This window comes from Triturus cristatus, chromosome 4_1 (genome assembly GCF_964204655.1).
Source record: "Triturus cristatus chromosome 4_1, aTriCri1.1, whole genome shotgun sequence".
In the NCBI taxonomy this organism is placed as follows: Eukaryota; Metazoa; Chordata; class Amphibia; order Caudata; family Salamandridae; genus Triturus; species Triturus cristatus.
The window spans coordinates 61,747,779-61,891,957 of NC_140585.1; the positions used below are offsets into that span (position 1 = coordinate 61,747,779).

Sequence of the window (144,179 nt, forward strand, 5' to 3'; positions counted from 1 at the left end):
CGCATGACGCCGTAGACGTCGAGATCATGTGACTCCTGCGTCCCCTGCATGACCTGAACTTCAACCGTCTTAGGGTAGGAGGAGGACAGCAACTCACCACCTACATGGCGAGAGTTGGAGAATGTCCAGGAAGTGTACCCACCTTGACGAAGTAAGGAGCTAGGGGTGGGGTTCTATGGGACGGAACATCTGCAAGATGTAGACATAGATTATGGTACTGGATGTGCAGTTACACCGACAAAGTAAATACGTGATCGCTTACTTTAATTATGACCATGTGTGGTAGTATACACAAGTATATCGTGAACTGGACCATTTGCACCGTAATCCAGTCATTCTTTCAGCGGTCATGACCCTTACGACTCAGTGAAATGCCACTATGAGTTGCTTCCAGATTTATTAATTTTCCCCATTTATACATATCAAATAATCATGCCTATTTATAACACCATTATGTATATGTTTTATCTCCTTAAAGAGTTTGACTACATAGGGTCCCTCTCAACCCCTCGCTAATTCTAGCGATTCGCTTGGTGAAACTTGGCAAGTGATATTTTCTTGCGCAGCATTAGTGGGCACATTTGATTGAAACAGATTTCGGTGATGGTGAAAGCGTTTTCCTGAGTGTTATGTGGTGTGGACACTGTTCCACGATGAATGTTTAGTCCGATTTGGACGCGATGCTTGAAATATTATACCAACAGGGTACTGTGAGCTTTGAGGTGGTGCGTGGATGTGGTGCAAAGAGGGAAGAAGCACCCAGGGGTTTGGATTTTTTCCTCACTGATACTTTGTGGAGGATCAAATGGCAATCTAGTAATAATTCTCTCCCCTCCGTGTACTTTTCCCACAGATCATGAAGTGTGCGTGAAATAGGGAACCCCAAGTTGGAAGGCATGCATTCCAAAGATACCTAAGCCAGGATCAGAGGGTACTACAATTTGGGATCCGGAGAGTCGTGATGAATGCTGGTGTGACCCGACACTGTGGTCATGATTTAAACGGCAGGAACATGTTGACTCCTTGGGAGTGAGGAGGGGTGAAGAAATCTTAATCTTCTCCTGTCACCACCATCCTTCACGTTTCAAAAACTAGCCAGATGACCCAGGAATAAAGTTTCGAGTGGATACACATCCAAGCTAGTTTTAACTTTCACTAGTTGGACCTTTCTTCAGTGATCCCAAATTTTCATTGTTTGTATTGTTCTCCCCTCCCCTTTGCGCCACCCCATGCGTTGGTCTGCGCAGGGGTGTTAGTAAGCAAGCCCAATGATGAAGTATGTCACAATTTTGTGAGTGAGGGCAGTTTTTTCTCACTGAGCACGTGCCACCTTTTATTATCCACTTTCCCACTCCTTTGTGTGTGTGGCATTCATACATTGGGGAGGTCGGAGTAGGGATGTCACCTCTCCCCCTTCAGATATTGTGTTAAAGTGAGTGCTGTCTCCATCAGTGTGTGTACAGTGGAACATGACCATGAATCATGCAGGGGTGGTGTTCATTGCACCACAGGCCCAGGAGTCCACGGCGAGTTGTTGCAGGCTGGCCATGCAGGGGGTCCGTCTGTTGCAGCAGCACCAGTGTTCCATTGTAGAAGTAAGTACCTGAGAGCGAGCCACCATTCATCCGTCTTCATGTAAACTTGTACCATATCTGTTATTTGCTTTTACAAGACTATCCATACATAGCTACCAAGGTTTCAGATTGCTATGTGTGACATTTTCATATTTTCAGTGTAATTATGAGTGACATTTCAACAACTATGAGTGACACTATCTCCGCCACCACTGACCAGAGTCACCCGACGTCACCGCCGCAGCCAAAGACACTTCTGATGCAGATAGATAAAGATAGGTAGAGCTATTGGTATTGCTCATTATTTTTTTATGATTTTTGTATCCCTAAATTTATGGCATTGTCTATTCTATTGGCATTAGTTTTTTTTTTTTGCATATGTGATACCTATTGCATTAGCAGAGAGAGAGTGAGGTAGTAAGATAGAGAGTGAGGTATTGAAATAGAGAGTGAGATAGTGAGAGAGAGTGAGGTAGTGAAAGAGTGAGTTAGTGAGTGAGGTATTTTCTGACGTAGTGAGATAGAAACAGTGAGTGATGTTGTGAGATAGAGAAAGATTGAGGTAGTGAAAGAGAGTGAGGTAGTGAGGGATGTTGTGAGGTATTAGGATAGAAACAGAGTGATGTAGTGAAGTAGTGAGATAGAGTGAGGTAGTGAAAGAGTGAGTGTATGTGACTTAGTGTATTTGAGAGAGAGATTGAGGTAGTGAGGTAGAGAGAGTGAATTAGTGAGTTAGAGAGAGTGAATTTGCGAGGTAGTGAGAGAGTGATGTAGTGAAGTTTTGAGAGAGTGTGTTGTGATATAGTGAGGTAGTGAGAGTGAGATAGAAATAGATAGTGATGTAGTTATAGAAAGTGAGGTAGTGAGATAGATCGAGAGTGAAGTTTTTAAGTAGTGTGTTAGAGTGAGAGATAGTTACGTAGAGCCGGCGACCGGAGGTGAGTTGGTGACGGAACCACAACCTATTTATATAGTGCGCTACTATCGTAGCCAAATAGCATGCGGCTGTGATTTTCTCATAATTGGAGAATAGTGCGCAGACGCCGAAACAATCACACTAGTCGGCCGTCCATGCACATATTTAGGGGCTGTCAATTAAATTAACAACTATAAATCGCGGCATGATACTCTTGCCGTCTTCGACTTCAAATTCACTACGTTCCAAAGATATAGATGACAAACAGTGATACACACTACAGACGGCAGTAATGCATACTCCAAAACGCACTTAACTGTTACCGAGAGTAAGCTGACACTACGCAGGCGCCGGAACACTGCCACTATTCAGCCGCGCCTGCGCATTTATGCAAGTAAAAAGTGGTTCAAAAGAAATAATGACTATGCCCACAACACACTCCAGAATAACCCCGCAAGTAAAGCACTTCGTGCACACAAATAAAGGGGGAGGGAGGAAGGTGGTGGTGGGGGAGAGAAAGTAATCACCCATTGCGAGCCTGCTATATGTTCTTGAGTCAAGAGACTCTGAAAGTACATTAATGAACCTACATAGCTACCCGATGTACCGGTCTCAATAGCAACAAGAGACTAGCACAGTGTAAATGTTTAACTTACGGGCTTGAACTTTGTCTAAGGTTGCTCGCGAGCGTTTCGGCGCCTCTGTCCTTGCCGAAAATGCGGGCTGTGCGCGAAAGATGTCCAAGGCGCGAGGCGAGGAGCCGGCATCAGGGGCGGTTTCGAGCGTCTTTGGTCTGAAGGAGGACTGTCGTACCTGTGACCAGGGCTGGAGTCAGGTCTCCAACAGCCCCGGGCACTAGATCCTGGGACTTGCACAGAAGCAGCCTTCTCCGTCTCCCGGCAGTGAGCATCATCCCACACTTGCTTGCTTGGGGCATGAACACGGCGCCGGACGGATGGATCCTCACGGCCAACGATAGCAAAAAAAATGGCGGATGGAAGCTTCGAAACTTTTTCGGATTCGGGGGCGTGTTCCTGCTGTTCAAAAAAGGGCGTGGCTAAAAAGTGGAAAGAACAGCACGGAACACGCCCCCGAATCTGAAAAAGACAGAGCCTATTTGGAGGGACGGCTCTCTCCTCCAATGGCTGGCCTCCGTTTAGGAAGCCAGCCAATGGAGGAGAGGCAAAAAGAGAGGCGGGCTAAAGAGCCACTCTCAGAAACATTAAATCTCCGACTTCCGGTTCTGCCTTCGGCAGACCGGACGGTCCTCGACCTAAAAATGAGCATTTGGACGTGGCATTTCTTGAGACCAGTTGTGAGTAACCACGTAGCTTGTCCCATTTCTCCTTAGTGAATTGTTTGCTCTAGGTTTCTTCCCATGTTCTATATTTGAATCACCTGGTATAATTCAGTCACAGCCTTACACCCAGTGACCAACCTACAGATGGGCTTACTGGTGGGCTTTTAGTAGGGTATTTGTGACACATAAAATAAAGGCATTTTTTGCTTAAAAAATCATGAGTATCCCACCAGAATCAGGTCTGTCGATATGTATGTTTCTGTTCATTGGTCAGCGCATTCTGCCATGTCATCCTCCGTTAATTTCGACCTTCCTTTAAGCATTCTATGATACTTGTGTGTCCTTCCACTGTTTGGGTTGTGGTATCTACTTTTCCCTGCTCCCTTGATGTCTGTTTACAAACACCTCTAGCCTCACAGGGAGACTCTGTGTGAATGTATTTTGTAACCAGAAGCTTTTTTTCTCTTTTTAATGCTTCATTCAATAGTTTTGTTTTAATGATATTCACGTATATATTTTAAACTTGCCTTGTAACTATCCCCCTAGCAGATGCACATCCAGATCGCATACTTTAAATACTTTTCTCAACCTGCTTTGTTTATTTCTTCATTTCAATCGCACGTACACTTTAAACTCTCCCTGTGACTGTGTGTCACTGACAGATGCACATCCTGGACGCATACATTTATTTCAACCATTTACAACCAATTTCCATATTAAATATTTTTACAGACTTGAATTGCAACAGATTTTTACTTTTAAATATATCTACTCACACAGCTAACTAGACTCATAATGCTACATCTTACCCCAACACCTGTACTACCAACCTGCAGTAAGAAAATAAAGAGCTATGATGCAGCCAGTGCTTGCCACGTCAGAGCGCTTTTTTCCTAACTGTACCTATTTGGTTTTGGTTTTTGTGAAATCGGTTGATGTTTGCACACTTTCGAGACAACAGTGTTGCGTAATAAAAGTGGTTTTCATAAACTGATATATGGTTTCTTTGGCTGCTAAACGATAACTTACATTTGTTTGACGGGCTCAATATATTTTCAAAGCTCACAAAGTATTGCAATCTGTTCTTTCACTATCTTTTCCTTTCATTATTTTAACTGACCTTACTGCTGCAAAGAACCTGAAATATAAGTGAGGGCACTCGTGAGAGGTCCCTGCGGTGAGCGGGCCTGAGCCAGCTTCATGAAACTGAACAGAACTCAACTTGTTGTGCAGACAGTCCGTGACTGCAGAGCTCGGAGCTGTGTCACTTTCACAATTACTTTAAGGGCTTCCAGCTGTGAAGTTACTTTGTGCAGCTGGCTGCATAGAGGGAAATGCAGAGCAGCCTCTCAGCTAAACTAACAGTTTCAGGCTGAATGAAGACGTGCGCTTGGCGTCCCGTGCTGCAGGAGACAGTACGAGCTACAAAGCAGGTTGAAGATGCAGTCCCTCCTCCTGCCCCAGCAGACAACAGGTCTCCTGGGATTTGTAGTCCCTTTACCAGGCAGCTGCTGTGGTGTGGCGTCCAACGCTGCATTTGAGAGTCCGACACTATATAGAGTGTAGAAGATGTGGCCCCTCCTCCTCCACCGGCAGACAAACAGGTCTCCTGGGATTTGTAGTCCCTTTACCAGGCAGCTGCAGTGGCGTGGCATCCAGCTGCATTTGATAGTCCGGCTCTATATAGCGAGTAGAAGATGTGGCCTCTCCTCCTCCATCAGCAGACAAACAGTTCTCCTGGGACTAATAGTCCCTGTAGCAGGCAGTCTGTTGACAGTGCGCATGGCTCTTTTAAAGCTTGGCACAATGGGGTGCTCTCCAGACCAGGCCGAATGGGGCTTTACAGGTGGTCAGTCATAGCTTCGATCCTGTGCATTCCTGTCTCCTCTGATTCCGTACTCTTGCACGGACACGTACTGACTGGGTTGTTACTACTTTGGCCCTTTACCACAGGAGAGCAGAGCCACAGAAAGCACAGTCCCTAGAGACTGCCCGTCCCTAGGGGCGAAAGCCAGGCTAAGGGGTCAAGCACAGGAAATACATGCCTATAAGAAACCCTTTGCTTCAGGGGGCGTTCCCACCACTGGTCCAAGGGTTCCTTTGCTATCAGTCCACTCTCTCAAACTCAGATGCCTTTTCCAGCACCTTTAGTACTACAGCTGCCTCCAGGCCTCCTTCCGTTCATGCTGGTTCTCTCTCTTCCTACAGTGTAGGATACAGACTTGGTGTACATGACAACGTACCAAGTGTCTTTTCAGACCCTGAGAGCCTCAATCTTATTAAAGACAGCATTACTCCTCCACTACTGTGACTTATAGTCATAATACTGTCCTTGTTGTTCAGAAATAAAGACTTGATAATAATTCTGTGTTCATCGGAAGACTGAGGACGTTATCCTGACAATAAATGCGTACATTAAATAAAGGTATACTTATCTACACTAATCATAGGCTGAGACATAATGCAATAATTACTGATACACAATATAAGTTTGAGACTCTTACATTGATTCAGCACAAGTATTGTCAATTAAATTATTCTATAAGATATTTAGGGATAGTGCAAAATATATTATTAAGCCAATTGCTTTATGGAGAAATATTAAATATGAATGGCTATATATTAAACAGAGATAAATCCTGTGACATAACTTTTAGGGTCATATTTTACTAAGAAAATAATGACATTAAATGTGCACAGGTTCAAAAGAATGTCAGTGATAATTGACGTTTTGATTATAAAATGTTTTGTTTGTGTATGTATCATGGTCTTGAAGATACGGTCTTATGTGAAGCAAGGTGAAACATATGATAACTGTTTGTCTATCTGTCTTTTTTTGGATTGAAGATATTGTTTATGATAACCCAATAAAAATGTAAACAATATTGTTGTGTTGCATAAACTAGAGCTCTGGCCAAGCTCAATAGGCTTTGGCGTTCCCACCCACGGGTGCTTGGACTAAGTTCAGTGCTCCATCGCTTAAACAGAATTCCAAGTTATTGTACCCCCACACCACCCCACTGGGCATATGTGACGGTGTGGTGTCCGTGCCTTCTGGGTTACTAACAGTTCTGTGAAGGGGTCAGGGATGCAGTGGTAACTCAAACCCAATGTTTAGCATAGCACTCACATGTACTGTGCTAGGAAAAGACACTATATATGTTTAAAAGTGTTTATTTCAACCGTCAAATCCTGTTGCTTAGTACTTGATTAATAACCACACAGAATATATTTAGAACAACACTCATGTATGTTACTAGCACCAGGAATAACATGAACATTTGTAACAAGAGTGGAATGTTCCTATGAGCTGAGCAACTGGAAGACTACTTCTATGTGCTACACTTTGAGAGTTTGGAGTAGCTAACTTGCCTCTAAAGTTTCTTGGGACTCGGCACACTGCATACCTGTTCACATTGGAGAAGCTGTGACTAACAGACTTAAGTTGAGAAAGAGTATTTCCTTGGAAGACCATCACACATCAGCTGGGCTTAGCTCTGCTCCTCTCTCATCGTCTCTCAGCATAGGAACGGATGCTGCAGCCGTCTGGCAGGAGCTCTTGTGATAAATTGGGGCGAAGACCTCTCTAATTCAGTGGTCAATTCATGAGGTACATATAGTGTTAACCACTGACTTTTACTCTACATTGGTGGACTTCCCATTAATCCGAGACATCACTGCTATGAACCAGCATGATGAATATATGTCAAACAAGACTACATGTATATTTTTCACATTCACTGTCAGACCTTGAAAGGCAGATACCATGGAGCTGGTAGCAGACTTGTGTCGCCTTGTGTGGTAGCAAAGTTATTGTTTGGATGAATTGAACATTCATGAGTTCTCCGAAAGATAATGACATGCTTCATATCGGTCAAACACAGACAGGATAACATGCTGGGAGTTTACAACAGTTGTGTGTCTAGTTATCTATTTGGGAAAATAATATTGTCTGTGATAACCATATAATCATGTAAACAATGTTTAGGTGATATATGTATTTGTATTTTTGTGAGAAGATTGTTCTAATGAAATAAATGTGCTTTAGGATATAGGCAATGCAGTTTCCTAAATTAAATAAGCATTTTGAGACCAGATGTTCAAGCTTCCTACTCTTTAAGATATCTAGCTACACAGAGATTTGGTCGCTCGGGAAAGGCAGGATAATCCACTGGTGTTAAAAATGTTTTGTACAGCTGGAAATTGAGAACAGAATTCCAGGAGATCACTGCCTAGCCAAAGCATCCATAGGATTGCTGTCTGAAATGCAAAAGCATGATCAATTAGACTTGATAGACCTATCAGAGAGAGATACGGATTCTCAGGCCAGGCATCTAACACAATAAAGACTATGTTACCGCATCATACCATCTGATATGTCAGTGAAGGAGGTCTGCTTATCCTTATTCCATTTTAGATAGTTGAATTAATGGATGTTCCCACACAGGTTTCCCATCAATAAAGTGTGGTGTCCACAATGGTCGATCCAAGTGTGTTCATCATTCTGTAAGACTTGGATGAAGACTATAGGTAGCTTAAGATACTTGCCAAAACAGACGGAGCCACACCATTTAACAGAGAGTGTCAATTAGACTAATTGTGAATGGGCATTGTGATCTGTAACATTTTAATACAGACACATTATTAGTGAATCCTAATGCCCTTCTTTCTGCAGCTACTGCGTCTCATAATGATGGTGACAAACAGATAGGATCCCAGGCAGAAGGTGGACACTATGACGCCACAGTCAGCAGCAAATCGATAGGATCCCAGATGACGTCGCAGTCGGCAGCAAACAGATAGGATCCCAGGTAGAAGTTGGACACTATGATGTCGCTTTAAGCAGCAAGTGTATGGAGACACAATGCTTTACTAAAAGTCCTTTTGCAGCCTAAGAGAGCTGCACACTACTTTTACACATCATCTGACTGAACAGCACAGCCTCAGAGGGTGTCACACTGCTTTTACACAATATTTGATGCAACAGCACAGCCTTGGAGTATGGCACACTGGTTTTATACAACACCAGACACAATGTTGCAAACTTCCAACCAAGGTCTGTAAGGAAGAACAGATTATAAAAATAAATTGGAGAATCACTATTCCCTTCTGTTTGAACAGAGGTCAGAACCTCTGAAACCCTCACAATGACCGACATACCTGGGGTTCAAATAAGGCTCTTTAATGAAACAGGAATCCTTGAAGGATAAATTGGTGGAAGAGCTCATAGACAACCTCCTGATCCCTAATGCATGAGTAAGAGAAGAAAGCATGGCCGTGGTTCTCATGTATAATCCATCAGCAAATTGTATTAAACGGATTATAAAAATAAATTGGAGAATTTTGGAGGTTGATGAGAAGAAGCTATGAATGGTCCCCTATGTTTGAACAGAGGTCAGAACCTCAGGAACCCTCACAACAATGACCGACATACCTGGGGCCGTTGGTGTAAGTACATCAGACCGTCGGCCCTACTTATGGTAGGCATTCTGACCTACTTGTTTCTTTTCAGGAACACAATGAAAAGACTGGCTGTCTCAAACAGAAAAAATCTGGGAAAAATGACCTAGACTCCCTTGTTGAAAGCTCTCAGTGTATCAAGTACATAATTTATTGGTTTTACAAAATGCAAACTCTCACTTTAGGAGTAAAACCAAAAAATCTGTTGGGCAACCGTGTGAAAAATGGCAGCCACTCAGCAAACTTTAGGTGGTCTTAGAGAAGCTCCTGTTGCTCCTCTGAAGACACAGGGATAGCCAGGTTGGTGAAGATCGCTAAATATGGTGGACGGTAGTCCAACGGGGTAGTGGAAGTTGTTACACCTGTTCCTCTGGCAGACCGTGGACCCCCTGTCAAACTATAAATGAGCGAGACAGTCTTCAAATGTAACTCAAAATAGAAAAATCACTAAAGAAAGACGGGCTGGATTCCGGGCACTCTATCAAAAATGCAACAAAGCGTTATACCAGCCAAACCAACAGCTCACCCACCAGCCCTGTTTAGAGTTGGACAGATTGTCAGCTTTTCATCGGAAATCCCATTGGGTCTGTCGATGGAAAACGTCTTCCGAAGAAGAACGGGCTCTTGAAGAAAACCCATCAGACATTATTAGATAAGGCAGCGCTATATAAGAACCTTAAAAAAAAAAGACAATTTTGTATTTGACAAATTCATGTTTAAATCCCTGTGGTATTTTTATGGATTATTAACAAGAGGACTGCCAAGATACAGACATATTTTAGCTTTCCTAAATAAATCAGGTATTGATTGGGTAAAAACGACTGAATTAAGTTCCCAAAACAGAAGTGAATCCCAGATCTCAGTATTACTGGTAGCACTTCTCTCTTTATTAACACAGAAGGAGAGGGAGTACCATCTCAAGCAAAGAACCGCTTCTCACTCTGAGAGAAGGCACACTGGCGAGAATAGTCCCCTCTGATACCACCTGCACCAGACTCCCTGCTGAAAGCAGTCATGCTATCGAGATTTGACCCCTCTATCGCTAAATAAACTAGGCTTCTTGCTGACATCACAAATTATCTTTATAGTTTAGGGAATAAATCATATTTAAGATCGCCTTCTATACACTCAGCAGTCAAATACCATGAATTCAAATACATTTTTTGTTTTATTACATATCTAAAAACATACATTTCTTATTAACATGTAAAATCTAGTCATCATTGTGTACATTTCATAGCATCATGATTGTTCTTGCTGTATCATAATTTAGTTCATGTTAATGTTAAAGTAAATCCTGGCACACACCTCTGTAGTGGGGCTTTTAAAGGCTCTTGGGTGTCCATACATGGGTGGTGTTTGGATATGTATCATTAATACAGATCTATAAAGTATTGGGTTTCAAATTTATTATGCCAATAATGGCCATACAAACCCCTTGTTCCAAAATATAAATTCTCCAGTTTAGAACTTGTTGCTGTTAACGTGAAAGTAAAGTGAGTTTGACCCTGGAGCAAACGCCTGTAGTGTGTTATGTATAAGGATGGGTGTGATGAAGAGCAGTCTTGTTGCTGTTCCTCACTGGCTGGGTGGAGATGGTTTTTCCCCTGTGTGTGTTCGCCGGTGGCTCCGGAGGGTTGATAACCGACTGAATTTCTTCACACATTCAGTGCAATGGTATGGTTTTTTCCCCTGTGTGTGTTCGCTTATGTTTCTGTAGGTTTGAACACTGACTAAAGCTCTTCATACATTCACTGCACTGGAATGGTTTTTCCCCAGTGTGTGTTCGATTATGTTTTTGTAGCTCTGATGACCCACAAAAGCTCTTTACACATTCACTGCACTGGAATGGCTTTTCCCCTGTGTGTGTTCGCTGATGACGCCCGAGATTTGAGGAATCACTAAAACTACTTCCACATTCACTGCAATGGTATGGTTTTTCCCCAGTATGTGTTCGCTGATGGATTTGGAGCTGTGATAACAGACGGAAGCTCTTCACACATTCACTGCACTTGAATGGTTTTTCCCCTGTGTGTGTTCGCTGATGAATCCTGAGATGTGAGGAATCTCTAAAACTACTTCCACATTCATTGCAATGGTATGGTTTTTCCCCAGTATGTGTTCGCTGATGTCTTTGGAGATGTGATAAGTCACTGAAGCTCTTCACACATTCACTGCACTTGAATGGTTTTTCCCCTGTGTGTGTTCGCTGATGAACCCTGAGATGTGAGGAATCTCTAAAACTACTTCCACATTCACTGCACTTGAATGGTTTTTCTCCTGTGTGTGTTCGCTGATGTATTTGGAGTTGTGATAAGTGACTGAAGCTCTTCACACATTCACTGCAATGGTATGGTTTTTCTCCTGTGTGTGTTCGCTGATAATCTTTTAGGAGTGTTAACTGACTAAAGTTCTTCATACATTCATTGCAATTGCACGTTGCTTCTCCTGTGTGTGTTTGCTGATGGTTCTTTAGTAGCGATGACAAACTAAAGCTCTTGCTGCATGTGTATGATTTTTCTTTCTTGGTTGGTGTCTCTGGGTCCGGTTTATATTTGTCCGCATCCCATGACAGCGTTTCCGGAGGAGCTAACATGGTTGATAAAGCACTTGTGTTATTCTCACATTCCCGGTATGTGTGTGGTATTTTGGATGGTTGATTTCAGATTTCACAATGAAATATAAGACTCACCAACTGCATATATTATTATTTTGGCAAGTAAAGCTTCTTTGTAGGTGGGTATGTCTTTAGATTACATAATAGTTTTGTGTGTTTATGGGTAAAGATTAGTCTTCCTTCTGGTCGCTGCAAATTGGCACAGTCTGTTGTAGATCAAAGACCCTCTCTTTCCATCACCCTTCAGTTGTCTGTCATTGTGTTTTTCTCTTGCTCATGTGGTTTGACCAGAAAGAGTTTATAATACACCTAGTGTGCTGAATGGTGGTCTGCCATCATTACAAGAAGCAGAGCAATGCTGTATCCACCTCATACTGAACACATGATCAAAGCTGGTGGTGGAGGCCTGTTTATACAGGAAGTGGTTTGTTATTGTTGTTGCCTTAATTTTCTAGAGGTCATTTCTTAGTCCTGTTGCGTGGCGGTGCACAGCTCAGACTCTTACATCCACTGAATTGCTCTTAACTGCTTCTTCCAGGATCTATCAGTTTATGTTCAGGTTCCTCAGTCTCTGACTGTGCAGATCTTTTCCTGAATATTGGAGCTCATTTTTTCTAGCCGCTTTTTTCAGATTTGCACGATTACTGTCATTATTCACGATCATTTGTGCATTCAAGGCTGGTTTCCTATTGGATGTAAAGAGATTTAAAATCAATTAATGGAAATGTAAGAGAATGTGAATACACAATATTTAAGTAGTTGTAAAAGACATCTCTTCTTTACCATTTATGAAAGTTACCAAGAGATATTTCACCATACACAGATATTTAACTAAATCTTCTATTGAACATGTCACTCTTACTTACTTCGGAAAAGGAGCTGATTTGCCAGTGTTCACAGAGTAACTTAGTACAGAAAGAGCACACATGGAGCGCCCTCTCGCTAGAGGCACAGCTTTAGGAAGATGCAAGATTTTATTTAAACAAGAAGGGATTGTGGAAAAGGAGATGGATCAGGATGTGCTGCTGTCACTTCAGTTTCAGGAAGTGTATAACAGTAACCCTTTCAAGAACCATATGATAAAGAAAACTCTTCAGGAAGTATATAAGGAAATGCTTCAGGAAGTATATAATAAAGGTAACGCTTCAGGAAGTATATAATAAAGGTAACACCTCAGGAAGTATATAACAAATGCAGCTCCATTCACACTCTTCTTGACAATACTTTCCAGCTCACACTGGAGCAGCTGAAGTTTCAACTCCTGTCTTTACTTTTCTGTTTGTTGAGTTATCTTTGCCACATTCCTAGGGATGGTTCACACATTTGTTGGAAGATTTCAGTATTTATAATAGAGATTCCATCACAACCAGTAACATACCTGTGATATCTCTGCTGCCAATACGTGTCTGCTTTTTGTCTCTTTCTACCTTACCATGGTTTCTGACAATGTTTTGCGTTTGGTGCCAGCATGCTTCTCTGTCGGTGGATGGAGCATTGGCAGAGTGGGACAAGATGTCCGTTGCTTGAGGGTGAGTGCAGCATTTACACCGTTGCACATTTCTTACATTCAGCTTTACCTTACTCCTGTTCATCATCTTCCATACTCCCTTATGTCTGGGTCATTGACAGCTAAAGCAAGGGAGTGACTCGATGCACACAGCAGACATAAGGTAATGTCTGATAGTCAAATGCCATGGTTAGCAGTACAAGGATCACAAACGTAATTAGAGAAGCTCGCCCGGGGCATACAAACGGAGGAAGTGCACAGGTAGATTCTTATGAGGTACAAACAGAGAAGGCGAACATGTAGGTACACGTTCCTTTATTTGGGTCTGTTTCAGGCTTTTACTGAGCTGGGTATTGGTGTGCCTGTCTCTTATTTCCGCTCCTGATAAAGGAAATTACTGCATGGGTGCTACCACTTTGACTCTTTACAAGAGGGGAGCAGAGTCTTAGAATGCACAACACCTGGAGACCTCCTGCCTTGAGGGGAAGGTGAGGGTCCCGGTGTCAGACAAGATCAGCAAGGGACATAAAGAAACACAGCGGAAGAGAGGTGAAATCGTCAGCCCAGATGGAGAAGAGCCGGGTCTTCCACTGTTTCTGGATCAGTAAGTGATATTGAATCTTTCTAAGGTTAGGAGGCATAGAATTCCATTGGGTCAGAGCTAAGACATGGCAGGAGCAACCTGTCGTTCCGGCTCTGCTATGATGAGGGATGTGGACCAGGGTTAGATTGGCGAAGCGTAGTGTTCTGGAGGGCATGTAAAATTGCATCTAGGCAGCTAGGCTGGGTACTCCTTGGATCTCTGTTTTTTTTTAGTTAAGTTTTAAACAGTTGTCATGCATCCATCTGGCCACCACCGTTTTTAGATTTGGCACAAAAGCCAGTGGACTGCTGACAGGAACATAATTAGCTGAGTGTCATCAGCAGACAACACTAGTGAGATATTCCAAAAGATTTCACTACCTCTGTCAGAGGTCTGACGGAAATATTAACAAGCATTGGCATAGCCAATAGGTCTCGCCTTTGGGAACTTATAAGTGTTTAACCATGCAACAGTTAATGTTGTTGCACCAAGGATATTGTGCTACATAACTAAATACTTATAAGGTCCCAAAGGCGAGACCTATTGGCTATGCCAATGCTTGTTATTTTCTGAGATGGTTCCTAAAAATTTGGAATGCTTCCGCTGGCACAATACAGGCAGGGACCACAATAGAAGATTAAAAGAGCCCTCGTCTCTGTCTTTCCCTCGAGCCACCTGTATCACAGGCCCGGGTATTAGAGTAGAGATTTCTTTGCATGCTTAGGGGCACACTCTGTGTGCAGTAGGGTATACAGGGAGGGTGCCCCATGGAAGCTCACAACTACATTGCTACCAGTTGCATGCCTTCAAGTCATCTCCAGCATACCCCCAAATGAACGTGCCACGTAGTGCACAGCCACATCTGTAGCGAACACCAGGCACCATGCTGCAGGAAATCTTGGGCCAAATGGAGAGGTGGGGCTTGTTTAGACCCCTAGCCCTGGTGGCCTGGGTGCCCTTCACCTCCATAAGACACAATGGCAAAGTTTTGGCATGCAAGGTAGATACGGCCATGTCTTAAAACTTACCTTGAGCATGCCCAAAAGGTTCAGGGTGAAATTCGCATATCAACGCCTGACGCCATAGCACAGGTCGTCCTATAACAGATAGATAGAGAGGAGACATTCAGGACTCTTCAGCCACATGGAAGGCTCTTACTAACAGGAGATAGTTATGTTTAAATCCTTTTGTGCCCCCCCACTTACCAAAAAAATGAATGTCCAAGCATACATGTTTTTGGAATTGTTACTTGGAATTGTTGCCACAGTACCGCGCGGATTGCCGCTCACATCGCGCTCTGCTTTGTTGCTCTAGTGCGCTTTTAAAATACTGTAAAAACTTATCTGTACCTTGATTGTGTTTTTTTAAAATCACGGCTTAGCCAAAACTTGCACTCCTCGCTGATTTCCTGATACTCCCCTCCCCAGGCCCCCAGCGTATCGGCCGTAAGGAGGAGGAGTAGGAGGGCGGGGCTCAGCTACTTATGTCCATGAGAGCGCGGGAGCGCAGCGGACGCGTGCAGCGGGCGCACCGTCAGCGCGCCGAAGGCGCGCTAAAGGCCAGCCCGTCTGCACCCGTCCGCACCCAGCCGGGACCAGGGACCAAAAGTAATGGTCATTTTATTACGTACTCCTCCAAAATGCTGCGCTCATTGGCTATCCACAGCTCACCCCTCAACCTGCCCACTTCTAAACGTCTCAGGCAATACAACATATACTCCGAACCTCCCCGTCAAGATATTCCCTTTATCCCTGGCCTTCACCACCCTATTACCACTATTCCTAAATCTCCAACGTGGGTTGCTTTACGCATTCTATATCTTAACACCCGCTCGATGGTCAAACACCAACTGGATATTTTTCTGTTACTCAGCTCGGAGAACCCGGACATTCTCCTGATTACCGAGACTTGGCTCGCCCAGGATTCTGCACCCGACATCTTAGCAGCACTTCCCTCGGAATACTATATACTAGCAGAAAATCGACCTCAGGGCAAATATGGTGGCGGAGTCGCTGCCATCATTCACAGAGACTATGTGTTCAATGCTCTTACCCCTCTGGCCCTTCCTGAGGTGGAAAACCTAGTCATTAAACTAAATGCCGCAACCGGCTCTATTATCTTTGTGCTACTGTACCGACCCCCCCATGCTATGCCCACTTTTCCGTCTGCCCTGCAAGAGCAAATGGCCAATCTGTATACTAACTATGCCAGTATCCTACACATTGGCGATCTGAACTATTGGTTTAATGACGCTGGGGGCGGGACACAGGCTGCGGAACTCACGGATTCTCTCACCTACCTGAACTTTTCTCAACACGTTTCCTCTCCCACCCATGTCAAAGGACATACTCTGGATCAAATTTGGTCCTCTAATCTTAACCTTTCGGAGCCCACTGTCTCACCTTGCATATGGTCTGACCATCATTTAATTAGTTTCACTATCACCACCCTTACTAAAAACAAGATCCCTTTAACTGTCGGAGGCATGTCTAGAAAATGGAACTCTGTCGACAAAGCTGGCTTCACTAATTTCTTAGCTAGATCCATACCTCCCTTTATTCCAGATCTTAACTCCATGAACACCGCGATTTCAGACTGGTTATCAAAGGCTTGTGATACCTATGCCCCTCTCACTAAATTTTCACGGTCTCGTCATACTGACGCACATAAGTGGTTGTCCGCAGAGTTAAAAAAACAAAAACTCGAGTTACGGCAAAAAGAAAGGAAATGGAGACTTAACTACTCCATGGAGGACAAATCTCTGTTCTCCTTAGCCCGGAACAATTATAAAAAGGCCATACGCGAAGCCAAAGCTGCATTTTTTTCTGCCAGAATACTCAATGCACAAAACAAATCCAATTTTTTTTTAAATATAATTAACGATCTCTGCAATGCAGACAGAACTCACCTTGCTCAGCCTCCCTCTCAGGAGTTATGTAACTCCCTCAATTCCTATTTTGTGAATAAAATATCTACCATTAAAGCCAGCATTCCCGCCATTTGCTGTACAGATAATACTGACGCTGTCACAACTAACTCCCTTGTTCTGGATCATTTCCCTGCATTATGTCCACAAACTTTATTAGATCTGTTGGCTCGTATCAAATCTGGCTCCCCCAACAACTGTTGCCCCCCGCATATTCTAAAAGAGGTCCTGTCAATTCTCCCCCATGGCTTGCTCCCCTTCCTTAATGAGTCTCTCCTCCAAGGTAAGATCCCCACGGCTTTTAAAAATGCGATTCTGGTCCCACTATTAAAAAAACCTGGGGCCGATCTTTTGAATCACTCCAACTACCGTCCCATCTCCCTGCTCCCTTTCTTTGCTAAGATTCTCGAGGCCCATGTTGCCAGGTCCCTCTCGCACTTTATCGAACACTCTAACCATCTAGAACCCAGCTGGGTTTCGCCCTGCACACTCCACCAAAACGGTCATCCTCGCAGTGTTAGACACCTTGCGAGCTAACGTTGACAAAGGCATCCATCAGGCACTTATCCTTCTGGATCTGTCGGCTGCGTTCGACACGGCGGATCATAACATCTTATTATCCCGTGTCAAACAAGCAGGCATACAAGGCCCAGCATATAACTGGATCCAATCTTTTCTTGTAGACAGAACACAGGCTGTTCGTCTGGGCACTTTCACCGCCCCTAGGATTGCCACCCCACGCGGGGTCCCTCAGGGCTCATCCCTCTCCCCTCTCTTATTTAACCTCTATCTCAAACCCCTCATCACCTCTTTAAAACACAGGAAGGTCACGGCTTTCAACTATGCTGATGACCTCCAACTTGTATTTACACTGGATGGTTCAAACCCTGTTTCTGAATTTCAAGCCACCATGCTTCACATCCAGCGTTGGATGAACATTAATCACCTTAAACTAAATCCCGGCAAGACTGAACTAGTCCTGCCGGGATCTAGTTTAATCTCGTGGGGGCCCCATTATTGGCCATCCGATTTTGGACCACCCCCCATCCCTTCCACCTCAATAAAAAGCCTCGGAGTCACCATAGACGCTGACCTCTCGCTTAGAGGACAGGTGGGAATGGCATCTTTCAATTGAGGAAAATTAGGAAAATCGCTCACCTTCTCACCCCCCCGGTTCTCACCCAGGCAGTGATAGCCCTTGTAATTTCTCGCCTTGACTTTTCTAATGCCATTTACCTTGGCTTGCCTATGTTTCTGCTCAAACGCCTTCAAATAGTGCAGAACCAGGCTGCTAGATTAATATTTCAGCAACCAAAATGGCTCTCTGCCAGACCTCTTCTGGCTCAACTCCACTGGCTCCCAATTGCACAACGTACTGCTTTTAAGACCGGATGCCTAATTTTTAAGGCCCTGCACTGCAGAAGCCCTAAATTTATCAGTGACCTGATCGTAAAACATACCCCTTGTCGCAACCTACGGTCTAGTCACCTCCGGTTGCTCGCTACCCCAACTATCAAACTCAAACGACAGGGGGGGGGGCGCAGGTTCTCGTATCTAGCATCCAGACTCTGGAACTCTCTGCCCCTCGACATCAGAGCACAGGAAAACCTAATGGGTTTCACAAAGGCTCTTAAAACATGGCTGTTCGCGCTTTCACTTGACTAGCTATCCGTAAACATCTCTGTGCAACAATCAGCGCCATGAAACCGTCCGGTGTCCGTGCGCTCTACAAGTGCTTATTAACATAACATATTAACATAACATACTAGTGAACACTTCTTGGGGTGCATAGGCCAATTACTTGCACATGGGCATGGTTCTATAAATGTCAGTTCACTATTGCTGAATTGCGGAGTCTGAATCTAGGCGCATGCTGAAAAATAATCTGATGAGCACAGCAGCAGACATGGGCATATGTCGCTGCATAGGCAAAACTGGGGCAGTGCATTCCGTGTTGGTGCCTGCAAAAGATTGGCATAGCTGAGTCAGACATGTCACGCCACTAGCCTTTCAGATGCAAGCGCATGTCTGGAAATGTCCCAGACCCCAGTTTCCTGGCAAGTCCTCAGGGTTGTAACACAAAGGCCCCTGTGTAGCTGACGGGCCCCACCCTACAGGGGACTCCACAAGCCAACGAACCCTAAGAATATTTTTGAGATATGGAGTGTCGGTGGTCCCCTATGACATTTTTCGGGGGAGTGGGGGGGGGGGCATCATCTTGCGTTAAGTCCCCAGACTCCATCTCTCTTTTAATGTGTGGTCTTTGGGTCCATTCCCCACTTTGTGGACAAACACTTTTAAAAATGTAACTTTTGCTCTATTTTATCATGTTCCTTTTCTGGCTCTCACCTGGCGTAGAAGCAAAAACAGTGTCTGCCCGCTGCCTGTGAAAGAAAAGTGAAAAAAGCCCCGGGGGCCAGAGACGCTGCAGTATTCCATTAACACAGAACTAGTCCTTACTGGTTCCTACCCACCCACCAGAGGCAACTCGGCTTTAACGTGATAGAGAAAAATCAAACACAAACGCGGCCCCGTGGCAGCGTAAGTGAAACAGTACTGGGCTTACAAGTGGGAGGGGTGGGGGGAGTGCGAGAGAACACACAGCGATTCCCTTGCGGGAGCGAGCAAACATATGTTGCCAAAGCTTGCTCCCGCAAGGGAATCACCAAACCTGCATGCATTGCCATTGAAAGCAATGCAATGCGTGCACTTTTTTGGCTGAAAAGCCGAAACGATTTCCATAGGTTTTTTTCCTATGCAGCGCATGCGCGCTGCGTAGGCGAGACCTAAAAAGGGCAGGACCGAGCTCCGAACCCAGATGGATGCCGGGAGCCAGTCCTCTTGGGATGGAGCAAAGAGAGAGGGCATATACTGAAAAGACACCCTCTACATGCCAACATTGGTCATGCCCAGTGAAGATCTATCTACACTGCATCACAACCCCATCAGCAACGGTACCAAGTTCTACACCAAGTATTCAAAAGAAGGTCAGCTCAGTACTTTGGTTGGGACAGATTCAAGACATTCATGAAGAGTTCTGGCTCTTCACCGATGCGCAGATAGGTGTAAGAGGTTCAACCCGCTTCTTTACAGCGCAAACTAAGGCCTACACTCGGTGGCTGCAGATCATCAGGTGGGAACTGCTGAAAATGATGAGCACCACAGAAGATGGCCTCAACAAAAAGAAAAAATGCCCGCCATCTCCCTAATGGTGATGCAGCACTGGTATGTGTTGGACTTAATGATCACAATGAAACGGTGCGTGCGCGAAGATAGGGACAGGGTGCTGTACCTTCATCCCCATTAAAGACCTGTACAATGGAACACTGTCAATCGCCATCCAAACACTGCACAACCTACAGCAGGTCATGATTAAAGAAGGAGGTACCCCAAACATAGAATGATTCACATGTTTGTTTACCTGGGTACCAAGGTGGATCGCAGGCCTATGCAAAGCCTTGTTACGAGTGGTTGTAATCTTGCTCTTGCTGTGCTGCACTGTACAACTATTATGTGCCCGTGTGAAGAAGGCTACCCTGAAAATAGGGGGAATACACCTGATTAGGACACCCAATGCCAAGGGAAACACTCACCCCACAAGCCAGAAATAGGAACCGCCCATGCAGAGACAAAGTGGGCTCTGGCCCAGGGCCCCAGCCATTCGGGGGGGGCCTAATAGAGTCAGGTTTGTTCTGCAGAGTCTTGCCCTGATGATCTTGAATAACTCTTGAACAGGTTTCAAATACCGTTTTTCCTTTCATTTATTTTGAATGTGGGTGATGTGTGAGAGTCTATTGTAGGCATTTTCCAGTTTCATGCAACAAGTATAATTTTTTTTCTCACTCAGATCAAAACAGGACCTGACATATGAGAAATGAGATAAAACACAGGTCACTATTACTGAATATTAGATGTAAACACATTTAGAATTGGAGTGAGCATGTGCACTGTCATTGACCTGGACAAAGAGGGCATGAAATAGCTGAATTTGGATCATAAAGCTAAAGCTGCTCGGAACAGGGGCCCCCAATCTCCGTTTGACCCAGGGCCTTAAGATATCCCTGCGTCTATGCTCAAGACACGGTAGTGGTTGATAACTCAATTAGAGGGGGGAATGTTAGCTTTGGAGTAATTTATAGAAAGATCCCGCTCTTAGTTTGTCAGGGTGTCAGTGGCACAAGGTAGAACTGAACGCCAGTAACCTCTTCTCAGCAGCCAGCCGGGACGACGGCGAGCTGAGGAGCCTCCCTATTCTCCTGAATGCTATCCCCCACAGTGCAGCGAACGCAACTATGGAACACAGCACCCCAGGGAAAAGAGAAGGGGACTAAATAACAAAGTGTGCTGCCAGGAATGCGTCTGTCCTAAGTCTGGTCTAGGCTCTGTATTTCTTCTTTACGTGTTTGCAGTGTAGGGGGAAACAAGAGGGAAAGACAAGCGTGAAATGCAAACTACCAAGCACATACACATTCAATCTATACGAGTAGCACAAGCCTTTCACTTACAAGGAGCCCTGCAGCAGCTGTCTTTGAACACCACAACCGTTCTTTCTTTTCGCCTGTAAAGAGTATTTGTTGTCCAGACACAAAGGAAACCAGGAGTTCCCAGAATTAGAGTACGTCAAGGTTGTACATTGAATATACGAACAAAATCAATCTAAAAAACGGAGTCTTTGCTGTTACACCACAGCGAGTGTTTGTAAATAGTGAACAAGGGGGCCCCTTCCTATATCCAGGAAAAGCATCACGGAAATGTCATTAGTAGTGCCCTCTCGGTTCTCAAGGCCGTAGAGGGTCTGCCTGGAATTCGCCGGTTATACGCGCTGAGGTCCCAGAACGTGCGTGCTGAAAGAAATGGCAGGCCGCTGAGGGTTTCGCCGGTAAAGACGAAAAAGGAAGGTTCGGCCGCGATAGAGTCTGACGGCAAGACGGGCAGAAAGCAAACACCAGCACGGGACTAGTGGATCGAGAAATATCCCTCGCGCTCTATGTGAGCGAGCTTCTTAAATACCTGGTCAACGGCTTTCTCGTTCTCGCAATCCGAGCGAGACACCCGAGAGCTCCATAGAACTGCTCTCGGCAGATCCTTTGTACAGCAACGTAAACGTCCGCTCACTTAGAGTGTTGTTCCAAATTGTCAAGCACCTTCCCACTGTGTGGGAGGTGCTTATAATGAGGCGTTTACGTAACAGGCTGTTTGTTTGGCAGTGCTAGGCCTCACTGCCTTCTGGGAAAGGTAGTGCCGCGGACTCCTTTTCCATTTATACCAGTGTTCGCTCACACAGGGGATTACGTGGTGGAGTGTGTGTATCTAGTTTGGCTTGCTATGGTGCACAATTGCGACATGGTAGTTTAGAATACAACAGAACAACTGTTGCCTGCGCTACCTACATTCACCATAAAACACTTGTTACGGTTTCAGAGTGACCCTTTATCAGATCAACATAACACAGCTGCCCTCTGTTCACCCCTAGCTCTTCATGTGATGGAGACACAAGATATGGAACAAGCCTGAAACACACCTGGAAAACTGCCGTAGTAAATCAAATATGGCCACAGGATGTAATACCTAAAGAAACTAGTCAAATGCACACACTCAAATACAACTAAATGCACAGCAGAGAGCCTGCATTCTGGCCAAGGATGAGCAGCCGGTCAGTTGCATTCATCAGATAAGGCCCAAACAATGCCTAGCAGTAAGCGTTACCCTAGATAACACACACAACACACCCAGCCACCTGAACCACCTCAGAATGTGACCTCCAGTTGGTATTTATGGCCTCTTCTATCAGAGTGAGATCAAGCATGTAAACACGCAATTTAAGACCCACTGTACCAGTATTTCCTGCCCAAAGGGGGACAAGCTGCACTTTATTGCACCCGCTGTACAGTATAAAGCATGCCATGTACCTAATGCAAATTGAATTCCAGCACGCAACTGTCAGAGATGTGGCTGCTATTCCCGGCTGTTATTGTTTAATTAAATTTAAACTGTTCCTGATTGCCAAGCCTCGCTGCTCTACTTTTTGATAATCAGAACCTTCTTCAACACAGCAATGGTCACAACCTTCCACATTATCGGCAGTTAAGGAACATCTATCTCTCCTTTCTGATGACGTGGATTTACAAATTTTCTTGTTGGGTCGTAGGTCACCACATTCTAAAAGATCCATCTACGCCACTTACAATAAACTGTGGAAAATTTCTCAGCTGAACGCTGCTGAACGCTAAAGACAAATTGACAGGATTCATTTGGAAAAGGCATTGACTGGTGTAGACAATGGCATGACGACACTGTCAACTCACATATATTCTTGAAATAATATTGTATCATATGCATTTGATGTTATACTTTTTTTTTTTTTTAAACCTATTTTTAATTGGCTTTTCTTATACATCACTTCAAAACACAGACAGCGATTAAATCTACATACAGCATCTTCCTGCGGAACAAAATGCGTTTCAAGATATATTGACTCAAGAGTGCTCTGATCAATAGCACATTTATCGCCATGCAACGTTTCAGAAATCAGGTTAATGGAACCCTCAAAATCCTAGTGTACAATGATGCATTCTATTACTAGCTGTACATTTCGTTCAAGTTTTCAACGTGAGCGGCCGGTGGCTTCGCATAAGGGTTTGACAATATAGCCCAGCATAAATGAATTTACTTTTGAAGAACTTCTAAAATGAACCTAAACCTGTGCAGCAGAATGATGTAGATTAGGGATCAGCTGTCCATATCTGGGGAATCCGAGCTTAGGGGTAGTAAACCCATCGGGGTGTATCAGACGAAGGGGAGAACCTCCTCTCTCATCAGCATCCATCATATTCCTGATCACGTGTCAACGCACTGCATGGTTCGGGAAGATCAACATGTTTGCCCCCATCTTTACAGGGATAGGAGCAGGCCATTATGGTTCAGTGTTGTCACTCGAGCTATCATGCCCCCCCCTCCTCGTCAATAGCGTGTGTCGGTTGCTCCCAGGTCACCATCATTTCCTTCCATGGTTTAGCTATGGGACGTTTCCGCACTCCCCTATCTTCCTCCCAACTCAGTGCTCTACCTTCTGCTCCCGCCCAATTACTCACATCTCGATTCCAGTGTTCAACCTTGTGTCCCTGTGTGGATTTCCATACTAATGCTATTCCATGCTTAGCAAGACCCAAGGATAAGTCAATCAACCTGTTCCCAACCTTACATTTCTGTGGATGACGAAAGAGTCCCAGCAAACACTCCCGGGCAGTAGATGCCAGTTCCCGCCCCAGAAACCTTTAAGTTTGGAAACAATTGCTTCCCAGAAAGGACTTATTATTTGGCAATCCCATGTCATGTGTATAAAATCAGCATCAGGATGGGCACATCTTAGGCATTTTCATATGTCCCCCCATAGGTAATGTGGAGGCGGTGAGGTGTCATCTAGGTCATATGAATGACATTGAATTGTATATATTTTAGGCGTGTGTTAGGGGAAATCTTCTTGGGGGACTGCAGAATTTTACCTCATTCAGTGTCAGTAAATACACCTCCCATTATCTTTTCCCATGTCCCTCGCAATCTACCCAATGGGTTCAGGGACGCTGTGAGCAGGGTGGCATAAAACCATTTCACTTGGTGCCCGGCCGTGCCTAAGATTATCAGTGCATGCAAGATTGGGGGCGTTTCAGGTTCATCCCTCTCCTCTCCCCACAGTTGTCCGAAAGTGTGGACTAATCCTTCATAGTGCAGGAGCTGTCCCGGAGGAAGCCCACTACTATCCACCAGTTCTTCAAAGGGAATGAGGCCTTTTTCCAGAAAACAGTCTCCCACGTTTTCCAGCCCTGCCTGTGTCCAAGACGCCAGTCTCCAGTAAATAATGACTTAGGAGTTCTGTGCGGTAAGCCCACAAGAGGGAGTATAGGTGTATATCTCGGGGCTTTTTTAACTTTAACCAAAGATCTCTCCCAGGCCTGTAACGCGGTGCATTGTAGCAATGACTGATACGGGGAGGGGGTAGTCGGGCGTAGCAGTTTAGCCAACAACAAACGGGGATGACCATCAGGCTCCGACAAACATGTGCCCTCCTCGTTTACCCCCTCCAAGCACTGCGCCAACCATTGTACTTGGGCGGCCAGCATATAAAATTCGAAGTTCGGCACCCCTAGCCCACCTTCTGTCATGGGGCGCTGTAGAGTCCTCAAAGATAATCACGGACCCCCATCAACCCACACTAATTCTCTCAGCAACGAATTTAGCGGGCGGAACCAACCTAGTGTCATCAAAACTGGAAGGTTGGCAAAGTAATATAATAGCCGAGGTAACATTACCATTTTGAACAATGAAATCCAGGCCATGATAATCGTGCCAGAACTGGACACAGGATTTGAGAGACCTCACTGCCCTACCCAAGTTCCCTTCCTTCAAATCCTCCAGGGAATGGAACACTTGGATACCAAGTATTTAAAGGAGTTGGAAGTCCACTGGATGTCCAACTGTAAAGCCTCCGGTCTGGGTAGCGGTCCCGCAACAGGAAATAAGTACATCTTGGCCTTATTAACTTGGAGGCCTGATATGTGCTTAAAGCTCTCTAAGATCTGCATTGCCGATGTGGTGCCTTTCACTGCATCTCTCAGATAGATCAGCAGGTCATCCGCATAGAGCGAGATAGTATATACCCGTGTCCCCACCTGAAGGCCCAGCCCCATGCCCCCAGTTGAGCCCTCTCTGTGAGCGGCTCTGTTGGACTTGGCCCTTTTTCCCTGAATTTTTTCGTTTTTACAGTGTTAAGGTGCAGGTGCTCCCTTCTCCCAAGATGGCTGCCACAGACCCCTGCTACTGCAGAGTGGTCTTTCATAGTAGCACCCTAGCTGCCAGGATCTGGCTGGAACCCCACAACAATGTTGCGACACCAGCCCGCCTTTTTTGTCCCATAGGTAGAATGGGAAAGCTCCTGGAATGTGCTGGAACCTTCTAGAAGGGAGGTGGGGTTTTACTTTTGCCGCCTTGGCTAGAGGTCACCTGACCTAGGGCTACTTAAGTGAGGGAGGTAACTTTTTGTGGTGAGTTGGCCAGAGGGGTGAAGCAGAGCTGGAAGAATCCACCAGGAGTGTAGGCGGTAGGGCCTAGCCAGGGACTTATGCCTCTGAGAGTGACAGGATTTAGGTGCTGCCTCTTAAGTGAGTGAGGGACCCTGTGAAACCCACTGATCTTGCCCAGCAGTAGGAGGACCCAGAGAACCTCTGCCCAGCCTGACTAGGAAGGACCTAGTCGCCTTCTCCATCCCTACCCCCCTGTAACAGAACCCCTGAAGGGCGCCAGATACATCTGCGCCAACAAGACTTCATCTCACATCTGAGAACAGAAACTTATATGCCAAGCGCTGAGACTGCGTGTCCAGATTGAACTCTAAACCTATATGCCAAGCGCTGAGACTGCGTGTCCAGATTGAACTCTAAACCTATATGCCAATTGCTGAGACTGCATGTCCAGACTGACCCCTGAAGCCGTATGTAGAGCAGATTGAAGAGCCACCGGGGATCGGCCAGGTATTAGCGCTGTGACCCCTGCGCTCCCTGATCTGGCCTGGGACCCCCGGCAGCGTGCTCCGCTGAGCGCGGAACCCCCATTCTTAACTTGAGCACCCCCCTGTGACGTGGAAGCCAGCGCGCTCACCGCCGCGGCCCGGAGGCCGGAAGAAGCGCCCTGTCGTGTCGCGAGGCCCGTGGAGAAGCCCGGGGCCACGCTGCTGCCGTCGCAGCTGCGTGAGAAGGTGCGCGAGGCCGAGGTCCCCCCATCATCGCTGGAGCGGACGCCTTCCGACGTCGAGAACGAGGTAAGCCCGGAGGCTGGGATTGTCCCTGGTGCGCCCCCTACTGGTTGGGAGCCACACCGCACCCTCAGCCCGGGTCGCCTCTCCGTGGGAGTCCCCCTTGTCATCGCGACAGAGAGACCCCGCCGAGGGATCCCTTCCTGGTGCCCCCGTGACTGCACTGAAGCGCGGTGCCCTACGAACTGCACCGGAGCCCGAGAGACTCGCTCTGCAAGTCCCGTGCGCTCCCTGCGGACAGCCCCCGTGTGAAGCATTGACTGCCCCTGAGTACGAGTAGCGCTCTGATAGCCCTGTTCCGACCTGAAGTGCTAAATATCCGTACTCACGAATAGCGCTATGTTATCTATGCTCCGTAGTGAAATGCTGAATGTCATTGCTTACGAGTAGCGCTATGTTATCTATGCTCCGTAGTGAAATGCTGAATGTCATTGCTTACGAGTAGCGCTCTATTATTCCTGTTCCATGTTGAAGCGCTACGTGCTATTGATTACGAGTAGCGCTCTGTTATTCATGTGCCAGATTGAAGTGCTACACGCTATTGATTACGAGTAACTCTCTATTATTCCTGTTCCATGTTGAAGTGCTACGTGCTATTGATTACGAGTAGCGCTCTGTTATTCATGTGCCATACTGAAGTGCTACGTGCTAGTGATTACGAGTAGCGCTCTGTTATTCATGTTCTATATTGAAGTGCTAAATGCCATCGATTACGAGTAGCTCTCTGTGCTAGATGCCCCGTTCTGAGGTCGTCACCAGTTAGCGCGCATAGCGCCATAATCACCCCCCTAAGGCGCTACAGGAAAGTGAAGCGCGCGTGTACCTCTATGTGAAGGGTAGTTGTACCTCAGGCAGTACTGATATGTCATGAATGTCATTTATGGTATGACCAGCATTTATAGATCCTGACTGACATGTACATCGCTAGGAATGGTATTATCAGCTTATGAAATGTACTGCTACCTCATGAACTGCATCTAACGTGATCTGCTTGGATAAACTTGAGCATTTACCTAATTCCAACAGTGTGGCGTCACTTATTGTGTGTGTTCCTCGTCCCATGTGAGGTGCGTGTTGTATGGTTGCTTTACACACAGACCTTCGGTGGCCCGACCGCTCGTGTCACGTTACCGCCCCATAGGGCCTGGAGACCCCAGGTCCTACAGGCTCTATTGCTAAAGCTAACAGAAGGGGCGAAAGAGGACACCCCTGTTCCGTGCCTCAGAAGATTGTATATTGAGCGGAGATTGTTTTGCCTGTTTTGACCTTCGCAGAAGGCGTCGCATAAAGGAGCCGCACCCACTTCACCCAATCATTCCCAAGGCCCATTCACAGCATGGCCACAAAGAGGTATTCCCAGCTAATCATGTCTAATGCCTTTTCCAGGTCAACTGGCAGCACTGCTGCCTGCGGATTGCGTGAAAGTTCCTCATTGTATAATACAGAATAGAGTCTGCGGAGTCTGTGGGAGGTACAGCGGGAAGGAATAAATCCATTTTGATCTGGGTGAATACGCGTTTTCATGTGGGGGAGAAGCCTACTTGCCAGGACTGTACTAAGGATTTTAAAATCAAGGTTTACCCTTGAAAGGGGTCTAAAGTCGGCCACTCTGGCAGCTATCTCTTTAGTTTTAGGGAGTGGAACCACAAGTGCATCTCGTGTTGTAACGGGTAGAACACCCCGTTAAAGCAAATCGGCATAGAGAACCTCTAGTTGTGGCGCCAAAATGGTGGTGAACCGCTTTCAAATTCTGCCGGGAGGCCATCAGGTCTAATCGTTTTACTTGTTGCCATATCCCCACTGGCCGCACGGATTTCGTGTACTGTCACTGGTCCTCCCAACTCCTCTCGTGTCTGGCGGTCCACACCACGATGTGGTAGGGGGTCTAGGAAGTCTCTGATGAGGGATGGGTCGGCTGCCGCCGTGGCAGCGTACAACCGGTCTGGGCTATAAAGCAGCTCACCCGTATCCTGCCGTAACTGGGTGACAGGTGACCCACGACTTTCCGGTTGGATCAACCATGCCAGGAGCCATCCGGCCTTCCCCTCCTCCCTCTGCATCCTATAGAGGTATTCTTTGTAGCTATGGCACCAGAGTCGATTTAATACCTCCTAGTAGATCACTCACGTCTCTTGTAACTTAAGCAGGGAAGGGGGTCAGCACCCTGAGCATTGTCCAACAGCTGTAGATTCTTCTCTAAATCTAGGATCTTTCCGTAGTTTCCATTGCTCCCCAATCGACTGACTCATACAATGACCCCGCACCACCACCTTGAAGGCCTCCCATTCCACCATGGTCAAGGACGCCATATGTGCGTTCATGGGGAAGAAGGACTCAGTGTCATCAAGGAGGACCGATATGGAATATCCTCCAATGCCAGCGTGTTAAGTCTCCAGGAAGGGATCGGGGTCATTTCCCTAAAGGCTTATAAGACAATAGTAGGGGGCTGTGATCCGACAGAGTGCAACCCAAACATTCTGTATGTGTAATGGAGTCATTAAATGTCGGCGCACAGAGAAAGGTATCTAGTCTGGTGTGCACATGGTGGATCGGTGAGAAGAAAGAATATTCCTTGCCTCTTTTGTGCTGCCGTCCCCAGATGTCAACTAAGCCCCAATGATAGGTCCAGTCCTGGAACCCTGCCGTCGTATGATGGGACTGCGTCCCCGGGACTGGCGGGTGGGAGCGGTCAGCCGCAATGTCCACCACACAGTTAAACTCGCCTCCAAGTATTACCTACTCACTCATATACACAGCAATCTTGGCCAAGAGGGAAGCCAGGTATGTGACCTGATCCTGGTTGGGTGGGTAAATGTTACCCAGTGTTAGCTCTCACCCTGCCAGTCTACCCACCAAGATTATGTACCTACCCTCCGTATCTATCATTGAATGCGTGAGGTCGAAGGGGACTCCGGGCTTTAGCCATATCAACAGCCCTCTTGAGAAGGCTGAGGAGGTTGTTGCAAAGACCTGGCCTCTCCACCTTTCACGAAGTTTACCCGTTTCATCCTTGGTTAAGTGTGTCTCTTGGAGGAAGACTACATGTATATCAATGCGCTTTAATTAGGAATAAATGTTGTGACGATTAGCCATGGATCCCATCCTCCTTTTATTCCAGGTCAAAAACCTTATGACGTTATGTGTTTGTGCCATGATGGCAGTTGATCCCCCGCAAGCCATCCTGTAGGCTTTCCCGCGTTCTCGTTCCCATAATCGTGTCGAACCATTCTATTCTGCAAATAATGAAAACGAAATTAACATAGAAACCCTGTTGCTGAACACCTCCCCGACCCCAGGGCAGTCTGGCAACAGCCAGCCGCCCAAACTGTGAGTAGAACATCGAACACTAGCTAAAGGCCCAGCTCCAAAGAGGTAGGGGCCTCGGTGGGGGGTGGCAAAGACAGGGGTGCAATCTAAGCTGGGTAAAATGCACAGGGCGCTCTGGCCCGAACCAATGTAGTTTAAACCTGGTCCCTGGCAGGCATCAGGAGCCCTCCCGCCCCCCCATGGGGTTGACTAAAAGTCATCAGCTCGCTCCTACATCAAATGGTCTCGTCTGCAGTGTTAGGGGTCAGCACTGGAAGCGTTAAGCTGCCAGCGTGGGAAGAGTCAAAGTCAATCCCATCAGTCTCTCTCGTGGATAGAGACCCAGCCTCTGAGCGGGGACTCCTGTCCTTTCTGATGGCCGCTACCGCCTGCAGGGCCTCTGCTCTCTCTCTTTCAGTTTGTGAGGACGTCGGTTGGCTTAGGGCTCCCCTTCTGGAGCTTCTACTAGATCTCTTCCTGGGCTCCCGCCTCTCGGATGCCGCAACATGTGTCTGTGCAGTCTGAGGAACTCCGGTTCTATATGCTTCTAACAACTCCCGCATTACAACAAACAATTGATGGACGGAATGCTGACAATGCAGACATTCTCCCCCAGTCAAGAGATCTGGGTTAAATCCATCGTTCTTTTGCCCACTACGCCACCCCAGTTTAGACATGGCCATATGCAAATCAGTCTTGACCCTGTGCCTCATGGGAACAGTCCAGCCCGAACTGCCAAGCCATGTCTTCCCTGGACCGGAATCAAGCATCCTAGGACCGGTTTCTGGCTATCAGCCGTCATCAGCCAGGATAGCTTGACTCCAGTGGCGTAGTGAGCACGGGTCCCACGTCTGGGAATACCCATCCCACTTAGGGCGAAAAGCGTTACAACAAACAAATGATGGACGGAATGCTGACAATGCAGACATTCTCCCACAGTCAAGAGATCTGGGTTAAATCCATCGTTCTTTTGCCCACTACCCAACCCCAGTTTAGACATGGCCATATGCAAATCAGTCTTGACCCTGTGCCTCATGGGAACAGTCCAGCCCGAACTGCCAAGCCATGTCTTCCCTGGACCGGAATCAAGCATCCTAGGACCGGTTTCTGGCTATCAGCCGTCATCAGCCAGGATAGCTTGACTCCAGTGGCGTAGTGAGCACGGGTCCCACGTCTGGGAATACCCATCCCACTTAGGGCGAAAAGCGTTACAACAAACAAATGATGGACGGAATGCTGACAATGCAGACATTCTCCCCCAGTCAAGAGATCTGGGTTAAATCCATCGTTCTTTTGCCCACTACGCCACCCCAGTTTAGACATGGCCATATGCAAATCAGTCTTGACCCTGTGCCTCATGGGAATAGTCCAGCCCGAACTACCAAGCCATGTCTTCCCTGGACCGGAATCAAGCATCCTAGGACCGGTTTCTGGCTATCAGCCGTCATCAGTCAGGATAGCTTGACTCCAGTGGCGTAGTGAGCACGGGTCCCACGTCTGGGAATACCCAACCCACTTAGGGCGAAAAGCGTTACAACAAACAAATGATGGACGGAATGCTGACAATGCAGACATTCTCCCCCAGTCAAGAGATCTGGGTTAAATCCATCGTTCTTTTGCCCACTACGCCACCCCAGTTTAGACATGGTCATATGCAAATCAGTCTTGACGCTGTGCCTCATGGGAACAGTCCAGCCCGAACTGCCAAGCCATGTCTTCCCTGGACCGGAATCAAGCATCCTAGGACCGGTTTCTGGCTATCAGCCGTCATCAGCCAGGATAGCTTGACTCCAGTGGCGTAGTGAGCACGGGTCCCACGTCTGGGAATACCCATCCCACTTAGGGCGAAAAGCGTTACAACAAACAAATGATGGACGGAATGCTGACAATGCAGACATTCTCCCCCAGTCAAGAGATCTGGGTTAAATCCATCGTTCTTTTGCCCACTACGCCACCCCAGTTTAGACATGGCCATATGCAAATCAGTCTTGACCCTGTGCCTCATGGGAACAGTCCAGCCCGAACTGCCAAGCCATGTCTTCCCTGGACCGGAATCAAGCATCCTAGGACCGGTTTCTGGCTATCAGCCGTCATCAGCCAGGATAGCTTGACTCCAGTGGCGTAGTGAGCACGGGTCCCACGTCTGGGAATACCCATCCCACTTAGGGCGAAAAGCGTTACAACAAACAAATGATGGACGGAATGCTGACAATGCAGACATTCTCCCCCAGTCAAGAGATCTGGGTTAAATCCATCGTTCTTTTGCCCACTACGCCACCCCAGTTTAGACATGGCCATATGCAAATCAGTCTTGACCCTGTGCCTCATGGGAACAGTCCAGCCCGAACTGCCAAGCCATGTCTTCCCTGGACCGGAATCAAGCATCCTAGGACCGGTTTCTGGCTATCAGCCGTCATCAGCCAGGATAGCTTGACTCCAGTGGCGTAGTGAGCACGGGTCCCACGTCTGGGAATACCCATCCCACTGAGGGCGAAAAGCGTTACAACAAACAAATGATGGACGGAATGCTGACAATGCAGACATTCTCCCCCAGTCAAGAGATCTGGGTTAAATCCATCGTTCTTTTGCCCACTACGCCACCCCAGTTCAGACATGGCCATATGCAAATCAGTCTTGACCCTGTGCCTCATGGGAAAAGTCCAACTGCATTGTCAGCATTCCGTCCATCATTTGTTTGTTGTAACGCTTTTCGCCCTAAGTGGGATGGGTATTCCCAGACGTGGGACCCGTGCTCACTACGCCACTGGAGTCAAGCTATCCTGGCTGATGACGGCTGATAGCCAGAAACCGGTCCTAGGATGCTTGATTCTGGTCCAGGGAAGACATGGCTTGGCAGTTCGGGCTGGACTGTTCCCATGAGGCACAGGGTCAAGACTGATTTGCATATGGCCATGTCTGAACTGGGGTGGCGTAGTGGGCAAAAGAACGATGGATTTAACCCAGATCTCTTGACTGGGGGAGTATGTCTGCATTGTCAGCATTCTGTCCATCATTTGTTTGTTGTAACGCTTTTCGCCCTAAGTGGGATGGGTATTCACAGACGTGGGCCCCGTGCTCACTACGCCACTGGACTCAAGCTATCCTGGCTGATGACGGCTGATAGCCAGAAACCGGTCCTAGGATGCTTGATTCTGGTCCAGGGAAGACATGGCTTGGCAGTTCGGGCTGGACTGTTCCCATGAGGCACAGGGTCAAGACTGATTTGCATATGGCCATGTCTGAACTGGGGTGGCGTAGTGGGCAAAAGAACAATGGATTTAACCCAGATCTCTTGTCTGGGGGAGAATGTCTGCATTGTCAGCATTCCGTCCATCATTTGTTTGTTGTAACGCTTTTCGCCCTAAGTGGGATGGGTATTCCCAGACGTGGGACCCGTGCTCACTACGCCACTGGAGTCAAGCTATCCTGGCTGATGACGGCTGATAGCCAGAAACCGGTCCTAGGATGCTTGATTCTGGTCCAGAGAAGACATGGCTTGGCAGTTCGGGCTGGACTGTTCCCATGAGGCACAGGGTCAAGACTGATTTGCATATGGCCATGTCTGAACTGGGGTGGCGTAGTGGGCAAAAGAACGATGGATTTAACCCAGATCTCTTGACTGGGGGAGAATGTCTGCATTGTCAGCATTCCGTCCATCATTTGTTTGTTGTAACGCTTTTCGCCCTAAGTGGGATGGGTATTCCCAGACGTGGGACCCGTGCTCACTACGCCACTGGAGTCAAGCTATCCTGGCTGTTGACGGCTGATAGCCAGAAACCGGTCCTAGGATGCTTGATTCTGGTCCAGGGAAGACATGGCTTGGCAGTTCGGGCTGGACTGTTCCCATGAGGCACAGGGTCAAGACTGATTTGCATATGGCCATGTCTGAACTGGGGTGGCGTAGTGGGCAAAAGAACGATGGATTTAACCCAGATCTCTTGACTGGGGGAGAATGTCTGCATTGTCAGCATTCCGTCCATCATTTGTTTGTTGTAACGCTTTTCGCCCTAAGTGGGATGGGTATTCCCAGACGTGGGACCCGTGCTCACTACGCCACTGGAGTCAAGCTATCCTGGCTGATGACGGCTGATAGCCAGAAACCGGTCCTAGGATGCTTGATTCTGGTCCAGGGAAGACATGGCTTGGCAGTTCGGGCTGGACTGTTCCCATGAGGCACAGGGTCAAGACTGATTTGCATATGGCCATGTCTGAACTGGGGTGGCGTAGTGGGCAAAAGAACGATGGATTTAACCCAGATCTCTTGACTGGGGGAGAATGTCTGCATTGTCAGCATTCCGTCCATCATTTGTTTGTTGTAACGCTTTTCGCCCTAAGTGGGATGGGTATTCCCAGACGTGGGACCCGTGCTCACTACGCCACTGGAGTCAAGCTATCCTGGCTGATGACGGCTGATAGCCAGAAACCGGTCCTAGGATGCTTGATTCTGGTCCAGGGAAGACATGGCTTGGCAGTTCGGGCTGGACTGTTCCCATGAGGCACAGGGTCAAGACTGATTTGCATATGGCCATGTCTGAACTGGGGTGGCGTAGTGGGCAAAAGAACGATGGATTTAACCCAGATCTCTTGACTGGGGGAGAATGTCTGCATTGTCAGCATTCCGTCCATCATTTGTTTGTTGTAACGCTTTTCGCCCTAAGTGGGATGGGTATTCCCAGACGTGGGACCCGTGCTCACTACGCCACTGGAGTCAAGCTATCCTGGCTGATGACGGCTGATAGCCAGAAACCGGTCCTAGGATGCTTGATTCTGGTCCAGGGAAGACATGGCTTGGCAGTTCGGGCTGGACTGTTCCCATGAGGCACAGGGTCAAGACTGATTTGCATATGGCCATGTCTGAACTGGGGTGGCGTAGTGGGCAAAAGAACGATGGATTTAACCCAGATCTCTTGACTGGGGGAGAATGTCTGCATTGTCAGCATTCCGTCCATCATTTGTTTGTTCTAACAACTCCCAGGCAGTTTTGGGGTTGTCACAAAAGCATGTCTTTCCATCCAGAAGCATGCACAGTCGGCCAGGAAAGATCAAAGAATACTTGAGCCCTTCCTCTCTCAGTGCTTTCTTGACCTCTAGAAAGGAAGTTCGCTTTTTCTGAACATCTAGAGTGTAATCAGGGAAGATGGAAACTCTATTGACGCCTATGGTATGGTAAAGCCTTCCGTCCGGACTTTATGTAGGAGGGCATCTCTATCCCTGAAGTGGAGGAGTCTAGCTACCACCAAGCTTGGGGACCGGCCCAGAGCTGGTGGCCTGGCCAGGACACAGTATGCTCTCTGCATGGTGTAGAATGTCAACAGGCCCTCGGGGGCACTACAGTTCGGAGCCATTGTTCTAGGAAGGATACCATATCATTACCTTCAGTTCCTTCAGGCAAGCCAAGAACCCTTATATTGTTCCTCCTATTACGCCCCTCACCATCTTCTGCTATCGGCTCCAAGGTGCGGATGCGATCTGTGAGGTCTCCCACTTGCGCCGCTAGATATTGTTGGGCAGGCTTAATGACTGTTAGTCTGGATTCTGTGCCTTTCACTCGTTCCGCCAACTTCTTCTGCTCCTCCCTAAGCAGGCCCAGGCCCACCGACATTGTACTGTTGTCTTGATGTAAGGTGGCCTTGGTTTTTACCATGAGCACGCATAAGTAAACAACAAAAGGGTAGTTCTGTTTCCAAAAGAGTGGTCAATTTCGTGGTTGATACCATCTGGTACCCTAGTAAGTCAGATGGGGCACTGTGAGTTAGAGCCAGGCCAACAATTCCTAATGATACGTGTGAACCAGTTCCCATATTTTGACGTTTATGCAGTCCAGAATACACAGTCCTACTTAATTTGTAGGAACCGTAGAACATTCCCATGGGTAGGACGCAGGCAAAAAGGAATTGGGTTTCATGTCAGTACAAAAGGAAAAGAACATTCTTTAAAGATCAAAGGGATAACTTGCTACAGGGGTCACACTGAGGGGGCATTCAGTAAAGAATGGTCAGGTGACAGTGTGTCTCAGCAGCACCCATTACACTATATGTTGACTTGGGTAACGGGTCCCTGTTTGACTCAATCTAGCAGCATTCTCCATTTTGGAAGGGGACACGGATGTTCCTAGGTGCATCCATCAAAATATCATGGGGTCTGTGTTGTTAGTTATCCTCCAATGGAGGAAGGTCATTACCCTGAGAGATGCAGGTGCTAACGGGACTATAGTTGGTAGGAAGTATCCCAAGCACAAGGAAATTCTCCTGGTGCTGGTTGGCACAGGCTGGCTATCCAGTGGGGATGACATGTAGTGCACGATTGCGCGAGATTAGGTAGAAATTAATGGTAAGTCTACCATGGCGAATGGAGGTTTGAGCAAGAAGCAAGGGGTAATGATGTGATTGACCCTGGTGAAGTCCCTGTACCAGAAGCCTCTCATGGATACGTCTACGGTTTCTTGGACAGTCAGATCAAGCTTCATGTTTCTGTCATTAAATTAGACTGAGATTGTCTTTGTGACAGAATTACTGCAAATGTCCAAAATCTTGAAGTAGGAGTTCTGCAGCCACACCTTGTTAAGTTCTTTCACAAGCTCAAAAGACAAGGAAGAACAGCTTGATTCCTGATAGAGAGCACATGCAGCAACATATGGACTTGCGAGATAGACCACATCAATAGGGATAATATTCTCACAGATTAGAGTTCTCTCAAGAAGTTCAACCTCGCTTAAGACTTTGTGGTACCCATTTCACAGCAATAGCTATAAACGTCAAGTGTGTACGCTTAGATATGTCTTTACAATATGTAGTTTGGAAGATTTCAGTTCTAGTAGTAAATCCTGCTGACACGTATCCTTTTCTAAAGTTGGAATAATGTCCCTGCAGTGACTTCGGATCAAGAGCTGATGTAAATAATGGTAGCTACGAAATATTTCCATTATTGTGTCATTTGAGGTGTTGAGACATTTGGTGAGAGTTGAAATACTGAGACTTTTGGAAATGATCAAGAAACCTGTGTGTGCTGAGAACAGTTAAACTCTGGACATCAATGGCCACATGAAAAGTATAACGGAGTCAGTGAGCCTGGAGGCTTGAAAAGTCACAAAGTACAGAAAAAGCTCTGGTATGGACAGCAGAAAAAGTGCAAAGAAAAAAAAGGCTACATCTTGGTAAAAAAGGCAGGTCCTTTGACCGTCAGGAATCAGAGAGCTCATCGTTGTGAAAATAAACCTGAAAAGGAACTAAGTGTAGTGCAATGAACAGGAGCAGGAAGAAGTCCTGAGCAGGAAGACGTCCTTACCAGACAGCTGAACACACCCAGCAGAACACTCCACCTGGGTACTCTCAGGGAGGAGCTGTCAAGTGCAGGAGCTGGAGAAGCATTTCCTTGGGGTCTCGTGATCAGTCAGTGGTGACGTGGCACTATTACAGGCAGGCACAGTGCTTTCAGGGACGCCAATGCTACACCACTTCAACTAAATAACCAGGTTACTTTCTTTGAGTAAATGACTCTTGAATTAAAAAGGTCAAGCAAGCAAGGCATGCTCTGGCACAGGTTAGAAATCAGGCACAGCACAACATAGTAAACCACACACAAAAGGGGCTATGTCCAACCACAGCTACAACGTGAAAGAAGAATTTGACTGTCACCAAGAGGTACAAAAAGGAGCAGCTAAAAATATACAGAAGGTGCTGCGACCCTCTTGGGGAGATACAAAGCCAACAACATTTACTGTGTGTAGGAGCATGAATTGGGGTCTCAAATAACATTGAGTCCTATGTCCAATGATAACTTTGGGGATAGCGCTTGGATGTTTTCAGAAGTCTTTAGAACTCAGTGGCTGCTCCTACGTTTGTAAACAAAACTAGTCAATGGGAAATTGGTGCCAAATAGAAACTGGACAACTCTTGAACCTGAGTCCTTGCTACTGTGTTTCAAGTTATAAACATTCAAAAAAATCCCTCCTTTCCCACAATAACATTTAAGAAAAAACAAATCAAGAATATGTAGTAGTAGATAAGGGTCGCACATTAAAATTAATGTATGCACGGGCTGCAAAGTAATTTGTATCATAACCTTACATGAAAGAGTAAATATGGTGCCACTCAGGGTAAGGAACACCCCACTACCTTGGGTGTAGAAAATGCAAGTGACAAGAGTGGCTTGTGCATTGGCTTACAACAAGAGAAACCCTGGCACTCAAGATATTTTAAGTTCAATTGATGACATAGTTCTGTCCAACCTAGCAAAAGAGAACAGGAGAAATCCTCTTGACACAGGAAACATGGGAAGTTACATTTATCAAGACATTCATTAATTTATTTGATAAATATCAGTGTTACAAACTTTGATACAAGAAGTTGCAAGGACTTGGACAGGAGTATCTCAACAACTTGTAGTGTGGTAGGAACCAATCCAAAAGTATCTCTCTCTTGGCCGTAATGCTCGGAAAAGCATTCTGGGAAGAACTGCTGCATGGTTCTTCCCAGTTATGGATGAGAGCAATTCCAAGCCCACACCTTTTAACCACACAGCAGAGAAGCCCCGTCGTTGTATCTAAGTGCTCTTCTCAGTCCAGTCCTGATGAAGACTCCACCGTGAGGATACCATTTAATCCTGCACCTTAGGGGTCGAAACGTCGACAACACACAGACAACATACAACACATACTCTGGCGACAGTGTTATAAAATAGTGGTTGTCCATTAGAGCTATGTGTATTTCCAGGAACATTTGACCTATCTCAGGCCAGAAAAGTTCATAGCATGTATAACTGATGTATATATGTCACAAACATTGTTTCCCTGTCCTTCCCCCACACGTTACCACTCAATTCCCATTCCCTTCTTCCTTCTCTATCCACACCAAGAGCACTGTAATATACTGCACTGTGATATTAATGAGCAACTGTGTTGCCATCATCTGCTAATGCTTTGAAATTAATTGCATTAGATGCTTCTGTTTTAAAGTAAATAAATTGGACTTATGCCAAAACGAAAAATTGGTGAATGCTACTATTTACTGTCTAAACAAAAGTGTTTGCTACCGCGACCGCATATCCATTTGTACTGTATTACTGACCCAGGTCGGGTAGTATTTGTGGGTTACCCCCTTAATACTCAATACAACTCATGGATGGCCAGGCATACATAAAACTAACCAGCAACCCACTCAGTGACATTACCAAACACATGCAGCACACACTAACTATGTTGAGAGAATAAGGTCTTATCACTAATACTGTGTACAAATACTTGTTTAATCCTTCACCTAGGGCACCATGCCTATACATTTTACCTAATAGTCATAAACCCAGTATTTTCCCACAAGGAAGACCTATAACTTCTGGTATTGGATCTCCTACCGAACTAAATCGGAATATATAGATGTATACTTGCAACAGTTAGTCCATAATCTCCCTTTCTATCTCGGAGATACAGGAGACTATTTGAACAAACTGGAAGATATCGAGAAATTTCTTTTGTCACATTGGACGTTTGCTCCCTCTATACTTGCATACCATTAGAGAAGGGATTGCAAGAGCTGAGTGACATACTATCCCAGAGAGATGGCACTCAGATACTCTAACCTTACTCACCTCACACTAGAATACAATGTTTTTCCACACCAGGGGAATTGGTTTAGACAGGCTGTGGGAGTCGCACTGGTTTCTAAGTTTTCACCCTCCTACGCAAACCTCTATATGGGCTATTTTGAACAGAGACATCTGTGGAGGGCTGCCCCTCCTGAAGTCACCGAACACATCATCTATTGGGGATGGTACATCGACGATATTTTTATCTGGTCGTGTAGCAAGACATGACTGTCAGAGTTGTTAGAACATCTTAACAACAACTCCTACAACCTGTGTTTTACTTATAAAACAAATAAACTATAGATTGACTTTTTAGACTTGGTGGTATATTATACAACTTACTTTGCAGCCCGTGCATACATTAATTTTGATGTGTGACCCCTTATCCACCACTACCTATTCTTAACTTGTATAGCCTGTGTGGTGGTCTGCACTCAGCTCCTCAGATTCTGGGCTTATAGTTACGCGACATATTACGTCACGTTGCTTCACATACACAACTCTAATTGACAACGACTTCCTTTGATGATGAGAGAGATAAACGTCTCATGGAACTTTTCACAGGCTTCACGGAGAGGGAAACTAAAAGTCATACAAACACAGAACAAAAAGGTCTGAAACTGAAATTTATAAAATTGGAACGTCTCAAAAAGCAAGAATTGTCTAGGTGGTGGGACTCCACTATTCTCAAAAGATCTATTGATATCAAACAAGTCACACGTGGCCTACATATTATAATCTAACATTGTCTTCATCATATACCATGATGTACATTCTTACTAGACACGCAGACCGTAAACGCAACAACTTGCTCTGTGACATAGTGAAGTTGGAGACAGAAACCAGGACCAATTACCACAAACCAAATACAAAAAAAACTAGGAGGGGGCGACACCGCAACAAATGCAAGAGAAGTTGCGACTACAAGATCATTCTCCCGCAATCTGAAGAACTGAGTCAGACCACTAACATTGCACAGGCTAGAGGAGATACCTTATGTACCACTCGAAATGAGAATGTAACAATTGTGAACCTGTCTGACTTGCACTCTCACAATGTGATACTGATGTGTTAAGCAAAGAACTTGTTTTCTGTCCGACAGCACTGCCGGACTTTACATGTGTTCATATTGACCTGTTTACATTCATCCATCATATGAAATTGAAAGAATTCTCTGAAGAGAAACCTGTACCAGTGTATTCTGTCAATCCTACGATATTACCTTGTAATAAAACCATTAAGGAAGTTCAGGACCTGCATTAACTGTTATCTTTGGATGATTGTTCCGATACTCCTCCCTCTATCCTAGACATTTTATCAGATTTGGATATTGTGCCCACTTTAAATTTAGACAGTGGCTTGAAACAAAAATCTATGTTTATACAAACTGTACCTCCAGACAATTTGGTGGACTCATTCTAGAAAGCAGTTACACATGATTTACACAGGTTAGAAGATAACCTTACAACCAATTTGCGGCACTCAAAGTTCAATCTGACCAAAAAAAACATCTGGCTTTAAAATCGCTAGCAAACAAGTCAGAGATTGTCATAAAAGAGGCAGACAAAGGCGGGAATATAGTGGTAATGCGAAACTCAGATTATATCCAAGAAATTGAGAGACAACTCATGGATGGTCAGGCATACATAAAACTAACCAACACATACAGCACACACTAACTATGTTGAGAGAACAAGGTCTTATCACTGATATTGAGTATAAATACGTGTTAAATCCTTCACCAGGGGAATTGGTTTAGACAGGCTGTGGGAGTTGCAATGGGTTCTAAGTTTTCACCCTGCTAAGCAAACCTCTATATGGGCAATTTTGAACAGAGGCATATGTGGAGCGCTGGTACATGGGGATGGTACAGATGATATTTTTGTTATCTGGTCGGCTAGCGAGACATGTCTGTCAGAGTTGTTAGAACATCTTAACAACAACTCCTACAGCCTGTGTTTTACTTATAAAACAAATAAACTATAGATTGACTTTTTAGTGGTATATGTCAGAGAAAATAGAATCATGTCTAGACTTTGTATAAAATCGACAGCATGCAACTCAGTGCTACATGCCTCTAGTGCGCACCCTAGTTCACAAATAAATGCTATCCCACTGGGAGAGATGACACGGATTAGGGGGAACTGTAGAGAAGACACAGTCTTCCTTACAGAACTGAGCAAATTAGAGGAACATTTCATCCACAGGGGCTACTCACAAGAAGTTCTTGACTACTCACAAGGAAAGGAAAGCCATTGCCTTTCAGCAAGCCTTAAGTTTCTTCTTTCGGAATTAAGACTATCCGTAAACCAAGGTTTGGAGCGTTTAGAGGACATTCTTTTAAACTGTAGTGGTGCAACCGAGTCTAGTACGTTCAGCATTGCGTGGTTATAGTGGGCCGTAAGGTCGTGAACATCTGACATGCTCTTGTGGGGGGAGCAGGATGTTCTCGTAGAGAGCAGTCAGATCTTGCGGGTTGATGTTCCGTAGGCATCTTTTCAGCTGTTTTGGGTTCTTAGGCTGGGCTTTACATGCTCTTACAGAATCAAGAATGCAGAAGCAAATGCAATAATGGTCTGTCCAATCACATGGGTGGATCGAGTCCAGGAGGATGGAGTTGGGCTTACTAATAATAAGATCTAAGGTAGCTCCTTTCATGTGAGTGGGGCTGTCACATATTTGGGTTAGGTTGAGGTCAAGAAGGAAGGATTTAGGGCTATTGACCACAACGTCATTTACATCGTTCCAGTGGAGGTTAAAATCTCCCAGGAAGATCCGAATGCCGTGGAAGTCTGCATTGGTCGAGATAATGTCTATGATCAGTTCTGAGAAGGGAAGGTTGTCGCGGGGGGTCGTAAAACGTGTGCAGTTTGCAGGAGTGATTATTGCCACCAGACACTTCAATGCATAGGTACTCACAAGACTGCAGGGGGTCAGTCTGTAGTACTTTCACTGCAAGATAGCTACGATGTAAACATGATATGCCTGTCAGGATTGCTGGCGAACTACAAATATGGCCGCCGTCCGGGGGCACGCATGCGCGGGGACAGGTCAGGCACGTTAAAACCTAGCCTCCATCTAGCAATAATGCTTCGCGTCTTGCGTCGGGAATTGAGTCGGAGTTCGGCCCTTACCTGTTACTTCCGGGTCGTCACGCTTCTCGTGTGGAGTTCGGCGTTGGCACGGCACTTCTCATGTGTGGATCGTTCGTCCTGTCGTCTCTCGGGCTCCAATCCCGTTTCTTGGCGTCTTTCTGGGCTCCAGTCCTGCTTCCTGCAAAACAGAAGAAAATAAAAGATAAAGCTGAATTATCAATGTACACGGTAACAGCGCTCTAGCGCTGACAAAGTATTTACTATTGTTTCTGCCTACCACATACCTTATCCTGTGCTCTTGGCGCTGTGGGGATCCGTCATTTATTTATGGAACCTGCAAATAAAAAGGAAAAAGAAAGAAAGGGATTAATATTCAACTGAAGACAAGGGATCATTTTTTTGTTATTATTTGTGCTGTTGAAAACAGTGACCTTGGAGATATTTCTTTTAACGAGCTAGACCTGGTTTTTAGGTAGGCACCTGCTTAGATTATTTCTATTTTTGCTGTAACATTTTTATCAATTAGCCATTCACTTAGCATTACTCCATTATTTTTTCTAGCACCAGACACAATCTCTATATTTCCTATACTTCAACAACTCATTTAATGGAAGAAGGGATATCATAAGGTAGGAAAATAGTAGAATAACTAGAATAACAGAACAGCTGGTGATTTATTCCTGAAGCTAACTTGTCCACTGTGATTCTCTCCTGCCCCCAGTTCTCTTCCTTCCCCTGACGACACACTGACTGACTGATACACGACTGTCTTGCATCATATCGGTGGTTCCACGGTCAATCTTTCTTCACGTTCACATTTCTGCTTGTTTTATGCACTAAATGGTTCGGACTACATCCTAATATGCATTTTCATCTTACGCAATCTCGGAATTGGATCACTATTTTGCTTCGTGTCACATCTATTTTCATTCTCTACACCAGTTGTTTCATTTCTGCACCTTTCTGCATGGTTTCAAATCTTCTTATTTTGCTTTATCATGCCTATACATTGTCCAGTGTAATGTGGATAGATATATTATACATTGTAAGGATATACTTAATGTATGCACTATTTTTATTATTGTTTCCACAGCCTTGAGAAAGTCACGTTGGAGACGAAACGGGTATTGGAATAGGACTGGATCACTACCTCCATCATTGTATAGATTTTTGACTGTGTTATCCAGACTGAAGTTTCCAAGTCCTTGCAACTTCTTTTATCAAATTTTGATACACTGATATTTATCAAATAAATTAATGAATGTCTTGATAAATGTTACTTCCCGTGTTTCCTGTATCAAGAGGATGCCTCCTGTTCTCTTTTGCTAGGTTGGACAGAACTATCTTATCAATTGAACTTAAAATATCTTGAGTGCCAGGGTTTCTCTTGTTGTAAACATTTAAGACACAAAAGGACCCACCAAAGTTAGTTTTATGGCATTAAGCATCCCAGTGGCCAGTCAGAAAGTCATTGATGGATCTACCGATTCCCGACAGCGACCCACAATGGAATACCTGGCAGGTGTAAATATGTTGACACTGTATAATTTCCAGTCATATAAGCACAGAATTACACACACATGGTTTGGTTTGTCAGTTTGTATGTGTAGAATTCCAATTTGAACATTTCACAACTTGAAAAACGTTAGATTTTACTTCAGCAGAATGCTGGGTAACTCTCTTGCCATGATGGGATGACAAATGGATCACCTACCAAACATTGTGGTGTGTACAAGGGTGTCTCAAAGGGAAACTGGGCAAATGACAATACGCACTGGGAAAATGGCAGTCACCAAATTGTGATACATTTCCACTATACGCGTTTACACTTTTATTTTTACAGATTGGGCGCTCTGTGTTCAGTTTATCAAGGCCTAGTGCTTGGTATCAAGTCATGACATAGTGCACGGTTAGACTAATTAAGGCCTCAACTGGTCTGGTAGCTGCAAGGTACTCAAAAGGAGATAAAGGCAGTGCTGAGTCAGTGCCCTCAATGGAGTCCCCTGGAATAGATTCTGCTGCCGTGTCTTCAAAGCTTCCAGTTGCAGTCATTGTTTTTAGTGGTGGAGGAAGTTTAAAGTCTGAGTTCAATCTCTAAACTGCTTTAGAGACTGTCAAACACTTGCTTTTGGTCGAATTTTCCTTGATGGAAGGCATTGCAGGCAGACTTTCCAATCATTCTGCTCCTTTCAGTGTGGGGCTTCTCAAAACTTTCCTCTTCCGCTCACCAATATAACTAAGCAGCTCAAGGGCTAGGCTACCTCACCCGTTCTCTTTAATCTTTATGTGGCAGCACTAAGGGGTTAGTCCACTCCTTTGGTTTGAAAGTGTAAGCCTACGCCGATGACGCACAGCTCTTCCTTTACCTCAGTCATCTGGGGTCTGCTTGACAGTCATTCATGTCCTGATGACTGCTAAATATATTCAGATGAACAGAGATAAAACAGAAGTTCTTGTCGTTGATGGAATTACCTCAGCTGGGAAGTTGGACCACTGGCCCATGCCGGTTGTAGCTGAAATGATTAAGAACCTGGTCACCACATTTAACTTTCCATCCTTAAATTCAAAAAGTTTGCTCTCCTTGGATTTTACAACCGTGGATCATTTTATTTATTTATAAAGTTTTATATAGCGTGAACATGACCCACGGGGGTATAAGAGAGCTTTACAGTACATAATTATCACATATTATACATACAATCCGAAATCGCATACAATACAAAAGAGGTAGACATTGGTGTTTGGATATAACCGGTGGCAAATAGGCATCGGAGTGTTAAAGGTTTAGGATGTTAATTTGTTCATTAGAAACATTTTCGCTTCTTTTTTGAAGGCGGTAAAAGAGGAGATTCTGCGTACGTCTGGTGGAAGGTTGTTCCAGATCTTCGGTGCGATGCCTGAGAAAGCTCTACAACCAGTTCTCTTTTTGTGGAAGGATTGAAGATTTAGTAGTAGTGAGCTCACACTTCACGAATGTCTGCAACCTCCCGACTGCTCTAGCTTTTGTGCTAAATAGCTGGGGGTGTTGCTATTTAGGGCTTTATGTGTCATGCAGGCGATCTTTAGTTGTATTCTCGACTCGTAGGGTAGCCAGTTCAGAGCCTTCTGTGCCGGGGTGATGTGGTTATTTCTTTTTGTTCTGGAGACCAGCCTGGCCGCAGTGTTAAGCGATGCCCTGAACGGTGCTAGCTTGTATTTTAGAAGACCGCATAGCGTGGTGCTTCCATAGTCCAGTCTTGGTAGTACTAGAGCTTGAACTGCCTATTTTAGATCAGTTTGTGGGAGGAAGGGTTTAAGTTTCCTTAAAATACTCAACTGGAAATTGGCTCCCTTGGTGGCATTGTAGATTTGTGCCTGCATAGTTAAATGATTGTCAAGGGAGACTCCCAGGGATTTTGCGGAGTCAATGATGTATGGGGCGCAATCAAAGGAAGTTAGATGCTTTAGCCATAAGTCTATCTTGGGTGTGTGATTGGGAGGGGAGATGAGGAGGAACTCAGTTTTCTTGGAATTGAGCATGAGGTGGTTGCCATTGAGCCAACTTTGGGTATTATGTAGAATGGCGTTGAGGGAAATGAGGTCATCTGGTGAGGAGATTTTCAAATATATTTGAGTTTCGTCCGCGTACAGGTGATATAGAATGTTTGCAGAATTCAGAGCATTGACAAAGGGTTCCATGAGTAGATTAAAAAGGATTGGTGATAGTGCTGATCCCTGTGGAACTCCTAGTGTGACCATGGATGGTTGAGAGAGTGATTGCTTCATCTTGATTCTTTGGGTTCTGTTGCTTAGGAAGGAGGTGAACCATTGTAACACTGGACCGGTTAGGCCCATCCTTCGTTCAAGTAGGGACAGTAGATTGTCGTGTTTAACCGTGTCGAAAGCGGAAGATAGGTCAAGAAGTATCAATAGGCACGATTCGTTATGATCTAATATTTTAAAAATGTCATCCATTATATGAGTGAGTGCTGATTCAGTACTGTGACCTTGACAGAAGCCGGATTGGTGTTTATCTAGGAGGTTGAAGTTCTCGATGTGTTTGCAAAGTTTAATTTGCACACATTTTTCCAATAACTTCACCAGAGTGGGGATGCTGGACATAGGGCGATAGTTGTTGAGATCTGTGGAGAGGGAGTTGGCTTTCTTTAGTATAGGCGTGACCTGCCCTATTTTAAGGCAGTCAGGTATAGAACCTTGCTTCAGAGAGGCGTTAACAATTTTTGCCCATAGTGGTAGAATAGAGGTCTTTATCATTTTGAATACAGATGGGGGTAAAGGATCGGAGAAATGATTGGCAGGGTTGATCACTAGCAGGGTGCTATAGATTTCGTGTTCAGGGATGGGTGAGAAGGAGTGCCAGTTGGCATTGTTTTTTGGAACTTCGATCGGAAAGCTAAAACGGTCCTTGTGTCCCTGTGAGTAAAGAGTAAAGAGTAGACTCTTGGTCAGTAGTTTGTTGGGGTTCTTTCTGGGATTGAATGTAATTTTCAATGGTTCTAGTCTTTTCTAGGAAGAATTTGGCAAGCTCGTAGCAGTTAGGGGTAGCTGGGTTGCTTAGCTCCACTACATTTGTAGAGTTACGCGATTGTTGTTTTACGATTTCGAATCGTTTTTTGGGACGGTTAATGACTTGGTTCAGCTGTCTTTTGAAGAAGTCTGCTTTAGCTGTTAAAACGTTTCTGTTGTAAGTATTTCTTAGTGCTCCAAGTTGGTATAGGTGATCAGTGGAGGGTGCGGATTTCCATGTTCGCTCAGCTAGTCTTAATTTGCCCGGTCCGAGTTCAGGTTCTCATTGAACCATGGTTTGGAGATTTTGGTGGAGAATTTTTTTTCTTGGAGGGGCGCTGTGGTATCAAGGATTTCAAGCACAGTGGCATTGTAGAAGTCTGTGAGATCATGGACGTCAGCCATGTCTGTTGAGGGGATCATGGCGGAGTTACATTGGGATATCAGGGCATTGGGATTGATATTTTGGATATTCCTTTTCCATTGTTTTGTTTTGTAGGTTGGCTTCGTTTTGGAGTTACCTCACTGTTGATGGAGAAGAAGATGCTGTAATGATCAGTCCAGTCACATGGGGTGATGGATTCTAGTGATATAGTGTTTGTTTTCGCTATGATGAGGTCTAATGTCTCCCCCTTGTTGTGGGTTGGGCTGTTCCAGAATTGGGACAGCTCCTTGTCTGCCAGAAAGGATTTGAGACCGTTTACACCACGATCGCCAGTATTGTTCCAATGGAGATTGAAGTCTCCCAGAAAGATCTGCGGCACTTGTGAGTTGGCGTTGGCTGTAATGACGACTTCCATTAGTTCATCAATGAACTTCAGATTGTCACCCGGGGGGTGGTATATTATGTGAGGTTTGCAGATGATGCCCTTGTCATCAGAGATGTTGGTGCAGAGATATTCACAGGAGGATAAGGAGATGGAGTCTGCTTGATTAACTGTGATTGTGTTTCGATAGATGCAGGCTAACCCCCATCCAGGTTTCTCAGTTCTATCCATGAGAAGTATATCATGACTAGGGAGGACCAGTAGGTAAAGGATGGGAGCAGAGGAACTCTTAAGCCATGTTTCGGTGAGGATGATGATATCCAGATCATTCGAGAGGATGAGATCATAAATGACAGTAGCATGTTTGTTGGCCGATATGCAATTGATTAGTGCACACTTTAATTTGCTAGTCGAGTGAGTGAGGTTCGATTGCATTATGTTGACTTTTGTGAGGTTTTCCCTAATTATGGATCTGTGGTTGTGAGTGGGTTCTCTGTAGGGGTTGGGTCAGATGGATTGGATAGTGCCATCTAGAGACTTGCTGCTGTCATTATGGCCTGTGTATGAAATGAGAAGGTCATGTAGGTCATTGTCAGATAGACAATCCATTGCCCTCGTAGGATGATCCGGGTCATTGGGGGAGGGTATTTTACTCCGTGTTGTATAGACTGGGTGTGGATTCGTGGTGAAGTACCTGCTTGTGAGCTGACTAATTCGGTTCACGGTGGCGCTAGTGACTTTATTAGAGTTTAGAAGTTCATTGGTGATTGATGATAGATTTTGCATTTCATCCTGGAGATGGGCTAGACCTATGGTTAACTCGTTGAAGCGAGCGGTCCAGTCATGGTTAGGACAGTTAGTTAAGTGTGTGGGCGTGTGTTCCCTTATAGTAGTAGTTCCTTTATTATGGCCTGGTTGCGTTGAGATCTGGATATCAAATTGAGTGGGGATATCATTATTCGTTTTTGACGGGATTAGTTGAGTAAGGAGGGTAGTAGGTGGGTCAGAGTAGATGTGAGTGATAGTCTCAAGAGGTGCTACCATGAGAGGGGGTGCTGCATGTGAAGGGGGTATGGTCGCTGTGTGTAGAGTTTGGATGAGCGGGTAAGGCATCTAAGGTGTTAGGGGTTGACCGGGGATCAATGTAAGTGTCGGATCAAGAGGAGATTTGTCAGATAGCTCATCTGCTAGTTGGGCGATTGGAATGTCAGGGGTGTAGTTTCGGTTATTGCATTGTCCATTGGTCAGCCGGTGAATCAGTTGTGTACCTGTAACGGAGACTCCCTACCTCGGATCTGGCCCCCCTTACTTACCCTGTCCGGGGCGTCCTTTCCGCTCAATCCTCCCTGCCCGGACAGTCCATCCAGGGTTTCAACCACAACCTCGGTGACCCCAGGAATCCCGCCCCTCTTTTTCTTACAGGAGCCAATCCCGAACAGCGACCCACCGGAAGGACAACCCCTGATTCCCGGAAGTCCCTCCTACCCGTTCCCCGCCGGAGACAGAAAAGCCGGGAGACAGGAAGCAGAAGTCGTCGAAGGATCGTGGCAGGAGAGTTCGGCAGGAGATACGGCGACAGGAGAGGACGAGAGCGGCGAACCAGAAGAGTGGTCGGAAGACTGGTGGAGTCCCCCGGAGGAGGCTGAAGAGCGGCCGTAACTCGGATGAGAGTTACGGCGGAGCCCGTGAGTACCAGCTTTTCCTTCCGTATAGTACTCTACAGTACCCGTGTGTACCCTAGACTCTCTGTAGATAGATGTATATAGCCTCTCTCCTGTTAGCACCCCTGCACACTGATAGGATCTCTCCGTATCCATTGTACAGCACCTCACGCTTTGTAAATAGTACCCCACTCACCCCCTTTTCCGAACACCTATCTTTCTTCGACTTATCCCTCTTTTTCCTCGTCCCTTCTCCTCACACTCCCCTCCACTTTTACCACTCCCGGTGAAGGTTACGGCAGCGACATAGAGTGTCCGCAGGACTAACGGCTCCTTCTGTGTTTTGTCTCACTGCCCTCCGAGCTGTCCGTCCTTCCCCCTTCCTGGGACCAACGTCGGCGACTTGGACAGCAGAAGACCTTCGGTGACGACGACCGCAACCGACGGGGCCGCACATCGTTTCTACCCCTCCTCCTGCAGAAGACCTGTATTCTATCCTGTTGCACACCGTACCTTGGACACAATAAAGTAGACTATTGCACACTATATACGGCCTCCTTGCCTGCTTTTCCAGCCCGCCGAATCCCGAAGATCACAGGTGGTGTCAGAAGTGGGATTAGCTGGAAGCATGGAGGCCGTAATAAAGAAAATGGCGGAGAATCAGGAGCAGTTGGGGATAATGATGGAACGGTTCTTGAAGACGGCCGAGGACGATCGCGGCCAACTACACGATGTGTTACGGGGTCAGGGGACCACCCATGAACAAGCTATGGAGAAACTGACCACTGTGTTGGAGCACCAGAGACCAGCCACCTCCCTACCATCAGTGGTACTGCAAAAATATGTGCCCGGGGAGGATCCCGACTTTTTCTTTACCAATTTTGAGAGATTGGCACAGGCTGCAGCATGGCCTGCCGACCGCTGGGGTCACTACCTGGGTCCCTTATTGACCGGCGAATTACAGGCGGCGTACCAACAGGCGAACGTACAGGGTACCACACCTTATGGGGACATAAAGAAGTGCATCCTTGAACGGTTGGGCATCGACGATGAAACCTATCGCAGGAAACTACGGCAAATCAAGGAGGGACCCCAGGAAACCCCGAGAGCTCTATCCTTTAGGATTAAGGACCTGGCTAATAGGTGGTTGAGACCGGAATCCTCCACCATGGACGACGTGTTACAAAAAATCTACCTGGAACAATTTCTGATGTCATTGTTGCCCGGCACCCAAAGGTGGGTACGACAACATGCCCACCTTACCCTAGACACGGCGGTGGAAATCGCAAGTGCCTACAGTCGGGCACAAGAGACCCAACGAAGCAAGGACGATCCGCCCCACAAACCACATCCCTCCATAAACCTCCGACCTCCCCGTCCTTCTTTCCAGAGGCGACCGGAACCAATCCCCCTGCTCCCATACCCCGTAGTTCCCCGACCTAATAACCCCGGACCCCAGTGTTACCATTGCGGGGGTTTTGGTCATATTGCTCGGTTGTGCCCCCAGAAGGAGGAACCCATGGAGGTGGGACTCGCCAGGAATTATGTGTGTTCGGTCCCAGGCATGTCACCTCCGTCGTTCCACTGCCCTGTAAGCATTGATGGACAACCACTTATGGCCTTGGCTGACTCGGGGTGTCGACAGAGCGTTGTCCGGCCCCAGCTCTTGCCTCAACCTGTGGGGCCGACGTCCGGTACGGTCGCCATTCAATGTGTCCATGGAGACACCAAACAATACCCCACTACCCAAGTTCGGGTCCAACACCCCAAGGATCCTGGAACCACCCTCTCTGTTGGTCTTGTCCCCACTCTACCGGAACAGGCTATTCTGGGAAGTGACTATATGGGACTACCAGGACTTCTGCAAGAAACAACTGATTCCCTGACCCGTTGGTGGGGAGAAGCCCCGTTCCCTCAAGGACCTGTTTCCCCTAGGACTGAACCCAAACCACCGAAACCCAACGCCCAGAAAAAGAAGGAGAGACGTGAATACACCGGTGTATTCCCAGTGACACTCGAAGAACACCCGTGGCAGACCGACAGAGAATTCAGGGCAGCCCAGCGAGAGGATCCGGTGCTGCAGGAAGCATGGGCCAAGGCAGTAGACCACGAGGATCCTCTTATAGTAGGTCCCTACTTCTTTAAGAAACATGGGTTGCTATATCGGAAGGGAGGGACCCACCAAAAACCTCAATTACTCACACCTGGTCCCTTCCGGGAGAAGGTGCTCTTTCTGGCCCACAGCCACCTTCTGGGGGGACATTTCGGAGACGAGAAAACTAGCCAAGCGATCCTAGACAGGTTCTATTGGCCAGGGGTACACCAGACCATCAAAACATACTGCAGAGAGTGCCCGGTTTGTCAAAAACACAGTAGATACCAACCTCCAAGGGTACCCCTACAACCCCTTCCCCTCATTGACGTCCCTTTCAGCAGGATAGGTATGGACATCATAGGACCCTTACTACCTTCCCGAAGTGGCTGCCGATACGCCCTAGTCATCGTGGACTACGCCACCCGCTTTCCCGAAGCCCTTCCCCTGCGACAACCCACCACCCAAAATGTTGCGAAAGCTCTCATCGCTGTGTTCTCAAGGGTAGGATTTCCCCGGGAGATCCTGACGGATCAGGGCACTCCCTTCGTCTCCTCCCTTATGAAACAGGTCTGCTCCCAACTAGGGATTAAACAGATACGCACCTCGGCGTATCATCCACAAACCGATGGGTTGGTGGAACGATACAATGCCACATTAAAACAAACCCTAAAGAAACTATTAGGGCTGGAGGCGAGGAGGTGGGAGGATATGTTACCTCTTGCTTTATTTGCAATACGTTGCAAGACGCAGAGCAGCACAGGATATTCACCCTACGAACTGTTGTATGGCCGACCCCTTCGTTCTCTATTGGACATGGCTCAAGAAGCCTGGGAGGCGGAACCAGATCGCACCCGTCCCCTCCCGGAATATATGGAGAACCTCAAAACCCACTTGTCTCTGATAAGGGACATTGTACATCAGAATCTTACACAGGCACAAGAGAAACAGAAGGGTCAGTATGACAGAGGCACAAAACACCGGGTCTTCTCAGTGGGAGATCTAGTTCTCTTAATGATGCCCTCCTCCGACCAAAAGCTCCTGGGACAATGGCAAGGTCCCTATACCATACTCCGACAAATAACCCCTGTCACCTACGAAGTACAACTAGACCCCACACGGGGTACCACCCAGATTTATCACGTCAACTTACTAAAAAAATGGGAAGGTCCTCGTCCCGTCCTAGTCGGCTCTATTGGCCTGGAACCCCTTTCTTTCTCCCCTTGCATAGACCCCGCCCTACCTCCGTCCCGGAGTGCAGCCCTCCAGCATCGTCTCTCCCCTTTACAACAGGTGTTCTCCTCTTTGCCGGGTCATACCTGTCGCAACCGTGTTCAGGAGCACACGGCGGGGTGCCACTAACCTGGCTAGAAGGCAGCAGGAACGACGGTTGATGCAGAGTCCCTCTCTCCCGAAAGCGCGTCGTGCCCTAGAGAGAACCACCCTTCTCTATGGACAGACGTCCCCCCGGGAAAGGAGGGTGGAACAAGGAATCCTGTGGGGTAGTGTCGAGGTAGATAGGAGTTAGGTATTGGCAGGTCCAGCACACGAGCGTTGGTAGACCAACTGAAAGGACAAAACAAATGGTGAGTAGGTTTCCCAACGTTTCTCCGGCAGACACACACCCGTATGGTATCAGTGAAATGAGTCCCCCTTCCTACCTGATGGAAGGTGGAGGAACTCCGAGAATCCTCTCGTAGAGGCGGGTCCCACGAGATAACAGTCTCTAGCGAGAATGTGTGTTAGCGCTAGCCTTTCACTGTTGACTTCACAGTGAAAACGCGCTGCCCAAGATCACCGCTATCGGTGCTTCCATCTAATTACCTAACAAAACAAGAATCCCCTAGTAAGTTTTAGGGGGAGGAAAGGACGAGGGTTGCGTTGAAGACACCCGACCTCCGGCGGGGACAACCTTCCGCCTGGCGTCTTACCTTCGCGCGGCGAAGCTGGGACCGGGAACCGAACCAAACGCTCGGGAACAGCTGGGAGTGAAGCACGCCCGACCTCCGGCGGGGACAACCTTCCGCCTGGCGTCTTACCTTCGCGCGGCGAAGCTGTGACCGGGAATCGAACCAAAGGCTAGGAACAGCTGGGATTGAAGCACGCCCGACCTCCGGCGGGGAACACCGTCCGCCTGGCGTGTTCGGAGCTTGAAGAACGGGAATGATTGTCAAGCCCCGTTTCTCGGCATGGGCGGGGCTATATAGCCTCCCAATCAGGATGCTGGCTGGTCCTAGTGCTCCGTGACGGCCGAGAAAGGTGTTCTGGGAGGTGTAGTTTTAGCTGTGGTCGTTGTGCGATGCAGGTCATGACAATACCTCCATCACTGAGCACGCCATACAGACGAGTCCGGGGAAGGTGGTCCGGCAAAGGCCTTATAGGGTCCCTGAAGCCCGTAGAGCGATCATACACCAAGAAATAGAACAGATGTTAAAGCTGGGCATTATAGAACCCTCTGTAAGTGACTGGAATTCTCCAATAGTGCTTGTACGCAAACCTGATGGGTCTGTGAGATTTTGTATTGATTTCCGCGAAGTCAATAAGATATCATCCTTTGACACATACCCGTTACCCCGAGTAGACGAGATGGTCGAGCGTATAGGGAAAGCCCAGTACATATCCACTCTGGACCTTTGTAAGGGGTACTGGCAGATACCTCTTAGAAAAGAAGACCGAAAGAAAACGGCATTTTCGACCCCTGAAGGTTTATATCAGTTCCTCGTCCTCCCCTTTGGCCTCCATGGCGCGCCCGCCACATTCCAACGGGCCATGAATCATATCTTACGACCCCACACTCAGTATGCAGGGGCCTACCTCGACGATATTGTTATCTACAGCGACACCTGGTCACAACACTTGGAGCATCTCCACAACGTCATTTCCTCTTTGGGCTCCTATGGGTTCACGATTAATCCAGCCAAAACCACCCTGGCAGCCCAAACCGTTAAATATCTGGGATACCTCCTGGGTGAGGGCCTCATACGGCCCCAGAGAAGCAAAACAGAAGCCATCCATTCCCTCCCCTTCCCCCAGACCAGAAAAGACTTGCGGGCCTTTCTGGGCCTTCTGGGTTACTATCGCAGGTTTGTGCCCAATTTCTCCCAAAGGGCCGCCCCGCTCACTGACCTATTGAAGAAAGCCACGAAAACAGAGGCCATCCTGAAAAACCCGACTCCCCTATTGTGGCATGCATTTACCGATCTGAAGAACGCCTTGACCTCCGATCCCGTGCTAGTTAGTCCGGATTATACACAGCCCTTCCTACTTCAGACAGATGCTTCAGAACAGGGTTTAGGGGCAGTACTGTCACAGAAGGACCACGAGGGGAACGAAAGACCCATTCTTTACCTCAGCAGGAAACTGTTTCCTCGAGAACGGAATTATGCCGTCGTGGAGAAAGAAGCTTTGGCAATTAAATGGGCAGTGGACAGTCTCCGTTACTACCTAGAAGGGCGTGACTTTACCATCTTCACCGATCACGCCCCCCTTGAGTGGATGGCCCGGAACAAGGGGCACAATGACCGTGTCCTGCGGTGGTTCCTGGCCCTCCAACCGTACCGCTTCAAAACAGTACATCGAAAAGGCATAGAACAGGGTAACGCGGACTTCCTCTCTCGCTATCCACTGTCCCCACCGGATACAAGAAAGACAGCTAGGGAAAGGGAATGTAACGGAGACTCCCTACCTCGGATCTGGCCCCCCTTACTTACCCTGTCCGGGGCGTCCTTTCCGCTCAATCCTCCCTGCCCGGACAGTCCATCCAGGGTTTCAACCACAACCTCGGTGACCCCAGGAATCCCGCCCCTCTTTTTCTAACAGGAGCCAATCCCGAACAGCGACCCACCGGAAGGACAACCCCTGATTCCCGGAAGTCCCTCCTACCCGTTCCCCGCCGGAGACAGAAAAGCCGGGAGACAGGAAGCAGAAGTCGTCGAAGGATCGTGGCAGGAGAGTTCGGCAGGAGATACGGCGACAGGAGAGGACGAGAGCGGCGAACCAGAAGAGTGGTCGGAAGACTGGTGGAGTCCCCCGGAGGAGGCTGAAGAGCGGCCGTAACTCGGATGAGAGTTACGGCGGAGCCCGTGAGTACCAGCTTTTCCTTCCGTATAGTACTCTACAGTACCCGTGTGTACCCTAGACTCTCTGTAGATAGATGTATATAGCCTCTCTCCTGTTAGCACCCCTGCACACTGATAGGATCTCTCCGTATCCATTGTACAGCAGCTCACGCTTTGTAAATAGTACCCCACTCACCCCCTTTTCCGAACACCTATCTTTCTTCGACTTATCCCTCTTTTTCCTCGTCCCTTCTCCTCACACTCCCCTCCACTTTTACCACTCCCGGTGAAGGTTACGGCAGCGACATAGAGTGTCCGCAGGACTAACGGCTCCTTCTGTGTTTTGTCTCACTGCCCTCCGAGCTGTCCGTCCTTCCCCCTTCCTGGGACCAACGTCGGCGACTTGGACAGCAGAAGACCTTCGGTGACGACGACCGCAACCGACGGGGCCGCACATCGTTTCTACCCCTCCTCCTGCAGAAGACCTGTATTCTATCCTGTTGCACACCGTACCTTGGACACAATAAAGTAGACTATTGCACACTATATACGGCCTCCTTGCCTGCTTTTCCAGCCCGCCGAATCCCGAAGATCACAGTACCTGCATTGAGGTGGTCGTTATCAAAGCTTATTACTGTCCGAGTTGGACCCGTGGGCCCTGGTGTGGTTGAGTCAGTTGTGAGGGACATGTAGGGATCATTGGGGTGTGGTGCTCGTTATCTATGCTTATCAATCAATCAATCAATCAATAATTTGTAAAGTGCACTACATACCCGCAAGGGTTTCAAGGCGCTGAGGGTGGGGAGAGGGGGGGAGCTGTTGCTACTGGTCGAACAGCCAGGTCTTGAGTTGTCTCCTGAAGGCTAGATGGTGTTCGGTTTGTCGTAGGATGAGGGGGAAGGGTATTCCAGGTCTTGGCGGCGCGGTGGGAGAAGGATTTGCCTCCGGCTGTGGTTCTGCAGATGCGTGGGACGGTAGCCAGGGAGAGGTCTGCGGAGCTGAGTTTTCTGTTAGGTATGCAGAAGGAGAGTCGACTGTTGAGATAGGCTGGGCCGGTCTTGTGGAGTGCCTTGTGTGTGTGGATCAGGAGCTTGAAGGAGATTCTTTTGTCGACAGGGAGCCAGTGCAGGCTCCTCAGGTAGGGGGTGATGTGGTCGCGGCGTGAGACGTCGAGGGTCAGGCGTGCAGAGGCATTCTGGATTCTTTGCAGTCTATTGATGAGCTTGGTCGGGGCTCCGGCGTAGGGGGCGTTTCCGTAGTCGAGTCTGCTGCTGACTAGGGCCTGGGTGACTGTTTTCCTTGTGTCTGTCGGGATCCATATGTAGATCTTGCGGAGCATACAGAGGGTGTTGAAACAGGTGGAGGAGACAGCGTTGACTTGTTTGGTCATGGTGAGTTTCGAGTCGAGGATGACTCCCAGGTTGCGTGCGTGGTTGGTGGGTGCGGGTGGTGTCCCCAGTGACGCGAGCCACCAGGAGTCGTCCCATGCTGAGGGGTTGGGCCCGAGGATGAGGATCTCCGTCTTGTCTGTGTTCAGCTTAAGGCGGCTATCCTCCTTCCAGTCGGCAACGTCCTTCATTCCCTGGTGGAGGTTGGATTTGGCGGTGAGGGGGTCCTTGGTGAGGGAGAAGATCAGTTGCGTGTCGTCGGCGTAGGAGATTATGTTGAGGTCGTGATGTCGGGCGATGCGTGCGAGGGGTGCCATGTAGACGTTGAACAGCGTCGGGCTGAGGGAGGATCCCTGCAGGACGCCGCAGATGATCTCGGAGGCTTCGGATCGGAACGGGGGAGGCGGACTCTCTGGGTTCTGCCGGAGAGGAAGGAGGAGGTCCAGTCCAGGGCCTTGTCTCAGATCCCTGCGTTGTAGAGTCGTGTGCGTAGTGTGCGTGGCAGACAGTGTTGAATGCGGCGGAGAGGTCCAGACGGATGAGGGCCGCCGTCTCGCCGCTGTCCAGTAGAATCCTGATGACGTCTGTGGCGGCGATGAGGGCGGTCTCAGTGCTGTGATTGCTGCGGAATCCTGACTGGGAGGGGTCCAGGATGCTGTTGTCTTCGGGGTAGCGGGTGAGCTGGGTGTTGACTATCTTCTTGATGACCTTAGCTGGGAACGGAAGCAGGGAGATGGGCCGGAGGTTTTTCAGTTCGCTCGGGTCCGCCTTGGGTTTCTTCAGTAGGGCGTTGATCTCGGCATGTTTCCAGCTCTCAGGGAAGGTCGCGGTCTCAAAGGAGAGGTTGATGATGTTGCGCAGGTGGGGTGCGATGGAGCTGCCGGCTTTGTTGAAGATGTGGTGTAGAAAAGGGTCAGACGGTGAGCCGGAGTGGATTGTGCCCATGGTCTTGATTGTGTCTTAGGTACTCACGTTGGCTCAGGTTGTCAGGGGGTCGTGGTCGTTGGGGTGTGGTGGGTCCGGCGTGTTGGGGCCTGTTAGAGTCGTCCGGGGGTTGAAGCTATCGTGGATGTCGGCGATCTTGCGGTGGAAGAAGGTGGCAAGGGAGTCACACAGGGCTTGCGACGGCGGGATGCCCTTGATGTTGGAGAGTTCCTTCACGACGTTGAAGAGCTCCTTGCTGTTGTGTGCGTTGTTGTCGAGGCGGTCTTTGAAGGAGGTCCTCTTGGTGGTCCTGATGAGGTGGTGGTGGTTGCGGATGGCGTCTTTGTGGGCTGCGCGGCTACCCGGCACTGTGGTATCAAGGATTTCAAGCATAGTGGCACTGTAGAGGTCTGTGAGATCATGGACGTCAGCCATGTCTGTTGAGGGGATCAGGGCGGAGTTACATTGGGATATCAGGGCGAGAAGAAGATGCTGTAATGATCAGTCCAGTCACATGGGGTGATGGATTCTAGTGATATAGTGTTTGTTTTCACTATGATGAGGTCTAATGTCTCCCCCTTGTTGTGGGTTGAGCTGTTCCAGAATTGGGACAGCTCCTGGTCTGCCAGAAAGGATTTGAGACCGCTTACATCACGATCACCAGTATTGTTCCAATGGAGATTGAAGTCTCCCAGAAAGATCTGCGGCACTTGTGAGTGGACGTTGGCTATAATGACGACTTCCATTAGTTCATCAATGAACTTCAGATAGTCACCCGGGGGGTGGTATATTATGTGAGGTTGGCAGATGATGCCCTTGCCATCCGAGATGTTGGTGCAGAGATATTCACAGGAGGATAAGGAGATGGAGTCTGCTTGATTAACTGCGATTGTGTTTCGATAGATGCAGGCTAAACCCCCTCTGGGTTTCTCAGTTCTATCCATGCGAAGCATATCATGACTAGGGGGGACCAGTAGGTCAAGGATGGGAGCAGAGGAACTCTTTAGCCATGTTTCGGTGAGGATGATGATGTCCAGATCATTCGAGAGAATGAGATCATAAATGACCGTATTGCGGCTGCGGATGGCGTCTTTGTGGGCTGCGCGGCTACCCGGCGACTTCTCGCTGTGCCATATGTTCTCCAACTTCCGGAAGGTGCGCTTTGACGCTAGGAGTTCTGGGGTGAACCAGTTGGCTCTCTTGCTGGTGTCTTTGAGGGTTTGTTTCTTCAGTGGGGCTAAGGTGTTGGCGCAGTCGTCCATCCATCGTCTGAGGATGCGCGCACCATCGTCAGGGTTGGAGGGGTTAGTCGGTGGGTTGAGAGCGAGGTTTGTCTGTAGTTGTGCTTCGGTGATTTTGCCCCAGCAGCGACGGGGGATCTGTAGGGTGCAGTGATGTGCGATGGGTTTCCGGAAGGTGAAGTGGATGCAGTGGTGGTCGGTCCAGATGGGTTCGGAGACATGGCTGAAGGAGACGTGTGGGCTTGAGGAGAAGATGGCGTTGAGCATGTGTCCGGCGATGTGGGTCGGCGTCGTGACGAGCTGTTCCAGTCCAAGATTGGCGAGGTTGTCTATCAGGGTGGAGGAGTTGCTGTTGTTGTTGTTCTGCAGATGGAAGTTCAGGTCTCCGAGGAGGATGTAGTCGGTGGAGGTGTCATGATCCAAGGGCCGACGGCGCGGTTCCGAGAGCAGAGGACTCCAAATCCCAGCAGTCCCCGCGGCCACACGCCGGAAGTAAACATCACGTCACCGCGGGCGTTCATAAAAGACGCGGCAACCTGGAAGGCGGGGCCAATGATTCCCGTCCAAGCTTGCAAAGACCAACGGCTCCAAGCAGACCCTCGCAACGTCCCTGACTCTCTGATCCGCCTGAGACCCGGCGAGGATCTCGCAGAAGCAGACTACAAGACGACCCCCAAGGAGGTAAGCGTGCCGCGGTTTCTCACTCCGCGCCGCCGGACCAGCTGTGGGGCCGGTTCTCCCTGGCGCCTCCCGCACCTCCAGACCTCCCGGCGCTCCTCCGCCCCAGGATTTCCCAGGCGTGAGTGGCAGCGCCACCCGCACCTACAGACCTCCCGGCGCTCCTCCGCCCCAGGATTTCCCGGGCGTGAGTGGCAGCGCCACCCGCATCTTCTGACCTCCGGGCGCTCCTCCGCCCAGGATTTCCCGGGCGTGAGTGGCAGCACCTGGTTCCTCTGGCAGCTCCGAGCCCTTTCCCTTCGCCTCCCCGTGAAGTAACGAGGAGGGCGATTGAGGAAGGCGCATTGAAACCACCCGCAACAGCAACATTCAGAGCGGACTTCTATGGGGGAGTAGGTCCCTCTCACTCTTCGTCCCTCCCGTGAGGTAACGGATCAGGGACTAGTCGAGAGCGTCCTAATTGGACTCATCAGCACCAGAGACCCCTCCAGCGTCCACGTGAGGACCCTAGCCCATCGTCCATAGCAGGAAGGAAGGAATTCCAGGTAGGGGGAAGGACTAGTCTGGGGTGTGTCGGGGAGGTAGAGAGGAGCCTGTGGCTAATCCGTCTTCTTGTCTCTTCCAGGTCTCTCTCCCCGCTGTTCCTTCCCTTCCTTCACCCACCTATCTTCTCGTCCGAGGGTATTACACGTACACCGGACAGGGGACGGATGGGCGGGGGACCCACACATAGCATCGGCGTTATCCTGAGGAGAGGAATCACTGGGACCGCGACAGGAGGTCAGTGCGTGTGCGTGCTGATGAAGTCGGCGATGGCGTCGCAGAATTGTGGTCTGTCCGAGCTGGACCCGTGGGTCCTGATGTGGTTGAATCAGTTGTGAGAGACATGTAGGGGTCATTGGGGGTTTGGCGAGATATATGGTCCCTAGGAGTCGTTAATGGATTAAGTCGCAGAGGTTGTGTGTCTACCGGAAAAATGGGAGGAGTCGTGTCGGGGAGAGAATTTTTCTTGCTGTTCGCTGCTCTTTTAAGCGTAGGAAAGATCTTATCTATGAGTGCTAGATTGCTATCAGAAGCTTGTATGAGGATAATAACATTATTGGATATGGATATGGTGGCATTCGCCTTGCAGAAGTCCGAAGTTGTAACTGCCAGTTTGAGGGCATGAGGGTTTTTTTAGGTGTTGGAGATTCGAAGCAAGGAGTAGAGGGTGTTCCTCCACTGTGCACGTTTTTTGGTGTGGAAGATGAGGTAATTAGATATTATGCCCTTGTTGGTGCAAAAATAAGGGTCTGATATCAGTGTCTCCGGGTGAGATTTCAGTATTCTGTGTTTATACTTCTTGGCTGCGTTTTTAGATAGGTTGGGGGGGGGGGGGTAGGAGATGGTGAAGGCATGACAACCTGATGGCTGTAAACTTATTTCCATTGTCTCACTTTCTTCCTTCTTTCTCTCTTTCTTCTTTTCTTTACCCTATCCCTTTTGTCTGTTATGATATGATATTGCCATTGCTCCACAGATCTAAACAAGTGGAGGGGGTAAGAACGTTTATTTTCTACCTCGGCTTGCAGGAAACTGCGTTGGAAAGACTACAGTGTAGTCACAATATACTAATAATGCTAGAGTAAGGGATGCAGACATTTCATCAAGTTTCTTCAATGGATTATAGGCAAAAAACTGATCCACTTTAAAATTCTCTGTCTTACTCATCAGGTCATTTACAGAGTGCAAAGGCAGTCCAACCTTGTTGGCTGACGTGTTGGTGCCCCACACTCCTAGGTCACTTCTGCGATCCTGGGCCCGAGTCCTGCGTCATATTCTTTCCTTCCAAAGGGATAGATGTGAGCGGGGGACCTTCGGTGGACTTAGGCAGCACATCCAAATTGCGCTATCTTTGGCCCCTCAACTCATTTCGTCCCATTGTAAAGTCATAATTGTTTCAGGAGAGCTGTGACAATATGTTTTATCCTGCTACCACACAGTCCTGATGGCTTGTGCTTTGTCTGTCTGTTTCACATCTATCAGTCTGTTCTTGGTTCCCTAGTGCCATGACAACTTTGGTCACAGAACGTCCCACAGAAAATATGTTTGTACAGCACCATTGCCCTCGATGATGCTTGTTGTTGCTCTGAGGCCAGCTGGGCTGGAAGGATCCTGTGGTTTGTGGTGACTCACCGGACAACCAGCATATAACAGCAAACAGCCAGTCAGACAGACAGACACATACCTGCTCTCCCCACCGTCTCCCAGCAGCATTCCCCTTAGGGTTGCAAGTGAACACAGTGGTACCCTGACGAATAATCTGCTGCCACCACAGCCAGTCACATCATAGCATTGTTAAAAGGGGAACTATCCACCCTCAGTGTGATTGGGGTACACTTTGGCCGTTTTTAGTCTCTTGGTAAAGAGTATGGGATCACAGGAGACTGGATGTGTATTCCACGTAGTGTTCCAGACATCAAGTAATTAACCAGAGAGGATACAACGGTTGCTATCTGAAGAAGGTGACCTTCACACGGACCGTATCCCGTGTGGGGAAAACACCAATTTCTTTTTCCCCTCAGGTGTTCACAAACTAAATGAGGTTCTCATTGGGTCAGAGAAAAGCCAGCAGTCCCGATATAGTTCTGTGCAACAGAAAGACTGGAAAATAGAATGAATCTAGTTCTGAGATTACCATCAACTCCAGAACTTTCATCCTCCTTTGAGACCCAAACTTTCACCTAGAGGATAGTATTGACTAAAATGTAAATACCCTCCTCAAAAGCCTTATGAACCCCAACATTACTCAGCACATCACCAGACCCACCCACACCGCCAAACACTTCCTGCACCATCTCCTTTCCACACTAAACAACATAGGAGTCTACAAACCAAAGCCTATCACCTGAACAGACAACACCCTTTTGAGTTTGAAGCTGACCATCCTGGATCACAGGAGATCCCCCACCTCTGGACAGGTCGCCGCTGCTGGAAGAACATCTCAGAGACGGATTGGGCTTCTGCCCTCTCCATACGCCTCTCAAAGCACACCAGCAACCTAGTGGAAGACATCAAAAACTTCAATGAATGGATCACCACCTGCACCAACAAAACGGCCCCCCTAATGCACAGAAAAAAAAAAATCAAGATCACAAAAGCAAGCCAGCTGGTAAACAGGAGAACTCATGATGGCAATGCAGCACCGTAAGCACATGGAAAGCAAGTGGAGAATGATCCAAGACACCGCAGACAATGACATATTCTAATCTGCCCTGACATGCTTCCACCAGCATGTCTGAAATGCCAAGCGAACAGCCCACACCCAACGCATCGAAGTCAGCAACAACAGCACCAAATAAATCTTCTTCATAGTCAGAAAATTCACGGTGCTGCAGCCAGCACCAGCAACATCTCCCCTTACACGACCCATTGCAACAATCTCTGTAACTTCTTTTCGAAGGAGATCACATCCACATCCACCTACGCCAACTTCAACCTTCAACCTGACTCCAGCAACCTTGCAGCCAGTCTTCCAATCTCAGCTGATGAATGGACCTTGAACATGTAGAACGACATCTCCACAAAAGAGACTGCCGCAACCATGAAGACCATCCACTCCGGGACCCATTAGACCCATGCCCCCACCACACTTTCAACAAAGGTCTAACCACCATCAGTGAAGTCCTCACTCCCATCCTGAATGACTCCATCAATGCGGTCCTCTTCCTAGAAACCTGGAGTAAGGCAGCTGTCACAGCCATGTAGAGGAAACCCTCTGAGGACCTCACCAAACTCTCCAACTTCTGACTAATCACCCTCCTATCATACATGGCCATAGTCCAAGAGAAAACCATCAAGAAGTGTCTCACCAGCTACCTTGTCAACCACCAGCTCCTCAATGCCACCCAATCTGGATGCAGGCCCAACCATAGTACGGACACAAAGCTCATTGAACCTACCTACGCCATTTACATGATCCTAGACAGAGGAGAGGGTAAGGCAGTCATCCTATTCAACCTCTTGGCGGCGTGTCACATGGTACCACATCTCATCCTCATCTGGCTCCTTCACAAGATCGAGATTCAAGAACCTGCACGCAATTGATCTGCGCCTTCCAGATAAAAAGAACTCCGACAGTCAACCTGACATCATAATCCTTGGAAACTGGAAATCTCATCTGCAGAGCACCTCAAGGTTCACTCCTCAGCAGAACACTATTCAACACTTAAATAACCCCACCAGCCAACGCCATCCATACCCACTACATCAATACCCTCTCCTACACTGACGACACACAACTAATATTGTCCCTCTCAGACAAAATTCACAACTCAAGGAACAAGTTCACTGCCTGCATGATGGAGGTAGCCACCAGGATGAAGTTTAACTGTCTCAAACTCAACACTGAGAAGATAGAAGTGTTGATCTTTGGAAACAACACCTGTCCATGGGACTCCATCTGATGGCCATCCAACCTAGGACCTACTCCCAACTCCATCTCGCACGCCAGCAACCTAGGGCTCATCATCAACAAAAAGGTGGACAGGTTCACACAGGTCAATGCCGTCACTGCTTCCACACCCTAAAGAACATTTTCAAATGGCTCCTGAGAATCACGATAAGACCGTCATCCACACACTCATCAACAGTAGTTTGGACCACGGGAACTCTCTGTATGCAGGAATCAAACATCTCAGCAGAAGGCTGAAAACATCAAAAACGCAGCAGTCAGACGTATCCTCAACCTCCCACTCAGAATACATAACACAGCTCCCTGGCTCCAGACACATAAGCGACCTCATTTCAACTCCTCACTCACACATTAAAGGCACTAAAGTGCCCACAATTCAAACTCCTCATCCACACATTCAAGGCACTACCCAACAAATCCCTGACTACATTTACAACTGCATCACCTTCCATCAACCCCCTATGCACCTCTGTTCAGCCATACTCATACTCAATCACATCTCATGCATACACAGAAACAGTCCCGGAGGCCAACTCTTCTCATACATGACTCCTAAAGTGTGGAACGACTTCCCTCAACACATCAGAGCCTCTTCCTCACTTCTTGAACTAAGCAAGAAGCTGAAGACATGGCTCTTCAAAAACATGTCTAGAGTTGGGACAGATTGAGGGAGTCTTGGGTGCAAAAAAGGTGCAGCTTAAAAAAAAATTCAATTATTTTTTTATTAGGAATTTGTTAGGCCCAGCGGTTTTTGGTTGGGATGCATCGAAGCCAGGCAGAATCCACTGTCCTAGATAGGATGAGTATGATACACTTGTCTGATAACCTACGCTCACCCTTGGATAGCTTGGCACAGAGCAGTCAGGCTTATCCTCAGGGTCAAAGTGTAAAGTGTTGGCACAACCCTAAACCTAGTAACACCCTGTGGATGGTACAAAAAGACTCCACAAGGTATGTATACAACACTGGTCTTTGTATTGCACACATATTGAAATCAAAACGACATACACATTGCGTATATACTTTACAGTTATATTACATTTTCAAACTCTTCCACTAGCAGCAAAACGGCATTCACATGTATGTAATTGTCCTGGGTGTTCACTTGCACCATTATCCCTTCAGCATTGTAAGCAACATACACCCATGTGTATACGTCCCCGAGGTGTTCACAATTCAAGCAATCCCTTCCACATTAAAAGTAAAAGAAACATATATCCAGGCTGTTCAGAGGTATTCCACTTTTCCGCTAACACATTAGCATAAACCACAACATTCCCATTATCGCGTACTCCATACACTTTTAATGGTCAAAAAATCACAGATTCTCTCTACACCTTGTGACTTAGCCCCTCAGCCACTCAAACTACACCAGCCAAGGATACACGGTGCCCCTGCTGTCGAAACTTTGATTAGATTAAGGAACCACCTAAAGCGGAAGGAAACAGTTACGTGTTTTTGTTTATCCAGATTAGGTCCTCAGGCACCCAGTGGCACCTTCACAAGTGCAGGATCACTATCCTCCCCGCAGGAAAATAACTACAACACCAGAAGCTGGCGCACTCCCAATTTGGAGAATGATTTCGTCTCTGGTCGAGGTAGGAGCTACAGTTGCTCCAGGGAGCAAGTCGTGGGTGCACACAAGGCATGACGAGACCTCCAGTCACGCTATTCTTCTTGAAGGTAGTACCTGTGGCGTGAGTCCAGGGAGAAGAAGCCGGTGACCTCAGACTGAGGCCACAATGTCAGGCACTGTCGTCCACCCAATCTGGAGGTCGGACACAGCCTATGCTGCCAGCTTGGCTTTCGCAGACTCTGCAAACTTCTCGCAACACTGCTCAGAAACTATACGCTAAGGAATACTAACTAGCAGAGGTTTCGGGCTGAAAGCTAGGGCCTCTCGGACTCATCAAATGTCCCCTGCACCCGTCGAACTTGTCACTCTATAGCCCCCCCCAGGCGTGCTACTGAACTTTACCAGCTCACTCTTAAGCACAGTCTGATGACGGCACACGTCGGGAGGGTGCTTGTCTCAACGGACAATCAATTCCACATGTTTACGCCTCACCCTGAGCAGTCCTTATGGAAACTGAGGAAATCTAAATTTCGCCCCATAACCTTCATTGACACCATTACGCTGTTGCCCTCACTCAGGCATCAATAACCTTCATAGCGTTCTTTACTAACTTCATACTGTAGCACATAACACAACCTTTTCTGTCTTCCTGAGCGGAGTACATTCTTAGACCGGCTCGAAGCAAACTTATCCCCCAGATAACCATCTATTGACCCTTGGTGACCGTTCTCGGCCTCTACAGTTGTTTTACGAATTCACCATCTGCAACACGCAAACACGTCCTGTCGTAAATTAATTTAACCAAGGAATGGCTATGCCACCTGACCTATAGGGTCGGGTAGGGAACACGACCTCAGGGAAGGTATTTCTATTGCCCATTAACCTGTATCTCGTACGAAGAATGTTTGCTTGTGGATGATTTGCATTTTTATTGCACATTGAGGGGGTTGTTGCTTTAGGGGATTCAATCACTACAAAAGACTGTGAGCCACGAATTGAAGGGGCAGTCTCCTGAGAACCTACCACTGATGTACTTCTAGGATAACTGTACCTAGCTGCAGCTAAATAAATTGAAGTTCCTACGCAAGCAGAGTGTTCCGTGTCTCTGTAATTTGGAAGGCGAACTCAGAAGATTTCAGGCGTACCCTGCGCCGCTGGGATTAAATACCCCAGCTCTTCAACACAGGGAGATCTTTTTTGTCCTTGGGAACTTGTGATCAGGAGGCCAGTCAACCAGCCCTTGGAGACTGCTTGGGGACCCGGGCCACGACAGTTGGCAATTAGCTGCAGGCCAGCAACATCCAGGCAAAATCCACCAAGTGATAGTCTCCTTCTTAGAGCATAACAAGCCCCAGGCCACCACAAGTCTGCAGATAATCCAGTTGCAGTTCTCCGCTCAAAGAGTTCTTCTTGTTGATGTCCCAGCATTGAACCAGCGTAGTATGTTTCCAATCCCCAAAGCGTCTTTAACTCCTAAAGGCAGAGCCCCAGTGGTTATACCCACAATGACCTATGAAGTTGAGATCATCTCAAAATGCCACCTTTGAAATGCACGGGCCCTCTCTAAATGTTGTCATGTGTGATATTCTACCCTGGGAGGCTTGATCAGTATCTTTAGTGGGCCCACAACCCTGTCACTTGGATTGCAGGTGCCAATTCCACCCCCTCTTAACCAACACAGGAAGGCACTTCAGAGTGAGAGGTCTACAGTATGCCTTGAGCCCCTAGTTTATGGCTGTCATATCAGAATTGCACAGATGTAGCCATCCCCCCAGCAGCCAGCTGTGAATTGGAGACAGGTGGATAGGCATACAGAGCCATGAGTACTGACATTCCCACTTTCCCAAAGTGGTTTTTCCACTATCAAAATGTCGAATTCACTCAAACCACCGGAGCAGGTTCGCCATTACGAACTCATCGATATCAAACACTATACTGACACTCTTCTGCATGCAGGAAATCCAGCTCAATAGCCTTTCCACAGATCCCTCAGGGCAATCCAATACGAGAAGCAAGCCCTACTGTACCAAACACACTACTCTGTGCCATTCACTACCAGTGTATGTAACGCACACATACACATGCCCTACCTCTTCCCGACAACGCACCCTGTCCCCAGGGAGTACTCAGATATAGCAAGAGACATGCAGAACCTTGGCAAGTGTCTTCTTAAATGCCAAGCCTAGTAACAGTAACTTGCACACACAGGCCACGTCATGGCAAAGCTGTGGCACATTTAAAGAACTACCTCCGTGGGTGGCACAACCAGTTCTGCTGGCCCACGCAGGAGGTGTTGAGTTACATGCCCTAGGTACATGTCTTACCTCTAGACAAGGGACTCAATTTAGCCAATCATCTATATACTAATCACTAGTATATATATGATAAGCACAGCAGATTGGCACTCAATGGCAGTGTAAAAAGAGATCAAAGTCTTTAGGCTAGCACATAGATCAGCAGAAAACCGGGAGGGAAAAAAGCTGAAAATTGTTGAGGGAAAGCACCCTAGAAAGGACAATTCCCAACAGCAGTTATTGGGATTGGTATGTGTGCTACATAGGTAACACAGATCTGTGCCGTAAGTGCATAAACCCACTTTTTAAGGAGGACAGTTGAACCTGGGGCCTCTAAACTATCTCACTAGAGCTGAAATTGGTAACCCACGGAAAATATATTGATCCCTCCATTTGGTTCATTCACACCGTTCAGTGATTGGGATTAAATCCCAGATCCATAGCTCTAAAATTGGCTTAGATATTGGTACCACTAAACAGCACATTACACCTATAACTCTTGAAGACTCACATTCACGTCACACTTAAATCACATTTTTAGCTCAGAACATATAATCAACTTTTGGCAATCTATAAATAATGTTAATTACATTTCTTTTCTTGGCCATCTTTTAGAATGCTCGCTCCTTCCCCTACAAATGTCTTTCTTTCATATTTTGGCCGAAATCTATTAATTACTTTACTCCACCCTTCGTGTGTTTTCTCTCTGTATCCCTCTTATTTCTCTTCTCTGGCCTCTTCTTGCTTTTTCTGCTCGCTCATCTTATTCTCCCCTTCCTGCTGAAGTGACAACTAGAGCAGAATGACTTCAAGAGTCTCTTGGAATCCTTCATGCAGGCTTCAAATCATAGCACAATCCTCATCAACACACCGTTGATGAGAGAGTGCAGCAACCCCTTGCATCATTGTCATACAAGTAGCCCTGGGTGCTTGTAATCACTCACATATTTGAAGTCGTGCTGAAGTCTCACTCAAAGCTGCCTAATTCTTCCAAACTATGGGGAAGAACTAGAACTTCACATGTGACTTTGCTCAGACGTCTGCAGTGTGCCGAGAAGTACCCGACTATTCTGCACAGAGCAGACCCTCTTACAGCAAGTGATCATAACGATTTCGGTACAGAGAGGAAAGGCCAAGAAGAGTGACTGACAGCCCCGCCAACATCTGCATAAGCCAACCTATGCCACTGGAACCTATTGCAATGACTAGGGTTTTACCTAGACTGAGATATGAAAACAGGGGCAAAGGGGCATGGGGCAGCAGCGGAGCCTTGACGTTCAGATGCCTGGTGGACATGCTTCTGACACAGGGGTACAGGTGGGCAAGTCAAAAAACTAACAGCGAGAGACAAGCAAAGAGTGTGCACAGATTTCTCATAGAGCGCTAAGATGCATTGTAATGTGAGCACATTTTTCACAGTGCAGTAAGATGCAGTGCAGTGGCACAAATTCCTCAGTACAGTAAGATGCATTATAGTGACACAGATTCCTTATAGTGCTGTAAAGTGCAGTGTGCACAGAACTGTCACAGTGCATTAGGATGCAGTGCAGCGTACACGGATTTCTCATAGTGCAGTAAGATGCAGTGCACAGATTCCTCACAGTGCAGTAAGATGCAGTGCAGCGTGCACAGATTACTCATAGTGCAGTGAAATGCAGTGCAGTGTGAACATATTTCTCACAGTGCATTAAGATGCAGTGCACAGATCCTCTCTTTAAACGAAATGATGACCACAAACACGCCCAGGGCCGGACGGAAAGGCCCCCAGAAGTCTCTGGATAGAAGAGCCCGGCTCCTGGCAGAGATTTCTTTCAGGATAATTCAGTCTATTTCTACAAACACAGGACAAGGTGCTGGCAATCTCCTACCTGAGCAGAAACCTGTGCAGACATTTCCAGGCTCTCTCCTCCTCCTATGGCTGGGGTGGTGCAGGTGCAGATTTGGGGTCTGGGAGAGGTGGTGGGGGGTCTGTGAGCGTCTGAAGATGAAGATGACTGCACAGACAGGCAGGGCGTCCTTCCTCCTCTGCAGCAGGCTGGACACAGAGGGAGAGGCCGAAAATGATGTCAACATCTGCTGCTTGTACGGTCTCTGCCACCGCTGACCTGGAACAGGAAACCCTTCTCCCTTTCATACAATGTGCTCAGTGGATTCATCCCAGTAAGCGAGGCGCGCCCTCTGCTGGCCACTTAAAGAACCATCACATCCAGCCTTCAGGAGTGAAATATACACAAACAAGCATTTGGTGGCAGGAAATGTCTGGATTTTTAGAAGTCTCAGAAAGTATTTACAGTTTCACTTCACATGAGCATCTTCAAAACACTTATGCAGAGGACTAAAGAGTATTCATAGAAAGTTTTCAACTGGAGGTGACAGTTTATATTTCATTTTATTTTTTTAACGCTTTATTTATCAGGTTTTTCAGATGCACATCATGGTACATAGCAAAGTAAATAGAGAAATATGCCATGCAATTTCATACACCAGACCAAATATAGTGTGGCATTAAGTTATATGTCAAAGTGAAAATTTAAAGAACAGATTTTTTCTAATCTTCCTGTGTTTTTGGATTATTCCTTATCATAGCTGCCAAGGTTTCAGACTGCAATGAGTGACATTTCAATGACTATGAGTGACACTTTCTGGCCAGCATAATTAAGCGAAGAAGAAGACGAAAGCATATAAATATCAGAAATCACACCCATCTGAGCAACAAGAAACTAAAACATTAAGGGCCATATGTAGGAAGCCTAATACCGGTCGGTAACGGCCGATTTTCGGTAAATATCCCGTTACCGACCGGTATTTAGGCTTTTGGTATGTAGGGGGCATATTTCAGGATTCGGTAATTTACCGAATCGGTAAAATTACCGAATCGGTAATTTTACCGATTCGGTAAATACCGAATCCTGAAATGATATGTAGGGGGAGTGTGTCGTTGGTGTGGGGATTCGTTATTTACCACCAACTAAAAGTTGATGGTAAATGACGAATACCTGTAAAAAAGCATTTTTTTACCATTTGAAGTGTGCAATGTGGCAGACATACATGCCCTTAGGGCATGTATGTGCGCCACATGTGCACACATGGACGAATCAGGGGTGCAACAGGGTGTCAATGTGACACCCTGCCACCCATGATGATGCCTCCCCCATTACCGATTCGGTATTTACCGAATCGGTAATGGCAACAGGCTTCCCATTCATTCCTATGGGCCCATAGGAATGAATGGGAAGCCAGTTGCCATTACCGAATCGGTAAATACCGATTCTAAAATACATATACCGAATCAGTAATTATTTACCTACATTACATTTACCGATTCATAAATACCGAATCGGTAAAATTCGGTATTTAAGAATCGGTAAATGGAATTTACCTACATATGGCCCTAAGTGCTGCAAAGCACCAGAAATAGAAGGACACTAACCTAGTGCCCTTGTAAAGTCAGAGGCACAACACTACTGTCAACTGCTGCAACTATTTAAAATATCTAAAACACTCCTAAAACAATTCATAAGCAATAGCTGTGTCACCAATGGTTTCACCAATAATTTTCGCCATGCATGCCATGGTGTAAAGCTGTTTCTGTGATATCGACTGATGGAGCTAAATCTGTTTGTCTATTTCTGTTTTACACATGCAGAACAAATGGTGTAATTCATAAGGATATATGCAGACTGCTGTGATTTCTGTCTCGAATCAGGGGGCACGCTGGAAGAGAGAGGAGCTCTCTGACCTGGTGGATGTCACCAGCTTCAAAGTACTAGTGTTGCAAGACGACAGCAACAATTCCAGGGGACGGGCAGGTAGGAAATTGAACTAGGGACATGTTGCCACAGCCTCGGGTACCTGTTGGAGGACGGGCCGGTGTTCTACGGGCACAAAAAGATGGGGAGCTCAAAACAATGTTACATCCGCAGAAAAGCAATTAGTCATTCCAGCTTTCACCAGCCTTAGTACACCCACCGGGCCCTAGGCTTTTTGCTGACAAATCAATCGAGGCAAGGGAGGAACATCACTGGCCAGGCGGCTCTCTCCCGGTTCCAGTCTTGTAGTATGTGAGAGGCCCCGACACAGATTTCCGCTGCCTCACCCTTCATAATTATAGTCAGTTAACAGTTGTCTAGGACACAGCCTGGCAGGCTGCTGTATTGCAAAACACACACACTGACAACTCACAGGAGCAAAATAAAAATCATTAATTATAGCCGAGATTCTGACTGCCACGTGAGCCGGCACGCCACGTGCCCACGACCTCTGTTTAGTTGCATCAGTATGGCCAGCCCTGCCACGTACCACGCATCAGGCGTTAGACTAACGCATTTCAGTTTGGTGGTCCGCATCACCACACTGAAATCCGAAGTCACACATTATAGCGCCTCCTCAGCTGCTATAATGCTCCATGACTGAGTGGCAATGCATGTTGCACGCTGTTCCCGTTAGGTTTCAGGGGCGTGCTCATGATCTGCTCCTCGCAGCTCTCTACTTTGTACAATGTATTGGGACTGGACACACCACAAGCCGATACGACGCGGCATCACTGATGAGTCACTACCCAATGACTTGGCTACTTAGATACTTAACATATAATTGTGAAGCCTTGAGACATTTTAATAAGTGGGGGGCTGAGTCATGAGGTAACCTTGCAGTGTTGCCGGACCGCGCTACCCGCAGGGTGCGAGTGTGTGGCATTTCAGTAAGTGTTCACTGACACTTGTCAGTGTGTTGGGCAAATTAATGGTAGCTCAGGTCCTCTTCGCCACTCGCACCACGGCACTGTGGATGGGGATCGATTCCCGGACACAGAGTTGGCCACGCCTGACTTGCCATTTTGGTGCAGCTGGTCAGAATTGGCATATGCTCACCAGCCCAGCGGTATGGATTCCATGAGTTACCATGTCATACACAGGCTGAGCACACCAGCGCCAGCAATAGAGCTGATGCCAGTCCGAGTCAGCAGCCTGCCCCCCTGCCAGAGTGAATACTGTCAGCGCAACACACACATAGAAGTAGGAAAGTGGATAGTAAAAGTTGGCACATGCTCAGTGGTAAAAAAACTGTCCTCACTCACAAAATTGTGACAAGCTTCATCATTGGGCTTGCTTACTAACAACCTTGTGTACCATGATGCCCCCTTGCCCCCTGAGCACCTATCTGTTAATAAAACTAACTAATATATGAGAAATACAAACAACTGAACATGCTGTGTGGCTATAGATAAAACTTGATGAATGAAAACGTAGGAGAGACACAGGTTAATGCGAACCTTAGGTGTAAGAACACAGAAGTACCATTAGATGCCAGAAATCCAATACAAAGTTTACTACACACTACCTAGAGGAACACCACACAGTTAATGACCTATCCTGGACGGTGCTGGACTAACCCAGAATCAGACCATCTACAAGAGATAAAAAAAGATTATTCCTGATGTGGGAACGGAAGTGGGTGTACAGAGTGAAAAGCCAAGTGTTGGGATTGAATGATGTTATTCCTTGGAACACCCTGAGTATATAAAAGTACACCACTATAGAGACTCCAGTTTTGATAAGTGGGCCCCTTGCCCCATGAGCATCTATCTGTGAATAAAACTAAATGAAATATGAGAAATACAAACTGCTAGGTAGCAATAGAAAAAACTTGATGAAGGAAAACGTAGGAGAAATAGGAGTTAATGCGAACCTTAGGTGTAAGAAGGGTCCCTACATTTAACATTATCTATGTATTGTATCGGTTTAAACATGTATAGGAATTACTCCCTTGCCAGTTTGACTAATAGACTTAATTACACATCAGATACTGTTCTTATAATTTATAACACTATGATGGGTGACCCCCAGGCATAAACAACATTCCTCCCGAAGGGAATCTGCATATTACATTCACGCTTCCAGCCGATCATAATTAATCTGCAACAAGCTGGGGGCATTTATGTTTATATCGCCATGCAACCTTGAGATATAGACAAGCATTCAATAAAGTTATCTTTCCAATAACCTGTAAAAAAATCACAGTATAGATCTGAAGATCAGATGCATGACGCCGTAGAGATTATTCCTGATGAAGGAGCAGAAGTGGGTGTACAGACTAAAAAGCCAGGTGTTTGGATTGAATGATGATATTCCTTGTGTTGGACTTGGCCCTTTTGGCAGGTTCACCCCTGAACTTTTTGCCTTAAGCTCTGACATGGTGGTAGTGATTTTAGGCCTCTGGGCACTTTAGAACTGTGTACAGTGCGTGAGCTCTCTGAGTGCATGTGGTGAGATTGACCTGCCCTCCCTTAGGAATGCATGGGGGATCTGTGTGTCCATGGTGATTCCTGGTATGAGAGGAGTGCAGGGGAGAGTTTGGTATGTATGAACTCGTGAGAATAAATGCTGCACAATGGTGTGCGCAGATTTATGGTGACTGGTGGAGAAATGCTACTTTTAGAAGTGGGTATTTCTGTGTACTGTGTGTCTGCTTGCCTGATGTGAATTGCATGTCTGGCTTGTGATTGACAGGAGCTGAGAGGTGTGGGTGGCTCCAGGAAACAGGTGAGTCATCCCAGTGATGAATAGAGAGATCTGAATGCAGATGGGGGGGGGGGGAGGAGTTGCACCTGGGACCTGAATAGGGCTGTGCCTTCCGTCCACAATGCTGGCTCCGCCATGTGTGGTGCATCTGATCCCTGAACCCCCACCTGACAAAGGGGAGAGGAGCTGGGCAAAACAAAGTGCTCCAAAGCCCCTCTAAACCAGTTCTGACTGGTATCCCCAAGCCCTGTGCTGTGACACAAAGGGATTTACTGATATAAATATAGGGGCTGTGACCCCATGAAAATGTTCAGTTCTGTACTTTGGTGCTGTTCCTGAAGGGGCGTGCTGCTGCTGGGGCCCAGGGGGGGGGGGCTACCATGAGGGTTTGCCTCCCTGGGCCCAGCATTGCCCCCTGGACCTGGAAGACGATTTTTGCTTGGATGCTTGGGGTGATCTCTGCGCCCTGTGAGCTCTTTTGCTTTTATTTTAAAAAGCGCTCTATTTTTATTCAGAAAGGAGCGCGTGGGCTCCGCAGCCCAGAGCGGTAATTTCCTTCGAGGGAACCTCGATGTGGGGATTCCCCCACTGGAATGCTAAAAGGAGCGGGAGCCCACCCCGCTGTTCGTGTGCTTTAGCGGGTGCCTACCCCGCGGTATTGCCGCATTCTTGGTTTATGTTAACGGCGGATGCCCACCCCGCCTTATGCTGCCTTAGCGGGAGCCCACCCCGCGTTCTACTTTGGTAAAATCACCGCTGCGGCCCGGGCGAAAACAGGAAGCCAGGCAAGAGACGCTTGGATGTGGGCAGAGCCTCGGGGAAGCCGGAAGCACCAGAGATCCGTCCAGAGCCACGCAGGCTCCATGGTAAAGTCCAGGTTCCCATGAGGGTGCCCGGGTGAAGCGAGGATAAGACTGTGGCCAGGAGGGGCTCCCGTAAGCTGAGGGAGCCCGCAATGTCCAAGGAGAGCCGCCGATGTTGAGTGGCGGCCCCAGAAGTGAGGCGAGCCTCCAGAGAGCCCTGCCGGCGCAGAGAGCAGCAGAGCTCGTCAGGAAGACGGCCCGCAGCCCGGTGAGTGAAGAGGGCTGGGGGTAAAAGGGGAACCGAGGCACAAGTGCCGGTGCCTACCCCCTGAGCGGCCCCACGTGGCAGAGGGCTGCTCCATCGTAGGCATGTTTTGTTTCAGAGCCCGTGTGGCTCCAACGATGGGCATAATCTATTCATAGAGCCCCAGTGGAGGGGTCCAGAGGCATACTGGTGCCCATGTTCCAATGGCTGCTCCCAGCTGTCCTGCGAGTGTGCAGGTAGCTGCAACGATGGGGACATAGTTGTTTGAGAGCCCCAGCGAGGCCCATAGGGCACAGTTGTGCCAGTGCCCATTATGGATTTACAGCTGCGCCGCCCCAGCTGCAACATTTTGGCGTAGTTCTGTTTATAGAGTCCCTGAAGGGGACAGATGGGCCCAGTGGTGCCCAGGCCTCTAATTGCCTCACAGCTGCCCAGCAAGTAGTGGGCAGCTGCAACATTTAGGCCTGCGCAGAGTGCGCACCCTTGACGTCCGCTGCATTGGCAGCGCTCCCGGACTTTGGGACAAAGGGCATCTAAGCCCCTGAGAGATGGCCAGTTGGCCATGGGGACTGTTAGGATTGTAGGGCGCCAGGCCCTAATGTGATTATGTGGTGCTAGGCAATGTAATGTATGTACTATGTTTTATGCACCCTGTGTTATACCTCTAAATGTGATTTTTATAATTATGAGGTTGGTTTGCATATTATGGTTTATGCTAGTGAGATTATGCTCCACTGAGATTATTTCCAAATGGGAGTTATCCGTAGGAGGTTAGGGTCTAATGCGTTTAGACTTATGAGAGGATTGCATAATGTGTTTATGCTGGTGAGGTTGGCGCCAAATGTAATTCGCGCCTAAAGGTGCTACTGTGCATAATGTAGTTTATGTTACAGGTTGATGCTAAGTACAGTGGTTACCAGTGATTACTCGTTGTACGTTTATGATATGTTTACTTTTACTAAGTTCCCTCTGTGATGGTTCTGACAGTGGTCCAGTGGGCCCTATCAGGTGTATATAATCCCTTGTAAATATGACCCAGTGCCAGGTGGCACCATGTATATTATGTGTTTACTATTCTAATGTGTAATGAGAATACAAAGGCTATTTTTGATATAACCTTGTGTGGAGTTCCTTTTGTAGTGTGCCTGGGATGTTGTTGCTGTGTGCGTGTGCAAACGCTTTACACATTGCCACCGGGATAAGCCTGACTGCTCGTGCCAAGCTACCAAGGGGTTGAGCAGGGGTTATCTTTGGCGTGTAACTCCCTTGCCCTGACTAGAGTGGAAGTCTCTGTCTGGCTTTGGCGCAAGCCTTAGCCAACCAGAGATCCCATTTCTAACACCTTGGAACACCCTGATTATATAAAGTTCACCACTATATAGACTCCACTTTTGATTAGTGGCTCCCTTGCTAACTTGACGAATAGACAAGCATTCAATAAAGTTATCTTTCCAATAACCTGTAAAAAAAATCACAGTATAGATCTGAAGATTGGACGCATGACGCCGTAGACGTCGAGATCATGTGACTCCTGCGTCCCCTGCATGACCTGAACTTCAACCGTCTTAGGGTAGGAGGAGGACCGCCAAGCTCCAGAAGAGACTCCAGCGGATCCAGAACGCCTCGGCGAGACTCATCCTCGACGTCCCCAGACGAACTCACATCTCCAGACACCTGAGAGACCTGCACTGGCTCCCGATCAACAAAAGAATCACCTTCCGGCTCCTCACCCACGCACACAAAGCCCTACACAACCAAGGCCCGACCTACCTCAACAGCCGCCTCAACTTCTACGCTCCCAAACGCCACCTCCGCTCGACCAGTCTCGCCCTCGCAGCCGTCCCCCGCATCCACAGAGCGACAACAGGAGGTAGATCCTTCTCCCACCTGGCCGCCAAGACTTGGAACGCCCTCCCCACCGAACTACGCCTGACCCAAGACCACCTCTCCTTCAGGAAGAAGCTCAAGACCTGGTTGTTCGAGCAGTAGCGGACCCCCCCCCCCCCCCCCAGCGCCTTGAGACCCTCCGGGTGAGTAGTGCGCTTTATAAATGCCTTTGATTGATTGATTGATTGATTGAGGACAGCAACTCACCACCTACATGGCGAGAGTTGGAGAATGTCCAGGAAGTGTACCCACCTTGACGAAGTAAGGAGCTAGGGGTGGGGTTCTATGGGACGGAACATCTGCAAGATGTAGACATAGATTATGGTACTGGATGTGCAGTTACACCGACAAAGTAAATACGTGATCGCTTACTTTAATTATGACCATGTGTGGTGGTATACACAAGTATATCGTGAACTGGACCATTTGCACTGTAATCCAGTCATTCTTTCAGCGGTCATGACCCTTACGACTCAGTGAAATGCGGCAGTAATGCATACTCCAAAACGCACTTAACTGTTACCGAGAGTAAGCTGACACTACGCAGGCGCCGGATCACTGCCACTATTCAGCCGCGCCTGCGCATTTATGCAAGTAAAAAGTGGTTCAAAAGAAATAATGACTATGCCCACAACACACTCCAGAATAACCCCACAAGTAAAGCACTTCGTGCACACAAATAAAGGGGGAGGGAGGAAGGTGGTGGTGGGGGAGAGAAAGTAATCACCCATTGCGAGCCTGCTATATGTTCTTGAGTCAAGAGACTCTGAAAGTACATTAATGAACCTACATAGCTACCCGATGTACCGGTCTCAATAGCAACAAGAGACTAGCACAGTGTAAATGTTTAACTTACGGGCTTGGACTTTGTCTAAGGTTGCTCGCGAGCGTCTCGGCGCCTCTGTCTTGCCGAAAATGCAGGCTGTGCGCGAAAGATGTCCAAGGCGCGAGGTGAGGAGCCAGCATCAGGGGCGGTTTCGAGCGTCTTTGGTCTGAAGGAGGACTGTCGTACCTGTGACCAGGGCTGGAGTCAGGTCTCCAACAGCCCCGGGCACTAGATCCTGGGACTTGCACAGAAGCAGCCTTCGCCGTCTCCCGGCAGTGAGCATCATCCCACACTTGCTTGCTTGGGGCATGAACACGGCACCGGACGGATGGATCCTCACGGCCAACGATAGCAAAAAAAATGGCGGATGGAAGCTTCGAAACTTTTTCGGATTCGGGGGCGTGTTCCTGCTGTTCGAAAAAGGGAGGGGCTAAAAAGTGGAAAGAACAGCACGGAACACGCCCCCGAATCTGAAAAAGACGGAGCCTATTTGGAGGGACGGCTCTCTCCTCCAATGGCTGGCCTCCGTTTAGGAAGCCAGCCAATGGAGGAGAGTCAAAAAGAGAGGCGGGCTAAAGAGCCACTCTCAGAAACATTAAATCTCCGACTTCCGGTTCTGCCTTCGGCAGACCGGACGGTCCTCGACCTAAAAATGAGCATTTGGACGTGGCATTTCTTGAGACCAGTTGTGAGTAACCCCGTAGCTTGTCCCATTTCTCCTCAGTGAATTGTTTGCTCTAGGTTTCTTCCCATGTTCTATATTTGAATCACCTGGTATAATTCGGTCACAGCATTACACCCAGTGACCAACCTACAGATGGGCTTACTGGTGGGCTTTTAGTAGGGTATTTGTGACACATAAAATAAAGGCATTTTTTGCTTAAAAAATCATGAGTATCCCACCAGAATCAGGTCTGTCGATATGTATGTTTCTGTTCATTGGTCAGCGCATTCTGCCATGTCATCCTCCGTTAATTTCAACCTTCTCTGAAGCATGCCATGGTACTTGTGTGTCCTTCCACTGTTTGGGTTGTGGGATCTACTTTTCCCTGCTCCCTTGATGTCTGTTTACAAACACCTCTAGCCTCACAGGGATACTCTGTGTGAATGTATTTCGTAACCAGAAGCTTTTTTTCTCTTTTTAATACTTCATTCAATAGTTTTGTTTTAATGATATTCACGTATATATTTTAAACTTGCCTTGTAACTATCCCCCTAGCAGATGCACATCCAGATCGCATACTTTAAATACTTTTCCCAACCTGCTTTGTTTATTTCTTCATTTCAATCGCACGTACACTTTAAACTCTCCCTGTGACTGTGTGTCACTGACAGATGCACATCCTGGACGCATACATTTATTTCAACCATTTACAACCAATTTCCATATTAAATATTTTTACAGACTTGAATTGCAACAGATTTTTACTTTTAAATATATATACTTACATAGCTAACTAGACTCATAATGCTACATCTTACCCCGACACACACACTACCAACCAGCAGTAAGAAAATAAACAGCTATGACAGCCCGTGCTTGCCACGTCGGAGCGCTTTCTTCCTAACTGTACTATTTGATTTCGTTTTTTGTGAAATCGGTTGATGTTTGCACACTTTCGAGACAACAGTGTTGCGTAATAAAAGTGGTTTTCATAAACTGATGTATGGTTTCTTTGGCTGCTATACGATAACTTACGGTTGTGTGACGGACTCAATATATTTTCAAAAGCTCACAAAGTATTGAAACCTGTTCTTTCTCAATCTTTTCCTTTCATTATTTTAAGTGACCTTACTGCTGCAAAGAACCTGAAATATAAGTGAGGGCACTCGTGAGAGGCCCCTGCGGTGAGCGGGCCTGAGCCAGCTTCATGAAACTGAACAGAGCTCAACTTGTTGTGCAGACAGTCCGTGACTGCAGAGCTCGGAGCTGTGTCACTTTCACAATTACTTTAGGAGCTCCCAGCTGTGAAGTTACTTTGTGCAGCTGCTGCATAGAGGGAAATGCAGAGCAGCCTCTCAGCTAAACTAACAGTTACAGGCTGAATGAAGACGTGCGCTTGGCGTCCCGTGCTGCAGGAGACAGTACGGGCTACAAAGCAGGATGAAGATGCAGTCCCTCCTCCTGCCCCAGCAGACAAAAGGTCTCCTGGGATTTGTAGTCCCTTTACCAGGCAGCTGCAGTGGTGTGGCGTCCAACGCTGCATTTGAGAGTCCGACACTATATAGAGTGTAGAAGATGTGGCCCCTCCTCCTCCACTGGCAGACAAACAGGTCTCCTGGGATTTGTAGTCCCTTTACCAGGCAGCTGCAGTGGCGTGGCATCCAGCTGCATTTGATAGTCCGGCTCTATATAGCGTGTAGAAGATGTGGCCTCTCCTCCTCCATCAGCAGACAAACAGTTCTCCTGGGACTAATAGTCCCTCTAGCAGGCAGTCTGTTGACAGTGTGCATGGCTCTTTTAAAGCTTGGCACAATGGGGTGCTCTCCAGACCAGGCCGAATGGGGCTTTACAGGTGGTCAGTCATAGCTTCGATCCTGTGCATTCCTGTCTCCTCTGATTCCGTACTCTTGCACGGACACGTACTGACTGGGTTGTTACTACTTTGGCCCTTTACCACAGGAGAGCAGAGCCACAGAAAGCACAGTCCCTAGAGACTGCCCGTCCCTAGGGGCGATAGCCAGGCTAAGGGGTCAAGCACAGGAAATACATGCCTATAAGAAACACTTTGCTTCGGGGGCGTTCCCACCACTGGTCCAAGGGTTCCTTTGCTATCAGTCCACTCTCTCAAACTCAGACGCCTTTTTCAGCACCTTTAGTACTACAGCTGCCTCCAGGCCTCCTTCCGTTCATACTGGTTCCCTCTCTTCCTACAATGTATGGTACAGACTTGGTGTACATAATACCCTACCAAGTGTCTTTTCAGACACTGAAAGCCTCAATGTTATTAAAGACAGCATTACTCCTCCACTAACGTGACTTATAGTCATAATGCTGTCCTTGTTGTTCAGAAATAAAGACTTGATAATAATTCCATGTACGTCGGAAGACTGAGGACGTTATCCTGACAATAAATGCGTACATTAAATAAAGGTATACTTATCTACACTAATCGTAGGCTGAGACATAATGCAATAATTAATGATACACAATATAAGTTTGAGACTCTTACATTGATTCAGCACAAGTATTGTCAATTAAATTATTCTATAAGATATTTAGGGATAGTGCAAAATATATTATTAAGCCAATTGCTTTACGGAGAAATATTAAATATGAATGGCTAGGGGGCGTGGCCAAGCCGCGGGCTAAGATGGCCGCACGGCGTTGAAGCTCCGCCATCGACCCGGCGCAAACCCTGCTTTCCTCGCCCTCCTGATGCGGGCGCGAGACGCCAGACGCTGCCGCTGACCCTACTAAGACTCCGGAGTGCGCTGGGATGCAGAGCGGACCTCCCGGGTCACGGGGGCGCCCGGAGATGACCACACCATCCTGAGGCCCAAGATGGCGGGCTGATCCGGGAGCGGGGGACTCGAGTGCGAGGAGGGCGGCCGGCCGAGAGACAGGTAACCGGGGGGCTCGGAGGGGGGGGCATTGAGCACCGGGGTACTGGCTGGCGGGGGCCCGCTTCCTTCTCCCTACGCCGTTGCGGACCGGAGGACGACCGGGCGCACGGCTCTGGCCCTGCGCTCCGGCCGCGGCCTCGCTCGTTGTCTCCTCCCTGGGGCCCCGGACTAATCCGGTCGGGGGGCCTGGGAGGGGTGGCGGGACGGCCTGCTGGCGGTGGGGGGGGGCGGTTGGGGCCCTGCGCTGGGCCCGACGCCCGGGTTGTCTCTGCCTCGTCACTTGGGCCCTCTCGGGTTTTGCCATGTGCTCCGCGGCTGGTTGTTGCATTCCTCCCTTGCCCCTCCCGGCGGCTCCGAATCGTGGCTGCTGAACACATCGCGATGGCGCACTTGATGTTCCATTGGGGCCCTGCTGGCTACACGGAGTCGTGGCTCTTGCCTGCTGCGCAGTGAGGACGTGAGCTGTCCGGTGCCCGGTGGGCCCACCATCATCAGTGCTCCTGACCAGATTGGCTAAGGATTAGCCGGACGCTCCATCGCACCATCGCCTCCCTTGCGCTCCACACGTCTGGCGGTTGTGAGAATGGGTCGCAAGGACCCCAAACAGAAAACGCTGCAATTCGAGAAACTGTCTGAGCAGCCCACGGATAACCCCCCTGACATGCCGGACCCGGCTGGTGGGGCGACCGGCGGCTCGACGACCCAGGCTCCGGACTGGCTACAGGAGATGCGCCCTGGATGGTCGCTTTGACGCCCTCAATAAGACGCTGGAAACTATGGGGGCCAAAATCCAGGCCCATGACAAGCGTTTGGGAGAGGCTGATGCCCGGATCTCGGCAGTGGAGGATAAATCGGTACAGGAGATCAAAAGGGTGGACAGATTGGAGCGCATACTGAAGGAAGTGGCCAGCAAAAACGAAGATTTGGAATCGCGCAGTCGGCGAAATAATGTACGGATTATTGGGGTTCCGGAGTCCACGGCCACGGGCCGGCTGGATGTTTTCGTGGAACAACTGCTGGCTGATATCTTTGGGAGAGACTCCTTCACTCCTGGCTTCGTGGTGGAGCGTGCCCACCGCTCCCTGGGGCCGAGGCCTAACCCGGGGCTCCCGCCTCGCCCCCTGATTGCCCGCATTATGAACTTCCGAGACCGTGACACGGCCTTGCGGCTTGCCAGAGAGAAGGGCGAGATTACTTGGCAAGGTGCAAGACTCTCATTCTACCCAGACTTCACTGCCATGGTCCAGGAGGCCAGGCGTAAGTATGCGGGGGTGAAGGCGGCGCTCCGGAACCTGGGCCTTAAATATGGCATGCTCTATCCGGCCCGGCTCCGGGTCGAGGTTGATGGCCGAGCACGGCTATTTGACAATCCCGCTGCGGTGCAGGAGTTTTGCCGTACCTACAAGCCGCGCAGGGGCCCGCCGGGGGGAGATGAGGGTGGACGGTCTCCCCCTGGTAGTGGGTCTGCGGGCAGCCAGGACCTGTTCTCATCCTCCGGTGTCGGCTGAGACTGCGCCCGTTACTGAACTTTGCACTGTTTTAACTTTGGTTATTTGAGGACGTATTAACATTTGGAGTACATAGGTGCTACAGCGCTGGGTTGATTGCGGATCGTTGTCACCCCCCTTTGGTTGAAACCGCTGGGATCGTTTTCTGTTACGATGCTCTACTTTTTGTTGTTTGGTTACACTGGGTATTCCTGCCTAGAGCTATGTTCTTCTTTTTTACCAGAATTGGGATTGCCTCACGTTTGCGTGGTTTGGCTGGGCGGGGGGAGGGGGGTTGGGGTAAGCAATTTTGATTCTACTACTACGGCTAGGTGTGAACGAACTTTATTGATGCACAGTGACATTCCGATTTTGCTGCTCCCATCACTTGCTGACTGGCATCAATGGCCCACATAGGTTTGAATGAAGCTCCTCTCAATCTATCGTTAATGACCTGGAATGTTCGGGGCCTGAACAACCGGAGTAAATGCAAACAGGTACTGCATTACTTAAATCGGCATCAGGTGGACATTGCTTTTCTCCAAGAGACTCATCTGCATGGCCCCGAGCCCTCCCGCTTTGCGGCTTCCTGGGGCGCTCACCGATACTTCGCTAATTATAGTAATTACGCCAGAGGCACTGCGGTGCTGATCCATAAGAGAGTCCCGTTTCAATGCCAAACGTTTCTGGGGGACAGGGAGGGGCGCTACTGTATTGTACAGGGGGTCTTGATGGGCCATGTTGTTACTCTTGTCTGTGTGTATGCCCCCAACACTGATTCCCCGGATTTTTTCAATGCGCTTGCGGCCCAACTGGTAACCCTGGCACCGGCTGGCGTTTTGCTGGGCGGCGACCTAAACATGTTGCTGGATGTGGGGCTGGATAGCACCTCTGGGGCCACAGACTCTAAGCCTAGGGCAAGGCGCGCATTCCAGGACCTTTGCCGTCGATTCTTGCTGACGGATATATGGCGCAGGCGACACCCAAACACTACTGACTACACACACTTTTCAGGGCAGCACAACACTTGGACCAGAATTGACTACTGGCTCCTCTCCCCGGGCCTGTCCCCTTGGTTCCGCGCGTTGAGGACGTTCCCGAGAACGTACTCGGACCACTCTCCAGTCCTGCTTGGCTTAGACGTTCCTCGACCTGAGGGGTTTGAGCGGCAGTGGCGCTTCCCTGGGAGGGCGCTGCTGGATGACCTTTTTGTGCACGAGGTTTCCGAGGCGATAGAGGACTACTTCACCATAAATACTGGCTCGGTGGACTCGTGGGCAGTGCTCTGGGATGGGTTCAAGGCATACATCAGAGGGGTCTGCATTGCCAAGCACGCGGGGGTCCTGAAAGTATTGCGCGCCACAATAACACAACTGGAGACACAGCTAGACGCGCTAGACACTGAGGCGCAGCAGGCACCCGCGGACGAGGTATTTACCAGGCGCTTACGACTGTTATCTGACTTCCGGGAGGCCGCGGACAGGGAGATCCTGTATCTGGGGAAATACCAGGTTGCGCGTAGGTATGGAGAGGGGGACAGACCGGGGCGCACGCTAGCGCAGGCCTTGCGACCACCATACAGCAAGTCCCTGATCGCCGAGGTACGGGGCACGGACGGGGAGCTCCGCACAACGCCCGCTGAGATCCGGGACGAGTTCCTGGCCTACTACACAGATCTATACTCCACCAAGTTGGGTGACTCCGCGGCCGCGCGTGCGGCCTATTTATCGGAAATCGCTCTTGTGTTCCTGGATAAGGGCATGCAGGAGTTCATGGCGGAGCCTATAACGGTTGCGGAGGTGCGGGGGGCGATCAAAGTGCTCCGGGGCTCTTCTGCCCCGGGCCTTGATGGCTTCTCCGCTGACTTCTACAAGGCCTTTTCGGATCTGCTGGCGCCCAAGCTAATAGAGGTGTATGCGGAGGCCTTGGAACGTGGCTCCCTCCCGTCAACTCTTAGTGAGGCGGTCATTGTGCTGCTCCCGAAGCCGAATAAGGACCCTACATTGTGTGGGTCGTACAGGCCCCTCTCCCTCTTAAACATTGACTATAAGATCTTGGCCAAAATAGTGGCCAACAGGCTTTCCCAGCTGATGGAATTCATTATATCGCCCGCACAGTCCGGCTTTGTCCCCCGCCGCTCTACGTCGCTTAATTTGCGAACGCTCTTCACGGTTCTGCACAGAATTAACCCGACCACTCCGGCTGCAGCGATCCTCCTAGACACCGAAAAAGCGTTCGATTCTTTGGAGTGGCCTTTCTTTCTTTCCGTCATGGAGCGCATGGGCATGCCCATGAACTTCCTGGCGACCGTCAGACTCCTTTATAGTCGCCCTACGGCCCGTTTGCGTCTCAACGGCACGCTATCTCGCCCATTCTCACTCACGCGCGGTACGCGGCAGGGTTGCCCGCTTTCACCGCTCTTGTTCATTTTGGCTATGGACCCCCTGATTCGGCATTTCCAAGAGCGGCACCTCCACAGGGGTCTCCAGTTTCGGACGGGCCCATTGCTGGCCTCTCTTTATGCCGATGACACAATCCTGTATGTCAGGGAGCCGCAGGCCAACCTGGCCCCCTTGATACACGAGATCCTTCGTTTCGGTAGCCATTCGGGCCTGGGCATAAACTGGCATAAGTCCATCATCTTCCCACTGACTGTCGGCACCTCCCCATGGCAATGTGAGTTCCCTCTTGAGTGGTGCTCAGACTCGGTGCGATACTTGGGCATACAAATACATTTGAACACGGACGAAATCATCCGCCTCAACTATGGCCGCGCGATTGCGCGGCTGGAGACTCAGGTGGATGGGTGGTTGCGGCTCCCGCTCTCTATGTCCGCCAGGATAGCTATTCTTAAAATGATAGTGCTCCCCAAATTCTTGTATCTTTTCAATAACATCCCTATCCCTCTGACCCGGGCCTTCTTCTCCACACTGCGGTCCCTCATGATTAGGCTGGTCTGGGGCGGGAAACACCCCCGGATCCGCTGGGCGACCCTCACACTCCCACAAGATCGTGGCGGCCTTGGAGTGCCGGATTTATATTTATACTATCTAGTCGCTCAGTGTGCACATGCCTATGCCTGGTATCACCCTGATGCTCGGATCCCATTCCTTCGCCCAGAGGCGGACTTTGTCCTCCCGGGTCGCCTGTCGACGGTGTTGCCCAAAGGTGTCCCCAGGGACCCAAAGGACATTCAAACCGTGTCTACCACCAGCTGGGCATGGAACAGGCTCTCGCGCTATTTGGCTCAGCCTCTGCTGTACTCGTCTTCCCTCCCGATACCCAACCCTGGGCTGTTACCTGGCACGGATGAAGCACTAGTGCGACGAACGTTGACGAAATTTGACCTCACCAGGATCGGGGACTTGTACCCGGGTGGGCACATTTTCTCGGCGTCAGAGGACGCGCGATTAAGTGACGCTACATTCATGGACCGGTTCGTTCTTCGCCGGCTCTATTGCGCCGCCCGGGCGGAGATTCAGGGATTCCCCCTCGAGCCGGCCTCCCTTGAACCTCTCACCATCCTGATTGACGCCGATACGGGGGCACATATTGTTTCCAAGCTGTACAGGGCGTGCGCAGCGCGGGTCCCCTGTGCGGATGATCGTGCGCGGGAGGAGTGGGGGACGGACCTGGGTAGGCCTATCACGGACGAACAATGGACGGCATGTTGCAAGGTCACCGACACAGTGTCATTGAATAGCCGTCACAAACTCCTACATTATAAATTCCTACGCCGTTGGTATATGACCCCGGTTAGACTCCATGCCATTTATCCCGCGCGGCCGCACGCCTGCTGGAAATGCGCTGCACCACATGCCGATTTTGCACACATGGCCTGGACGTGTCCGAGACTGCAGACGTTCTGGGCTCAGGTTCACAAGATCCTAGAAGAGATGCTAGGGCTTACACTCATTCCCACTCCTGAGGTCGCACTGTTGGGTTATACGGTCAATTTCCCAAAGAATGTCCGTAAACTGGCCTCTCTAGGGCTTCTTCTGGCCAAGCGGGAGATAGCAAAGCACTGGGGGAGGAAGACAGCTCCCACGTCCAAGACATGGCTTACAGCCATGGCTTTCTGCAGCACGAATAGCGAGCTCTACTCTAGTCTCCTCCCAACGATAGCGCGTCCTAGGGACATCTGGGGCCCTTATAAAACATACATTGCAGGCTTGCCTGGCTCGTCCCCGCCATCCCCGAATCCCGGAATAGCTCCCACTGGAGTGGGGTAGGTCGTACCTACCCACTATTACGAAGATGTATGGGTCCTGCTGGGGTGTTGACGCGGGGATATTAAGCTCCTGGGGTCGGGTACTGTACACCGAGTGGCGTTTTCCCATGTTAGAAATGAGGGCAGGGGAGGGGGACGTCTTTAGTACCCTGGAGACAGCTCACGGGTCAGGGATCCCCCTGGTTCAGGTTCGGGCAGGTGTTGATGATGGATTGGTAGATGGGGTCTTGTTGTCGGTTGCATTCATGATGTGGTATTGTTTATTTCAGGACCGGAAATGTCACAATGCTGCTACTGATTGGTCATTTGTGTATCGCACAGCCGCAAAATCTGTATTATTTGATTTGTCTAATTTCAATAAAAACTTTAAAAAAAAAAAAAAAATATGAATGGCTATATATTTAACAGAGACAAATCCTGTGACATAACTTTCAGTGTCATATTTTACTAAGAAAATAATTTAATTAAATGTGCACAGGTTCAAAAGAATTTCAGTGATAATTGACGTTTTGATTATAAAATGTTTTGTTTGTGTATGTATTATGGTCTTGAAGATACGGTCTTATGTGAAGCAAGATGAAACATATGATAACTGTTTGTCTATCTGTCTTTTTTTGGATTGAAGATATTGTTTATGATAACCCAATAAAAATGTAAACAATATTGATGCGTTGCATAAACGAGAGCTCTGGCCAAGCTCAATAGGCTTTGGCGTTCCCACCCACGGGTGCCTGGACTAAGTTCAGTGCTCCATCGCTTAAACAGAATTCCAAGTTATTGTACCCCCACACCACCCCACTGGGCATATGTGACGGTGTGGTGTCCGTGCCTTCTGGGTTACTAACAGTTCTGTGAAGGGGTCAGGGATGCAGTGGTAACTCAAACCCAATGTTTAGCATAGCACTCACATGTACTGTGCTAGGAAAAGACACTATATATGTTTAAAAGTGTTTATTTCAACCGTCAAATCCTGTTGCTTAGTACTTGATTAATAACCACACAGAATATATTTAGAACAGCACTCATGTATGTTACTAGCAGCAAGAATAACATGAACATTTGTAACAAGAGTGGAATGTTCCTATGAGCTGAGCAACTGGAAGACTACTTCTATGTGCTACACTTTGAGAGTTTGGAGTAGCTAACTTGCCTCTAAAGTTTCTTGGGACTCGGCACACTGCATACCTGTTCACATTGGAGAAGCTGTGACTATCAGACTTAAGTCTAGAAAGAGTGTTTCCTTGGATGAAAAACACACATCAGCTGGGCTTAGCTCTGCTCCTCTCTGATCGGCTCTCAGCATAGGAACGGATGCTGCAGCCGTCTGGCAGGAGCTCTTGTGATAAATTGGGGCGAAGACCTCTCTAATTCAGTGGTCAATTCATGAGGTACATATAGTGTTAACCACTGACTTTTACTCTACATTGGTGGACTTCCCATTAATCCGAGACATCACTGCTATGAACCAGCATGATGAATATATGTCAAACAAGACTACATGTATATTTTTCACATTCACTGTCAGACCTTGAAAGGCAGATATCATGGAGCTGGTAGCAGACTTGTGTCGCCTTGTGTGGTAGCAAAGTTAATGTTTGGATAAATTGAAACATTCATGAGTTCTCCGAAAGATAATGACATGCTGCATATCGGCCAAACACAGACAGGATAACGTGTTGGGAATTTACAACAGTTGTGTGTCTAGTTATCTATTTGGGAAAATAATATTGTCTGTGATAACCATATAATCATGTAAACAATGTTTAGGTGATATATGTATTTGTATTTTTGTGAGAAGATTGTTCTAATGAAATAAATGTGCTTTAGGATATAGGCAATGCAGTTTCCTAAATTAAATAAGCATTTTGAGACCAGATGTTCAAGCTTCCTACTCTTTAAGATATCTAGCTACACAGAGATTTGGTCACTCGGGAAAGGCAGGATAATCCACTGGTGTTAAAAATGTTTTGTACAGCTGGAAATTGAGAACAGAATTCCAGGAGAACACTGCCTAGCCGAAGCATCCATAGGATTGCTGTCTGAAAAGCAAAAGCATGGTCAATTAGACCTGATAGACCTATCAGAGAGAGATAGGGATTCTCAGGCCAGGCATTTAACACAATAAAGACTATGTTACCGCATCATAACATCTGATATGTCAGTGAAGGAGGTCTGCTTATCCTTATTCCATTTTAAATAGTCAAATTAATGGATGCTCCAACACAGGTTTCCCATCAATAAAGTGTGGTGTCCACAATGGTCGATCCAAGTGTGTTCATCATTCTGTAAGACTTGGATGAAGACTATAGGTAGCTTAAGATATTTGCGAAAACAGACAGAGCCGCACAATTTAACCGAGTGTGTCAATTTGACTAATTGTGAATGGGCATTGTGATCTGTAACATTAGAATACAGACACATTATTAGTGAATCCTAATGCCCTTCTTTCTGCAGCTTCTGCGTCTCATAATGATGGTGACAAACAGATAGGATCCCAGGCAGAAGGTGGACACTAAGCCGCCACAGTCAGCAGCAAATCGATAGGATCCCAGGTGACGTCGCAGTCGGCAGCAAACAGATAGGATCCCAGGTAGAAGTTGGACACTAGGATGTCGCTTTAAGCAGCAAGTGTATGGAGACACAATGCTTTACTAAAAGTCCTTTTGCAGCCTAAGAGAGCTGCACACTACTTTTACACATCATCTGATTGAACAGCACAGCCTCAGAGGGTGTCACACTGCTTTTACACAATATTTGATGCAACAGCACAGCCTTGGAGTATGGCACACTGGTTTTATACAACACCAGACACAATGTTGCAAACTTCCAACCAAGGTCTGTAAGGAAGAACAGATTATAAAAATAAATTGGAGAATCACTATTCCCTTCTGTTTGAACAGAGGTCAGAACCTCTGAAACCCTCACAATGACCGACATACCTGGGGTTCAAATAAGGCTCTTTAATGAAACAGGAATCCTTGCAGGATAAATTGGTGGAAGAGCTCATAGACAACCTCCTGATCCCTAATGCATGAGTAAGAGAAGAAAGCATGGCCGTGGTTCTCATGTATAATCCATCAGCAAATTGTATTAAACGGATAATAAAAATAAATTGGAGAATTTTGGAGGTTGATGAGAAGAAGCTATGAATGGTCCCCTATGTTTGAACAGAGGTCAGAACCTCAGGAACCCTCACAACAATGACCGACATACCTGGGGCCGTTGGTGTAAGTACATCAGACCGTCGGCCCTACTTATGGTAGGCATTCTGACCTACTTGTTTCTTTTCAGGAACACAATGAAAAGACTGGCTGTCTCAAACAGAAAAAATCTGGGAAAAATGACCTAGACTCCCTTGTTGAAAGCTCTCAGTGTATCAAGTACATAATTTATTGGTTTTACAAAATGCAAACTCTCACTTTAGGAGTAAAACCAAAAAATCTGTTGGGCAACCGTGTGAAAAATGGCAGCCACTCAGCAAACTTTAGGTGGTCTTAGAGAAGCTCCTGTTGCTCCTCTGAAGACACAGGGATAGCCAGGTTGGTGAAGATCGCTAAATATGGTGGACGGTAGTCCAACGGGGTAGTGGAAGTTGTTACACCTGTTCCTCTGGCAGACCGTGGACCTCCTGTCAAACTATGAATGAGCGAGACAGTCTTCAAATGGAACTCAAAATAGAAAAATCACTAAAGAAAGACGGGCTGGATTCCGGGCACTCTATCAAAAATGCAACAAAGCGTTATACCAGCCAAACCAACAGCTCACCCACCAGCCCTGTTTAGATTTGGACAGATTGTCAGCTTTTCATCGGAAATCCCATTGGGTCTGTCGATGGAAAACGTCTTCCGAAGAAGAACGGGCTCTTGAAGAAAACCCATCAGACATTATTAGATAAGGCAGCGCTATATAAGAACCTTAAAAAAAAAGACAATTTTGTATTTGACAAATTCATGTTTAAATCCCTGTGGTATTTTTACGGATTATTAACAAGAGGACTGCCAAGATACAGACATATTTTAGCTTTCCTAAATAAATCAGGTATTGATTGGGTAAAAACGACTGAATTAAGTTCCCAAAACAGAAGTGAATCCCAGATCTCAGTATTACTGGTAGCACTTCTCTCTTTATTAACACAGAAGGAGAGGGAGTACCATCTCAAGCAAAGAACCGCTTCTCACCCTGAGAGAAGGCACACTGGCGAGAATAGTCCCCTCTGATACCACCTGCACCAGACTCCCTGCTGAAAGCAGTCATGCTATCGAGATTTGACCCCTCTATCGCTAAATAAACTAGGCTTCTTGCTGACATCACAAATTATCTTTATAGTTTAGGGAATAAATCACATTTAAGATCGCCTTCTATACACTCAGCAGTAAAATACCATGAATTCAAATACATTTTTTGTTTTATTACATATCTAAAAACATACATTTCTTATTAACATGTAAAATCTAGTCATCATTGTGTACATTTCATAGCATCATGATTGTTCTTGCTGTATCATAATTTAGTTCATGTTAATGTTAAAGTAAATCCTGGTACACACCTCTGTAGTGGGGCTTTTAAAGGCTCTTGGGTGTCCATACATGGGTGGTGTTTGGATATGTATCATTAATACAGATCTATTAAATATTGGGTTTCAAATTTATTATGCCAATAATGGCCATACAAACCCCTTGTTCCAAAATATAAATTCTCCAGTTTAGAACTTGTTGCTGTTAACGTGAAAGTAAACTGAGTTTGACCCTGGAGCAAACGCCTGTAGTGTGTTATGTATAAGGACGGGTGTGCTGATGAGCAGTCTTGTTGCGGTTCCTCACTGGCTGGGTGGTGATGGTTTTTCCCCTGTGTGCGTTCGCCGGTGGCTCCGGAGGGTTGATAACCGACTGAATTTCTTCACACATTCAGTGCAATGGTATGGTTTTTTCCCCTGTGTGTGTTCGCTTATGTTTCTGTAGGTTTGAACACTGACTAAAACTCTTCATACATTCACTGCACTGGAATGGTTTTTCCCCAGTGTGTGTTCGATTATGTTTTTGTAGCTCTGATGACCCACAAAAGCTCTTCATACATTCACTGCACTGGAATGGCTTTTCCCCTGTGTGTGTTCGCTGATGACGCCCGAAATTTGAGGAATCACTAAAACTACTTCCACATTCACTGCAATGGTATGGTTTTTCCCCAGTATGTGTTCGCTGATGTATTTGGAGCTGTGATAACAGACGGAAGCTCTTCACACATTCACTGCACTTGAATGGTTTTTCCCCTGTGTGTGTACGCTGATGAATCCTGAGATGTGAGGAATCTCTAAAACTACTTCCACATTCATTGCAATGGTATGGTTTTTCCTCAGTATGTGTTCGCTGATGTTTTTGGAGATGTGATAACAGACGGAAGATCTTCACACATTCACTGCACTTGAATGGTTTTTCCCCTGTGTGTGTTTGCTGATGAATCCTGAGATGTGAGGAATCTCTAAAACTACTTCCACATTCATTGCAATGGTATGGTTTTTCCCCAGTATGTGTTCGCTGATGTCTTTGGAGAGGTGATAAGTCACTGAAGCTCTTCACACATTCACTGCACTTGAATGGTTTTTCCCCTGTATGTGTTCGCTGATGAACCCTGAGATGTGAGGAATCTCTAAAACTACTTCCACATTCACTGCACTTGAATGGTTTTTCTCCTGTGTGTGTTCGCTGATGTATTTGGAGTTGTGATAAGTGACTGAAGCTCTTCACACATTCACTGCAATGGTATGGTTTTTCTCCTGTGTGTGTTCGCTGATGTCTTTGAAGAATTGATAACTGACTGAATGCCTTAACACATTCATTGCAATGGTATGGTTTTTCCCCTTTGTGCATTCGCTGATAATCTTTTAGGAGTGTTAACTGACTAAAGTTCTTCATACATTCATTGCAATTGCACGTTGCTTCTCCTGTGTGTGTTTGCTGATGGTTCTTTAGTAGCGATGACAAACTAAAGCTCTTGCTGCATGTGTATGATTTTTCTTTCTTGGTTGGTGTCTCTGGGTCCGGTTTATATTTGTCCGCATCCCATGACTGCGTTTCCGGAGGAGCTAACATGGTTGATAAAGCACTTGTGTTATTCTCACATTCCCGGTATGTGTGTGGTATTTTGGATGGTTGATTTCAGATTTCACAATGAAATATAAGACTCACCAACTGCATATATTATTATTTTGGCAAGTAAAGCTTCTTTGTAGGTGGGTATGTCTTTAGATTACATAATAGTTTTGTGTGTTTATGGGTAAAGATTAGTCTTCCTTCTGGTCGCTGCAAATTGGCACAGTCTGTTGTAGATCAAAGACCCATCACCCTTCAGTTGTCTGTCATTGTGTTTTTCTCTTGCTCATGTGGTTTGACCAGAAAGAGTTTATAATACACCTAGCACGCTGAATGGTGGTCTGCCATCATTACAAGAAGCAGAGCAATGCTGTATCCACCTCATACCGAACACATGATCAAAGCTGGTGGTGGAGGCCTGTTTATACAGGAAGTGGTTTGTTATTGTTGTTGCCTTAATTTTCTAGAGGTCATTCTTTATCCTGTTGCGTGGCGGTACACAGCTCAGACTCTTACATCCACTGAATTGCTCTTAACTGCTTCTTCCAGGATCTATCAGTTTATGTTCAGGTTCCTCAGTCTCTGACTGTGCAGATCTTTTCCTGAATATTGGAGCTCATTTTTTCTAGCCGCTTTTTTCAGATTTGCACGATTACTGTCATTATTCACGATCATTTGTGCATTCAAGGCTGGTTTCCTATTGGATGTAAAGAGATTTAAAATCAATTAATGGAAATGTAAGAGAATGTGAATACACAATATTTAAGTAGTTGTAAAAGACATCTCTTCTTTACCATTTATGAAAGTTACCAAGAGATATTTCACCATACACAGATATTTAACTAAATCTTCTATTGAACATGTCACTCTTACTTACTTCGGAAAAGGAGCTGATTTGCCAGTGTTCACAGAGTAACTTAGTACAGAAAGAGCACACATGGAGCGCCCTCTCGCTAGAGGCACAGCTTTAGGAAGATGCAAGATTTTATTTAAACAAGAAGGGATTGTGGAAAAGGAGATGGATCAGGATGTGCTGCTGTCACTTCAGTTTCAGGAAGTGTATAACAACGGTAACCCTTTCAAGAACCATATGATAAAGAAAACTCTTCAGGAAGTATATAAGGAAACGCTTCAGGAAGTATATAATAAAGGTAACGCTTCAGGAAGTATATAATAAAGGTAACACCTCAGGAAGTATATAACAAATGCAGCTCCATTCACACTCTTCTTGACAATACTTTCCAGCTCACACTGGAGCAGCTGAAGTTTCAACTCCTGTCTTTACTTTTCTGTTTGTTGAGTTATCTTTGCCACATTCCTAGGGATGGTTCACACATTTGTTGGAAGATTGCAGTATTTATTATAGAGATTCCATCACAACCAGTAACATACCTGTGATATCTCTGCTGCCAATACGTGTCTGCTTTTTGTCTCTTTCTACCATGGTTTCTGACAATGTTTTGCGTTTGGTGCCAGCATGCTTCTCTGTCGGTGGATGGAGCATTGGCAGAGTGGGACAAGATGTCCGTTGCTTGAGGGTGAGTGCAGCATTTACACCGTTGCACATTACTTACATTCAGCTTTACCTTACTCCCTGTTCATCATCTTCCATACTCCCTTATGTTTGCATACTCGCTCAGCAGGGTTCATTGACAGCTAAAGCAAGGGAGTGACTCGATGCACACAGCAGACATAAGGTAATGTCTGATAGTCAAATGCCATGGTTAGCAGTACAAGGATCACAAACGTAATTAGAGAAGCTCGCCCGGAGCATACAAACGGAGGAAGTGCACAGGTAGATACTTATGAGGTACAAACAGAGAAGGCGAACATGTAGGTACACGTTCCTTTATTTGGGTCTGTTTCAGGCTTTTACTGAGCTGGGTATTGGTGTGCCTGTCTCTTATTTCCGCTGCTGATAAAGGAAATTACTGCATGGGTGCTACCACTTTGACTCTTTACAAGAGGGGAGCAGAGCCTTAGAATGCACAACACCTGGAGACCTCCTGCCTTGAGGGGAAGGTGAGGGTCCCGGTGTCAGACAATATCAGCAAGGGACATAAAAGGATCTTAAGAAACACAGCGGAAGAGAGGTGAAATCGTCAGCCCAGATGGAGAAGAGCCGGGTCTTCCACTGTTTCTGGATCAGTAAGTGATATTGAATCTTTCTAAGGTTAGGAGGCATAGAAATCCATTGGGTCAGAGCTAAGACATGGCAGGAGCAACCTGTCGTTCCGGCTCTGCTATGATGAGGGATGTGGACCAGGGTTAGATTGGCGAAGCGTAGTGTTCTGGAGGGCATGTAAAATTGCATCTAGGCAGCTAGGCTGGGTACTCCTTGGATCTCTGTTTTTTTTTAGTTAAGTTTTAAACAGTTGTCATGCATCCATCTGGCCACCACCGTTTTTAGATTTGGCACAAAAGCCAGTGGACTGCTGACAGGAACATAATTAGCTGAGTGTCATCAGCAGACAACACTAGTGAGATATTCCAAAAGATTTCACTACCTCTGTCAGAGGTCTGACGGAAATATTAACAAGCATTGGCATAGCCAATAGGTCTCGCCTTTGGGAACTTATAAGTGTTTAACCATGCAACAGTTAATGTTGTTGCACCAAGGATATTGTGCTACATAACTAAATACTTATAAGGTCCCAAAGGCGAGACCTATTGGCTATGCCAATGCTTGTTATTTTCTGAGATGGCTCCTAAACATTTGGAATGCTTCCGCTGGCACCATACAGGCAGGGACCACAATAGAAGATTAAAAGAGCCCTTGTCTCTGTCTTTCCCTCAAGCCTCCTGTATCACATGTACAGAGTAGAGATTTCTTTGCATGCTTAGGGGCACACTCTGTGTGCAGTAGGGTATACAGGGAGGGTGCCCCATGGAAGCTCACAACTACATTGCTACCAGTTGCATGCCTTCAAGTCATCTCCAGCATACCCCCAAATGAACGTGCCACGTAGTGCACAGCCACATCTGTAGCGAACACCAGGCACCATGCTGCAGGAAATCTTGGGCCAAATGGAGAGGTGGGGCTTGTTTAGACCCCTAGCCCTGGTGGCCTGGGTGCCCTTCACCTCCATAAGACATAATGGCAAAGTTTTGGCATGCAAGGTAGATACGGCCATGTCTTAAAACTTACCTTGAGCATGCCCAAAAGGTTCAGGGTGAAATTCGCATATCAACGCCGGACGCCATAGCACAGGTCGTCCTATAACAGATAGATAGAGAGGAGACATTCAGGACTCTTCAGCCACATGGAAGGCTCTTACTAACAGGAGATAGTTATGTTTAAATCCTTTTGTGCCCCCCCACTTACCAAAAAAATGAATGTCCAAGCATACATGTTTTTGGAATTGTTACTTGGAATTGTTGCCACAGTACCGCGCGGATTGCCGCTCACATCGCGCTCTGCTTTGTTGCTCTAGTGCGCTTTTAAAATACTGTAAAAACGTATCTGTACCTTGATTGTATTTTTTTAAAATCACGGCTTAGCCAAAACTTGCACTCCTCGCTGATTTCCTGATACTCCCCTCCCCAGGCCCCCAGCCTATCGGCCGTAAGGAGGAGGAGTAGGAGGGCGGGGCTCAGCTACTTATGTCCATGAGAGCGCGGGAGCGCAGCGGACGCGTGCAGCGGGCGCACCGTCAGCGCGCCGAAGGCGCGCTAAAGGCCAGCCCGTCTGCACCCGTCCGCACCCAGCCGGGACCAGGGACCAAAAGTAATGGTCATTTTATTACATACTCCTCCAAAATGCTGCGCTCATTGGCTATCCACAGCTCACCCCTCAACCTGCCCACTTCTAAACGTCTCAGGCAATACAACATATACTCCGAACCTCCCCGTCAAGATATTCCCTTTATCCCTGGCCTTCACCACCCTATTACCACTATTCCTAAATCTCCAACGTGGGTTGCTTTACGCATTCTATATCTTAACACCCGCTCGATGGTCAAACACCAACTGGATATTTTTCTGTTACTCAGCTCGGAGAAACCGGACATTCTCCTGATTACCGAGACTTGGCTCACCCAGGATTCTGCACCCGACATCTTAGCAGCACTTCCCTCGGAATACTATATACTAGCAGAAAATCGACCTCAGGGCAAATATGGTGGCGGAGTCGCTGCCATCATTCACAGAGACTATGTGTTCAATGCTCTTACCCCTCTGGCCCTTCCTGAGGTGGAAAACCTAGTCATTAAACTAAATGCCGCAACCGGCTCTATTATCTTTGTGCTACTGTACCGACCCCCCCATGCTATGCCCACTTTTCCGTCTGCCCTGCGTGAGCAAATGGCCAATCTGTATACTAACTATGCCAGTATCCTACACATTGGCGATCTGAACTATTGGTTTAATGACGCTGGGGGCGGGACACAGGCTGCGGAACTCACGGATTCTCTCACCTACCTGAACTTTTCTCAACATGTTTCCTCTCCCACCCATGTCAAAGGACATACTCTGGACCAAATTTGGTCCTCTAATCTTAACCTTTCGGAGCCCACTGTCTCACCTTGCATATGGTCTGACCATCATTTAATTAGTTTCACTATCACCACCCTTACTAAAAACAAGATCCCTTTAACTGTCGGAGGCATGTCTAGAAAATGGAACTCTGTCGACAAAGCTGGCTTCACTAATTTCTTAGCTAGATCCATACCTCCCTTTATTCCAGATCTTAACTCCATGAACACCGCGATTTCAGACTGGTTATCAAAGGCTTGTGATACCTATGCCCCTCTCACTAAATTCTCACGGTCTCGTCATACTGACGCACATAAGTGGTTGTCCGCAGAGTTAAAAAAACAAAAACTCGAGTTACGGCAAAAAGAAAGGAAATGGAGACTTAACTACTCCATGGAGGACAAATCTCTGTTCTCCTTAGCCCGGAACAATTATAAAAAGGCCATACGCGAAGCCAAAGCTGCATTTTTGTCTGCCAGAATACTCAATGCACAAAACAAATCCAAATTTTTTTTTAATATAATTAACGATCTCTGCAATGCAGACAGAACTCACCTTGCTCAGCCTCCCTCTCAGGAGTTATGTAACTCCCTCAATTCCTATTTTGTGAATAAAATATCTACCATTAAAGCCAGCATTCCCGCCATTTGCTGTACAGATAATACTGACGCTGTCACAACTAACTCCCTTGTTCTGGATCATTTCCCTGCATTATGTCCCCATACTCTATTAGATCTGTTGGCTCGTATCAAATCTGGCTCCCCCAACAACTGTTGCCCCCCGCATATTCTAAAAGAGGTCCTGTCAATTCTCCCCCATGGCTTGCTCCCCTTCCTTAATGAGTCTCTCCTCCAAGGTAAGATCCCCACGGCTTTTAAAAATGCGATTCTGGTCCCACTATTAAAAAAACCTGGGGCCGATCCTATGAATCACTCCAACTACCGTCCCATCTCCCTGCTCCCTTTCTTTGCTAAGATTCTCGAGGCCCATGTTGCCAGGTCCCTCTCGCACTTTATCGAACACTCTAACCATCTAGAACCCAGCTGGGTTTCGCCCTGCACACTCCACCAAAACGGTCATCCTCGCAGTGTTAGACACCTTGCGAGCTAACGTTGACAAAGGCATCCATCAGGCACTTATCCTTCTGGATCTGTCGGCTGCGTTCGACACGGCGGATCATAACATCTTATTATCCCGTGTCAAACAAGCAGGCATACAAGGACCAGCATATAACTGGATCCAATCTTTTCTTGTAGACAGAACACAGGCTGTTCGTCTGGGCACTTTCACCGCCCCTAGGATTGCCACCCCACGCGGGGTCCCTCAGGGCTCATCCCTCTCCCCTCTCTTATTTAACCTCTATCTCAAACCCCTCATCACCTCTTTAAAACACAGGAAGGTCACGGCTTTCAACTATGCTGATGACCTCCAACTTGTATTTACACTGGATGGTTCAAACCCTGTTTCTGAATTTCAAGCCACCATGCTTCACATCCAGCGTTGGATGAACATTAATCACCTTAAACTAAATCCCGGCAAGACTGAACTAGTCCTGCCGGGATCTAGTTTAATCTCGTGGGGGCCCCATTATTGGCCATCCGATTTTGGACCACCCCCCATCCCTTCCACCTCAATAAAAAGCCTCGGAGTCACCATAGACGCTGACCTCTCGCTTAGAGGACAGGTGGGAATGGCATCTTTCAATTGAGGAAAATTAGGAAAATCGCTCACCTTCTCACCCCCCCCCGGCTCTCATCCAGGCAGTGATAGCCCTTGTAATTTCTCGCCTTGACTTTTCTAATGCCATTTACCTTGGCTTGCCTATGTTTCTGCTCAAACGCCTTCAAATAGTGCAGAACCAGGTTGCTAGATTAATATTTCAGCAACCAAAATGGCTCTCTGCCAGACCTCTTCTGGCTCAACTCCACTGGCTCCCAATTGCACAACGTACTGCTTTTAAGACCGGATGCCTAATTTTTAAGGCCCTGCACTGCAGAAGCCCTAAATTTATCAGTGACCTGATCGTAAAACATACCCCTTGTCGCAACCTACGGTCTAGTCACCTCCGGTTGCTCGCTACCCCAACTATCAAACTCAAACGACAGGGGGGGCGCAGGTTCTCGTATCTAGCATCCAGACTCTGGAACGCTCTGCCCCTCGACATCAGAGCACAGGAAAACTTAATGGGTTTCACAAAGGCTCTTAAAACATGACTGTTCGCGCTTTCACTTGACTAGCTATCCGTAAACATCTCTGTGCAACAATCAGCGCCATGAAACCGTCCGGTGTCCGTGCGCTCTACAAGTGCTTATTAACATAACATATTAACATAACATACTAGTGAACACTTCTTGGGGTGCATAGGCCAATTACTTGCACATGGGCATGGTTCTATAAATGTCAGTTCGCTATTGCTGAATTGCGGAGTCTGAATCTAGGCGCATGCTGAAAAATAATCTGATGAGCACAGCAGCAGACATGGGCATATGTCGCTGCATAGGCAAAACTGGGGCAGTGCATTCCGTGTTGGTGCCTGCAAAAGATTGGCATAGCTGAGTCAGACATGTCACGCCACTAGCCTTTCAGATGCAAGCGCATGTCTGGAAATGTCCCAGACCCCAGTTTCCTGGCAAGTCCTCAGGGTTGTAACACAAAGGCCCCTGTGTAGCTGACGGGCCCCACCCTACAGGGGACTCCACAAGCCAACGAACCCTAAGAATATTTGTGAGATATGGAGTGTAGGTGGTCCCCTATGACATTTTTTGGGGGAGTGGGGGGGGGGGGCATCATCTTGCGTTAAGTCCCCAGACTCCATCTCTCTTTTAATGTGTGGTCTTTGGGTCCATTCCCCACTTTGTGGACAAACACTTTTAAAAATGTAGCTTTTGCTCTATTTTATCATGTTCCTTTTCTGGCTCTCACCTGGCGTAGAAGCAAAAACAGTGTCTGCCCGCTGCCTGTGAAAAAAAGAGAAAAAAGCCTCGGGGGCCAGAAACGCTGCAGTATTCCATTAACACAGAACTAGTCCTTACTGGTTCCTACCCACCCACCAGAGGCAACTCGGCTTTAACGTGATAGAGAAAAATCAAACACAAACGCGGCCCCGTGGCAGCGTAAGTGAAACAGTACTGGGCTAACAAGTGGGAGGGGTGGGGGGAGTGCGAGTGAACACACAGCGATTCCCTTGCGGGAGCGAGCAAGCATATGTTGCCAAAGCTTGCTCCCGCAAGGGAATCACCAAACCTGCATGCATTGCCATTGAAAGCAATGCAATGCGTGCACGTTTTTGGCTGAAAAGCCGAAGCGATTTCCATAGGTTTTTTTCCTAAGCAGCGCATGTGCGCTGCGTAGGCGAGACCTAAAAAGGGCAGGACCGAGCTCCGAACCCAGAGGGATGCCGGGAGCCAGTCCTCTTGGGATGGGGCAAAGAGAGAGGGCATATATTGAAAAGACACCCTCTACATGCCAACATTGGTCATGCCCAGTGAAGATCTATCTACACTGCATCACAACCCCATCAGCAATGGTACCAAGTTCTACACCAAGTATTCAAAAGAAGGTCAGCTCAGTACTTTGGTTGGGACAGATTCAAGACATTCATGAAGAGTTCTGGCTCTTCACCGATGCGCAGATAGGTGTAAGAGGTTCAACCCGCTTCTTTACAGCGCAAACTAAGGCCTACACTCGGTGGCTGCAGATCATCAGGTGGGAACTGCTGAAAATGATGAGCACCACCGAAGATGGCCTCAACGAAAAGAAAAAATGCCCGCCATCTCCCTAATGGTGATGCAGCACCGGTATGTGTTGGACTTAATGATCACAATGAAACGGTGCGTGCGCGAAGATAGGGACAGCGTGCTGTACCTTCATCCCCATTAAAGACCTGTACAATGGAACACTGTCAATCGCCATCCAAACACTGCACAACCTACAGCAGGTCATGATTAAAGAAGGAGGTACCCCAAACATAGAATGATTCACATGTTTGTTTACCTGGGTACCAAGGTGGATCGCAGGCCTATGCAAAGCCTTGTTACCAGTGGTTGTAATCTTGCTCTTGCTGTGCTGCACTGTACAACTATTATGTGCCCGTGTGAGGAAGGCTACCCTGAAAATAGGGGGAATACACCTGATTAGGACACCCAATGCCAAGGGAAACACTCACCCCACAAGCCAGAAATAGGAACCGCCCATGCAGAGACAAAGTGGTCTCTGGCCCAGGGCCCCAGCCATTCGGGGGGGGGCCTAATAGAGTCAGGTTTGTTCTGCAGAGTCTTGCCCTGATGACCTTGAATAATTCTTGAACAGGTTTCAAATACCGTTTTTCCTTTCATTTATTTTGAATGTGGGTGATGTGTGAGAGTCGTTGTAGGCATTTTCCAGTTTCATGCAACAAGTATAATTTTTTTTCTCACTCAGATCAAAACAGGACCTGACATATGAGAAATGAGATAAAACACAGGTCACTATTACTGAATATTAGATGTAAACACATTTAGAATTGGAGTGAGCATATGCACTGTCATTGACCTGGACAAAGAGGGCATGAAATAGCTGAATTTGGATCATAAAGCTAAAGCTGCTCGGAACAAGGGCCCCCAATCTCCGTTTGACCCAGGGCCTTAAGATATCCCTGCGTCTATGCTCAAGACACGGTAGTGGTTGATAACTCAATTAGAGGGGGGAATGTTAGCTTCGGAGTAATTTATAGAAAGATCCCGCTCTTAGTTTGTCAGGGTGTCAGTGGCACAAGGTAGAACTGAACGCCACTAACCTCTTCTCAGCAGCCAGCCGGGACGACGGCGAGCTAAGGAGCCACCCTATTCTCCTGAATGCTATCCCCACAGTGCAGCGAACGCAACTATGGAACACAGCACCCCAGGGAAAAGAGAAGGGGACTAAATAACAAAGTGTGCTGCCAGGAATGCGTCTGTCCTAAGTCTGGTCTAGGCTCTGTATTTCTTCTTTATGTGTATGCAGTGTAGGGGGAAACAAGAGGGAAAGACAAGCGTGAAATGCAAACTACCAAGCACATACACATTCAATCTATACGAGTAGCACAAGCCTTTCACTTACAAGGAGTCCTGCAGCAGCTGTCTTTGAACACCACAACCGTTCTTTCTTTTCGCCTGTAAAGAGTATTTGTTGTCCAGACACAAAGGAAACCAGGAGATCCCAGAATTAGAGTACGTCAAGGTTGTACATTGAATATACGAACAAAATCAATCTAAAAAACGGAGTCTTTGCTGTTACACCACAGCGAGTGTTTGTAAATAGTGAACAAGGGGGCCCCTTCCTATATCCAGGAAAAGCATCACGGAAATGTCATTAGTAGTGCCCTCTCGGTTCTCAAGGCCGTAGAGGGTCTGCCTGGAATTCGCCGGTTATACGCGCTGAGGTCCCAGAACGTGCGTGCTGAAAGAAATGGCAGGCCGCTGAGGGTTTCGCCGGTAAAGACGAAAAAGGAAGGTTCGGCCGCGATAGAGTCTGACGGCAAGACGGGCAGAAAGCAAACGCCAGCACGGGACTAGTGGATCGAGAAATCACCCTCGCGCTCTATGTGAGCGAGCTTCTTAAATACCTGGTCAATGGCTTTCTCGTTTTCGCAATCCGAGCGAGACACCCGAGAGCTCCATAGAACTGCTCTCGGCAGATCCTTTGTACACCAACGTAAACGTCCGCTCACTTAGAGTGTTGTTCCAAATAGTCAAGCACCTTCCCACTGTGTGGGAGGTGCTTATAATGAGGCGTTTACGTAACAGGCTGTTTGTTTGGCAGTGCTAGGCCTCACTGCCTTCTGGGAAAGGTAGTGCCGCGGACTCCTTTTCCATTTATACCAGTGTTCGCTCACACAGGGATTACGTGGTGGAGTGTGTGTATCTAGTTTGGCTTGCTATGGTGCACAATTGCGACATGGTAGTTTAGAATACAACAGAACAACTGTTGCCTGCGCTACCTACATTCACCATAAAACACTTGTTACGGTTTCAGAGTGACCCTTTATCAGATCAACATAACACAGCTGCCCTCTGTTCACCCCTAGCTCTTCATGTGATGGAGACACAAGATATGGAACAAGCCTGAAACACACCTGGAAAACTGCCGTAGTAAATCAAATATGGCCACAGGATGTAATACCTAAAGAAACTAGTCAAATGCACACACTCAAATACAAATAAATGCACAGCAGAGAGCCTGCATTCTGGCCAAGGATGAGCAGCCGGTCAGTTGCATTCATCAGATAAGGCCCAAACAATGCCTAGCAGTAAGCGTTACCCTAGATAACACACACAACACACCTGGACCACCTCAGAATGTGACCTCCAGTTGGTATATATGGCCCCTTCTATCAGAGTGGAATCAAGCATGTAAACACACAATTTAAGACCCACTGTACCAGTATTTCCTGCCCAAAGGGGGACAAGCTGCACTTTATTGCACCCGCTGTACAGTATAAAGCATGCCATGTACCTAATGCAAAGGGAATTCCAGCACGCAACTGTCAGAGATGTGGCTGCTATTCCCGGCTGTTATTGTTTAATTAAATTTAAACTGTTCCTGATTGCCAAGCCTCGCTGCTCTACTTTTTGATAATCAGAACCTTCTTCAACACAGCAATGGTCACAACCTTCCACATTATCGGCACTTAAGGAACATCTATCTCTCCTTTCTGATGACGTGGATTTACAAATTTTCTTGTTGGGTCGTAGGTCACCATATTCTAAAAGATCCATCTACGCCACTTACATTAAACTGTGAAAAATTTCTCAGCTGAACGCTAAAGACAAATTGACAGGATTCATTTGGAAAAGGCATTGACTGGTGTAGACAATGGCATGACTACACTGTCAACTCACATATATTCTTGAAATAATATTGTATCATATGCATTTGATGTTATACTTATTTTTTTTTTTAAACCTATTTTTAATTGGCTTTTCTTATACATCACTTCAAAACACAGACAGCGATTAAATCTACATACAGCATCTTCCTGCGGAACAAAATGCGTTTCAAGATATATTGACTCAAGAGTGCTCTGATCAATAGCACATTTATCGCCATGCAACGTTTCAGTAATCAGGTTAATGGAGCCCTCAAAATCCTAGTGTAAAATGATACATTCTATTACTAGCTGTACATTTCGTTCAAGTTTTCAACGAGAGCGGCCGGTGGCTTCGCATAAGGTGATGACAATATAGCCCAGCATAAATGAATTTACTTTTGAAGAACTTCTAAAATGAACCTAAACCTGTGCAGCAGAATGATGTAGATTAGGGATCAGCTGTCCATATCTGGGGAATCCGAGCTTGGGGGTAGTAGACCCATCGGGGTTTATCGGGATGTATCAGACGAAGGGGAGAACCTCCTCTCTCATCAGCATCCATCATATTCCTGATCACGTGTCAACGCACTGCATGGTTCGGGAAGATCAACATGTTTGCCCCCATCTTTACAGGGATAGGAGCAGGCCATTATGGTTCAGGGTTGTCACTCGGGCTATCATGCACCCCCCCTCCTCGTCAATAGCGTGTGTCGGCTGCTCCCAGGTCACCATCATTTCCTTCCATGGTTTAGCTATGGGACGTTTCCGCACTCCCCTATCTTCCTCCCAACTGAGTGCTCTACCTTCTGCTCCTGCCCAGTTAATCACATCTCGATTCCAGTGTTCAACCTTGGGTCCCTGTGTGGATTTCCATAACAATGCTATTCCATGCTTAGCAAGACCCAAGGATAAGTCAATCAACCTGTTCCCAACCTCACATTTCTGTGGATGAGGAAAGAGTCCCAGCAAACACTCCCGGGCCGTAGATGCCAGTTCCCGCCCCAGAAACCTTTAAGTTTGGAAACAATTGCTTCCCAGAAAGGACTTATTATTTGGCAATCCCATGTCATGTGTATAAAATCAGCATCAGGATGGGCACATCTTAGGCCTTTTCACATGTCCCCCCATAGGTAATGTGGAGGCGGTGAGGTGTCATCTAGGTCATATGAATGACTTTGAATTGTATATATTTTAGGCGTGTGTTAGGGGAAATCTTCTTGGGGGACTGCAGAATTTTACATCATTCAGTGTCAGTAAATACACCTCCCATTATCTTTTCCCATGTCCCTCGCAATCTACCCAATGGGTTCAGGGACGCTGTGAGCAGGGTGGCATAAAACCATTTCACTTGGTGCCCGGCCGTGCCTAAGGTTATCAAGTGCATGCAAGATTGGGGGCGTTTCAGGTTCATCCCTCTCCTAATCCTTCATAGTGCAGGAGCTGTCCCGGAGGAAGCCCACTACTATCCACCAGTTCTTCAAAGGGAATGAGGCCTTTTTCCAGAAAACAGTCTCCCACGTTTTCCAGCCCTGCCTGTGTCCAAGACGCCAGTTAGTCTCCAGTAAATAATGACTTAGGAGTTTCATGTGGTAAGCCCACAAGAGGGAGTATAGGTGTATATCTCGGGGCTTTTTTAACTTTATCCAAAGATCTCTTCCAGGCCTGTAACACGGTGCATTGTAGCAATGACTGATACGGGGAGGGGGTAGTCGGGCCTAACAGTTTAGCCAACAACAAACGGGGATGACCATCAGGCTCCGACAAACATGTGCCCTCCTCGTTTACCCCCTCCAACCACTGCGCCAACCATTGTACTTGGGTGGCCAGCATATAAAATTCGAAGTTCGGCACCCCTAGCCCACCTTCTGTCATGGGGCGCTGTAGAGTCCTCAAAGATAATCACGGACCCCCATCAACCCACACTAATTCTCTCAGCAACGAATTTAGCGGGCGGAACCAACCTGGTGTCATCAAAACTGGAAGGTTGGCAAGGTAATATAATAGCCGAGGTAACATTACAATTTTGAACAATGAAATCCAGGCCATGATAATCGTGCCAGAACTGGACACAGGATTTGAGAGACCTCACTGCCCTACCCAAGTTCCCTTCCATCAAATCCTCCAGGGAATGGAACACTTGGATACCCAAGTATTTAAAGGAGTTGGAAGTCCACTGGATGTCCAACTGTAAAGCCTCCGGTCTGGGTAGCGGTCCCGCAACAGGAAATAAGTACATCTTGGCCTTATTAACCTGGAGGCCTGATATGTGCTTAAAGCTCTCTAAGATCTGCATTGCCGATGTGGTGCCTTTCACTGCATCTCTCAGATAGATCAGCAGGTCATCTGCATAAAGCGAGATAGTATATACCCGTGTCCCTACCTGAAGGCCCAGCCCCACGCCCCCGGTTGAGCCCTGTCTGTGAGCGGCTCTATTGCTAAAGCTAACAGAAGGGGCGAAAGAGGACACCCCTGTTCCGTGCCTCAGAAGATTGTATATTGAGCGGAGATTGTTTTGCCTGTTTTGACCTTCGCAGAAGGCGTCGCATAAAGGAGCCGCACCCACTTCACCCAATCATTCCCAAGGCCCATTCGCAGCATGACCACCAAGAGGTATTCCCAGCTAATCATGTCAAATGCCTTTTCCAGGTCAACTGGCAGCACTGCTGCCTGCAGATTGCGTGAAAGTTCCTCATTGTATAATACAGAATAGAGTCTGCGGAGTCTGTGGGAGGTACAGTGGGAAGGAATAAATCCATTCTGATCTGGGTGAATACGCGTTTTCATGTGGGGGAGAAGCCTACTTGCCAGGACTGTACTAAGGATTTTAAAATCAAGGTTTACCAGTGAAAGGGGTCTAAAGTCCGCCCCTCTGGCAGCTATCTCTTTAGTTTTAGGGAGTGGAACCACAAGTGCATCTCGTGTTGTAACGGGTAGAACAGCCCGTTAAAGCAAATCGGCATAGAGAACCTCTAGTTGTGGCGCCAAAATGGTGGTGAACTGCTTTCAAATTCTGCCGGGAGGCCATCAGGTCTAATCGTTTTACTTGTTGCCATATCCCCAATGGCCGCACGGATTTCGTGTACTGTCACTGGTCCTCCCAACTCCTCCCGTGTCTGGCGGTCCACAGCACGATGCGGTAGGGGGTCTAGGAAGTCTCTAATGAGGGATGGGTCGGCTGCCGCCGTGGCAGCGTACAACCTCTCGTAATAGCTCGGAAAGCAGTATTAATGTTGTCTGGGCTATAAAGCAGCTGCCCCGTATCCTGCTGTAACTGGGTGACAGGTGACCCACGACTTTCCGGTTGGATCAACCATGCCAGGAGCCGTCCGGCCTTCCCCTCCTCCCTCTGCATCCTATAGAGGTATTCTTTGTAGCTATGGCACCAGAGTCGATTTAATACCTCCTAGTAGATCACTCACGTCTCTTGTAACTTAAGCAGGGAAGGGGGGTCAGCACCCTGAGCATTGTCCAACAGCTGTAGATTCTTCTCTAAATCTAGGATCTCTTTGCGTAGTTTCCATTGCTCCCCAATCGACTGACTCATACAATGACCCCGCACCACCACCTTGAAGGCCTCCCATTCCACCATGGTCAAGGACGCCATATGTGCGTTCATGGGGAAGAAGGACTCAGTGTCATCAAGGAGGACCGATATGGAATATCCTCCAATGCCAGCGTGTTAAGCCTCCAGGAAGGGATCGGGGTCATTTCCCTAAAGGCTTATCAGACAACAGTAGGGGACTGTGATCCGACAGAGTGCAACCCAAACATTCTGTATGTGTAATGGAGTCATTAAATGTCGGCGCACAGAGAAATGTATCTAGTCTGGTGTGCACCTGGTGGATCGTTGAGAGGAAAGAGTATTCCTTGTCTCTTTTGTGCTGCCGTCCCCAGATGTCAACTAAGCCCCAATGATAGGTCCAGTCCTGAAACCCCGCCACCGTATGATGGGAGTGCGCCCCCGGGACTGGCGGGTGGGAGCGGTCAGCCGCAATGTCCACCACACAGTTAAAATCGCCTCCAAGTAATACCTACCCACTCATATACACAGCAATCTTGGCCAATAGGAAGCCAGGTATGTGACCTGATCCTGGTTGGGTGGGTAAATGTTACTCAGTGTTAGCTCTCACCCTGCCAGTCTACCCACCAAGATTATGTACCTACCCTCCGTATCTATCATTGAATGCGTGAGGTCGAAGGGAACTCCGGGCTTTAGCCATATCAACAGCCCTCTTGAGAAGGCTGAGGAGGTTGTTGCAAAGACCTGGCCTCTCCACCTTTCACGAAGTTTACCCGCTTCATCCTTGGTTAAGTGTGTCTCTTGGAGGAAGGCTACATGTATATCCCTGCGCTTTAATTAGGAATAAATGTTGTGACGATTAGCCATGGATCCCATCTTCCTTTTATTCCAGGTCAAAAACCTTATGACGTTTTGTGTTTGTGCCATGATGGCAGTTGATCCCCCGCAAGCCATCCCGTAGGCTTTCCCGCGTTCTCGTTCCCATAATCGTGTCGAACCATTCTATTCTGCAAACAATGAAAAAGAAATTAACATAGAAACCCTGTTGATGAACACCTCCCCGACCCCAGGGCAGTCTGGCAACAGCCAGCCGCCCAAACTGTGTGTAGAACATCGAACACTAGCTAAAGGCCCAGCTCCAAAGAGGTAGGGAACTCGGTGGGGGGTGGCAAAGACAGGGGTGCAATCTAAACTGGGTAAAATGCCCAGGGCGCTCTGGCCCGAACCAATGTAGTTTAAACCTGGCCCCTGGCAGGCACCAGGAGCCCTCCTGCCCCCCCATGGGGTTGACTAAAAGTAATCAGCTCGCTCCTACATCAAATGATCTTGTCTGCAGTGTTAGGGGTCTGCACTGGAAGCGTTAAGCTGCCAGCGTGGGAAGAGTCCAAGTCAATCCTATCAGTCTCTCTCGTGGATAGAGACCCAGCCTCTGAGGGGGGACTCTTGTCCTGCCTGAAGGCAGCTACCGCCTGCAGGGCGTCTGCTCTCTCTCTTTCAGTTTGTGAGGACATCGGTTGGCTTAGGGCTCCCCTTCTGGAGCTGCTACTAGATCTCTTCCTGGGCTCCCGCCTCTCGGATGCCGCAACATGTGTCTGTGCAGTCTGAGGAACTCCGGTTCTATATGCTTCTAACAACTCCCAGGCAGTTTTGGGGTTGTCAAAAAAGCATGTCTTTCCATCCAGGAGCATGCGTAGTCGGAAAGGAAATATCAAAGAATACTGGAGCCCTTCCTCTCTCAGTGCTTTCTTGACCTCTAGAAAGGAAGTTCGCTTTTTCTGAACATCTAGAGTGCAATCAGGGAAGATGGAAACTCTATTGTCGCCTACGGTATATAGGCCTTCCGTCTGGGCTTTATGTAGGAGGGCATCTCTATCCCTGAAGTGGAGGAGTCTAGCTACCACCAAGCTTGGGGGCCGGCCCAGGGCTGGTGGCCTGGCCGGGACACAGTATGCTCTCTGCATGGTGTAGAATGTCAACAGGCCCTCGGGGGCACTACAGTTCGGAGCCATTGTTCTAGGAAGGATACCATATCATTAACTTCAGTCCCTTCAGGCAAGCCAAGAACCCTTATATTGTTCCTCCTATTACGCCCCTCACCATCTTCTGCTATTGGCTCCAAGGTGCGGATGCGATCTGTGAGGTCTCCCACTTGCGCCGCTAGATATTGTTGGGCAGGCTCAATGACTGTTAGTCTGGATTCTGTGCTTTTCACTCGTTCTGCCAACTTCTTCTGCTCCTCCCTAAGCAGGCCCAGGCCCACCGACATTGTACTAATGTTCTGATGTAGGGTGGCCTTGGTGTCAGCAATAGCCTCCAAAATTCTCGTCAATTGCTGATGCACTGGGTCACATGACTCAGTTTGCACTTTTTCTGGGGGAGTTTCATCAGTTTCCTGGGCAATCCCCGTTGATTTCGCTCATGGTTTGCCCATTGCAGTGGGACGGTCTCGGTCCCTTCATCACTATAGTGGAGTGCCCCCAAGAGTTGTCACCCAGGTTTACCTCATAGTACTGTGGAGCGCCACAGATCTTTTCCCCTTTACAGTGTCACTGGACTCCAATAGACATCCACTCAAGACCCGCTTATAATGCCCACAAGTGTTCCAGTGTAACCTCGTGGCCCTCCACTGGCAATGCAGCCCCCACCACAGCTGGACACAACCATGGGACAGTACTCCTAGGGATCCTACCCACTGAAAGCCAGGGGCAACCACACTCACGTGGTCTCAGTTAGCAGACGTGTTCACGTGGTACGTGACTCCCGGGGGATCCTCACTATGCAGATGCTTCCCACCTAGCTCACTGCAGGCCACAGTTGATTTACTCACACGAGTACGCACCACTCTCCTAAGGTCCAAGCTACTTTTCAGGGTACAGGGTCCCCTCAATCGTCTACGCTAGGGTTTGTCTTGCTCCCACTCAGGCCTTAGTGCACAGTCCTGACTCCTCTCCGACGACCTGGTCCCAGTGCCCCACTCCTCTCTGAGTGTCCTTCGCGGTAGTGCCTCCGATGTAGTGCAGCCCGCAATGCAGCCACCAGGTTCCACAGCAGGGCACTCAGGAAACTGCCCGCATCCCCGTTGGCTAAACTCCACAGGTGCACACTTTGCTCTGCACCTCCGCAGCAGGACTCCCCCCTCTGGTTTTCCCGGTTTCAGAGCGGGCCGTGAGAGCCGAACTGTCAACTTGTGGATCTGCAGCGCAGGCCTTTCACCTCTTAAGGTCTCCGCACCAGCCCTTCAGAGTGCGTGGGGACCCGCAGTCCATGCCAGCGTTTTCCCAAAAGCTCACACGACTGCCATCTTCGGCTTTCAAGCCACACCCCTGCATTCGATGTTGTACTTAATGACATGTCTCTCTCACAGCATGGCCAAAGTCAACTGAGAACGATTATGTAATTGAGTGGAAATTGCAGGTTTTAAAATCAAGCTGTGTGCCTTGGAAATATCTAAACACAACAGAATGGGATTTGCCTTATAAAGTAACACACACACAAAGAATGGTGGCAAAAAATATGGACAATAACCTGTTCTGCACATGCTGGCTCAGGCATACATCACAGTCAGGTATGGGAGTTTAGGGTATTCCAAGGTATTTGGCAATGGTTACTCCCACTATGCTCTCAATAGTATTGGTACTGTTAGGTAGGAGTAGAATAAAATAATCATATAGCCACCCATGTTATAATGGTTGAACATGTTGAACGGATTCCGCTGGTAAAGCAGAACTGTGTGTTAGGACAACAGGACGTCAGAGTGTAGGGACTGAGTCTCTCTACAATGTCAGTACCTGTCGGCCCAATCCTTCTAGTTCACAGTGCCTCACCTGAACTCCTGATCTTCCCAGAGTAACAGGTTATATCGGTAACCTCAAACATGACCCTCTATCCCCAAGGGCACTGTGGAAACAGATCCTCCCCCCATAGTTACTCACTCATGCATGCTTATTGTAAACAGAAGAAAGACACAAAGGAAGTTTACAATACATTTATTGAAACGATCGTAGTCTATTATGAAGCAAATGTGCTGCGATCATTAGGCAGATGCAACTAAAAGTTATTAGAATTACTACCAGACTGTATAGAACAAACATCCCAACTATGGCAAATTATATACCTGTCTAGTTCTACCCTTATTTTGTGAGCACAGGGATATATTTGCGATCTCTGGAATTGGCTTAAGACCCCATACCTGGTGTAGGTAGTAAGGTGGTCCACATCATGAGTGAAAACTTAGTTTACGCAGGGTTGCATTTCAGGCACTGCTATCATTCCAGAACAGTCCTCTCTGTCGGAATTCTCCTCTCTGCCTCCAAGGGGACAGAACACCATTTATATCATAGAACTATTGTGCTGGAGATGCGGCTGTGCATGCGTGTTATGTCTAAACGTAAGGAGCTGTTGCTGGACGAGCAAAGAAAACAGTACACCATGTTGCTATATATGCCAAACAGCCTTGTATAAAATTTGTAGACGATATCCCAAGAAGAGTCTGTGAATAACAAAAAACATGTACAGCGTATTCTCAAAATAATATCGCAAACACTAATGTGTTATATGTGGATATGCAGAGCGAGCAGGGGCAGCCTAAAACCTCTAAAATGCAAAACTAAGGGAGAACCAAAGTGGGTTCAAAAGGGAAATCACTAGAAACTGTTTATCTTTATCACCATTCTTGTAATGCTGGTTACACTGCTTTGTTTTTTTACCTAATAATTGCAGCACACTATTTGTGTACAAGATTACGATTGTTTCAATAAATGTTTGAAAATGCAATTCGTATCTTTTTAGTTTTTACCTTGAGCACGCATAAGTAAACAACAAAAGGGTAGTTCTGTTTCCAAAATAGTGGTCATTTTCGTGGTTGATACCATCTGGTACCCTAGTAAGTCAGATGGGGCACTGTGAGTTAGAGCCAGGCCAACAATTCCTAATGATACGTGTGAACCAGTTCCCATATTTTGACGTTTATGCAGTCCAGAATACACAGTCCTGCTTAATTCGTAGGAACCGTAGAACATTCCCATGGGTAGGACGCAGGCAAAAAGGAATTGGGTTTCATGTCAGTACAAAAGGAAAAGAACATTCTTTAAAGATCAAAGGGATAACTTGCTACAGGGGTCACACTGAGGGGGCATTCAGTAAAGAATGGTCAGGTGACAGTGTGTCTCAGCAGCACCCATTACACTATATGTTGACTTGGGTAACGGGTCCCTGTTTGACTCAATCTAGCAGCATTCTCCATTTTGGAAGGGAACACGGATGTTCCTAGGTGCATCCATCAAAATATCATGGGGTCTGTGTTGTTAGTTATCCTCCAATGGAGGAAGGTCATTACCCTGAGAGATGCAGGTGCTGACAGGACTATAGTTGGGAGGAAGTATCCCAAGCACAAGGAGATTCTCCTGGTGCTGGTTGGCACAGGCTGGCTATCCAGTGGGGATGACATGTAGTGCACGATTGCTTGAGATTAGGTAGATATTAATGGTAAGTCTACCACGGCCAATGGAGGGTTGAGCGAGAAGCAAGGGGTAATGATGTGATTGAGCCTAGTTAAGTCCCAGGACCAGAAGCCTCTCATGGATACGTCTACGGTTGCTTGGACAGTCAGATCAAGCTTCAGGTTTCTGTCATTAAATTAGGCTGAGATTGTCTTTGTGACAGAATCACTGCAAATGTCCAAAATCTTGAAGTAGGAGTTCTGCAGCCACACCTTGTTAAGTTCTTTCACAAGCTCAAAAGACAAGGAAGAACAGCTTGATTCCTGATAGAGAGCACATGCAGCAACATATGGACTTGCGAGATAGACCACATCAATAGAGATAATATTCTCACAGATTAGAGTTCTCTCAAGAAGTTCAACCTCGCTTAAGACTTTGTGGTACCCATTTCACAGCAATAGCTATAAACGTCAAGTGTGTACGCTTAGATATGACTTTACAATATGTAGTTTGGCAGATTTCAGTCTAGTAGTAAATCCTGCTGACACCGTATCCTTTTCTAAAGTTGGAATAATGTCCCTGCAGTGACTTCGGATCAAGAGCGGATGTAAATAATGGCAGCTACGAAATATTTCCATTATTGTGTCATTTGAGGTGTTGAGACATTTGGTGAGAGTTGAAATACTGAGACTTTTGGAAATGATCAAGAAACCTGTGTGTGCGGAGAACAGTTAAACTCTGGACATCAATGGCCACATGAAAAGTATAACGGAGTCAGTGAGCCTGGAGGCTTGAAAAGCCACAAACTACAAAAAAGCTCTGGTATGGACAGCAGAAAAAGTGCAAAGAAAAAAAAGGCTACATCATGGTAAAAAAGGCTGGTCCTTTGACCGTCTGGAATCAGAGTGCTCATCGTTGTGAAAATAAACCTGAAAAGGAACTAAGTGTAGTGCAATGAACAGGAGCAGGAAGACGTCCTTACCAGACAGCTGAACACACCTAGCAGAACACTCCACCTGGGAACACTCAGGGAGGAGCTGTCAAGTGCAGGAGCTGGAGAAGCATTTCCTTGGGGTCTCGTGATCAGTCAGTGGTGACGAGGCAGTATTACAGGCAGGTACAGTGCTTTCAGGGACGCCAATGCTACACCACTTCAACTAAATAACCAGGTTACTTTCTTTGAGTAAATGACTCTTGAATTAAAAAGGTCAAGCAAGCAAGGCATGCTTTGGCACAGGCTAGAAATCAGACACAGCACAACACAGTAAACCACACACAAGAAGGCCAATGTCCAACCACAGCTACAACGTGAAAGAAGAATTTGACTGTCACCAAGAGGTACAAAAAGGAGCAGGTAAAAATAAACAGAAGGTGCTGCGACCCTCTTGGGGAGATACAAAGCCAAAAACATTTACTGTGTGTAGGAGCACGAATTGGGGTCTCAAATAACATTGAGTCCTATGTCCAATGATAACTTTGGGGATAGCGCGTGGATGTTTTCAGAAGTCTTTAGAACTCAGTGGCTCTTCCTACGTTTGTAAACAAAACTAGTCAATGGGAAATTGGTGCCAAATAGAAACTGGACAACTCTTGAACCTGAGTCCTTGCTACTGTGTTTCAAGTTATAAACATTAAAAAAAAGCCCTCCTTTCCCACAATAACATTTAAGACACACAAATCAAGAATATGTAGTGGTAGATAAGGAGTCGCACATCAAAATTAATGTATGCACGGGCTGCAAAGTAAGTTGTATCATAACCTAACATGAAAGAGTAAATATGGTGCCACTCAGGGTAAGGAACACCCCACTACCATGGGTGTAGAGAATGCAAGTGACATACGTGGCTTGTGCATTGGCTTACAACAAGAGAAACCCTGGCACTCAAGATATTTTAAGTTCAATTGATGACATAGTTCTGTCCAACCTAGCAAAAGAGAACAGGAGAAATCCTCTTGACACAGGAAACACGGGAAGTTACATTTATCAAGACATTCATTAATTTATTTGATAAATATCAGTATAACAAACTTTGATACAAGAAGTTGCAAGGACTTGGACAGCTGTATCTCAACAACTTGTAGTGTGGTAGGAACCAATCCAAAAGTATCTGTCTCTCGGCCTTAATGCTCGGAAAAGCATTCTGGGAAGAACTGCTGCATGGTTCTTCCCAGTTATGGATGAGAGCAATTCCAAGCCCACACCTTTTAACCACACAGCAGAGAAGCCCCGTCGTTGTATCTAAGTGCTCTTCTCAGTCCAGTCCTGATCAAGACTCCACCGTGAGGATACCATTTAATCCTGCACCTTAGGGGTCGAAACGTCGACAACACACTGACAACATACAACACAAACTCGGGCGACAATGTTATAAAATAGTGGTTGTCCATTAGAGCTATGTGTATTTGCAGGAACATTTGACCTATCTCAGGCCAGAAAAGTTCATACCATGTATAACTGATGTATATATGTCACATACACCTTTTCCCTGTCCTTCACCCACACGTTACCACTCAATTCCCATTCCCTTGTTCCTTCTCTATCCACACCAAGAGCACTGTAATATACTGCACTGTGATATTAATGAGCAACTGTGTTGCAATCATCTACTAATGCTTTGAATTTAATTGCATTAGATGTTTCTGTGTAAAGTAAATAAATTGGACTTATGTCACAACGAAAAATTGGTGAATGCTACTATTTACTGTCTAAACAAAAGTGTTTGCTACCGCGACCACGTATCCATTTGTACTGTATTACTGACCCAGGTCGGACAGTATTTGTGAGTTACCCCCTTAATACTCAATACAACTCATGGATGATCAGGCATACATAAAACTAACCAGCAACCCACTCAGTCAAATTACCAAACACAGAGCACACACTAACTATGTTGAGAGAATAAGTTCTTATCACTGATATTGTGTACAAATACTTGTTTAATCCTTCACCTAGGGCACCATGCCTATACATTTTACCTAGTGTTCATAAACCCAGTATACTCCCACAAGGAAGACCTATAACTTCTGGTATTGGATCTCCTACCGAACAAAATCGGAATATATAGATGTATACTTGCAACCGTTAGTCCATAATTTCCCTTCCTACCTCAGAGATACAGGAGACCTTTTGAACAAACTGGAAGATATCGAGAATTTTCTTTTGTCACATTGGACGTTTGCTCCCTCTATCCTTGCATACCATTAGAGAAGGGATTGCAAGAGCTGAGTGACATACTATCCTAGAGAGATGCAACTTTATTCAAGCACACTCAGATGCTCTCAGACCTTACTCACCTCACACTAGAAAACAATGTTTTTCTACACCAGGGAAATTGGTTTAGACAGGCTGTGGGAGTCGCACTGGTTTCTAAGTTTTCACCCTCCTACGCAAACCTCTATATGGGCAATTTTGAACAGAGGCATCTGTGGAAGGCTGCCCCTCCTGAAGTCACCGAGCACATCATCTATTGGGGATGGTACATCGATTATATTTTTGTTATCTGGTCGTGTAGCAAGACATGACTTTCAGAGTTGTTAGAACATCTTAACAACAACTCCTACGTGTTTTACTTATAAAACAAATAAACTATAGATTGACTTTTTAGACTTGGTGGTATATTATACAACTTACTTTGCAGCCCGTGCATACATTAATTTTGATGCGTGACCCCTTATCCACCACTACCTATTCTTAATTTGTATAGCCTGTGCGGTGGTCTGCACTCAGCTCCTCAGATTCTGGACTTATAGTTACGCGACATATTACATCACGATGCTTCACATATACAACTCTAATTGACAATGACTTCCTTTGATGATGAGAGAGATAAACGTCTCATGGAACTCTTCACAGGCTCCACGGAGAGGGAAACTAAAAGTCATACAAACACAGAACAAAAAGGTCTGAAACTGAAATTTATAAAATTGGAACGTCTCAAAACGCAAGAATTGTCTGGGTGGTGGGAATCCACTATTCTCAAAAGATATATTGACATCAAACAAGTGCCACGTGGCCTACGTATTATAATCTTTCCCACGTTCGAGGACTTGGATCCTGATTTGTTGAAGGAGTGGGATGATCTAACATTGTCTTCATCATATACCATGATGTACATTCTTACTAGACACGCAGACCGTAAACGCAACAACTTGCTCTGTGACATAGAGAAGTTGGAGACAGAAACCAGGACCAATTACAACAAACCAAATACAATAAAAAACTAGGAGGGGGAGACACCGCAACAAGTGCAAGAGAAGTTGCGACTACGAGATCAGTCTCCCGCAATCTGAAGAACTGAGTAAGACCGCTAACATTGAACAGGCTAGAGGAGATACCTTATGTACCACTCGAAAAGAGAATGTAACAATTGTGAACCCGTCTGACTTGCACTCTCACAATGTGATACTGATGTGTTAAGCAAAGGACTTTGTTTCTGTCCGACAGCACTACCGACTTTACATGTGTTCATATTGACCTGTTTACATTCATCCGTCATATGAAATTGAAAGAATTCTCTGAAACCTGTACCTGTGTATTCTGTCAACCCTACGATACTACCTTGTAATAAAACTATTAAGGAAGTTCAGGACCTGCATTTACTGTTATCTTTGGATGATTGTTCCGATACTCCTCCCTCTATCCTAGACATTTTATCAGATTTGGATATTGTGCCCAATTTAAATTTAGACAGTGGCTTGAAACAAAAATCTATGTTACTCATGATTTACACAGGTTAGAAGATACCCTTACTACCAATTTGAGGCACTCAAAGTTCAATCTGACAAAAATAAAATCTGACTTTAAAATCGCTAGCAAACAAGTCAGAGATTGTCATTAAAGATTCATATTCATCACAAAAGAGCTGCTCCTAGTGTGATAAGCCAAACTAGTTACAAGAACGTCGTAAGTGTGGGCATCTCACAAAAAGATACGGACTGGTCTCACACACCACCTGGTGTCATGCTTCATCATTGACCAGTCCTCGCCCTCCAAAACCTTCGTTTGATGGAGGGTCAACGATGAAGCATGACACCAGGTGGTGTGTGAGACCAGTCCGTATCTTTTTGTGAGATGCCCACACTTACGACGTTCTTGTAACTCGTTTGGGTTATCACACTAGGAGCAGCTCTTTTGTGATGAATATTTAATATTGGAGGCTGCTGCTCCTAGAACCCCATGCCTCTAGTTCCCCCCTCCACACATCCAGTGGAGTTCTCTTGTGATTGGATTGTCATTAAAGAGGCAGACAAAGGCGGGAATATAGTGGTAATGCGAAACACAGATTATATCCAAGAAATTGAGAGACATCTCATGGATGGTCAGGCATACATAAAACTAACCAGCAACCCACTCAGTGAAATTACCAAACACATACAGCACACACTAACTATGTTGAGAGAACAAGGTCTTATCACTGATATTGAGTACAAATACTTGTTAAATCCTTCACCTAGGGCAACATGCCTATACATTTTACCTACGATTCATAAACACAGTATTTTCCCACAAGGAAGACCTATAATTTCCGGTATTGGATCTCCCATCGAACATATATCTAAATATATAGATGTATACTTGCAGCCGTTAGTCCATAATCTCCCTTCCTACCTCAGAGATACAGGAGACCTTTTGAACAAACTGGAAGATATCGAGTGGGCCAAAGAATTTTCTTTTGTCATATTGGACGTTTGCTCCCTCGATACTTGCATACCATTAGAGAAGGGATTACAAGCTCTGAGTGATATACTATCCCAGAGAGATGCAACTTTGTTCGAACAGACTCAGATGCTCTTAGACCTTACTCACTTCACACTAGAAAACAAGGTTTTTCTACACCAGGGGAATTGGTTTAGACAGGCTGTGGGAGTCGCAATGGGTTCTAAGATTTCACCCTGCTAAGCAAACCTCTATATGGGCAATTTTGAACAGAGGCATCTGTGGAGGGCTGCCCCTCCTGAAGTCACCGAGCACGTCATCTATTGGGGATGGTACATCGATGATATTTTTGTTATCTGGTTGGCTAGAGAGACATGTCTGTCAGAGTTGTTAGAACATCTTAACAACAACTCCTACAACCTGTGTTTTAGTTACAAAACAAATAAACTACAGATTGACTTTTTAGACTTGGTGGTATATGTCAGAGAAAATAGAATCATGTCAAGACTTTGTAGAAAATTAACAGCATGCAACTCAGTGCTACATGCCTCTAGTGCGCACCCTAGTTCACAAATAAATGCTATCTCACTGGGAGAGATGACACTGATTAGGAGGAACTGTAGCGAAGACACAGTCTTCCTTACAGAACTGAGCAAATTAGAGGAATATTTCATCCACAGGGGCTACTCACAAGAAGTTCTTGACATCTCAAAAAAGTAAATCCTCAATACACCAAGGCAGTCTCTATTGTATAATAAGAAAAAGACTTCCAGGAAAGGTAGGGAAAACAAATTGGCTTTTGTTACTGGGCACAATAGACGACCACTCGATTTACAAGATTCTACTTAAACATTGGTATTTACTCCGACTAGATAAATCATTGGAGAAATACATTCCCAAGAAACCCCTGGTGGCACACAGAAGGGGAACCACACTGTGCGAGATTCTTTGCCGAAGTTACCTGCCCCCAAGTAGACATAATATCACCTGGTTACCCACCAGGCCACATGGCTTCTACTAATGTGCACAATGTAATGTTTGTCCGTATGCACTTAACAAACTAACAGAGTTCCAGTATAATACTCCTATCAAATACTGCATACAACACTTCATTAACTGCAACACCTGGATTGTAGTTTACTGTATTATATGTCACTGTGGACTAATCTACATAGAAAGTACCCTACGCCCTTTAAAAGAAAGAATCCAAGAACACATGAGGGCTATTCGTAATAACAACCCTGACTACCCTTTTGCTGTACATTTCAACAACACACAACCCTTGGTGAATATGACTTGTATTAGATTTCATGGAATCACACAAGTACAGTGTCACCCTAGAGAGGGAGATAGATTATTGAGAAGAAAAGAGACGCACTGGATTCTGAAATTGAGAGCTGTAGAGATGGGTCTAAATACAGATAGGGAACTACACGTGTTTTTGTCTGAGTAATTCCTAGGACAGGCACGTTAGTGTTCATATCTGCTAGAGACGAATGCTCAATGTATGACAAATTAGTTTTAGTAACATAAGTGCTGTGACAAGAAACAGGCTTCCATGTCCATAATGCTTTATTTATTAATACTGTCTTTTAATACCGTCTGATCGGGTGCTTTTTGAGGGATCTCATCAATTCGACATATGTCATTGTCATAAGTAGAACTCTATGACTATCACTGAGTCAGTGCAATGCACAAGTTTCATTGTTAATTAGAGATCTATAAGAATATGTAACATACGTTCAATTACATGTAATATAAGATCAACATGTCTTTATTTCCAACCATTTCACTTTAGTGAATACGTTTTCTAGTCAATGTCCATCTATGTATGGTGCCTTTAAACTCTGAATGTACGCAACGCATTATCAGTATGCTAGTAAAAACTGTAAATACCATATTTTACTGCAATTCTTCTGACTCGAATTGCATTTAGTGAATCTCATCATATTTATTTTATTGCACAGTTACTTAAAACCATTTGCAATATAACATAATAATTTAAAAGCAGAACATTAAGAGAAATTCATTTGCAATTATAACCAATTTCATTCCATGGAAAGTACAAGTAAAATATGAAAAATTTAAAAATGTATGAATTAAATTATGTATAAAGCATTGTGACGGAAGTATGCCTTCGTCTGTCCACTGCGAGTCTGTTTTCTGCCGGTTGGCGTGATCTTATTCTCTAACAAGTCTGGAACGCACTTCCTCCATATATCTCCCGAATCTAGCCAGGTCGGTCGGTAGAGTGCAAGAAAATAGAGCCACAACAGCTTTTTTTACTGTCCGAACACCTTTGCGTAGCCATATTGGCTTTAGTAGCTTCAGACGAGATTGTAACAGACTCGGACAGCAGCACGTCAGATGTAGTAATGATTCTGTTTTGAAATTGCAGATTCTACAGCTGATTTTGTGTTCAAGGGCTTTCCACCCCGGATTTAGTTCTTTTATTGGGAGAGGCAGTAGTCTGGCCCACTAAATGTTTTTTTGGGCCTTTCTCCCCAATGCTTGGTGAAGGTAAGGCTGGGATTTGTGCTCCATGTATGTAGCGATCAACCCAGATTGACCACTTCCACTCTCAAAAATGTGCTAGATCACTTTCTCTTGACAATTGATAGCATTGTTTATTGATTGCCTTCTTGATGACCGGGTAGGTTATGTCCTCTATACCCCAATTCTGTGTTGCCAAATCTAAAACTTCTACTGCTTCCTGCATGTAGACCTGCCATGGGTTAGGAGGTCCTCCATAGATGGGTTTTAGCATGCTCTTCAGGGTCCCATCCGGAGCTTTGAGTATGTGATAATATTATTTTGCATGCACTCCCAAGCATTCTTTAGTCTGTTGCACCAGGCCACATTCCAGACGAATGCCGCTATTGCAGGTGTATTTAGGTAGTTTAAATATGCGTTTGTACGCCCGGCATTGTGCTTTTTCCATCATTGTGTTCATTTTGCCTGGGAATGCCTGCTGTGCGTAACCCGCGATTGCCCTTATTTTATATTGTAACACCTTTCTGATTGGGATGGTGGTTGGGCTCTGCATTTTCTCATGTCGTTTGCACAAAGCATACATAGATTGTGGACTCTACTTTTGATTTCATTTTGTGTAAATGCAAAGTTGCTTTGCCCGAGTCACTCAGCCAACACCCGAGGTAATTATAAGACTTTGAAACAGCTATTGACTCTTTGCCCATGTGCCATTTGAGGAGTATTTTTGTATACAACTCCATCAATCTATTTCAATACTTTGGTCTTTTCTGGATTTATTGTTAATTTATTGATCTGATTGTAGGCGATTAAAGCGTCTAGTCCCCTTTGTAGTCCTATTTTTGTGTGATCCATCACCACTAAGTCGTACGCGTATTGTAAAATTTGGATTTTGTTGACTCCAATTTTTGGGACTGCAAGGTTGGCGTTGTGGAGCGTCTTGCCCAGGTCCGCTGAATGTAGATTGAAAAGTGTTGGGGCAAGTACGCATCCCTGTTTTAAGCCTCGATTTGTAAGACACTTTTTTCTTGTAGTGTTGTTTGCTAATTTGACTTTGATCCAAGTATTGCTGTATAACGAGATGATGGCGTTGAGGAGGCCTGGTGGAATTTGCCAATTGCGCAATTTGGACCAAAGCTTACAACGTGGCACCCCGTTGAAGGCTGCTGAATAGTCTATGAAGCAGGCAAAGACTGGTTTCTTATTTTTGATGTTGGCTTAAATATGATATGGCCATGATGTTATCGATTGTCGAACAGCCTTTGCGGAAACCTGTTTGATAAGGGGGAATGATTTCATTTTCTTCAAACCATCTGTTTAGTTCCGTCAACAGGGTGTTTGCATAGGCTTTCCCTTCTATGTCCAAAAGGGCGATTCATCTGTAGTTTTTTGGTTCTGTGTTATCGCCCTTCTTGTATATGGATTGTAAGATTGACCCGCTCCTCGAGTCTGGCACCTTGGCCTGTAGTCGGCATTCGGTGAATAGATTGGATAGGACGCTCCCCCAGTATGTTGCATCTTCCCTAAACATTGCACCCGGTAGGCCATTAGGTCCTGGTGCCCCATCTTTCCTTATCTTTTTAACAACTTTCTCAACAGCTCTTGCGTCTTGGTCATTGCTCACGACTACATTTGTAGGTTCCACTACGTTTTTTATGCTCACAGTGTGGTCGTCCATGGTCCTTCCGAATTCAGTGCAACCTTCCTTTTCCACATAAATTGCTGCCACATGTCTCAACCATGCGTCGGCGTGTACCGAGTTACGCCAATCTACTTTATCATTATCCAACTGGGCTATATATTGCCAGAGTTGTCGATGTTTATAAGGTTTTGTTAGCTCGTGGATCTTGATCCATTTTTCATCAAGCTTGTTTTGCTTGAGCGTCCATAGCAATTGTTTCCACTCTTTATGCAGTTTGTTGCGCTTGTCCAGTGTTCTTTTCGAACCTGCGTTCTTATGTGCTCTTTTTGCCTTGTTTAGGATGCGAGTAAGACACTCAGTTTTGTGTTGTTATGCGTGTTTTGTATAATAGTTTTCTCTTTTGGTTAAGGCTCAGCTTTCTTCAAAGCTGTTTTCAGAGCAGTGGTACACTCTGACCAATTTTCCATATTGGGCTCAACACCAGAGTACTTGCCTGTGCGTTCTTCTTTTTCTTTCCAGTCCTTAAATGCCGTCGCCTAATGCTAATCCATTTTATTCTTCTCACCAGGGAATGTTCCTCAATGCCTGTCGATTGGGCTACTGTGATGATTCTTTCCCGTTCTTTGATAGTGATGTTCAGTTCAACCTGGAGTAATGCATGATCGCTAGTGTCATCTGCATTAATTTCAAAATGTTCAATTTGATTGCATAAAAAAAATATATAGTTGATTGTGGAGCAATTCTTAAATGTAGCTGCCCTTTGGTTGTTTGAGTCTAAGCTTTTTAGTAGATTCTCGACAGAATTGAGGTCGTAAATTAGTAAAACATTATTGAAAGTTCTTTCAGCTCTAGTTAGGCGCTTCCATTCGTACTGCTTTGTTCCCAAGTGGTGCAGGTTGAAGTCCCTCACAAGCATTTTCGCCCGTGACCAGTGTGTACATGGAATTTCCTGTATTGTTGTGATCATAGATTTTGTGGCCTCTAGTTTCGATTGACCTAATGCGTTTAAGTATACATTTATTAAAAGCAGTGAGACGCTGTCTTCCTTGTCCCTTTTTCTTTCAATTGAGAGTGCCTGCAGCATATTTGAATTGGTGTTTATAGTCCTTACTGTTAGTTATTTTGCATTTTTAACATAAGTCGAGATCCCAACTGATGGTCTTCCGTAGCGGTTGTGTTTGGTGGCTAATTTGTGGAATCCAGCATATCCTTCCAGGTGTCCTGGCTCTGTGGCCCAGATTTCTTGTAGGCATATGATATCCCCCTCTAGTAGTTTATTTATTGCTGTGACTTGTTTGAGAGCGGTTTGTAAACCTGCCACATTCCAGTAGACAAGTTTTAGGCTGTGTAGTGTCTTTTGAAATAGCCCTGATATGCCGGTATTTACCGCTGTTGACAATTTTGTCTCGGGCTGCGCTCGAGGGTCCCCGGAAAAATCAGCAATGTGCTCTTTTATGTCAGGTATGATGAGTGCTGCTCTGTGTGTCACTGTTGTTCCACTTATCATTCTCCCTCCATCAGATTTTATGGGGTGCATCTTCTTTTATTATTCGGTTTGTGGTTGTTTCCTCTTGTATTCTAACCGATATATTTAGGTTTCTATAATTCCGATCTAATTGTGTAAGCGAGGTGCCTTTCAGTATACTGTGGGGATGTTCCTTTGCTTTCTTTGTGTGGTTCGCGGTATTTGATGGTTCAAGTAAAATTTGCGGATATTTTTCTTGCTCGAGTACCATGATCGCTATCCCCCAATTTTTGAAGATTTCTTTTTCCAAGAACACAGCTTCTGGAATATAATGGTTTACCTAGGTCACTGCCGTATTTTCCAGGGTGGGATCTTCGTCCTTAAGTTAGAAGTGAACACTCACCATATCTACACTTGTTATATTGGACAGTGATGGTATGTGTTGAAGAAGCCTTAGTAAGTTGCCCCTATTTAAGAAGTCGTGCCTGCCCTTTGATTTGTAGAGTGGTTGGAAGATGCTTAGTTTTGCATCTCTTGTGACGGCCAGATGGAATTTGTTGCCAGTCACATTATGCAGGTGTTTGATTCCCTCAAACATTATCTCTCCTGAGAACTTAGGTGTGACAGCCTGAGGTTGCTTCTTTCCTTCCCTCATTTGGTCTTTAGGGTGCCCGTTTGATATTTTGTCCAAGCAGATTGCTTTTGTATCCAGTGTGTCCCTCTTTGCTATCTCCACTTGTTTAAGTTTCTCTTGGGTAGCTAGTTCAGTTGTAATTTTCGCCGTCTCAGGACCATCTCTTGACTGTTATTTTTTGCTTTTGGCAATTTGGAAAAGATTGGATATGGTTTTTTATTCATTTGCAGGCCCTGTTTTTGATCTGGTGTTATTACTGGTTCATTTGAGGCATACGTTGACTGCCCCCAACTTCTTCAAATTTGTGTAGTCTTTTTGCACTTTTGTTTTCTTAGTTTTTTCTTCATGCGTCTTGTCAGGTTCACCTGTGTTGGTTGGATTAAGGTTTCCTGCTTGTCCTCCGTATTTGGTTTTTCTGAAGTGGCTGTCAGTTGATTGTCAAGTGCTGAGTCTGTGTTTACGCTGGCCTTGCTTGGTTCCTCTTTTGTGGCATTATGCCTAGGCCGTGCAAGCGTGTTATTGTGGTTGTCGTTGGTTACTCTGATCTCTAGATCCTCAATGAGGGTGGTCAAGACTTCCGGGATTGTTGCTAATTTATCAATTGTTGCGCAACAGACACACTCCATATTTAGTGTGGTTGCATAGGCCTGTGCTCGCTTGATTAGAGAGTTAAGCTTGGCCAATTTTTGATCAAGCCCTGTGATTGCATTTGCCATGATATTAAGCAGATCTACTTGAACGTCCTTCTTGTTTGATTGGTAGTTCAGTGCCTCCAAAGTAAGTTGTGATGTTTTAAAGAAAATATCCCATATGGTTCCTGAGTCAATTGCTGGCACTGTATTGGGTATTGATACTGAGTGGGTTATCTCAGGGCTTTGACACAGCTTTGTGTGTTTGAGCAACTGTTTTGGTGGTGATGGTGTTAAAATATGTGTGTTTTTTTCTGGTGCCTGGATGTTTTGAACTGCTTCCACATGGTGTGCTTTCTTTGATGTTTGATTAATGATTTTTACCAGTACCTCAATTGGTTGTTGAGCCTCAATGCTTATAGATTGTTCTTGAGTTTTTTGCAAAAGTGGACTGTCGGACTCCTCTTATGGGTATTCAGTCGCTTGCGGGGATAGTTCTCTAGATGTGATAAGTTCCAAATCTGTTATGGACCCCCATGAGTTATTTTGTTGTTCCATTGGTTCTAGTTGTCACAGACCCTTGGTTAAACCTATGGACGTTCTTGAGTCATTTGAGACATTTGTCTCAAATGTGTCCTTGACTTGTGTGTCCCTTGTTGTTTTTTTCTTTATTGGTGTGATTGGTGCTGTTAGTTGGTTTTCTCCCTCTTGATTAGTGAGCATTGTTCCTACTGGATCTTTTAGGAAGTCGATCTTGCTTGGTGCATTGCTTATTCTTGCAAAGACTGGAAAAACTGGCTAAATTAATGTTTGAGCCTCCCCCTCAATTTTGGCTTTGTTGTTTTTATCCGTCATTCCTTGTGTTTTTCTTTTCCTTCTTATTGGAGGGAAGGGCGCTCTGTCTCTTCCTGACCTCATGATTGGCCCTTTTTTTTTTTTTATTATTCTTTTTCCTTTTTATTTTATTATTTGGTTGTTTGGTTGACACCCTATCTCAATGATCAGACCAAGAGTGGAATTGCAGACTGTCCAGAATGGTGACCAGATGGCAACCCAGCTCCTAGGGCTCCTAAAGCTCCTAGGGCGAACACCTAACACCTGACAGCAAAAATAACAGTACTGCTGCAGAAGTTCCCCCCCAAGATGCCTAACCAGATTTCACACCGGTGGCTTCCCACACCCCCACTCCTCTCACTCACGGGCTCTCTGTATCCCGTTTTCCAAGTCCAAGTCCTGGGTGGACTGGCTCTCTCAGCACTCTCCACATTTACGTTTAGTGCTTTTTATCTTTTGCCTGTCCACACTATTACACCATATGGGTCTTTTGTTTGCTGCTCTTTTATTCACTTTGGGAGCTCTTCCAAGATGGCCACCGCATTACTTTTGTTGTGTAACTCAGTTGGTATTACTACCGAGTGTCATGCTAAGTCTGTATTTTATTGCTCCGAAAAACTTTCGTTCTACGTGACACCTCGCGTAATTTCTGGTTCCGGGTATGTTCACGTATTTAAAAATGCCACCATGGAGCTACGGTACAGACAGGAGGTGTCATAATCCCTCCCTCTATCGGCTGCACTTGAACCCTGTCTCACCTCGAGACACAAGAAACGTAGTCTGTGGGTTTTCCTTTCTGTCCCGTCATTATAGCGGGAAAAGACTACATTTCCTGGGATGCCTTGCGGGTGGCACGCTGCCGTCAGGGAGAGCGGAAGGAGTCATTAGCACATCCGCCTCCCCGCAGCGCTGCTGATTCTATAGCAGGAGCGGAGGCGAGGATTATGCATTACTTTCCTCACTTTATTCAAACAGCAAGTTAAAAGACACAGTGTAAAAACAAACACAAGACCACAACTCCCATGAAGCTCGGGAGTAACCGTGGCAACCAGTAGTCCAATCATAACACGAAGGGTCCCATAAACAGTAGCACACTCCGCAGTCCTTCCTCTTTCTTCACTGCTGGCCCGTCAGTTAAGTCCCTTCTCTCCTTACTGTGGGTTTGGGTCTTGGCTGCATGGGCTTTGTGTCATATTTTGATGTAATTGATTGCTGATTCTGTTCGTTTCTCTATGACATCGTTTACGAACTGTTCTCTGACTGAGAGTAGCGCGGGAGGCTTCGGCCCGAGCGCGTGCATTTTTAATACGGAGCGGGTCCGCTAGGTGGCACTGTTTCGCGCTTCTAGCGCAACGCTCCGCTTCAGGCGCCTGTGAAGCGCCGTGTGTGAGGCTTCTGCCTCGGTGTTTAGAGCGCTCGCTCTTAGTATTTTACCCCTCGCCTGACACCGCTTTCGCGGTAGGATTGACGGGCATAGCCCTACTGTATAATTTTATGAGCTGACTCCTCCACGTGTAGTGAAGGTTATCGGAGGAGAATCAGCTACGGGGCACCGGCGAGGGGAAAGCCCCCCTTAATTTAGTTGGGGCGTTGCTAACATTGGTGCCCTCACCTCCTTTTATCATGCAGGCTCAGAGGGAGCACGACTATACCCCATCATTATCCTCTCAAGAAGACCGGCTACCCCAGGTGCGCAGACCTGCAGAGGTGGACAGGCTCCTCTCTTCGGCCATCGCCCAGGCGCTTGCCCCTCTGCAGGAGAGCGTTAACCGTCTGTCCGCCCATGTGTTTAGAGGCACAGGCATCTTGGGGGACGGGGAGGCCGGGCCTAGCGGGGCGCCTGTTACTATCCCGCGCAAGGCCCACAAGCGTGACGCGGGGCACCTTGAGGGCTTCAGCCGTCTGGCGGAAGCCTTTCACAAAAGTGCGCGCACACTGCGTGATGCACCCTACCGGGAGGAGGTTGTACCCGGAGAAAACGGCGACGAATGCGCCACAGATTTCGACCCTGAAGAGGGGTTTCCCGAATTGGGGGAGGTGGAATTGGAGGATGATGGGGAGTCCTCAGATGAGGACCAGGAGCAGGACCGATCTTGGCGCCCTCAGTCTTCTGCATCTTCAGTAGGAGAGGGGGAAGGTCCCTCAGGTGATATGTTTAATCCCATGTGCATTTATAGACCCCGGTCCACGGAATGGGTTCCCGACAAAAAGGTGGCTGACTATGTGGCCGACAAAATTAGGCGTCCGCTCAATAAAGAAGTTAGGGCCCGTCTGCGGTCGGAATGTCCCAGACCTTCTCTGCCTAATGGCGTCACTTTGACCCCTGATATTGATCCCAGATTGTGCACTTTCTTTGCTAAGTATATGAAGGATCCCAAGAAAGGGATAGATAGATCATGGCGGGCTTGCCAGGACAAGCTCTTAGATGTAGTGGGCCCTTTGACTAAGGTGATAGAATTAGCGGAGAGGTCCCGTATTTCTGGGGAACCCTTGTCGGCAGACGAGGTTACGGGCTGGGCGCAGAGGGCGATGTGCCTGCTAGGCAATGCGAATTGCGCCCTCTCGGCCGAACGCCGCCGTTCCTTACTGCTAAAGATAGACCCCAAACTTGGGGAACTCTCTTCCTCGGAGGCAGGCCCGATAGCTCAGGGTTCCCTGTTTGATGATCCTTTTGTCAAAGAGTTAGGTAGGTTTGTGGCCACATTTTCAGCCCTTGACAAGGCGCAAGCCTCGATGAAGAAAATTTTCCCGGGGAAGGTTTTCGGTGGGGCCGGACGAGGCAGGGTTCGCTCCTCCGGCCGACAATCGCATCAAGGCCCCAATAGAGCCCAGGCCAAGCGGAATAATGGATGGCAGGACGGTCGCCAAGGGACCTTCTACCCCTCCCGGGGCGGCAGAGGAAAGAACAACCGAGGCCGGGGAGGCGCCCACAACAACACCGGAGGATACAGCGGTAAGCGTACCTTTGTTAACCCCGGTTCGGTTGGGAGGGAGAATTGCCCTGTTCTATCACAGGTGGGCGGAGATTACTCACGATCCCTGGGTGCTGGAGACTGTCAGGGGGTTTCACATAGAGTTCTACGGAACCCCGGTTCAAGAGGCCAGACCCAGGCCCTTGGTGTTTTCTTCGCAGGACGAGTCTCTCATAGACCGAGAGGTTCAGGAGCTTTTAGCCAAAGGGGCCATCGGTCCTTCAGATCTTCATCCCACGGGGTTTCTGAGCAACATTTTCCTGGTGGAAAAGAAGGACAAGGGTTACCGTCCCGTTATCAATCTCAGGGACTTCAACGAGTGGCTAGTCTACCGCCACTTCAAGATGGAGGGGATCCATCTTCTCAGAGACCTCTTGTTGCAGGGCGATTGGCTGGTGCGTCTGGACCTCAAGGACGCCTACCTCTCGGTCCCCATTTTTCCACCGCACCGCAGGTTCCTCCAGTTTCGGTGGCGGACGCAGGTTTTCGAGTTTCTGTCCCTTCCCTTCGGCCTGTCTTCGGCTCCTTGGTGCTTTACGAAGCTCCTCAAGCCGATGATGGAACACCTCCGGACTCTGGGCATTCGCTTGATCATTTATTTGGACGATATCCTGATAATGGATCAGTCCAGAACACATCTTCTCTCCCACCTACAGAATGTAGTCTCCCTCCTCCAGAGCTTGGGGTTTACCATCAATCAGGTGAAGTCGGATCTAATCCCGCAGCAATGCATGACCTTTTTGGGGTTCAGGATAGACTCCAGTACGGCAACCCTACATCTCCCAGAACATAAGATTGGGAAGATCAAGAAAGAATTGAGGAAGGTCCTGCGGAGGGACAGGATCTCCTTGCGACAGTTGGCCAGGATTGTCGGCCTGTTATCTTCATCGATTCAGGCCATTTTCCCGGGTCCCCTGCACTACCGTGCCCTCCAGAGACTGAAGGCGTCCCATCTAAGGAGGGGACTTACCTACTCCCAGCTGATCTCTCTGAATCAGGAATCCAGAAGGGAACTCCAGTGGTGGATCGACCACATGGAGGCGTGGAATGGCCGAGCGATCTTCGGGTCGCAGCCGGATCTGGTGATAGAATCGGACGCCAGTCGCCTCGGTTGGGGAGCCCGTTGCGGCTCAACCTCAGTGGGGGGCAGGTGGACGGAGGGGGAGCTTTCCCTGCATATCAACTGTTTGGAACTTCTGGCGGGGTCCTTTGCTATTCGATCCTTCATGACGGACAGAGTGTCTTGTTGTGTGCTCCTCCGGATGGACAACACGACAGCGGTGCAATACATCAACCGCCTGGGCGGTACGCGGTCGAGAGTCCTGGTGGACCTAGCCAAGGACTTCTGGCATTATTGCCTTCAGCGTCAGATTTCGGTGACGGCCGAATACCTCCCGGGAGCTCAGAATTCGGTAGCGAACTGGAACTCCAGACATTTCCGGGACGCCAGCGACTGGAGACTAGATGCGTGTCAAGAATTCCTGTCATGCGAGGGGAGGAAAACGGTAACCAGCGTAAACGGACTACATCTCCCAGGATGCTTAGCGGTTGAGAGGTTATGTAAACAGGAGAGCTGTTACATAACTCAAGGAAAACACGCCCTTATGTAAACAGGAGAGCTGTTACATAACTCAAGGGAAAACACGCCCTTATGTAAACAGGAGAGCTGTTACATAACTCAAGGAAAACACGCCCTATAAAGGGAGGAACCGGGAGGTACAAGGCTGTCGGATATTGTGTTTACACCGACGTACCTGCTTCGTGAAGAGCAGTGTTCCGGAGTGGTGCTCCAGTAAGGCAAGAACGGAGGTAGGTCGAGTCGTTACTCCCTGGGCCGTGTCTTGCCCCATCGTCACCTGTGAAGGACCCGGAAGCTCTACCGGTCAACCATTGAGCTTCGCTTTTTGACGCGGCTGAGTCAAAGCGCAGTGGCGCTTTTGCTGGTTGGAGTCGTAACTCCCAGCCCGACCAGAGATACAGGGACTGCCAGCTGTAACGCACACCAGGAGGTGTTTGCCGCGTTACAGACTCGGAAGTCCACAGGATCGATCGAGCGGCTGCTCTCGGTTCAGTCTTCTTGCTTTTGATTGGGGTATCGGTGACGCATCACCAGGAGGTGACTCCGCGTCCCGGTGCAGTCTGAGGAAGAGGTTGAGCGGCTGCTCCCTTCAGGTAGAGACCCCGGCTGGGTGTTTCCCTGACTCCTCGATTCTCCCCAACACTCGTCGTGCCCCTCACAGCCTACCGATTGGCATTGTCGGCCATTTCATTTCTGCCCTCTGTTGGCATACGCCGGGATCGGCGTATATGCAGAGGACGGTTAGGACCATCCGTGCTGTGGGCTGGTAACGTATTTAGCCTGGAGGATTCCAGTGACTATAACTTTTGTTTATTCGTTGTATTGTTTTTGCCTTCATTAAAATACCTAACCCTTCACAAGTGGTTGCGTCCTCATTATCGTGTCTGTTAAACGATCCTGAGACGTTCAGGGCGTTACAAAATATCCGACCGTAATAACACTAACTGTCTCCCGGTCGATAACAGACATGGCAACACTTGATGATGTGCTGGCTGCTTTAGCGACCGTGCAAGTTGAAGTGGCTGCCTCTAGGCAAGAAACAGCCGATGTAAAAGCCAGACTGGATGCTATCCAATTGGACCCACTCACGCCCAGCACCTCCCTCACGAACCAGACCCCTGCGGTAGTAGTGGAAATGCCGGTAGCCATCCCCTTGGCAACACCAGAGAGGTACAGTGGGGATCCTAACACAGTGCAGGTATTCCTCACACAAGTGGCGCTACATTTATCGTGCAAACCAAAGGCGTTCCCCACGAGTCAGGCTCGTGTGGCTTTCCTTATTTCCTATTTGGCTGGAAACGCAGCACAATGGGCCGTACCTCTGGTGAGCAGGGACGACCCCATCTTATGTGATTGGGGTGCTTTTCGCAAGGAATTCCTGAAGGTATTCGACAGAAGGGCTGACTCGTACACGGCGGACCGTGAAATGCTTGAGTTGAGACAGGGATCCAACGACCTGGTGCAGTATCTCAACGCGTTCCGACGGCTAGTTGCGGAAACCAAGTGGCCTGTTGCTAAACAGACGGCGCTCTTCCATCACGGGCTGTGCGATGAGCTCAAAGACGCCGTGGCTCATATTGACCCTCAACCCAAGACATGTGAGGGCCTTATCAACCTGGTATTACGGCTGGAACATAGGCTGAGTGAAAGAAAAGGGGATCATGGGAGAAAAGGAAAATCCCTTCCATCCTATGTGACGGTGGGAAGTCCTGAAACTTCCACCGCATCCAAGGGAGAACCCATGGACATCGGCGCAATACGAGCGAGCCTCACAGCCACGGAGAAAGAGTCACGCCGTAAACAAGGATTGTGCCTATATTGTGGCAAAAAAGGCCACTACGTACGTGAATGCCCTGCCAAACCGAAGACGTCACGTTATCGGGCCAACCGGTCGGTAACAGCCGTGGTGGACATACCGGCGGAAAACTAGAGGACTCCCAGACCAAAGAAGGGGCATCTCGGAGTCACTCATCCATCCCTTCACTCTCCAACTCGGTCACTAAGGGACACCGACACCTGTTTCTCACGGTGCACGTGGGAGTGCATGACCAGTGGATACCCGTTGTGGCCATGGTGGATTCAGGGGCCACTGGCATGTTTATGGACCACAACGAGGCATGCAGGCTAGGGCTAGTGCTTCTTCCCAAAGCTGTACCCGAAGACGTCTATGCTGTAGACGGAAAGCGATTGGTGACGGGGCCCATCGGGCAGCACACGCGGGTCCTTCCGATGAGATATGGGAGGAACCATTTGGAACAAATCGATTTTAACATCATCCGAGCGCCCCAATATGGCGTCATATTGGGATTGCCGTGGCTACAGAAACACAACCCCTCTGTGGATTGGCCAACACATCGCGTAGAAATGACGTCACCGTATTGCATCCTGCATTGTGGAAAAAGAACGGAATCCCTTGACGCAGATGAGAGCGGGAGTCAGACGGTGGCTACAGCGGCAGAAAAAGATGTGGCTCTCCCCCAGGCTTATCACAGTTTTGAGGATGTATTTGATGAGGTGAAGGCGGAAGTGCTACCACCACATAGACAGTTTGACTGCCAGATCGACCTGGTGCCAGGGGCCAGCGTTCCCAGCGGCAGGCTGTATGCCCTGACGGAGCCTGAAAACGTGCATCTCCGGGGGTACCTGGATAAACTCCTCAAGCTGGGATTCATCCGCCCGTCCAAGTCTCCGGCCGCCTCGCCACTCTTCTTCATCCCGAAAGCTAATGGGGAGCTGAGAGCCTGTGTGGACTTTAGGGCATTGAATGCGATAACCATAAAGAATCGGTACCCCTTGCCTCTCATCAGTGTACTGCTGGAACAGGTCAAGAAAGCTCGTATCTACACCAAGTTGGATTTGAAAGGGGCATACCATCTGGTGCGCATGAGGGACGGAGACGAGTGGAAGACCGCCTTTAAGACCAGGTTCGGCCTTTTTGAGTACCTCGTCATGCCGTTCGGTCTGTGCAACGCCCCGGCAGCCTTTCAGTACTTTTTGAATGAGGTATTCAGAGAGGAGTTGGATATCTACGTGGTCGTATATATCGACGACATCCTCATCTACTCGTCCAGTGTGGAGGAGCACGTACACCACGTCAATGCTGTGCTCCAAAAGCTGAGGGAAAACAAGCTGTTTTGTAAACTCAGCAAGTGTGACTTCCACGTCACGTCCGTGGAATTCCTCGGAGTGATGCTGAGTCCAGAGGGACAGGAGATGGCAGAACGAAAGATCAAGGCGGTGAAAGAATGGCCGGTGCCCCAAAGCGTGAAGGACGTCCAAAGTTTCATTGGCTTCGCCAACTTTTACAGGCGGTTTATAGATGGATTTTCAGGATTGGTGGCCCCAATCACACAGCTACTGAGGAAGTCCAAGGAGTTTGTCTGGTCCCCTGAAGCGAACACAGCCTTTGAGGCCCTGAAAAGCGCCTTTGGTAAGGCGCCGGTGTTGGCTCACCCCGATCCGGATCTCCCCTACGTGGTGGAAGCAGACGCTTCGGATGTGGCGCTGGGGGCTATCTTGTCCCAACGCAACCACGACACAGGGGTGCTTCATCCCGTTGCGTACATGTCCCGCAAACTCAACGACGCCGAACGCAACTACCATATTGCGGAGAAGGAGCTTCTCGCAATCAAGGACGCCTTCACCGAATGGAGGCATTGGTTGATGGGGGCAAGACATGTGGTATCGGTGTACACGGACCATCGGAATCTACAGTTCATGACGGCCACAAGACACCTTTCTCCCAGGCAGCTGCGGTGGATGATCTTCTTTGCGGGGTTCAACTTCCGCATCACATATCGGCCGGGGACGGAAAACCGGAAGGCGGACGCCCTGTCCCGTCAATCTGCAGTTAAGGAACCATTGCCTGCGACCGAGCGTTCCATCATTTCCCCGAGGATGGTATTGGGGGTTATCCAACCGGATACTTTCCTGAGGGGAATAAAGAGAGGGATCAGGTCATTCGCATGGCGGAGGTGGCTCCTCAGTCACAGAGAATGGCAGCTGAAGGACGGGATACCCCTGAAGGGCAGGTGCCTGTTGATACCCACGCCTAGGCTAAGGAAACAAGCATTCATCTGGTGCCATGACTCTCCATGCGCAGGTCATTTGGGCTTTGAAAAAACGGTGGCTAGCATGGGACGGCATTTCTGGTGGCCAACCATGAGAGTGGATGTCAGGAGGTGGGGACAGGAGTGTTCTACGTGTGCTACCATGAAGGCCGACCATGGCCGAACCCAAGGGCTCTTACATCCACTTCCGACCCCGGATAGACCATGGGATAGCATATCACTGGACTTCGTGGTGGGCCTACCGGTAGACCAGGGGATGACGGCAATACTGGTGGTGGTGGATTACTTGACGAAAATGGGGCACTTCATCCCCTGCAAGAGAGTCCCTACGGCCGGGGAATTGGCGTCACTACTCCTAAAGAATGTGGTACGACTGCATGGATTACCTGGGGTGATCGTGTCGGACCGGGGGTCGCAGTTTACTGCGCAATTCTGGAAGACTTGGTGCACTGCGCTGCATGTTAAGACCGCCCTGTCCACCAGCTACCACCCTCAAATGGACGGCCAAACCGAGCGCCTGAACCAAACGCTCAAACAGTATCTGCGATGTTTTGTGGACCAGGGCAGGGAAGAATGGGTCGACTTGCTATGGGTTGCAGAGATAGCCTATAACAACGCCACTCACAGCTCCACACAGTCATCTCCGTTCTATAGCAACTATGGCCAACATCCCAGGTTCTTGCCATTTCTACATCCGTTCAGAGAGGACAGGATTCCCGCCACAGCGGACAGGGTGGCACACATAAAAGACACGTTGATGCGCTCAAGGGCTGTCCTAATAGAGGCCAAGAGACGATACAAGGCTGCGGCCGACAGGAAGAGAAGGCCCGGGCCACTGTACCGCACTGGAGACTACGTCTGGATATCCACAAGAAACATGAGGTTTCGAAAGAACAGTGTGTTCCATCCCAAGTACATGGGCCCCTGTCGAATTACCAAGTGTATGGGTCCCGTGAACGTGAAGGTGTGCTTGCCCCAGTCATTGCGGATACACCCTGTCTTTCATGTATCATTGCTCAAACCAGCACCCTCCAAGCCGTCTGGGACACCTAGGCCGGTATGCGTGGAGTCGGAGGTGGAGTATGAAGTGTCGGGCATACGGGCGTCCAAATGGCGCAGGGGGAAGCTGTGGTACCTGGTTGCGTGGAAAGGCTATGGCCCGGAGGAGCAATCATGGGAACCGGCTGAAGGGGTTCATGCTCCGCGCTTGGTCTCCTTGTTCCATCGGCGTTTTCCTGCCAGCGCTGGACCCGTGGGGAGCCGCTGAGAGGGAGGATGTACTGTCAAGAATTCCTGTCATGCGAGGGGAGGAAAACGGTAACCAGCGTAAACGGACTACATCTCCCAGGATGCTTAGCGGTTGAGAGGTTATGTAAACAGGAGAGCTGTTACATAACTCAAGGAAAACACGCCCTTATGTAAACAGGAGAGCTGTTACATAACTCAAGGGAAAACACGCCCTTATGTAAACAGGAGAGCTGTTACATAACTCAAGGGAAAACACGCCCTTATGTAAACAGGAGAGCTGTTACATAACTCAAGGAAAACACGCCCTATAAAGGGAGGAACCGGGAGGTACAAGGCTGTCGGATATTGTGTTTACACCGACGTACCTGCTTCGTGAAGAGCAGTGTTCCGGAGTGGTGCTCCAGTAAGGCAAGAACGGAGGTAGGTCGAGTCGTTACTCCCTGGGCCGTGTCTTGCCCCATCGTCACCTGTGAAGGACCCGGAAGCTCTACCGGTCAACCATTGAGCTTCGCTTTTTGACTCGGCTGAGTCAAAGCGCAGTGGCGCTTTTGCTGGTTGGAGTCGTAACTCCCAGCCCGACCAGAGATACAGGGACTGCCAGCTGTAACGCACACCAGGAGGTGTTTGCCGCGTTACAGACTCGGAAGTCCACAGGATCGATCGAGCGGCTGCTCTCGGTTCAGTCTTCTTGCTTTTGATTGGGGTATCGGTGACGCATCACCAGGAGGTGACTCCGCGTCCCGGTGCAGTCTGAGGAAGAGGTTGAGCGGCTGCTCCCTTCAGGTAGAGACCCCGGCTGGGTGTTTCCCTGACTCCTCGATTCTCTCCAACACTCGTCGTGCCCCGCACAGCCTACCGATTGGCATTGTCGGCCATTTCATTTCTGCCCTCTGTTGGCATACGCCGGGATCGGCGTATATGCAGAGGACGGTTAGGACCATCCGTGCTGTGGGCTGGTAACGTACTTAGCCTGGAGGATTCCAGTGACTATAACTTTTGTTTATTCGTTGTATTGTTTTTGCCTTCATTAAAATACCTAACCCTTCACAAGTGGTTGCGTCCTCATTATCGTGTCTGTTAAACGATCCTGAGACGTTCAGGGCGTTACAATGCGACAGTCTTCAGCTCTCTGATGCACTCCTGGGGTCCTTGCCAAATGGATCTCTTCGCTTCCAGGTGGAACGCCCAGCTTTCCAGGTACTTCAGCTGGAAACCGGATCCTGGAGCAACAGCGGTGGACGCCTTTCTCCAGAACTGGTCTTCGATACCAGCTTATGCCTTTCCGCCGTTCTTGTTCATCCAGAGAGTGGCGGCCCAGGTTCGGCGACAGACAGCCTCTCTGATCCTGGTGACCCCGATTTGGCGCTCTCAAGCGTGGTTCCCTTCTCTGCTAGAGCTGAGCTGGGACCTTCCTATTCGTCTGCCTGTATTCAACGAGGTCTTGGTGGACCCCCTGGGCAACCCTCATCCCCTGGTTCTTCAGGGCCATCTTCAGCTTATGGCGTGGAGGATTTCAGGCGACGTTGGTCGGACGGAACTCTTTCGCGAGAGGCTGAATTCCTCATCCAGCAGGCATGGGCCCCGGCGACCATCAAAAGATACAGATCAGCTTGGAGGCGATGGGTACGTTGGTGTATGGCAAAACACCTGGATCCCGTGGGCTCCAGAGTTTCGGATGTCATCAATTTCTTAACAGAGCTCTTTCAGGAAGGGCTGGCTTATTGTACCATCAACTCTTTTAGATCGGCTATTTCGGCGGGCCATGTGCCCATTGACTGCATTCCGGTGGGAGAACATCCCTGGGTGTGTAAACTATTAAAGGGCATTAGAATTTCTCGACCCCCTGAGCCCCGTTATTCAGGCCTCTGGGATGTCAACCTGGTTTTACGTTTACTGATGTCCTGGCAAGACAATCAGTACCTGTCTAGAAAGGAGATATCAGCGAAACTAGCTATGTTGTTATGCCTTATTTCATGCAAGAGGGCGTCAGATGTTAGAGCTTTGGATCTCACAGCTCGGATCTTTACCCCGGAAGGGGTCACTTTTACCATATCCAGGAGAACCAAGACGAGTACAAGGTCAGTATCTTATCCTGCTTTTCCAGACTCCCCGAAATTGTGTGTAGTGAGATGTCTCAAGGCCTATGAGGATATGACATTGGAGGTACGGCCTCCGGGAGAACGGCAACTTCTGATTGCCATTAAGAAACCGTTTAAGGCGGTATCTTCCCCGACCATTGCCAGATGGGTCAGGTGGATTATGACTGAGGCCGGTATTGACACTGCTGAGTTTGGCGCACACTCTACCAGGGGAGCAATGGCTTCTAAGGCCATTCAGGTAGGGGGTAGATTGGAGGACATTATGAATGCGGCGGATTGGTCTTCAGATTCAACTTTTAAAAAGTTCTACTTTAAACCAATCCATGAAGCGGCCGCTTTGGTGGTAAGGAGGCTTTGAACATGCATAATCCTCGCCTCCGCTCCTGCTATAGAATGAGAAATTTCCTAGTTAGCACGAAGGAAAGTTTCAATTCTAATAAGGAGACGGAGGCGAGGATTATCCCACCCGGGCATGTTTCTCTTATGCCTTCCCACCCTTTGTGAATTCCGATCAGCGATTCATGAGTGGAGTGATGCAGAGTTTCGTATCAAGGAAGTATCTTTTGAGATTTTTATTGTCATTATTTATTGCTGATATTCAATAGTTTGTTTTGCATCTGTTTGGATATTATTTCACACTGTGGCATACTCGTATTATATACCTGTTTATGATTGGTTTCGCAAAGTTGCAAGTGCTTTGATAACTTATGTAGCATTTGAAACTTGATGAATGTCAGGGTTTGGTAGCAGACTTCACTATTTTGTATTTGTCATCCTAGGTTCCGACTCCAAAGCGGAATAGAACCCACAGGGCTTAACTTCCTGCAGCAGAGAAAGAGGAAGGACTACGGAGTCTGCTACTGTTTATGGGACCCTTCGTGTTATGATTGGACTACTGGTTGCCACGGTTACTCCCGAGCTTCATGGGAGTTGTGGTCTTGTGTTTGTTTTTACACTGTGTCTTTTAACTTGCTTTTTGAATAAAGTGAGGAAAGTAATGCATAATCCTCGCCTCCGTCTCCTTATTAGAATTGAAACTTTCCTTCGTGCTAACTAGGAAATTTCTCATTATTCTGGAGACCTCAGAGGACGCTTTAGATCTTCGGTCCGGTAAGGGTGTCGTAACACCGCCTACACCATTCTTGAACCTGGGCTTGTATAAACAACAGTAACTGAGCCACGCTACTTGAAGAACCTGATTGTGTGGATGCAGTTAAGCCTCATTCTGGTAATACGGTGTCCCTCCCTGTTGGAGAGAGACACGTTTGTACTCTTGTGCGGGTGGTAGGGATACCCATGTCTCCTAACGCTTGGTGTGCTTCTGTAATCATAGCGGTGTTCCTCCCTGTTGGTGAGAGACATGTATGTCCTCTCGTGCAGGTGGTAGGAATACCGGCTTTTTCGGGGGACATAAACTAACTCAGAGAAAGAGAAAGAGAAAGAGAGAGAGAGAGAGAGAGAGAGAGAGAGAGAGAGACTCTATCCCCACAAGGCAATGTCTTCTAAATGATAAAAAAAAATGACTTCAGGAACATCTGTGCCAATTTTTATAACTTTTTTAAAAATTACCTTGTGGGGACCTGTGTTTCATCAAGTGTGTTTATATTTCTGCTCAGCCCTGCCCCGTAGACAGGAGGCGGTACTGCAGTCTTAAACACACTGCATTTAAACACACTTTGCTGACCAGAAAAACCCAGTAGCAGCAGAAAGGACAGATATTTCAAAGGAAAAGCTCCATAAGTTGTGTTTATCCAAATATTTTTCATCCATATTAAACTTTTCTCTATTTATTAAAAATAAATCTTTATTTACATGAAGCTATTGATGTTAGATTTTTTTGTATCTAAAAATTATTAGTGGTTTTATGAACATTGCTAAAAGTAATTTGGGTCAGTTTCATATCCCAATATTCTTTGCTGTTGCCATTTGATCCTTATTTGTAACTAAACAATGATGGTGCACTGCGATTCAGTTTAAACTGAATTGATAATTTTTGTGCACATAACCTACAGGCATCAGTGCCTATTGTTACATTTTAATGTCTGTACCAGGAATTCAGAATTTTATGTTGCTTTTCCTCAGTTTACATATTTATATGCACACTGTAATATGTTCTTTTAGATGATGGCTAGATAAGCGAGTGACTAAGCTTCCACTTTGCTATGGGTTACGTTCTTGCAGACAGCGAACTGAAGTATGTTCTTATAAAATTAATGAACTTCTTAGCAGATATATTCAAATATTATGCAATTACATTTAAATTATTTGAATCGCTTAATTTAAAAACGATTCCTAAAGCTTTACAAATAAGCATTGGCAAATCCAATAAGTCTCACCTATGTGACTGCTATTGGCTTTGGCAATGTGTTTTAGCCGTGTTGTACACCACTGCGGCTGCTGTTCAGCAAGGCTAAAAGTTCATGGGGTGGGGTAGGATAGACTGGGGTGGGGTAGATTGGGGTATAGTGGAATAGGCCAGATTGGGGTAGAGTGGAGCATGGTAGACTGCCATACATTGGAGTGGGGTAGATTAGGGTAGATTGTAGTGGGGTGATTGTAGTGGGGTAATTTGGAGTGGGTAGATTGGACTGAAATGGGGTAGATCACAGTGGCATTTGGTAATCTGGAGTGAAGTGGAGTATGGTAGATTGGGTAGAGTAGAATTGAGTTTGGTTGGTTAGGGTAGAGTGGACTGCAGTGGGGCAGATTGGATTGGACTACATTGGACTGGTGTGGGGTAGATTTGAGTGGCATGTGGTGGTATGGAGTGAGGTTGAGTGGGGTAGAGTAAACTTGAGTGTGGTTATTGGGGAAGAGTAGAGTGGGGTGGATTAGGGTAGATTGAAGTGGAGTTGGCATGTGGTAATATGGAGTGTGGTAGATTGGGGTAGAGTTGAGTCGGATAGATTGGGTGGATTGGGGTGAGTAGATAGGATTGGAGTGGGGTGGGGTAGATTTGAGCGGCATGTGGTATTATGGAGTGGAGTGGGTTACATTGGACTAAAATTCAGTAGATTTGAGTGGCATGTGGTAGTATGGAGTGAAGTGGAGTGGGGTAGCTTGAGTAGAGTGAACTGGAGTGTGGTAGATTGTGGTAGAGTGGAGTGAGGCAAATTGGATGGATTGGAGTGGGGAAGACTGGACTGGGGAAGACTGGACTGGGGTAGAGTGGAGTGGGGTAGAGTGGAGTGGGATAGATTACAGTGGGGTGGAGTGGAGTTGGATATATTACAGTGGAGTGAGATAGGTTGGGGAAGAGAGGAGTAGAGTAGGATAGACGGGAGTGGAGTGAAATGGGTTAGATTAACGTGGAGTGGGGCAGATTGGGTGGATCAGAGTAGGGCAAATTGGAATGTAGTAGGGTAGATTGGAGATTGCCAGACCTTCACTTGACCAAGACTGGTCCTACCCTTGCAGTGGGACACACACTGGACCTCATTTTCTCTACTCTCCACTCTCTTCAAGCTAACACCCCAATTTCCCTAATCTGGACCGACCATTTCCTGATACGTTTTCAGATTCCTACCAGAATCAGATCTGCCAAACCTACAGTTCAGAAGGGCATTAGTTTGAGACCATGGAAGCAGATTACTATGGAAACTTCCTAATCTGTTTTTACTGCTCCCCACTTAGACAACTCACAGGACATAAACTCAGCTTTAGCCCTATTTCATGACACCTTTTCAGGAGGCACTTGATATCGTTGCCACTTATAAGTAACTTCCCGCAATAATGTCTAGGCCTAACTCTTCGTGGTACACAGCTGATCTGAAAAATGAAAAAAAAATGCACGTAAATGGAGAGCTACTAAAACAAATACAGACAAACAAACATATAAATCTGCCCTTCGAACCTACCACTGTTAAAGATCAGCCTGAAGGCATTTCCTTGTCAACCAAATAGAACAAGCAGGCAATTCCTCCAAAGAATTATTTAAAATCTTAAACAAGTTTGCTAAACCTCAAGCCTGCTTAGCGGCCATCCCTGCTTCTCAACTACCCTGTGACACCTTGCAAGACATTTTCACACTAAAATGGGCAATATTCACAATAGTTTTAATTTACTAACGAATGCACCAGACCTTTCTCTAACCAATGGGTCACCTCAAATGACTGCATCAGTAATATTGGAAAGATTTAACCCCATCTCTAATACACAGACGCATGACCTGCTGCATAATGCAAAATCTGATCCTCCTTCTGACCTCTGTCCCCCTTATATCATTGCCACTCTCTCTTCTCGCTCCAGTTATCACAGTCCTATGAAACCAGTCCCTGACTCAAGCCTCTATTCTGCGACATTGGGAAGCAGCCCAGGTTACATAAATTCTGAAAAAAATAAATGCAAACCCGAGCAATCCAGCCAACTATTGCCCGACATCCTTCCTCCCTCTATTGGGTAAAGTTCTGGAGACCCACGTCAACAAACGACTGTCCTCGTATTTGGAGACTTATGGGCTGTTGGATGTTTCTCAAACAGGTCACAGACCTTCCCACAGCAGGGAGACAACCCTTCTTGCTGCAGCAGATACTATCAGGCTATCCCTGAATGCTGGAAATCCAACCATGTTGGTTTTGCTTGATCTGTTGGCGGCATCCAATACCATCTCACATTCCATGCTAACACAA

General features: G+C 47.3%; 1 pseudogene; it reads right to left on the reverse strand.

Moving 5' to 3' along the window:
- Positions 1-10,399: 10,399 nt before the first annotated feature.
- On the reverse strand, positions 10,400-94,037 carry LOC146839516 (uncharacterized; annotated as a pseudogene).
- Between the last annotated feature and the right edge of the window lie 50,142 nt (positions 94,038-144,179).